At 44.0% G+C, this 144,179-nt stretch overlaps 3 protein-coding genes and 2 long non-coding RNA genes across 8 annotated transcripts; all 5 read right to left on the bottom strand.

Annotated features, from left to right (window-relative positions):
* Positions 1-58,324: 58,324 nt before the first annotated feature.
* Positions 58,325-69,563, bottom strand: scn3b (sodium channel, voltage-gated, type III, beta). 4 transcript variants are annotated; one of them, XM_038962050.1, is made up of 7 exons: positions 69,278-69,563; positions 68,743-68,838; positions 65,947-66,110; positions 65,441-65,666; positions 62,777-62,915; positions 60,123-60,218; positions 58,325-59,463 (listed from the first exon to the last, which is right to left on the bottom strand). In XM_038962050.1, exons 2-6 carry the CDS (start codon positions 68,795-68,797, stop codon positions 60,155-60,157), a joined length of 648 nt encoding a protein of 215 aa, XP_038817978.1. In that variant the 5' UTR covers positions 68,798-68,838; positions 69,278-69,563; the 3' UTR covers positions 58,325-59,463; positions 60,123-60,154. The 4 variants fall into 4 exon arrangements, with proteins under 4 accessions (XP_038817978.1, XP_038817979.1, XP_038817977.1 ...); XM_038962051.1 differs by having other exon boundaries at positions 60,153-60,218; positions 69,282-69,563; XM_038962049.1 differs by having other exon boundaries at positions 60,153-60,218; positions 69,278-69,562.
* A 6,490-nt stretch (positions 69,564-76,053) lies between these two features.
* LOC120018687 lies at positions 76,054-108,110 on the bottom strand. The gene is made up of 39 exons (XM_038961888.1): positions 108,098-108,110; positions 107,792-107,983; positions 107,308-107,457; positions 107,027-107,130; positions 106,642-106,838; positions 106,079-106,299; positions 105,710-105,856; positions 104,394-104,558; positions 103,740-103,891; positions 102,301-102,469; positions 101,801-101,909; positions 99,780-99,916; positions 99,431-99,556; positions 98,956-99,135; positions 98,047-98,271; positions 97,679-97,805; positions 97,345-97,544; positions 96,541-96,753; positions 91,356-91,501; positions 91,067-91,194; positions 90,119-90,266; positions 88,274-88,406; positions 88,010-88,171; positions 87,589-87,715; positions 86,887-87,098; positions 85,477-85,639; positions 84,916-84,998; positions 84,220-84,380; positions 83,787-83,916; positions 83,325-83,476; positions 82,070-82,136; positions 81,548-81,676; positions 79,394-79,717; positions 79,153-79,250; positions 78,942-79,057; positions 78,784-78,863; positions 78,586-78,620; positions 78,356-78,436; positions 76,054-78,210 (listed from the first exon to the last, which is right to left on the bottom strand). The coding sequence occupies exons 1-39, from the start codon at positions 108,108-108,110 to the stop codon at positions 77,830-77,832; spliced, it is 5,883 nt and encodes a 1,960-aa protein (XP_038817816.1). The 3' UTR covers positions 76,054-77,829.
* Positions 108,111-110,531: 2,421 nt separating this feature from the next.
* LOC120018686 (ABC transporter G family member 25-like) lies at positions 110,532-113,977 on the bottom strand. The gene is made up of 4 exons (XM_038961887.1): positions 113,959-113,977; positions 113,471-113,633; positions 113,084-113,187; positions 110,532-110,740 (listed from the first exon to the last, which is right to left on the bottom strand). The coding sequence occupies exons 1-4, from the start codon at positions 113,975-113,977 to the stop codon at positions 110,532-110,534; spliced, it is 495 nt and encodes a 164-aa protein (XP_038817815.1).
* A 9,197-nt stretch (positions 113,978-123,174) lies between these two features.
* Positions 123,175-124,854, bottom strand: LOC120018430. The gene is made up of 3 exons (XR_005472220.1): positions 124,647-124,854; positions 123,497-123,675; positions 123,175-123,284 (listed from the first exon to the last, which is right to left on the bottom strand). It is a non-coding gene; the product is annotated as an uncharacterized LOC120018430 (long non-coding RNA).
* A 306-nt stretch (positions 124,855-125,160) lies between these two features.
* Positions 125,161-126,683, bottom strand: LOC120018429. The gene is made up of 3 exons (XR_005472219.1): positions 126,475-126,683; positions 125,863-126,033; positions 125,161-125,273 (listed from the first exon to the last, which is right to left on the bottom strand). It is a non-coding gene; the product is annotated as an uncharacterized LOC120018429 (long non-coding RNA).
* Between the last annotated feature and the right edge of the window lie 17,496 nt (positions 126,684-144,179).

The following is a 144,179-nucleotide window of genomic DNA, read 5'->3' as shown; positions in this document are numbered from 1 at the left end:
TTATCTCAGCTCGCTGGTCACCATAGCAGCACCTACCTGTAGCACGCGCTCCAGCAGGTATATCTCTCTAGTCACCCCCAAAACCAATTCTTCCTTTGGACGCCTCTCCTTCCAGTTCTCTGCTGCCAATGACTGGAACGAACTACAAAAATCTCTGAAACTGGAAACACCTATCTCCCTCACTAGCTTTAAGCACCAGCTGTCAGAGCAGCTCATAGATTACTGCACCTGTACATAACCCATCTACAATTTAGCCCAAACAACTACCTCTTTACCTACTGTATTTATTTATTAATTTATTTTGCTCCTTTGCACCCCATTATTTCTGTCTCTACTTTGCACTTTCTTCCAATGCAAACCAACCATTCCAGTGTTTTTTTAGTTTTTATTTTACTTGCTGTGTTGTACTCACTTCGCCTCCATGGCCTTTTTATATTTTTATTTATTTATACATATATCTGTTTGCCTTCACCTCCCTTATCTCACCTCACTTGCTCACATTGTATATAGACTTATTTTTTTTCACTGTATTATTGACTATATGTTTGTTTTTACTCCATGTGTAACTATGTGTTGTTGTATGTGTCGAACTGCTTTGCTTTATCTTGGCCAGGTCGCAATTGTAAATGAGAACGTGTTCTCAATTTGCCTACCTGGTTAAATAAAGGTTAAATAAATAAATAAATAAAAATAAAATAAAATAAAAAGACTTCAATTGCTTTCTAATATGCCACTCTTACTGTAAAAGGCTTTTTACCGTCCCATAGGATTACAGAGGTTCCTACATGTAGATTATATGGCTGTGCTGTATTTTGAATGCTTATGTATATATACACTGCTCAAAAAAATAAAGGGAACACTAAAATAACACATCCTAGATCTGAATGAATGAAATATTCATATTAAATACTTTTTTCTTTACATAGTTGAATGTGCTGACAACAAAATCACACAAAAATGATCAATATAAATCAAATTTATCAACCCATGGAGGTCTGGATTTGGAGTCACACTCAAAATTAAAGTGGAAAACCACACTACAGGCTGATCCAACTTTGATGTAATGTCCTTAAAACAAGTCAAAATGAGGCTCAGTAGTGTGTGTGGCCTCCACGTGCCTGTATGACCTCCCTACAACGCCTGGGCATGCTCCTGATGAGGTGGCGGATGGTCTCCTGAGGGATCTCCTCCCAGACCTGGACTAAAGCATCTGCCAACTCCTGGACAGTCTGTGGTGCAACGTGGCGTTGGTGGATGGAGCGAGACATGATGTCCCAGATGTGCTCAATTGGATTCAGGTCTGGGGAACGGGCGGGCCAGTCCATAGCATCAATGCCTTCCTCTTGCAGGAACTGCTGACACACTCCAGCCACATGAGGTCTAGCATTGTCTTGCATTAGGAGGAACCCAGGGCCAACCGCACCAGCATATGGTCTCACAAGGGGTCTGAGGATCTCGTCTCGGTACCTAATGGCAGTCAGGCTACCTCTGGCGAGCACATGGAGGGCTGTGCGGCCCCCCAAAGAAATGTCACCCCACACCATGACTGACCCACCGCCAAACCGGTCATGCTGGAGGATGTTGCAGGCAGCAGAACGTTCTCCACGGCATCTCCAGACTCTGTCACGTCTGTCACATGTGCTCATGTGCTCAGTGTGAACCTGTTTTCATCTGTGAAGAGCACAGGGCGCCAGTGGCGAATTTGCCAATCTTGGTGTTCCTGCACGGTGTTGGGCTGTAAGCACAACCCCCACCTGTGGACGTCGGGCCCTCATACCACCCTCATGGAGTCTGTTTCTGACTGTTTGAGCAGACACATGCACATTTGTGGCCTGCTGGAGGTCATTTTGCAGGGCTCTGGCAGTGCTCCACCTGCTCCTCCTTGCACAAAGGCGGAGGTAGCGGTCCTGCTGCTGGGTTGTTGCCCTCCTACGGCCTCCTCCACGTCTCCTGATGTACTGGCCTGTCTCCTGGTAGCGCCTCCATGCTCTGGACAGTACGCTGACAGACACAGCAAACCTTCTTGCCACAGCTCGCATTGATGTGCCATCCTGGATGAGCTGCACTACCTGAGCCACTTGTGTGGGTTGTAGACTCCGTCTCATGCTACCACTAGAGTGAAAACACCGCCAGCATTCAAAAGTGACCAAAACATCAGCCAGGAAGCATAGGAACTGAGAAGTGGTCTGTGGTCACCAACTGCAGAACCACTCCTTTATTGGGGGTGTCTTGCTAATTGCCTATAATTTCCACCTTTTGTCTATTCCATTTGCACAACAGCATGTGAAATTTATTGTCAATCAGTGTTGCTTCCTAAGTGGACAGTTTGATTTCACAGAAGTGTGATTGATTTGGAGTTAGATTGTGTTGTTTAAGTGTTCCCTTTATTTTTTTGAGCAGTGTATATATTCCTAAATTCAATGACAATCTTTCTATCCAGATGTCTATTTTTTAGACCCCCAAGCATCTATTTTTGTAGGCTTTAAATGCACCAAAGATTTCTCAAATTTACTATATGTCATCATGAAGATACCTTAATGCTATTTATCAAGTTTATTCTGCTGATCTGTGTATTTGTATATGTATTTGTATGTACGGTGCATTCGGAAAGTATTCAGACCCCTTGACTTTTTCCACATTTTGTTACGTTAACAGCCTTATTCTAAAATGGATTAAAACGTTTTTTCCCCCCTCATTAATCTACACACAATAACCCATAATGACAAAGCAATAACAGGTTTTAGGAAACTTTAGCAATTTTATTAAAAAATATATATATATCACATTTACATAAGTATTCAGACTTTTTATTCAGTACTTTGTTGAAGCACTTCAAGCTCTGTCAGGTTCGATGGGGTGCATGGCTATTTTCAGGTCTCTCCAAAGAAGTTCAATTGGGTTCAAGTCTGGGCTCTGGCTGGGCTACTCAAGCACATTCAGAGACTTGTCCCAAAGCCACTCCTGCGTTGTCTTGGCTGTGTGCTTAGGGTCGTTGTCCTGTTGGTAGTTGAACCTTTGCCCCAGTCTGAGGTCCTGAGCACTCTGGAGGAGGTTTTCATCAAGGATCTCTCTGTACTTTTCTCCGCTCATCTTTCCCTTAATCCTGACTAGTCTCCCAGTCCCTGCCACTGAAAACGTTCCCACAGCATGATGCCTTTACCACCATGCTTCATAGAAGGGATGGTGCCAGGTTTCTTCCAGACGGTGCCAGGTTTCTTCCAGACGTGACGCTTGGCATTCAGGCCAAAGAGTTCAATCTTGGTTTCATCAGACCAGAGAATCTTGTTTTCGCTTTTTCGTTATGAGGCATTGTGTGAAGATTGAAGAGGAAGAAAATGTTGTATTTAATCAATTTTAGAATAAGGCTGTAACGTAACAAACGTTGAAAAAGTCGAGGGGTCTGAATACTTTCAAATACTTTAAAAAAAAGACCATTATGTACCGCCCTCCGATAGGTGTGGGCAATTGTAATTATCACCTAGGCACCTGAATATAAAAAACAATGGCTTTGGCACTTTTTTAATGCTCTGATGACGGCATACAGTAACAGCCGAAATTTGTTAGCCTTTCCGGACGAAAATAAATAGGTGAAATGAGGAGACGTCTTTTAGTCCTTTTTAAAATAAACTTTCTGGAGTGCTGCATTTGCCTACAAATACAATGACTGGCATATAATATTAGAACATGTAGAATGGAATCTTTAAATAGTATAGTAAGTATCAGTGGTGGAAAAGTACCCAATTGTCATACTTGAGTAAAAGTATATAATGCCTTAATAGAAAGTTACTCAAGAAAAAGTAAAAGTCACCCAGTAAAATTCTACTTGAGTAAAAGTCTAAAAGTCTTTGGTTCTAAATATGCTTAAGTATCAAAAGTAAATGTAATTGCTAAAATATACTTAAGTATCAAAAGTAAAGTAAAAGTATAAATGATTTAAAATTCCTTATATTTGTCACGTTCCTGACCTGTTTTCTGTTGTTTGGTATGTGTTTATTGGTCAGGGCGTGAGTTTTGGGTGGGCAGTCTATGTTTTCTGTTTCTATGTTGGGTTAATGGGTTGCCTGGTATGGCTCTCAATTAGAGGCAGGTGTTTGGCGTTTCCTCTGATTGAGAGTCATATTAAGGTAGGTTGTTTCACATTGTTTGTGGTGGGTGGTTGTCTCCTGTGTCTGTGTTTGTCGCGCCACACGGGACTGTCTCGGTTTGTTTGTACGTTCGTTCTTTTGTGTAGTCATTTTCCTGTTCGTGAGTTCTTCGTTTTATGTAAATTCGCATGTCCAGGTCTGTCTACTCCGTTTTGTTATTTTGTTAGTTATTCAAGTTAGTTCGTTTTTTGTCTTGTCTAATAAATCATTATGTCCACATACCTCGCTGCGTGTTGGTCTGATCCATGCTCCTCCTCATCCGAGGAGGAGGAATATGACGACGATCGTTACAATATTAAGCGTACCAGACAGCACTATTTTCTTGTTTTTATAAGTTATGGATAGCCAGGGTGTCACGTCCGTCGTTCGAATGAGACCAAGGTGCAGCGTGGTAGGCATACATATTCCTTTTTAATAAATGAACACCGAACAAAAACAACCAAATCAATGAACGAAACGTGAAGCTAATACAATATGTGCTGACAGGCAACTAAACATAGACAAGATCCCACGAATAACCATGGGGAAATGGCTACCTAAATATGATCCCCAATCAGAGACAATGATAAACAGCTGCCTCTGATTAGGAACCATATCAGGCCACCATAGAAATACAAAACACCTAGATGACCAACCCAAGTCACTATCACGCTCCAACCAACACAGAGAATAAACAGCTTACTATGGTCAGGGCGTGACACAGGGGCACACTCCAACACTCAGACATTATTTACAAAAGATACATTTGTGTTTAGTGGGTCCGCCAGATCTGAGGCAGAAGGGATGACCGTGTGTTGTCTTGACAAGTGCGGGAATTGGACCATTTTCCTGTCCTGCTAAGCATTCAAAATGTAACAAGTACTTTTGGTTGTCAGGTAAAATGTATGGAGCAAAAAGTAAAGTTTTTACTCAAGTACTATACACCACTGGTAAGTATGATGAATATGCAATGTGTTCCTTCCAGTGACAGAAATGTGCTCCTCCACAGTTGCAGTAACTGTGCTTTGCAGTCATCACATCAAATACTATACAGATGACAGTACATCAAGCAGCCCAAATACTTACAGCCATATTACCAAGGAGGTAGTTGATATAATACCTGCCATTCTATATATAGGTGACATAATGCTGTCAGGACTGTTATGTATGCAGCACTGCAAGCGCACCATAGAACAATCACATGTTAAAATGTCCATGTCAGAACAAGCACATGATCCAACAGATTGTCAAATCAATCACAATCAACCAATTGGGAAAAAAAAGAAAAAAAGAGAGAAAGAAACCATTTCTTATATATGACACTCGTCCATCTCCCAGGGGGTGCAAAGGACAGAGAGGACGGAGACGGGTTGCGCCCCTAATGGCACCATGTTCCTTATGTAGTGCACTATATAGAGAATAGGGTGCCATTTGGGACGCAGCCATGGTCAGAAACACCTCATGGCTTTTAATGTCCTTGTCATGAGAAGAACAGTGTTCCGATCAATCCGCCTGTCTTCCAGTTCCATCCCTGGCCATGGGCACTAACAGCTCACATCCGGCCATAGTGCCATGGGGCTGCCATTAAAGCTAGGCACTACCTCCAACAACCTCTATTAACTTGGGCTGATGAGATGACAACTGTAGAATAAAAAAAACGAATCACGGCAACAACTGAGTCCCAGCATCAGCTCCTTATTTATATATTTGTTTAAATTATTTGTTTATACACTAATGTTCAAAAGTTTGGGGTCACTTCGAAATGTCCTTGTTTTTGAAAGAAATGCACATTTTCTGTCCATTAAAATAACATCAAATTCATCGGAAATACAGTGTAGACATTGTTAATGTTGTAAATGACTATTATAGCTGGAAACAGCAGATTTTTAATGGAATATCTACATAGGCGTACAGAGGCCCATTATCAGCAACCATCACTCCTGTGTTCCAATGGCACGTTGTGTTGGCTAATCCAAGTTAATCATTTTAAAAGACTAATTGATCATTAGAAAACTATTTTGCAATTTTGTTAGCACAGCTGAAAACTTTTGTTCTGATTAAAGAAGCAATAAAACTGGCCTTCTTTAGACTAGTTGAGTATCTGGAGCATCAGCATTTGTGGGTTCGATTAAAGGCTCAAAATGTCTAGAAACAAAGAACTTTCTTCTGAAACTCGTCAGTATATTCTTGTTCTGAGAATTGAAGGCTATTCCATGCGAGAAATTGCCAAGAAACTGAAGATCTCGTACAACGCTGTGTACTACTCCCCTTCACAGAACAGCGCAAACTGGCTCTAACCAGAATAGAAAGAGGAGTGGGAAGCCCCGGTGCACAACTGAGCAAGAGGACAAGTACATTAGTGTCTAGTTTTGAGAAACAGATGCCTCACAAGTTCTCAACTTTTGGACAAAAAATGTGCTTTTCTTTCAAAAACAAGGACATTTTTAAGTGACCCCAAACTTTTGAACGGTAGTGTATATTTAAGGATGTTGTATGTTTATTGGATAGAGAGAGACAGAGGTGAAAGACTGCTGAAAGAGCAGTGGGTCGGATTTGCTGGCAGCTGTACTTTTTACATGTGCTCCAGAGGCAGCTGCTTAGACCATTAGACCTCCCCAAGCCTCTACTTTTGCATATTAAAATAGATTTTCTTCTTTAGTACAAACCAGCAAAATCATGCCTGGAATAGAATGTAAGGATTGTCATTATTTCTCACTATATTTCTATTGAACAGTTCAATCTGCCTGCCCGACGGACATTCATCTCCTTATTTAATAACGGACACAGCTGCAAAGTCTCTCCAGGCAGTTTTGATGCACTGATACTCACCATATCGTTTGGCTCAAAGCCTGCCTGTCTAGTCACAAGGGACTGTAGGGTCCGTAGTGTGTCTTATATAGGCAGTTGCTACGGTGTGACATATAATAATGCAGTCCTCTGAAGGGACTCATTTCTACATCTTCAGTCCAGTACTCCATCTGTCTTTCTGCTGCACTGTCAGGAAATGTTATTGGCCTGCCCATATTTCATGGACGCACACTTTGCATGAGCTCACTCATAAAGCATTTATAATATATTTAACAGCGCTAAATAAAATGTCACAACTGCTAGATACCACAATATTTACGTTTTATGTATTTCTTTGGCATATGTAGTTTGCAAGCAGCCATTCGTGTTGTGCTACACATAAAAAGTCACACGAGAGAGAGAGAGAGATGCTTATTGTATGCTTATTGTTATTGTTGAATGTATGGTTATTTTGACAATTGGTTATTGTTGTTACTGTTGTCCCGTTGACAATTTTGATTCTCATGTTTATATTGTAAATATCCAAAATAAGCTTTGGCAATATGTACACTGTTGCGTCCTGCAAATAAAGCAAATTGAATTGAATTGAGAGAGAGAGAGAGAAATAAATAGAGAGATAAAGAGAGAGAGAGAGAGAGAGAGATAAAGAGAGATAAAGAGAGGGAGAGAGAGAGAGTTAAAGAGAGGGAGAGAAACAGACTACACAGAAAGAGAGAGAGAGAGATCTGGGCCCCGAAGACAACAATGGAAATATTTGAGTGGCTGCTTCCTATTGGGACGAGAACATGATCAACAATAACACAAGCTACTATGTAAGTGTGGTGCAACAAACCACTAGGGCTTGCAGCCATATGAAGTCCCCTTCTGCATAGTCATTAGATGCGTATTTGTAGGCTGATACACTGCCTCTATCTGTCTTCATATAGTGAATTTTAGCCCACATTAATAAAGAGGCAGAGATAAGGACTGTCTTAATAAGGCAAAGGAAGGCATTAAAACTGGTGCTGGCTAAGGGAATTCCGATTAGAAGAATACTCTAATTAGTTAGAGGGGAAATGAACCAAGTAAAGGAAAGAGGCGTACTACAAACATGTTAGCCCGTGAGCCCTCCGCAATTTCAAAGTACTTCCTCACTCAATTATTTGTCCGCCATATATCAAAAGAGAAACAAGTACCAGGTGAAAGCAAACGCCAAACGTTGTCATTTATTTATTTTTACCTCATTTGTCAAACACGGAGTTGGATACCAGCATACAGACACGTTTCTCATTTTTGGCGGGATGTTTTTAAGTAATGTTGGTTGTTCAATTTAGTCCGTCTGTCACCTCTGCAGATTTTGTTTATGACACCATTTTCTGCACCGTTGGTCTATGTTAAAAGTCATATGGAAGTGTGGGTGGTTTTGAAATATGAAACATAATGCAGCAAACTGTAAATGTAGTAAATATCTCAAAATCCTACGTTTTCAGCTATATCTCTCAATGTGCGGTAGAGGAACGCAGAAATACAGTCAATGAATAGGAAAGGCGTTGTGATATATCGACGTAAACACACAGGAAACAACGAGGGACTAACAGTTACTAATCATAATAGACAAGGTCCTTTTATTTTTTTTTATTTTTTTTATTTTATCCCATTTTCTCCCCAATTTTCGTGGTATCCAATCGCTAGTAATTACTATCTTGTCTCATCGCTACAACTCCCGTACGGGCTCGGGAGAGACGAAGGTTGAAAGCCATGCGTCCTCCGAAGCACAACCCAACCAAGCCGCACTGCTTCTTAACACAGCGCGCCTCCAACCCGGAAGCCAGCCGCACCAATGTGTCGGAGGAAACACCGTGTACCTGGCCCCCTTGGTTAGCGCGCACTGCGCCCGGCCCGCCACAGGAGTCGCTGGAGCGCGATGAGACAAGGATATCCCTACCGGCCAAACCCTCCCTAACCCGGACGACGCTATGCCAATTGTGCGCCGCCCCACGGACCTCCCGGTCGCGGCCGGCTGCGACAGAGCCTGGGCGCGAACCCAGAGACTCTGGTGGCGCAGTTAGCACTGCGATGCAGTGCCCTAGACCACTGCGCCACCCGGGAGGCCATAGACAAGGTCCTTTGCTATTGAATTAGCTAAATGTCAACAGCAGGTTAACCCTTCAAGGTCCTATAAGTCATACTTTTGACTAGTTAACGTTTGTGACGTTTGTGACAGTTTACGAAAACAATGTCTTCTTGAATACTCATTATTTCCTTTTGGAGGTTGTGTTATGAAATTAAGCTATAATCCTCTTCTGTAAACGATTGTTCTGCAATAGAGGTGAAGCCTGAAACTGATGTTGGAGCCATTTTTGTTTAACTGTGGATGCACAAGTGTAACAGCTAATTTGAGTTGAAGACTTTTTGGGGAGACACAGGTCATGTTATCTTAGAAGGCTTCAGTTATGCCTCCTTACATACAGCCATTCTTAGTTGAGTCCCTGCATCTGGGAGAGTTACATGAATCATAGACGCAGCTTTTATTAAATCATAGTGAAAGTTCTCCCGTTTTCTGTTCTGGCTTACCCTGTTCTGGTAAGCCCTTTAAGAGATCCTTGAAAATCCTTTACCTGCTCCATTCACATGAAACACATCAACAGGACGGAATGTCTAGGACTAGCTTTGCTATTCTTCATGTGTACATCTGCCAGCACTAGTTTCCCCAGGTCCTGAGTGTCATGCAGACACACACTGCTCTTTGACCTAGAAAGCTGGCAACGTTCAAGCTTTTCTTTGTTCAACACCATTGCACTGTGTTTCAGAGTATGGCAACTGCACTCCGATAAAAATGTCAAGTGAAGGCTAGTTTAGTATTCCAGAGAGACATACAAAGGCTGCAACACATCATTTTTTAAAGCTTTAATGTGCCTGTTCCAACTATAGGCCTCTATAACTCACAAGGGCATCTCACTCATGACAACAAAGTTTGAAAATTAGTGTTAATGTAAATTGCAGCTTGCGTAACATCATCACTCAACTACTTTTCGGGTTTTAATAAGTATGTGAATGCATGAATTGTGCTTATCTAAAAGCTATTTCTCTTTAATATGTTAGTAGACACCCTTATCCAGGTCAAATTACAGTAGCGTTTACATTCTTATTTATACTGGTCCCCCATATGAATTGAATACACAACCCTGGTGCTGCAAGTGCCATGGTCCACCAACAGAACCACACGGTATTGACATTTTTTCACAAAATTATTACTTAATCCTAACAGGGTAGCAATTTGAACAGGCCCTCTGGACCAAAGTGACGCTCCATTTCCATGCTAATGTCAAAGTTGGAGTCATTAGGCACATCTACACATTTTTTCTCTCCTATTCTCTTTGGCAAATAAAATGTTCCATGTGTCACGTTCCTGACCTTGTTTTCCTTTTGTATAGTGGTGTTTAGTGGGTCAGGACGTGAGCTGGGTGGGCAGTCTGTGTTGTTTGTTCTATGTTAAGTGTCAGTGTTAATTGACCTTGTATGGCTCTCAATCAGAGGCAGGTGTTTTACGTTTTCCTCTGATTGAGAACCATACATAGGTAGGTTGTTTCACATTGTTTGTTGTGGGTGGTTGTCTTCCGTGTCTGTATGTCTACCACACGGGACTGTTTCGTTTGTCGTTTCGTATATGTAGTCTGTTCCTGTTCGTGCGTTCTTCATAGTTTGTAAGTTCTCAAGTCAGGTCTGTCTACATCGTTTATTTGTTTTGTAGTTTGTTGTAATGTTTTCGTGTTTCGTCTTTACGTTAATAAATTCATTATGTCAAACTATCACGCTGCGCATTGGTCCTCTGATCCTTCTCGCCTCTCCTCGTCTGAGGAGGAGGACGAAGTAGACGATCGTTACAGAACCACCCACCAAACAAGGATCAAGCAGCGTGAGAGGAACCAGCAGCAGCTGCCAAAAAACCAGGACTCGTGGACCTGGGAGGAAATATTGAACGGAGAAGGACCCTGGGCTAAGGTGGGAGAGAATCGCCGCTCTCGGGAGGCGATGGAGTCAGCGAAAGCCCAGGATCGGTGGTATGAGGAGGCAGCAAGGAGACGTGGCTGGAAACCCGAAAGTAAACCCCAAAAATTTCTTGGGGGGGGGCTAAAAGGGAGAGTGGCGAAGTCAGGTAGGAGACCTGCGCCTACTCCCTGTACTTACCGTGGAGAGCGAGAGTACGGGCTGACACCGTGTTACGCAGTAGAGCGCATGGTGTCTCCTGTACGTGTGCATAGCCCGGTGCGGTACATACCAGCTCCTCGTATCGGCCGGGCTAGATTGAGCATTGAGCCAAGTGCCATGAAGCCGGCTCTACATATCTGGCCACCAGTGCGTCTCCTCGGGCCGGCTTACATGGCACCAGCCTTACGCATGGTGTCCCCTGTTCGCCTACATAGCCCGGTGCGGGTTATTCCACCTCCCCGCACTGGTCGGGCGACGGGGAGCATACAACCAGGTAAGGTTGGGCAGGCTCAGTGCTCAAGGGAGCCAGTATGCCTGCACGGTCCGGTATTTCCGGCACCACCTCCCCGCTCCAGTCCAGTACCACCAGTGCCTACACCACGCACCAGGCTTCCAGTGCGTCTCCAGAGCCCTGTTCCTCCTCCACGCACTCTCCCGGTGGTGCGTGTCTCCAGCCCAGTGCCTCCAGTTCCGGCACCACGCATCAAGCCTCCTGTGCGTCTCCAGAGCCCTGTACGCACTGTTCCTTCTCCCCGTACTCGCCCTGATGTGCGTGCCCTCAGCCCGGTACCACCAGTGCCGGTACCACGCACCAGGCCTACAGTGCGTCTCAGCCGGCCAGAGTCTGCCGTCTGCCCAGCGGCGCCTGAACTGCCCGTCTGCCCAGCGGCGCCTGAACTGCCCGTCTGCCCAGCGGCGCCTGAACTGCCCGTCTGCCCAGCGGCGCCTGAACTGCCCGTCTGCCCAACGGCGCCTGAACTGCCCGTCTGCCCAACGCCGTCTGAACTGTCCGTCTGCCAAGCGCCGCATGAACTGCCCGTCTGTACTGAGCCTTCAAAGCTGCCCGTCTGTACTGAGCCTGCAAAGCCGCCCGTCTGCCATGAGCCTTCAGAGCCGTCCGCCAGACAGGAGCCGCTAGAGCCTACCGCCAGACAGGAGCCGCTAGAGCCTACCGCCAGACAGGAGCAGCCAGAGCCTTCCGCCAGACAGGAGCAGCCAGAGCCTTCCGCCAGACAGGAGCAGCCAGAGCCTTCCGCCAGACAGGATCAGCCAGAGCCTTCCGCCAGACAGGATCAGCCAGAGCCGTCCGCCAGCCAGGATCAGCCAGAGCCGTCCGCCAGCCAGGATCAGCCAGAGCCGTCCGCCAGCCAGGATCAGCCAGAGCCGTCCGCCAGCCAGGATCAGCCAGAGCCGTCCGCCAGCCATGACCAGCCAGAGCCGTCCGCCAGCCAGAGCCGTCCGCCAGCCATGACCAGCCAGAGCCGTCAGCCAGCCATGACCAGCCAGAGCCGTCAGCCAGCCATGACCAGCCAGAGCCGTCAGCCAGCCATGAGCAGCCAGAGCCGTCAGCCAGCCATGACCAGCCAGAGCCGTCAGCCAGCCATGACCAGCCAGAGCCGTCAGCCAGCCATGACCAGCCAGAGCCGTCAGCCAGTCCGGAGCTGCCGTCCCTCAGTCCGGAGCTGCGGTCCCTCAGTCCGGAGCTGCCGTCCCTCAGTCCGGAGCTGCCGTCCCTCAGTCCGGTGCTGCCCCTTATCCTGGTGATGCCCCTTTATTTAGGTGGGTTTATTTGGAGGGTGGTCATTGGGAGGGGGATACGGAAGCAGGGAGTGACTATGGTGGTGTGGGGACAGCGTCCGGAGCCGGAGCCGCCACCATGGACAGATGCCCACCCAAACCCTCCCCTTGAGGTTGAGTTTTGCGGCCGGAGTCCGCATCTTGGGGGGGGGGGGGGGGGGGGGGGGGGGTAATGTCACGTTCCTGACCTTGTTTTCCTTTTGTATAGTGGTGTTTAGTGGGTCAGGACGTGAGCTGGGTGGGCAGTCTGTGTTGTTTGTTCTATGTTAAGTGTCAGTGTTAATTGACCTTGTATGGCTCTCAATCAGAGGCAGGTGTTTTACGTTTTCCTCTGATTGAGAACCATACATAGGTAGGTTGTTTCATATTGTTTGTTGTGGGTGGTTGTCTTCCGTGTCTGTATGTCTACCACACGGGACTGTTTCGTTTGTCGTTTCGTATATGTAGTCTGTTCCTGTTCGTGCGTTCTTCATAGTTTGTAAGTTCTCAAGTCAGGTCTGTCTACATCGTTTTATTTGTTTTGTAGTTTGTTGTAGTGTTTTCGTGTTTCGTCTTTACGTTAATAAATTCATTATGTCAAACTATCACGCTGCGCATTGGTCCTCTGATCCTTCTCGCCTCTCCTCGTCTGAGGAGGAGGACGAAGTAGACGATCGTTACACCATGTGTCTTCAGCATCTTCTTATATTGTCAAAGACTTCAGCCGCCCTAGTCATAGACTGTTCTCTCTTCTACCACACGGCAAGCGGTACCCGGAGCACCAAGTCTAGGTCCAAGAGGCTTCTAAACAGCTTCTACCCCCAAGCCATAAGACTCCTGAACATCTAATCAAATGGCTACCCAGACTATTTGCATTGCCCCCCCCCCCCCCCCCCCCTTCTACTTTGCTGCTACTCTCTGTTATTATCTATGCATAGTCACTTTAATAATTCTACCTACATGTACATATTACCTCAGTTACCTTGACACCGGTGCCCCCGCAAATTGACTCTGTACTGGTACCCCGCTATTGCTATTTACTGCTGCTCTTTAATTATTTGTTATTCTTATCTCTTACTTTTTTTAGGTATTTTCTTAAAACTGCATTGTTGGTTAAGGGCTTGTCAGTAAGCATTTCACTGTTGTATTCAGTGCATATGACAAATAACATTTGATTTGATATACTGCTCAGAAAAAGAAGGACCTGGGGTACTTTGTGAGCTCAGCATTTTCAGACCATTATGCTCATCATTGTTTTCATTTTCCTGGGGTTATGACTGGTCTCACCGTTTCAACTAACTCTTTAAAAATGATGTCTAACACCATTGGAAAATGTACGGCGTTTTTGTAAAATAGGATCACCTTTTTACAACGTATTCTCAACAAAATAGCCTAGTGCTTTCTTTGCAGGACTTGGCCTTTATCCCCCTAAGGTCGATGTCGGCGCCCCAGCGGAAATCTAATTAGCATAATGAAAAAATCCACATAAAACCCTCCCCCCGGCTTAGACTCTTATGGATTACGGTCTCTTCCCACAGCCGAGGCATTTATGGCTATTGAGTTGTGTTTCAGCCTTGTATGTGTGGGCCAAAAATCCCAAAGCAACACATAAGCTCCCATTTCACGGTTTCAATCCACTTTGTAAGCCCACGCTACAGTAATCAACTCCCCACCGTTTCTCAAAAGACTTCATTGTACACAGTAAGAGATGGCATTTCAAGCAAAAAGCAGTATTTACAGTTTTACTGACAGTTCTGGTGCCAGAATTCTAACTAAAAAATATAATTGCTTCGTATCAGGGCTGAGGTCCCCATAAAACAAACAGCAGAGGTCCCCATTAAACAAACAACTCTAATACAGCAATAAAGCAGTCACAGCAGTGACAACAACTTTCGAGATGATTGTTTTTTCTATGATGAAAGAACTGGTGCTGTGATTGAAAATCGTGACTACCCTGTCTTGGTACTTGGACAGTCTCAGACAGCGGTGGTGATTCGCTAGCCGGCCGCATGTGCAAGTTGCTGATTTAACTGGCACTGTTCTGACCCAAAAAGATGAATCGATCTCTTTGAAAATATGTAATTATCTTTGAATCTCCTCAACAACGCTTCTATCGTGTTTTCTTTCTCTCTCAAGTGGGCAGAAGACTTCATGCTGTACACTCTTTGAAAAAAAAGAGTTCTTTGGCTGTCCCCTTAGGAGATCTGTTTTTGGTTCCAGGTAGAACCCTTTTGAATTCCATGTAGAACCTTGCATGTAGAACCTTCCTACCTGGAACAAAAAGGGTTCTACCTGGAACCAAAAAGGGTTCTTCAAAGGGTTCTCCTTTTAGGTTTTAGATAGCACTTTATTTTCCCGAAAAGTTTATCGCTGTGGCGGCACTGGAAGACGTGCACACTTGGAGTGCAGAGACAAAGGAGAGGACCTGACTGAGCACTTCTGAATTAATGAAGGGGATGAGGTTGGAGTGTTCCCTGAGAATTAGGAGGGCCAGGGTTCTTTATTCTCAACATGCCAACTCTTGGCCTAATTGGGAGCTAGAGAGGGCCAGTACAGTGAGTGGAGGATGTGTTCATTAAGCTGGCGAGGAGTTGGAATTCGCTTCACAGAGGGAAAAGTGTGATTTATTCATGACTCCCGATGATACTCCAGTCAACGGAGCATGATGGGGTAAAGTCCCATAATAATTCATTGGTGTCAGAGATCCTAAGAGGGTACAGAGGGCACCCGTTCTCTGTAGGTTTGTGTGGGTTAAACTTAAAGACGGATTTTAGTACCCAAGGGATTGGTTCCTTGAGATCCAGACAACGTGTGGTATTCAGAGAATCTGGTTTGGACCAGGTAAAGGGATTGGTGTTTGGTGTTTGATATTTTATTAGGATCCCTATTAGCTGCTTCAAAAGCAGCAGCTATTCTTCCTGGGATCCACACAAAACATGAAACATCACTTCATACAGAATATTAATAGGCAAAAACAGTTCAAGGACAGAACTACATCTATTTAAAAAAAGGTATGTGCAGCCTACATATTTTTATTTAACTAGGCAAGTCAGTTAAGAACAAATTTCTATTTACAATGACGGCCTACCCCAGCAAAGCCTAACCTGGACGACACTGGGCCAATTGCGCGCCGCCCTATGGGAATACCAATCATGGCCGGTTGTGATACAGCCTGGAATCAAACCAGGGTTTGTAGTGAGGTAGTGCAGGTAGTGCAGCTCATCCAGGATGGCACATCAATGCGAGCTGTGGCAAGAAGGTTTGCTGTGTCTGTCAACGTAGTGTCCAGAGCATGGAGGCGCTACCAGGAGACAGGCCAGTACATCAGGAGACGTGGAGGAGGCCGTAGGAGGGCAACAACCCAGCAGCAGGACCGCTACCTCCGCCTTTGTGCAAGGAGTAGCACTGCCAGAGCCCTGCAAAATGACCTCCAGCAGGCCACAAATATACACAAACTATCGAGGTCAAGTAGGGGAGAGGCATTGTGCTGTGAGGTGTTGATTGTTCATTTGAGCAATATGAGATGGAATTGAGTTCCATGCAATAATGGCTCTATATAATACTGTATGCTTTCTTGAATTTGTTCTGGATTTAGGGAATGTGAAAAGACCCATGGTGGCATGTCTGGTGGGGTAAGTGTGTGTGTCAGAGCTGTGTGTAAGTTGACTATGCAAACTAGTTGGGATTTTTAACGCATGAATGTTTCTTATAAAAAGAAGAAGTGATGCAGTCAGTCTCGTCTCTCAACTCTTAGCCAAGAGACACTGGCATGCATAGTATTTATATCAGCCCTCTGATTACAATGAAGAGCAAGACGTTCCACTCTGTTCTGGGCCAGCTGCAACTTAACTAGGTCATTTCTTGCAGCACTTGACCACACAACTGGATAACAATCAAGATAAGTTAAAACAAGAGCTTGCAGGACTTGCTTTTTGGAGTGTGGTGTCAAAAAATCTGAGCATCTCTTTAGTATAGACAGACCTCTCCCTGTAAGGATCGATGGTTGGTAGAAACGAGAAGCAGTTACAGGGAGTGAACATTTAATGGCAACGGACATGGAACAGGACAGGACAGCGTCTGGACATGAACACATAACGACATGAATGCAGACACAGAGAACAAACAATGGAGCAGACACTTATAGATGGGGCAATCAACAAAGGGAAGGAGTCCAGGCGAGTCCAATGAGCGCTGCTGCGCGTAATGATGGTGACAGGTGTGCGTAATGAAGGGCAGCCTTGCACCCTCGACCACCAGAGAGGGAGAGCAAGAGCAGGCGTGACATCTCCCCATCTTTACAACCATTGAATCTATATGTTTTTGACCATGATAGTTTAGAATCAAAGGTAACATCAAGTAATTTTGTCTCGACAACTTGTTCAACAGCCACACCATTCATTACCAGATTCAGCTAAGGTCTAGAACTTAGGGAATGATCTGTACCAAATACAATGCTCTTAGTTTTAGAGATGTTCAGGTCCAGTTTATTACTGGCCACCCATTCCAAAACAGACTGCAACTCTTTGTTAAGGGTTTCATTGACTTCTTTGGCTGTGCTTGCTGATGCGTATATGGTTGAATCAGCATACATGGACACACATGGTTTGTTTAACTTCTTCGGGCTAGGGGGCAGTATTCGGAAGTTTGGATGAATGAGGTGCCCAAAGTAAACTGCCTGTTACTCAGGCCCAGAAGCTAGGATGTGCATATAATTGGTAGTATTGGATAGAAAACACTCTAAAGTTTCCAGAACGGTTAAAATAATGTCTGTGAGTATTCCAGAACTGATATAGCATGCGAAAACCACCCAGAATTATTATTTTTTCAGCTCACATCTGATTACAATGGCTGGGAATGGGAAAATAAAAGGAAGTCCTCCCAGATTGCAGTTCCTAGGGCTTCTGGCTTGTTTTTGAAAAATGAGCTAGAATTTGTAGTTTTTCTAAGTGGCTCCCATTTTGGCTGTAGTGTTTGTAGCGCGTTCCGGTGAGTGAGCGTACTTCGTTATTTATCTCCGGGAATGGTCTCCGGTATTCTCCGTCTTAAATGTTATTGTTTATTTACATAATAGGGTACCTGAGGATTGATTAGGAACGTTGTTTGACTTGTTTAGAATACGTTTATTGGTAATTTACGGGATTCATTTTGTATGCATTTTGAACGAGGGAACCGGTGGATTACTGAGTCTAGCGCGCCATTGAAACTTACATTTTGGGGATATAAAGGACTTTATCGAACAAAAGGACCATTTGTTATGTAGCTGCGACCCTTGTGATTGCAACCAGATGAAGATCTTCAAAGGCAAGTGATTTATTTTATTGCTATTTCTGACTCGTGATGCATCTGCTTGGTTGTAATGCTTTTGTGTGCAGGGCGCTGTCCTCTTGAAAATCGCATGGTGTGCTTTCGTCGTAAAGTCTTTTTGAAATCTGACAACGCGGCTGGATTAATAAGAAGTTCAGCTTTTAAATGATGTAGACATTTGTATTTTCATGAATGTTTAATATTACGATTTCTGTCATTTGAATTTGGCGCTCTGCAATTTCACCGGATGTTGTCGAGATGGGATGGTGGCATCCCAATGATCCGTAAGAAGTTAACGCCAGTGGCAGGTCACTGGGAGAAAAAAAGAAAAGTGTAGAGGGCCTAGAGAGCTGTCCTGCAGTACACCACACTGTACATGTTTGGCATTAGAGAAGCTTCCATTAAAGAAAAACATATCAGTTCTATTAGATAGATAGCTCTAAATCCACGATATGGCAGAGGTTGAAAAGCCATAACACATACAGTTGAAGTTGGAAGTTTACATACACCTTAGCCAAATACATTTAAACTCAGTTTTTCACAATTCCTGACATTTAATCCTAGTAAAACTTCCCTGTATTAGGTCAGTTAGGATCACCACTTTATTTAAAAAATGTGAAATGTCAGAATAATAGTAGAGAGAATGATTTATTTCAGCTTTTATTTCTTTCATCACATTCCCCGTGGGTCAGAAGTTTACATACACTCAATTAGTATTTGGTAGCATTGCCTTTAAATTGTTTAACTTGGGTCAAATGTTTCGGGTAGCCTTCCACAAGCTTCCCACAATAAGTTGGGTGAATTTTGGCCCATTCCTCCTGACAGAGCTGGTGTAACTGAGTCAGGTTTGTAAGCCTCCATGCTCACACCCGCTTTTTCAGTTCTGCCCACAAATGTTCTATATGATTGAGGTCAGGGCTTTGTGATGGCCACTCTAATACCTTGACTTTGTTGTCCTTAAGCCATTTTGCCACAAATTTGGAAGTATGCTTGGGGTCATTGTCCATTTGTAAGACCTTTTTGCAAACAAGCTTTAACTTCCTGACTGATGTCTTGAGATGTTGCTTCAATATATCCACATAATTTTCCTCCCTAATGATGCCATCTATTTTGAAGTACACCAGTCCCTCCTGCAGCAAAGCACCCCCACAACATGATGCTTCCACCCCTGTGCTTCACGGTTGGGATGGTGTTCTTCGGCTTGCAAGCCTCCCCCTTTTTCCTCCAAACATAACAATGGTCATTATGGCTATTTTTGATTCATCAGACCAGAGGACATTTCTCCAAAAAGTACGATCTTTGTCCCCATGTGCAGTTGCAGACCGTAGTCTGGCTTTTTTATGGCAGTTTTGGAGCAGTGGCTTCTTCCTTGCTGAGCGGCCTTTCAGGTTATGTCGATATAGGACTCGTTTTACTGTGGATATAGATACTTTTGTACCTGTTTCCTCCAGCATCTTCACAAGGTCCTTTGCTGTTGTTCTGGGATTGATTTGCACTTTTCGCACCAAAGTACGTACATCTGTAGGAGACAGAATGCGTCTCCTTCCTGAGCGGTATGGCGGCTGTGTGGTCCCATGGTGTTTATACTTGCGTACTATTGTTTGTACAGATGAACGTGGTACCTTCAGGTGTTTGGAAATTGCTCCCAAGGATGAACCAGACTTGTGGAGGTCTACAATGTTTTTTGCTGAGGTCTTGGATGATTTCTTTTGATTTTCCCATGATGTCAAGCAATGAGGAACTGAGTTTGAAGGTAGGCCTTGAAATACATCCACATGTACACCTCCAATTAACTCAAATTATGTCAATTAGCCTATCAGAAGCTTCTAAAGCCATGACATAATTTTCAGGAATTTTCCAAGCTGTTTAAAGGCACAGTCAACTTAGTGTATGTAAACTTCTGACCCACTGGAATTGTGATACAGTGAATTATAAGTGAAATAATCTTTCTGTAAACAATTAGAGAAATTACTTGTGTCATGCCCAAAGTAGATGTCCTAACCGACTTGCCAAAACTATAGATTGTTAACAATAAATGTGTGAAGTGGTTTAAAAATGAGTTTTAATGACTCCAACCTAAATGTATGTAAACATCCGACTTCAACTGTAGGATTTCTCAACAACAGGTTATGGTCAATAATATCAAAGGCTGCACTGAAATTTAACAGTAGGCTCCCACAATCTTCTTATTATCAATTTCTTTCAACTAATCATCAGTCATTTATGTCATTCCAGTACATGTTGAGTGCTCTTCTCTATAAGCATGCTGAAAGTCTGTTTTTAATTTGTTTACAGAGATATTTGGTCAAACACAATTTTTTCCAACAGTTTGCTAAGAGCTGGCAGCAAGCTGATAGGCCCACTTTGGCAATAAAGTATTAAATAAAATAATTGGCATCAAATGGTTTTGTAATGAATGAGCCATCTGATTCGATGAAAGATGGAGTTGAATTTGTCTTTCTGCCCATCATTTTCATTTTCATTCTTTATATTATTGATCTTGGCTTCATAATATAGTTTCTTCTTCTTTTTGTTGAGTTTAGTCACATAATTTCTCAATTAGCAATAAGACAGTCAGTCAGATGTACAGCCAGACTTATTAGCCACTCCTTTTGCCCCATCTCCTTCAACCATACCGTTTTTAAAATCCTCATCAATCCATGGAGCCTTAACAGTTCTAACAGTCAGTTTCTTAACAGGTGCATGTTTATCAATAATTGGAGGAATCAATTTCATAAATTCATCAAGTGCAGCGTCAGGATGCACTCAGACCAACAAATATTTTTAACATCATCCACATAAGAGTCACAGCTAAATCTTTTGTATGATCTCTTATACACTATATTAGGCCCAGTTTTTGGAACTTTGGCTTTCCAGGATATAGCCACTATATTGTGATCACTGCATCCAATGGGTACGAATACAGTTTTAGAACTAAGTTCTAAAGTATTAGTAAAAATGTGATCGATACATGTGGATGATCTTCTTCCTGTAGTGTTTGTAAACACCCTGGTAGGTTGATTAATATCCTGAACCAGATTACAGGCACTGGTTACGGTGAGAAGCTTCCTCTTGAGCGGACAGCTTGATGAAAACCAGTCAATATTCAGGTCCCCAAGAATGTAGACCTCTCTGTTTACGTCATAAACATTATCAAGCATTTTACACATATTATTGAGATACTGACTGTTAGCACTTGGTGGCCTATAGCAACACCCCAAAAGACATGGCTTTAGATGTGCCAAGGGAACCTGCAACCACAACACTTAACACTTGACATGAGATCTTCTCTAAGCATTACAGGGATGTGGCTAAGGAAAATATAAACAACAACTCCTCCCCCATAAGCATTTATGTCTCTACTATAGATGTTATATCCTTGTATTGCTACTGCTGTACCATCAAATGAATTCTCTAAGTAAGTCTCAGAAATGGCTAATATATTCATGTTATCTGATGTTAGCAAGTTATTGATTTTGTTAACCTTATTTCTAAGGGTACATACATTAATATGGACTATTTTCATAATTTTCATGAACGGCTTCTAATCTGGCAAGGTGTGGAGACGACGATTGGCTACTACTGTTTTGCCAACATGTGCTATCCTTTTCCTGGTAAAATGTTTGTAGCTTTATTACTAACAGTGTTTATTAATCTGTTCTGTATCATGTGTCTTCGGTGTTCTTCAGAAAACAGAAACACTTTCAGACATAATCAAGCAACAACTTACTGTAATTGTGGGCTTAAAATGCTCTTATTTTACTTCTATCTCTTGGTTCAAGGGAGAAAGTGGAGTGCTACTTTAATGAGCAAGCTATCATGACTCTAACATATGAGCGAGGCCACAGACCCTAACAGACCTGCACCCCATATGATGATACAGTAACGTATGCATGCTTTGCTCTAACTAGCTACAGTGCATTCGGAAGGTTTTCAGACCCCTTGACTTTTTCCACATTTTCTTACATTACAGCCTTATTCTAAAATGTATTAAAAAAAAATAATTCCTCATCAATCTAAACACAATACCCCATAATGACGTAGCAAAAGCAGGTTTTCAGAAATGTTTGCTAATTAAAAAAAAAAAAGATCACATTTACAGAAGTATTCAGACCCTTTACTCAGTACTTTGTTGAAGCACCTTTGGCAGCGAATACAGCCTCGAGTCTTCTTGGATATGACTCTACAAGCGTGGCACACCTATATTTGGGGAGTTTCTCCCATTCTTCTCTGCCGATCCTCTCAAGCTCTGTCAGGTTGGAAGGGGAGCGTTGCTGCACAGCTTTTTTCAGGTCTCTCCAGAGATGTTCAATCGGGTTCAAGTCCGGGCTAATGCTGGGCAAATCAAGGACATTCAGAGACCTGTCCCAAAGCCACTCCTGCATTGTCTTTGCTGTGTGCTTAGGGTCATTGTCCTGTTGGAAGGTGAACCTTCTCCCCAGTCTGAGGTCCTGAGTGCTCTGGAGCAGGTTTTCATCAAGGATCTCTCTGTACATTGCTCCGTTCATCTTTCCCTCGATCCTGACTAGACTCCCAGTCCCTGCCGCTGAAAAACATCCCCACAACATGATGCCTTTACCACCATGCTTCACTGTAGGGATGGTGCCAGGTTACTTCCAGACGTGACGCTTGGCATTCAGGCCAGAGTTCACTCTTGGTTTCATCAGTCCAGAGAATCTTGTTTCTCATGGTCTGAGAGTCTTTAGGTACCTTTTGGCAAACTCCAAGCGGGCTGTCATGTGCCTTTAACTGAGGAGTGGCTTCCGTCTGGCCACTCTACCATAAAGGCCTGATTGGTGGAGTGCTGCAGAGATGGTTGTCCTTCTGGAAGTTTCTCCCATCTCCACAGAGGAACTCTAGAGCTCTGTTAGAGTGACCATTTGGGTTGTTGTTCACCTCCCTGACCAAGGCCCATCTCTCCCGATTGCTCCGTTTGGCCCGGTTTCCAGCTCTAGGAAGAGTCTTGGTGGTTCCAAACTTCTTCCATTTAAGAATGATGGAAGCCACTGTGATCTTGGGGACCTTCAATGCTGCAGAAATGCTTTGGTACCCTTCCCCAGATCTGTGCCTCGACACAATCCTGTCTCTGCACTCTAAGGACAATTCCTTCAACCTCATGGCTTGGTTTTTGCTCTAACATGCACTGTCAACTGTGGGACCTTATATAGACAGGCGTGTGCCTTTCCAAATCATATCCAATCAATTGAATTAACCACAGGTGGACTCCAATCAGGTTGTAGATACTTGGTATTTCTGTTTTTTCTTTTTAATACATTTTCAAAGAATTCTAAAAACCTGGAATATTGTGTGTAGATTGCTGAGGATTTTTTATTCATTTAATCAATTTTAGAATAAGGCTGTAACATAACAAAATGTGAAAAGATTTAAATCTGCCAACCTCTAAATATTTCATTAGGAAGTGAAGGTCACCGTTTCTCTCAGGATGGTGTTGCATAATTCTTTGCTCCTGCAAGTACTGGAGTCTGGGACTGTGACATAAACAGACTTTCCCACAGAAGGAGTAGGCAGACAGACAACATTTTATGCTCTAAACGAACCACGGAACCAAGCTCATGTGAAGGGACACATTCATCATTGCCTACAGACATGAATCAGAATCTACTGTAGGCCATAAGTCTCCGAGAATTCCGAAGTGACTTTTAGGGGCAATGGATGCTGTCTAACAGGGGTTGAATTTCACCGATAATATACTGCACTCCATGTTCCATGACTGCAAATAACTAGGTTATTATGATAGGTATTTTCTGAGAAAACAGATCATTCTTTTTTTGTCCCCGTTCTATCCAATGGGATCCGGATCCCATTAGGAATTGAAATGTGCAAGGGGAATATAAAAACACTGATGAAAACAGATGAGTGGAAGCCACTGGGAAGATCTCAATTGCATACTCCTCGCGTCCTCTCTCGTCTCCTTCTCAAAACCCATTAGATGAGAAAGGGAGGTCCCTCCCCTCTGACCTTTTCCTCTAATGAGTTTTGGCGAAGACAGAGGACATGAGGAGTATGCAATTGAGACTCCCACTGTAATGGATTCCTTTGCTGACATAGCAGGAGCTAGCCCTGTCATCAAACGTTAAAAAAACACAGCGATGCCAAAAGGATCCATGTCTAAACAGCCTGATCCCACAGAGACCCTTCTATACAGTAGAGTACATACACTCTATCTCTTTCCCTGGGAGTGAAAAGGTACTGATGCACCTTTCAAGTAACGGAGCCATGCATAGATCTTACCTGACAGCATAGCAGCAGCACTCTCCTGTTTGGACTCTCAGTTTCTCACGCATAGAGCACAACTTTGATCCTTTCCGTTTTATTTCTCTTGTATTCCATTCCTCAATGACTCACGGATGGTGTTTTGTTAGACTTCAGACCAAAAATATATTTTTGAGGTCATTCACTTGACCCCAAAATGCAGGGAGGGAGTTGTGATACACATTTGCATAATACGTCTGGTTCGGGCACGGGCTCTCCTTGCCCAAGGCCTGGCAGTTGGTATCTTCACACAATTTGTCCTTATAACTCCACAGATCTCTAGAATACATGCTGGCAGGCAGCTAAGGCAGTGCACAGTGCTTGTGTAACCTGTCGCCTTATGGTTTCGATCAAAGCATGGCCTGACGAACCACCACTTTCTCCTCGACTCAGTACTGTTCCTGTGTCACTCTTTGTGTTGAGTATTGTGTCCCATGTCTCTTCACACATCGGCAGCTCAATGTCAGGAGTCACTGATGTCAGTGTGAGTGATGTCACCGGCGCTGACAGCAGAGGGGAGCTTTCAGTATGACCTCCCATTAGGGCGAAGTTGGCAGGTTGCTTCCTAGCTGTCGTCTTCAAGAGCCAGAAAATGAAAAGCCAGAAAGCCACTGCAGGATCTAGGGTGACCCTACTCTACTGTAGCTCTGAGGGCTATCTCAGACCCTATAGCTCTCTCCAGCCTGAAAGTCCCCAGCCCTGGCTCAGCCTGGCATACTACACAGCTGCCTACAGAGCTGGGGGGCAAACTCAGTCGGGGGGCGGGAGAGGACCATGAATAATGTGAATCGACACCACTGAGAAAATATCTGAAGTACCCTGCTGCCACCACTCACCATGGGCCAGGAGGGGGAAAAACACCTCTGAATTTCAATCATTCATTTACTCATGGCGTTTACTCAACATTAATCAAATATTGGGGCTCTTTTGGGATTTCAAAATCACCCAAGTAAACAAGAGCGGAGTCGGTGGTTGTAAATTGGCAACAAATGAGTTTTGCTTAACAGAAACTCTGTATATTAGAGCGCATGTGCAGCGAGGCAGGTTCAATACATACAGTAGATTCTGTTCCCTTTTGAACCTCTCAGTGATGTGATCTTTAAAGTGAAATCTTTAAAGGGGAAGTTCACATTGGCTCTGCCACAGCATATAGTCATTACTATATTAACAACATTACGTTTTATTCATAAACATCAAAATTATCCAGACCACAAGCTAGAACTAGCACATTTTCATTTCACTGGCAGAATCGGGAAGTTTTGACTCCTTGTGTATTCGTCTGCTCATAGTGAACCACGAAGTCCGGCATTTATAGCAAATGCTGATACCGCCCGCTTGGTAGAGGGGGCGTGCCAAAAACTTGAATAATGACGTTGTTCACTGCGAACGACCAACACACAGTAAACTCCGAATTTCTCTAGACAAGATTTGTTTGAAAACGTTAGTTTTTACTGTTTGTCATCTTGCCCGTGTGGTGTTCTGTGCCTTGCTGCGCTAATTACAACCAAGTGCGAAAATGAGTTATCTTTCACCCTTCTACCTACCAGAGATTCACCTTGATTCTGACAGTGGTTTGCGGCTATCAAGAATGACGTGGTGACCAAAGATTATCAGAGGGATTTTCAGGCTGACCTGATGGGAAATCCATTTCAACAACAGCTGAGAAGTGATGGGATACCATCGATTTGTCTTCCTTCAATACAAAATGAAACGTTCGCAATTAGTGGTAACCTAAGGTTAGCTAGCTTACTAGCGGGGCTGGGTAATTTAGCTAGCTAGCTGGCTAACGTTACTGTCCTGTATCGAACTCTGAATACCATAAGCTAAATCATATAGCTATCTTTTGGTATAGACACTGTCAATCGATTTTGCCTATGCCATGGTAGTCACTGCTAGCTAGCTACCCTCAGCAGACTAAACATGTTTGTTTGTTCTATCTTTGGCTGATGTTAGCTAACTAATGTTACCAAATAAGAGTATGTACATTTGGTAGCCATCTATTCCACTCTTGTCTGGAAAACTCAGTTACTAAAAATAGAATTGTCGATATATCTAACTCACCCTCTGTTTGTGTGTTGGTAGCAATGATGAATGTATTTAAATCCTCTATGGTCGGTTAGTTGGTTCTCAGCCAGTCTCAGCTGGCTAGCAATCTTGTTGCCAATTTAGTGATGCTAGTCAGCTAATAGCAAGCTGACAATATTGAAATGTCTGTTAGGTATGCTTAGCTAGTCAGTCTAATAGCGATCAATACAATTAGTAGAGTGGTTAAATTGTGTATTTTGTAGGTGGTACAGAGTCTCATTCCACCAACATGCACTTCCCATTCCTAGCTTTGCACAAGGTAAAGGGAAGTTGGCCAAAATATTCACAAGTTGATGGCTAAGATGGCTCAATTTACAGTAAGCATGGTATAAACATGAATTGGGTAGTGTTTGTATGGTTTGTGTTATGGGGTTACAGACCATGTAATCAATTTTGTCTACCACTCTTCCCTTTTTGTAAAACTCAGGTTATCTGGAGTCATTCCACAGTGCCCTGTTGAAAAATAACCCAAAAGCATGGGCATTTTGGGTGCACATGCACGAGAGAGTGGACACACCTTGACGTTATGGAGCACACCAAGATTGTGGGACAGAAACCACCAAGGGACACTGAAAGGTATACAATCAAGACTACAACAGTAATGACACAACCACCTCATTCTCCTCTGCAGATTCTCAAAACACAATACAAATACATGTCTACAAAAAGCCCCTGCAAAGGGCTGCTATTGACAAGAATGATCTGTCAAAGTCAATGGGCTGGGGAGGTTTACAGACTATCACGACTCAGGATATGACCCAGATGCAGACACAGGAGGCAGATGTTTCGGTTCTCAGAATATTTGTTTTAACAAAGGAGCAGGCAGAAGGGCAGGTCGAGGGCAGGTAGAGGTTCGCAATCCAAGGTAGAGTCAAACAGGGACAGAACGGCAGGCAGGCTCAGGGCAGGCAGAAAGCTGGGAACCGGGAAGACTAGAAAACACGCTGGTAAGACGTAACAAAACAAGATGAACTGGCAACAAACAGACAGATAACACAGGTATGGGGAAAATAGGAGACACCTAATGGGGGGTGAAGGCAGGCACAAGACAGGTTAAGCAGATCAGGGTGTGACAATACATCCCCCCCAGGGGCGCCACCTGGAATCCTACCCGGGCCCATACCTGGTTGATCAGGATGGCGGTTGCGGAACTCAGCAATGAAGGCTGGGTCCAGGATGTTCCTAGCAGGGACCCAGGATCTCTACTCCTGGCCATATCCCTCCCAGTCAACCAGGTACTGGAATCCCCTGCCCCGAGGAAACAGGAGACAAAGGGCTGTGAGACAGAGGTGTAATCTTAGACACATGGAAACTGGGATGTATACGGAGGGTGCAGGGCAACAGAAGATGTACAGCAGTGGGGCTAAGGATTTTAGAGATGGGGAAAGGGCCGATAAAGTAGGGGGAAAGTTTACGGGACTCCACCCTGAGGGGGAGATCCCGGATGGAGAGCCATACCCTCTGCCCGAGACGATATCCAGGAGCCAGAGTCCGGTGTCTGTCCACCTGTCACCGATACATTACATTTTACATTTAAGTCATTTAGCGGACGCTCTTATCCAGAGCGACTTACAAATTGGTGCATTCACCTTATGATATCCAGTGGAACAACCACTTTACAATAGTGCATCTAACTCTTTTAAGGGGGGGGGGTTAGAAGGATTACTTTATCCTATCCTAGGTATTCCTTAAAGAGGTGGGGTTTCAGGTGTCTCCGGAAGGTGGTGATTGACTCCGCTGACCTGGCGTCGTGAGGGAGTTTGTTCCACCATTGGGGTGCCAGAGCAGCGAACAGTTTTGACTGGGCTGAGCGGGAACTGTACTTCCTCAGAGGTAGGGAGGCGAGCAGGCCAGAGGTGGATGAACGCAGTGCCCTTGTTTGGGTGTAGGGCCTGATCAGAGCCTGAAGGTACGGAGGTGCCGTTCCCCTCACAGCTCCGTAGGCAAGCACCATGGTCTTGTAGCGGATGCGAGCTTCAACTGGAAGCCAGTGGAGAGAGCGGAGGAGCGGGGTGACGTGAGAGAACTTGGGAAGGTTGAACACCAGACGGGCTGCGGCGTTCTGGATGAGTTGTAGGGGTTTAATGGCACAGGCAGGGAGCCCAGCCAACAGCGAGTTGCAGTAATCCAGACGGGAGATGACAAGTGCCTGGATTAGGACCTGCGCCGCTTCCTGTGTGAGGCAGGGTCGTACTCTGCGAATGTTGTAGAGCATGAACCTACAGGAACGGGTCACCGCCTTGATGTTAGTTGAGAACGACAGGGTGTTGTCCAGGATCACGCCAAGGTTCTTAGCACTCTGGGAGGAGGACACAATGGAGTTGTCAACCGTGATGGCGAGATCATGGAACGGGCAGTCCTTCCCCGGGAGGAAGAGCAGCTCCGTCTTGCCGAGGTTCAGCTTGAGGTGGTGATCCGTCATCCACACTGATATGTCTGCCAGACATGCAGAGATGCGATTCGCCACCTGGTTATCAGAGGGGGGAAAGGAGAAGATTAATTGTGTGTCGTCTGCATAGCAATGATAGGAGAGACCATGTGAGGATATGACAGAGCCAAGTGACTTGGTGTATAGCGAGAATAGGAGAGGGCCTAGAACAGAGCCCTGGGGGACACCAGTGGTGAGAGCACGTGGTGCGGAGACAGATTCTCGCCACGCCACCTGGTAGGAGCGACCTGTCAGGTAGGACGCAATCCAAGCGTGGGCCGCGCCGGAGATGCCCAACTCGGAGAGGGTGGAGAGGAGGATCTGATGGTTCACAGTATCAAAGGCAGCCGATAGGTCTAGAAGGATGAGAGCAGAGGAGAGAGAGTTAGCTTTAGCAGTGCGGAGCGCCTCCGTGACACAGAGAAGAGCAGTCTCAGTTGAATGACTAGTCTTGAAACCTGACTGATTTGGATCAAGAAGGTCATTCTGAGAGAGATAGCAGGAGAGCTGGCCAAGGACGGCACGTTCAAGAGTTTTGGAGAGAAAAGAAAGAAGGGATACTGGTCTGTAGTTGTTGACATCGGAGGGATCGAGTGTAGGTTTTTTCAGAAGGGGTGCAACTCTCGCTCTCTTGAAGACGGAAGGGACGTAGCCAGCGGTCAAGGATGAGTTGATGAGTGAGGTGAGGTAAGGGAGAAGGTCTCCGGAAATGGTCTGGAGAAGAGAGGAGGGGATAGGGTCAAGCGGGCAGGTTGTTGGGCGGCCGGCCGTCACAAGACGCGAGATTTCATCTGGAGAGAGAGGGGAGAAAGAGGTCAAAGCACAGGGTAGGGCAGTGTGAGCAGAACCAGCGGTGTCGTTTGACTTAGCAAACGAGGATCGGATGTCGTCGACCTTCTTTTCAAAATGGTTGACGAAGTCATCCGCAGAGAGGGAGGAGGGGGGAGGAGGGGGAGGAGGATTCAGGAGGGAGGAGAAGGTGGCAAAGAGCTTCCTAGGGTTAGAGGCGGATGCTTGGAATTTAGAGTGGTAGAAAGTGGCTTTAGCAGCAGAGACAGAAGAGGAGAATGTGGAGAGGAGGGAGTGAAAGGATGCCAGGTCCGCAGGGAGGCGAGTTTTCCTCCATTTCCGCTCGGCTGCCCGGAGCCCTGTTCTGTGAGCTCGCAATGAGTCGTCGAGCCACGGAGCAGGAGGGGAGGACCGAGCCGGCCTGGAGGATAGGGGACATAGAGAGTCAAAGGATGCAGAAAGGGAAGAGAGGAGGGTTGAGGAGGCAGAATCAGGAGATAGGTTGGAGAAGGTTTGAGCAGAGGGAAGAGATGATAGGATGGAAGAGGAGAGAGTAGCGGGGGAGAGAGAGCGAAGGTTGGGACGGCGCGATACCATCCGAGTAGGGGCAGTGTGGGAAGTGTTGGATGAGAGCGAGAGGGAAAAGGATACAAGGTAGTGGTCGGAGACTTGGAGGGGAGTTGCAATGAGATTAGTGGAAGAACAGCATCTAGTAAAGATGAGGTCAAGCGTATTGCCTGCCTTGTGAGTAGGGGGGGAAGGTGAAAGGGTGAGGTCAAAAGAGGAGAGGAGTGGAAAGAAGGAGGCAGAGAGGAATGAGTCAAAGGTAGACGTGGGGAGGTTAAAGTCACCCAGAACTGTGAGAGGTGAGCCATCCTCAGGAAAGGAACTTATCAGGGCGTCAAGCTCATTGATGAACTCTCCAAGGGAACCTGGAGGGCGATAAATGATAAGGATGTTAAGCTTGAAAGGGCTGGTAACTGTGACAGCATGGAATTCAAAGGAGGCGATAGACAGATGGGTCAGGGGAGAAAGAGAGAATGTCCACTTGGGAGAGATGAGGATCCCAGTGCCACCACCCCGCTGACCAGAAGCTCTCGGGGTGTGCGAGAACACGTGGGCAGACGAGGAGAGAGCAGTAGGAGTAGCAGTGTTATCAGTGGTAATCCATGTTTCCGTCAGTGCCAAGAAGTCGAGGGACTGGAGGGAAGCATAGGCTGAGATGAACTCTGCCTTGTTGGCCGCAGATCGGCAGTTCCAGAGGCTGCCGGAGACCTGGAACTCCACGTGGGTCGTGCGCGCTGGGACCACCAGGTTAGAGTGGCGGCGGCCACGCGGTGTGAAGCGTTTGTATGGTCTGTGCAGAGAGGAGAGAAGAGGGATAGACAGACACATAGTTGACAGGCTACAGAAGAGGCTACGCTAATGCAAAGGAGATTGGAATGACAAGTGGACTACACGTCTCGAATGTTCAGAAAGTTAAGCTTACGTCGCAAAAAATCTTATTGACTAAAATGATATAGTACTGCTGGCTGGTGAAGTAGGCTAGCTAGCAGTGGCTGCGTTGTTGACTTTGTTTGAAAGTGTAGCTGGCTAGGTAACCTCGATAATTACTCTAAACTACACAATTATCTTGGATACAAAGACAACTATGTAGCTAGCTAACACTACGCTAATCAAGTCGTTCCGTTGTAATGTAATAGTTTCTACTATTCGGTAGAAGTTGGCTAGCTAGCAGTGTTGACTAGGTAGGAGAACGGCAGCGCGGCGGACGAAAATAGCTGGCTAGCTAACCGATAATTACTCTAAACTACACAATTATCTTAGATACAAAGACAGCAAAGACAACTATGTAGCTAGCTAACACTACGCTAATCAAGTCGTTCCGTTGTAATGTAATAGTTTCTAATAGTTTCTACAGTGCTGCTATTCGGTGGCTAGCTGGCTAGCTGGCTAGCTAGCAGTGTTGACTACGTTACGTTACGTTAGAAGAACGAAAATAGCTGGCTAGCGAACCTCGATAAATACTCTAAACTACACAATTATCTTTGATACAAAGACGGCTATGTAGCTAGCTAAGATCAAACAAATCACACCGTTGTACTGTAATGAAATGAAATGTAATACTACCTGTGGAGCGAAGCGGAATGCGACTACTCGCTCCAACCCGGTGCTTGATCACCTAGATCACCTTGATCACCTAGAGGTGGTCTTACGAAGAGTGGACCGGGCTCTCTACCAGGTACGGCAACAGCGGCAGATGAACATCTGGGCATAGGGTATGCTGACTTCTTCCTCAGGGAAGAGTGGAGGCTGGTAACCCAAGGAACACTCGAAGGGAGAGAGACCAGCGGCCGAACAGGGAAGGGTGTTGCAGGCGTACTCCACCCACACAAGTTGCTGGCTCCAGGTGGTGGGTTTGGCAGAGACGAGGCAACGAAGAGTTGTCTCCAGGTCCTGATTGGCTTGCTCCGACTGATCACCCAATCAGGGTGCAGAATGTCTTCCAAAACCTGGACGAGAACTGAGGAACACGATTGGAGACCATGTTAACCGGAAGTCCATGGATCCGGAAGACGTGCTGCCCCATAAGCTGGGCCATCTCCTCGGCTGAGGGCAACTTGGGAAGGGGAATGAAATGTGCATCTTTGGAAAACCTATCCACAACTGTAAGGATGGTGGTGTTGCCATTTGACGGGGGGAGACCAGTGACAAAGGGGCGGTAAGGAACAGGGAGTGGTTGAAGGAGGCCAGCCGGAGCTTGCCCGCTGAGTCTTGTTCTGTGCATACAGTGCAGGCGATGGCGATTGCGAGACGTCAGGAACCATGATGGACCACCAAAAATGTTGCCGGATGAAAGCCAGGATCCGACAGGAGTCGGGGTGACATGTAAGTTTAGCGTAATGAGCCCATTCCAGGACGAATCAGGGACTAACATCCGGTTAGCCGGGGCCCCCCCGGGGAACCCGTCGCCTTGTGGACCAGGCTCTCAATATCCCAAACAAGTGTAGCTGCAAGACAGGAGGTAGGGAGGATGGTTTCTGGGTCAGAGGGTGTAGCCATCGACCTATACAGGCGAGAGAGGCTTAACATTCTTGGACTCAGGGCAGTAGGAACCGAGTGAATAATATCAGAGCCCAACGAACCTGCCTTGAGCCCAACGAGCCTGCCTTCGGTGTGAAGAAATTCTAGATTCTTATGGTCGGTGTTCCGCCCCTTCAAGCCAGTGCCTCCACTCGTCCAGGGCCATCTTGACCTCGAAGTTCCCGATTACCATCACAGCTCTTCTCAGCGGGATTAAGGCGATGGGACAGGAAAGTGCAGGGATGCAACTTTTGCTCCTGGGCAGAACGTTGGGACAGAATGGCCCCCACTCCAACATCCGAGGCATCAACCTCCAACACAAATTGTTGGGACGGGCCCAGATGGATTAGGATGGGGGCAGTGGTGAAATGATGCTTAAGATTCATAAACGCCAAGCTGGGGACTACGTGAACGGAACCTTGGGAGAGGTGAGTGCAGAGAGGAGAATAGCCAGGGTGCTGTAGCCCCAAATGAAGCAGGAGTAGAAATGTGGAAATCCCAGGAAACATTGCAGCTACACTCTGGATGTGGGTTGGGGCCAATCCACCACCACTCACCTTGTCAGGAACCATCTGAACTTTCCCTGCAATGAGGACGTATCCCAAAAAGGAGATAGTGGAGCGATGGAATTCACATTTCTCCGCTTTGACAAACAGCTGGTTCTCCAGGAGGCACTGGAGGACTTGGAGTACATTCTCTTGAGCCGAACGGGAAAAGACAAGGATGTCATCGAGGTAGACAAACAAACTTGTTTAACATGTCAATGAGCACATCGTTGACCAGGGCCTGGAACACCACGGGAGCGTTGGTCAATCTGACCGGCCTACCCATGTACTCGTAGTGTCTGCTATCCATGTTGAAGGCTATCTTCCACTTGTCTCCTTCCCATATCCGAACTAGGTGGTAGGCGTTCCGAAGGTCCAACTTTGAAAAGATGATTGCCCCCAGGAGAGGCTCAAATGCCGAGGAGAGGAGTGGTAAAAGGTAACGATTTTTTACCGTGATGCCATTGAGGCCCCGATAGTCAATACACAGGCACAGGGTTTTGTCCTTTTTTTCCACAAAGAAGAACCCTGAGCCCCGGCAGGGGAGGTAGAAGGATGAATGCTCCCTGCAGCCAGAGAGTCCTCAATGTACTCCTCCGTTGCCTTGATCTCTGGGCCAGACAGGCAATAAAGCCGCCTCTGAGGTGGTGTGGTGCCCGGGAGGAGATCAATGGTGCAATCGTAAGGACGATACGGCAGAAGGGATGTGGCGGGAGCCTTCCCGGAGGTCCTGGTACTCCGCGGGAACAGCGGAGAGATCCAAGGCTTTTCCCAAGCCCACAGGAGGACGTCCCGGGGCAGGCTGCGCTGCCTTAAGGCAATGTGCATGGCAGAACAAGCTCCAATCCAGGATAGAACCAGTGGCCCAGTTGTGCCTCTGGAGCCATGAAAATCCCAAAACCACAGGAACTGTAAGGACTCACTGAGATTGCCAGACACTCACAGGTTAATGGAAACCATACTGTGAGTGACCCTGCCAATTCTCTGGCATCCATGGGAATAGAGAGGGGTTGTGTGGAGATATCCAGCTCAGATACCAGGGTAGCATCCATGAAGCTCTCGTCTGCCACAGAGTCAATGAGAACCCGGAGAGATTTAGACCGATCACCCCACAGCAGGATAGCATGGAGAGGAGTATGAGTAATAAGAGTTTGGAGACCCCCAGTATGGCCCACCAGCGTACCTACTGATGAGCCTGGTATTTTACTTGACAAGTGGATATATAATGTCCCGGGTGGCGCAGTGGTCTAGGGCACTGCATCGCAGTGCTAGCTGCGCCACCAGAGTCTCTGGGTTCGCGCCCAGGCTGGGCTGGGTTCGCGCCCAGGCTCTGTCGCAGCCGGCCGCAACCGGGAGGTCTGTGGGGCGACGCACAATTGGCATAGCGTCGTCCGGGTTAGGGAGGGATTGGCCGGTAGGGATATCCTTGTCTCAGTATGTAAAATGTAATAAAATGTATGCACTCTACTGTAAGTCGCTCTGGATAAGAGCGTCTGCTAAATGTAATGTAAATGTAATGTCCTGTAGTACCACAATACAGGCAACGTTGCAGCTCAGCCTGCGTAAACTTTCATTAGTAGACAATATAGCCCTGCCCAGCTGCATGGGCTCTGAGGGAGACGAGTCGCCAGTCCCCGATGATTCCCAAGGGAACTCGGGTGACTTCGGATTCTCTCTGGAATGCAGGCATCGGGGACTTCCGGGATTTTTTGGAAGCGAGGTAGAAACCGAGAACAGACCTCCTCTCCCTCCTGCATTCCCTTAGGCTGTCATTGATCCTTATGGTAAAGGCTATGATGGAGTCAAGGTCCATGGGTAACACCTGAGCTGTGAGCTCATCTTTAATTTCCTCAGAAAATCCATGAAGGAAGGTGTCGACCAGGGACTCCGGGTTCCAGGCACTCTCGGCGGCCAACGTTTGAAAGTCTACCACGTGGTCTGCCACACTACGGAAGTCTTGATGTAGTTGAAGTAGCTTCAGAGCCGCCTCTCTCCCGGACACCGGAGAATCGAACACCTTCCTCACCTCCTCTACGAAATACTCCAAACGAAGACAAACAGCGGATTGTTGCTCTCTCACCATAGCCCAGGCGAGCGCCCTTCCAGACATCAGAACGAACGATCTGAAGGAAACAAAGAGGGCTGCATTTCAAAGATGAGGGAGCACTGGGAGAGAAACGCCCAGCAGGTCCCAGGATCCCCAACATAGCACTCTGGAGGTTGTAAGTGGGGTTCTTGGGAAGCCGGGGTAGGCTGGGGAAGAGCACCGTTGGTAGCGGGGTTACTGAGCGTCTAGGAGGTTTCCGAAGTGGCTTGCTACCCTATAGATAGTCCGCGGAATTTCTCCAGTAATGAGTTGAAACCCTGCATTCAATCAATCAATCAAATGTATTTAAATAGCCCTTCTTACATCAGCTGATGTCACAAAGTGCTGTACAGAAACCCAGCCTAAAACCCCAAACAGCAAGCAATGCAGATGTAGAAGCACGGTGGCTAGGAAAAACTCCCTAGAAAGGCCAGAACCTAGGAAGAAACCTAGAGGAACCAGGCAATGAGTGTTGGCCAGCCACTCTTCTGGCTGTGCCAGGTGGAGATTATAACAGAACATGGCCAATATGTTCAAATGTTCATAGATGACCAGCAGGGTCAAATAATAATAATCACAGTGGTTGTCGAGGGTGCAACAGGTCAGCACCTCAGGAGTAAATGTCAGTTGGCTTTTCATAGCCGATCATTCAGAGTATCTCTTCCGCTCCTGCTGTCTCTGGAGAGTTGAAAACAGCTGGTCTGGGACAGGTAGCACGTCCGGTGAACAGGTCAGGGTTCTATAGCCGCAGGCAGAACAGTTGAAACTGGAGCAGCGGTATTGCCAGGTGGACTAGGGACAGCAAGGAGTCATCAGGCCAGGTAGTCCTGAGGCATGGTCCTAGGGCTCAGGTCCTCAGAGAGAGAAAGAGAGAAAGAGAGAAAGAGAGAAAGAGAGAAAGAGAGAAAGAAAGAAAGAAAGAAAGAAAGAAAGAAAGAAAGAAAGAAAGAATTAGAGAGAGCATACTTAAATTCACACAGGACACTGGATAAGACAGGAGAAATACACCAGATATAACAGACTGACCCTATCCCCCCGACACAAACTACTGCAGCATAAATACTGGAGGCTGAGACAGGAGGGGTCAGGAGACACTGTGGCCCCGTCCGACGATACCCCCAGACAGGGCCAAACAGGCAGGATATAACCCCACCCACTTTGCCAAAGCACAGCCCCCACACCACTAGAGGGATATCTTCATCCTTACCATCCTGAGGCAAGGCCGAGTATAGCCCACGAAGATCTCCGCCATGGCACAACCCAAAGGGGGGCGCCAACCCGGACAGGAAGATCATGTCAGTGACTCAACCCACTCAAGTGACACACCCCTCCTAGGGACGGCATGGAAGAGCACCAGTAAGCCAGTGACTCAGCCCCTGTAATAGGGTTAGAGGCAGAGAATCCCAGTGGAGAGAGGGGAACCGGCCAGGCAGAGACAGCAAGGGCGGTTCATTGCTCCAGTACCTTTCCGTTCACCTTCACACTCCTGGGCCAGACTACACTCAATCATAGGACCTACTGAAGAGATGCGTCTTCAATAAACACTTAAAGGTTGAGACCGAGTCTGCGTCTCTCACAGGGATAGGCAGACCATTCCATAAAAATGGAGCTCTATAGGAGAAAGCCCTGCCTCCAGCTGTTTGCTAAGAAATTCTAGGGACAGTAATGAGGCCTGCGTCTTGTGACCATAGCGTATGTGTAGGTATATATACGGCAGGACCAAATCGGAAAGATAGGTAGGAGCAAGCCCATGTAATGCTTTGTAGGTTAGCAGAAAAATCTTGAAATCAGCCCTGCCGCCAGTGTAGAGAGGCTAGCACTGGAGTAGTATGATCACATTTTTTGGTTCTAGTCAAGATTCTAGCAGCCGTGTTTAGCACTAACTGAAGTTTATTTAGTGCTTTATCCGGGTAGCCGTAAAGTAGAGCATTGCAGTAGTCTAACCTAGAAGTGACAAAAGCATGGATACATTTTTCTGCATCATTTTTGGACTGAAAGTTTCAGATTTTTGCAATGTTACGTAGATGGAAAAAAGCTGTCCTTGAAACAGTCTTGATATGTTCGTCAAAAGAGAGATCACGGTCCAGAGTAACGCCGAGGTCCTTCACAGTTTTATTTGAGACGACTGTACAACCATCAAGATTAGTTGTCAGATTCAACAGAAGATCTCTTTGTTTCTTGGGACCTAGAAAAAGCATCTCTGGTTTGTCCGAGTTTAAAAGTAGAACATTTTCCGCCATCCACTTCCTTATGTCTGAAACACAGGCTTCCAGGGAGGGCATTCTGCCTAGGTATGGAGTCCTTCCATAAGGTTCTGAAGTAGCCCCTCATGTTTTCCAATGGTGGCTTCATACAGGCAGACAGAGCTGCAGAGCTGGTCCGAGTCTGCTGGGTCAGTCATGGCCAGTTCGTACTATCACGACTCAGGATATGACCCAGATGCAGACCCAGGAGGCAGATGGTAATTCCTGACAAAAACATACTGGTAAGACCTGACAAAACAAGATGAACTGCTAACAGACAGACAGAAAACGCAGGTATAAATACACAGGGGATAATGGGGAAAATAGGAGACACCTGGTGGGGGGTGGAGACAGGCACAAGACAGGTGAAACAGATCAGGGTGTGACACAGACAGTACTTTGAGATGAAGAAGGGGTTTTTGGTTGTGCAGGGTTGAGCTTCGACAGTAAATGTATTGCGAATGACAGCGATTGAGGTGCAATTTCTTCTCAATCTCCCATACACAACAATTCATACTGTATTAGAAATGCCTTCCTAAGACATTTCACATCTTCACTTTGTTGACTGATCTCAAAAGAAATGTCCCCTCATTGTCCCTACACAATACACTAGCTGGTGGTAATCGGATGATACCTTTACCAATAAAGGCACGTTGCCCTACATCCCTTCCACAAAAAGTGTAAAACGCTAACACCACAACCATGTCCTTCCAGGAGACCAGCAAATCTTCTGCAAGAGGACCAAGCAGTTGGTTGTTAAGTAGCCCTGCACCACTTTCGGCAGAGTTTGATCCAGCTGGCCATTCACTGCAAACAGGACAAGCCTATCGCCATCAGCACAAAGAGTCTCCGCCTCCCCAGCCCACCATTGCCAGTGTACCGAAGCCGTATGAAGGACTATGGCTGCGTTTACATAGGCAGCCCAATTTCTGATCTTTTTTTTCACTAATTGGTCTTTTGACCAATCAGATCAGTTCTGAAAAATATCTGAACCAATAAGTGGAAAAAAGATCAGAATTGGGCTGCCTGTGTAAGCTTAGCCAGTGTGGCCCAGCATAAGACCATGTAGAACAGGGGTCTCCAACCCTGTTCCTGAAGAGCTACCCTCTTGAATATTTTCAATCCACCTCAAGTTGTAACTAACCTGGTTCAGTTTATCAACCAGCTAATTATTAGAATCAGGTGTGCTAGATTAGGGTTGGAGTGAAAACATACAAGAACGGGAGCTCTCTAGGAACAGGGTTGGAGAGCCCTGATGTAGAACCACCTTAAAATAAATATGGATATTTTCTATCAATCTTAAAAATGTGTCTGCCCTTATGGATTCGCAGAATATATTTATATAAGCTGTACAGGGCTTTGTAGCATCAAACATATGCTAGACATTTAGATATCCAAAGAAAATGTAAAATACAGGAGAGTGTACACTATTAAATAGTAACAAGAGAACTGGGTTTCAACAACAATGGGGGTGTAGAGACACAGGTGTAGAGACACACAAGTGCAGAGAACTATAGTTACAGATTGTTACTCCAGATTATGTGATATACCCAAAGATTTTTGCCGACATCTTGTCTATTTCTAATCTTCTCTCATTGATCGAGACAGGTGGGTGTTCACCCCAAAGTGCTGCATGTTATGATGACAGGGACCTGTCTTGATTAAAGAGTGAGAAGACTTGAAATAGACACGATGGTGGCGCACATATTGTTGGACTACTTAATGGAGCAAAAAAGTATAACAGCACAAACTGACCCCCTGCAACTGGACATGGACATTTTATGGACATGGACTCCTGTGTCCCCAAATCGAGGACAAAGGCGACATCGCTAAGGTCAGTCAAAAGTTCTCTGTTCTACACCAAGCAGTACCTATCCTGTAACTCCCAGTAATGGATACCAAACATCTTTGGTTAGATCATATTACTGGTGTAACAATATGTAGCTAAGAGAGCTGGTGATCAGCAGTCATAAAGAGTCATCTGCTTGAAATCTAGCATAATGGCTAATCCCTCGAGAGGGATACAGGTCACGGGATACAGTTCTGCTACAATTACACACGCAGGCAAAGGAATTATGTTTCTGTATCTAGAATTCACTTCAGGAAGAAGCCCAGGCACCAAACAGTGTTGTCTGTAAGACAAAAAAAAACTATTATACGCTAATGTACAGATTGAAAACAGTTGAACCGTGCCAGCATAACGTCAACATTAGGGTAGACGAGTTGAACATGCATACATTTGCACAGGCACAGAGATTACATTTACCACAATATATAGCCTAATAGCAGTGGTGTAAAGTACTTAAATAAATATACTTGAAAGTACTACTTAAGTAGTTTTTTGGGGTATCTGTACTTTAATTTTCTATTTATATTTTTGAGACCGTTTACTTTTACTTCAGTACATTTCTAAATGTGGTACTTTTTACTCCATACATTTTCCCTGACATCCAAAAGTACTCGTTATATTTTGATCCCTGGTCATCCCTACTGCCTCTGATCTGGTGGACTCATGAAACACATGCTTTTTTTGGTAAATGATGTCTGAGTAGTGGAGCGTGCCCCTGGCTATCCATACATTTTAAAAACAATAAAATGGTGCCATCTGGTATGCTTAATATAAGGAATTATAAATTATTTCTGCTTTTACTTTTAATACTTTTTTACTTCTACTCAAGTATGATTTTACTGGGTGATTTTCACTTTCACTTTTACTTGAGTAATTGTCTATAAAGGTATCTTGACTTTTTCTCATGTATGACAATTGGGTACTTTTTCCACCATTGACTAATAGAAAGAAATATGGCATAACCCTCAACCTTTGCAGTGATGAAATGAGCCTAAGTAGGTAGGTAGGCAGTATCTACCTACAGCTATGTATATCAGGCATGCTTAGGCAAATATTTTATTTTTTATTTAACCTTTATTTAGCTAGGCATTTCAGTTAAGAACAAATTCTTATTTACAATGACGGCCAACCAAAAGGATAAAGGCCTCCTGCTGGGACGGGGGACTGGGATTAAAATAAATAAATAAATACAATATAAATATAGGACAAAAAACACATCACTACAAGAGATGTGCTCTTGCTCTTTCCAGTCGCTAGCTGCAGCAAACTGAAAAGAGGAGCGACCCAGGGATGTGTGTGCTTTGGGGACCTTTAACAGAATGTGACTGACAGAACAGGTGTTGTATGTGGAGGATGAGGGCTGCGGTAGATATCTCAGATAGGGGGGAGTGAGGCATAAGAGGGTTTTATAAATACGCTTCAACCAGTGGAACTTTTTACAGAGGAGTATAGAGTGCACTATAAGTGTCCAATAAGGAGCATTGGTGGCAAATCTGATGGCCGAATGGTAAAGAACATCTAGCCACTCGAGAGCACCCTTATCTTCCGATCTATAAATGATGCCTCTCGTAGCCTAGCATGGGTAGGATGGTCATCTGAATCAGGGTTAGCTTGGCAGCTGGGGTGAAAGAGGAAAGATTACGATAGAGGAAACCAAGTCTAGATTTAACTTTAGCCTGCAGCTTTGATATGTGCTGAGAGAAGAACAGTGCACCGTCTAGCCATAGTCCCAAGTACTTGTATGAGGTGACTACCTCAAGCTCTAAACCCTCAGAGGTAGTAATAACACCTGTGTGAAGATGGGCATTCTTCTTACCAAACCACATGACCTTTGTTTTGGAGGTGTTCTGAACAAGGTGAAGGGTAGAGAAAGCTTGTTGGACACTAAGAAAGCTTTGTTGTAGAGCATTTAACACAAAATCCGGGGAGGGGCCAGCTGAGCATAAGACTGTATCATCTGCATATAAATGAATGAGAGAGCTTCCTACTCCCTGAGCTATGTTGTTGATGTAAATTGAGAAGAGCGTGGGACCTAGGATCGAGCGTTTGGGTACTCCCTTGGTGACAGGCAGGGGCTGAGACAGCAGATTTTCTGACTTTACACAATACACTCTTCGAAAGAGGTAGTTAGCAAACCAGGCCAAATACCCCTCAGAGACACCAATACTCCTTAGCTGGCCCACAAGAATGGAATGGTCTACCGTATCAAAAGCTTTGTCCAAGTCAATAAAAATAGCAGCACAATATTGCTTAGAATCAAGGGCAATGGTGGATATTTAAGGTTGCAGTGACACATCCATAACCTCAGCGGAAACCAGATTGCATACCCGAGAGAATACTATAGACACCAAGAAAGCCAGTCAGGTGATTATTGAGAAGTTTTTCCAACACCTTTGATAAAATGGCAAAAAAGAAATAGACCCATAACTGTTAGGATCAGCTTGATCTCCCCCTTTAAATAAAGGATGAACTGTGGCTTGCTTCCAAGCAATGGGAACCTCCCCAGAGAGGAGAGACATGTTAAAAAGGTTGGAGATAGGCTTGGCGATCATAGGGGCAGCAACCTTAAAGAAGAAAGGGTCTAACCCATCTGACCCAGATGGGTTTTTGGGGTCAAGTTTAAGGAGCTCCTTTAGCACCTCGGACTCAGTGACTGCCTGCAGGGAGAAACTTTGTAGCGGGGCAGGGGAAAAAGAGGGAGAAGCATCGGTGCTAGTCGCATTAGAAGGGGTGGGAGATGAGGAAATGTTGGACGGGCAAGGAGGCATGGCTGAGTCAAATAGGAATCCTGACTTAATGAAGTGGTGATTAAAGATTAAAGATCAACAACATTAAGGGACATGGGCAACTGTGAGGAGGGTTTATTCTCCAGGTCTTTCACCTTTTTCCAAAACTTCTTGGGGTTAGGCCCACAGAGAGAGAACTGCTCCTTAAAGTAACTAACTTTGGCCTTCTGGATAGCTTGAGTGCACTTATTTCTCATTTGCCTGAAAGATAGCCAGTCAGCCTGAGTATGTGTGTGCCGAACCTTTCGCCAAATGTAATTCTTGAAGTGGAGTAACTCTGCAAGATCACTGTCGAACCAGGGGCTGAACCTGTTTTTAATTCTAATTGTCTTTATGGGGGCGTGTTTGTTAACAATACCACTGAAAATATCAAAAATGAAGGTCCAAGCGCCTTCGACAGAGGGGATCAAGCTGATTCTATACCATTTTACAAAGATGTCTATATTTATCTTTATTGTCAAATAATTATGGGAATCATCATGGGATTGTCATGATCAGTCTTACCCCTGTTCATTACCTCCTGCGATCAATGGACTCGATTGATTTTTTGTATTGTACATTTTGTATTTGTGCTCTTTTTTTTCTTTTTTTCTGACTTCTAGTCTATTTAATCTGTTACATTTTTTTTGTGTCAGTTGGTGTAAATGCACAAAGTCAGTGTGTCGTTTTAGTTTCGTTAAGAAAAGTTCTGTAGATGTGGATCATAAGATGACGCTGGCTGGAAAGTGACTTCATAAAGGAAGGCTTGCTCATTAAAGTTTTTTAGCAAGCGTCTATGACAAATCAGGACAGGTCGTTTCGCTGAGCAGCCATTACAAACACAGGCTGTAGTAATCACTAAGGTGAGGTCATTACAGAAAACACCAGACTGATACCTATCAGGATTATTTGTGAGGATAACATCGAGGAGAGTAGGCTTTTCTGGGTGTTTGGAGTCATACCTTGTGGGATTGGTAATAATCTGAAAAATATGTAGGGAGTCCCATTGCTTTAGGACTTGGTCAGGTGGTTTAAGCATGTCCCAGTTTAGGTCACCTAGCAGGACAAATTCAGATCTAGTGTAAGGGGCCAGGAGAGAGCTTAGTGCAGGTAGGGTACAGGCCGGTGCTGATGGAGGATGATAGCACCCAGCAACAGTCAACAAAGAGCTATTTGAAAGTTTAATGCTTAAAACCAGCAAATCAAATTGTTTGGGGACAGACTTGGTGGAGACAATCGAGCACTGAAGGTGATCCTTGGTAAAGATTGCCACTCCCCCACCTTTGGAAGATCTGTCTTGCCAAAAAAGATTATAACCAGAAAGGTTAACATCAGTATTCAAAACACTCTTCCTTAATTAACCACGTCTCAGTAATGACCAACACATCTGGATTGGAGCTGTGAACCCACACTTTCAATTGATACAATTTAGGTAATATGCTTCTAGTGTTAACGTGCAGAAAACCCAGGCTTTTACGAGAGCAGAAATCAGTGAAGCAGATATCAGAGCACAAGTCAGAATTGGGGCTAGCAACAGTAGATGGGCCATGCACATTTCCAGATATCATCAACAGTAATGCAATCTATGCACGGCACAGGACAGGGAGAGCTCTGCAGTGCTGATTTATGACATCTAGATATGCATCAGATGGCAACAAGATCATATTGTACAGCATTTTCATCAGGTAACATGAATACAAGGCCGGCGAGAGGTGGGTAGAATAGGATGGGAGGCCAATAGAGAGTTAGAGTCCCGAGTGTGGAACGAACATAGTCTGTCCAGCGATTGGGTAAAGCAAGTTTGTAGTCAACAAAGTATGCAGGAGTCATGAGGCAAATAGCAAAATAGCAAAATGCACAATAATTTAAAAAATATATATAACGACTTGGGGCTAGCCATTGTAAGTTCAGAGTCACTCGCACCAACAGTGTGTGTGTTCTGGAGGCGAGCAAAAGCTTGGGAGAGAGGGGAGGGTGGGGTGGAGGTACCTGTACCAGAAGGGGGAGACAGGCCAGGGCAGACGTAAACAGATCACCAGGTGGAATCCAAGCAGCAGTGTAGGTTGTTACACCCACCTGGGAGAAGCTTTTATTTCAGGAGGCAGATTTCTTGTAGAAAATGCCAGTGAACAGCAGGAGGCGGCTTCAGAGGACACTTCAATGACTCCTGCCAACAGTAAATTGTTGTATTATTGTTTCTCCTCACTGTTTGCTAGTAAACCTAGCTAGCTAGTTTGCGAGATATGCAATGCTTAATATTTACATCTATCTTGTGTCTTGCCTATCATTTTGTGAGATTGAAGTGAATCCAAGGTCATAATCATAACCAATGTCAACGCTCGTCAATTATGTTACATAGCTAGTTCATAAAATGATTTACAGTTGCTGATGTTACACATCATTGCTCCCAAGTTACAAATGCGAGGCATAGATATGTTTACCGGTAGTTTTTTAGCTAGCTAACTTAGCTAGCTACCTAGCTAGCTAAGTTAGCAAACAGGAAAATAATAAGATTTTCCCCCACTGTAACACAGTAGTGTGTTTGCCAGCAATACACAATATGGGTTTCAGTAGATAAACTAAAGTTAGCTAACTAGCTAAGTAGCTTGCAGAAAAAATAACTTGCTTAGCTAGGCACCGTATTTTGTCATCTGCCCTCTTGGTGCTGGCATCGGCTGTAGCTGAGCTTCTAACTTTAGCTAAATTCAACTCTTTGTTTTGAATCCTGTTTGCTATATTCCGGTTTAAACATGTATGGTTGAATGTCATCATGTAGCTAATAGATGCTCCATTGTCGAATTCTTGTTGATGAGACGAATCATTGGTCAGTTCTTTCAGTTTTGCCCAAAGGATTGTTGTTAGTGTCCGCATCCTTTAAGAAAAAGCGGGGGCCAGAGCACGACGCACCGCCCAACACAAGTTGTAGTCTTTCAGAGACTGGAAAAAATGTGTTTGATTGTATATTTAGCAATGAATCCGCCGATAGGAACATCACTAAAAGACGTCCATGGCTCTATTGAACAAGGACAACCATATCTACACCCACAGAAACATATGGTGCCATCAGTATAACATAGAGCCTTCGCGAAAGGCCTTCAAAGCAGGACCACGTGTATTTTTAGGTCTTGCCCCCCATCAATACACCGGAAGCTGTCATAGGGTGTATCATTCGGACTGCAACAGAAGGCTTAATATACACTGAGTGTACAAAACATTAAGGCCACCTGCTCTTTCCATGACATAGACTGACCAGGTGAATCCATGTGAAAGCTATGATCCCTTATTGATGTCACTTCTTAAATTCACTTCAATCAGCGTGTATGAAGCGGAGGAGACAGGTTAAAGAAGGATGTTTAAGTCTTGAGACAATTGAGACATGGATTGTGTAAGTGTGCCATTCAGAGTGTGAATGGGCAAGACAAATATTTAAGTGCCTTTGAATAGGGTATGGTAGTAGGTGCCAGGCACACCAGTTTGAGTGTGTCAAGATCTGCAATGCTGATGGATTTTTCACGCCGTGTGTATCAAGAATGGTCCACCATCCAAAGGACATCCAGCCAACTAGACACAACCATGGGAAGCATTGGAGTCGACATGGTCCAGCATCCCTGTGGAACGATTTCGACACCTTGTAGAGTCCATGCCATGATGAGGCTGTTCTGAGGGCAAAATGGGGGGGGGGGGGTCCAACTCAATATTGTGAAGGTGTCCTTAAAGTTTTGTACTCTCAGTGTATGTTCTCCCTGTCAAATAGAATTTCTTGACAGGTGTGTATTATACTGTAATCCTACTTTATTTAAAGGCGCTGAGGGACAGAACTGACAGAAGTCATTATCACTTAGCTGATATGATGGACTGTCACTTAGCTGATTCCTCACAGTCATCACAATTCATTACTGTCTCTTTCAACATGCTGCTACTACAGGACAGTTTGTTTCAAGGGCAGAGTGTCTGATGTAGGGTTTTGCAGATTGACCGACCAACCTAGACACTAAGATGTAGGCAGGATAGATGTCAAGAATGTTGTGTGTAGAGAAAAAATTAAATCACGTTATATTCAAATCTTATTTTATTGGTTGCATACACATTTTTAGCAGATGTTATTGCGGGTGTAGCGAAATGCTTGTGCTTGGAAAAGTCTCTGGGACAAGTGGAATTGCCTTGCGGGGTACGAACAAAGGGTCAGATTCATGAAAGTTGTATTTCTGGTCGAAATGCTGGTGAGTTACCACTGCTCTAATATCCCAAAGTTATTTCCCGGCTGTCTATAAATAGGCAAAGTAGCTAATAATGTGAGAAATAACACAAAAATAAAAAACAAAAACACTGCAAAGTTGCTTAAGAGCCATGAACAGGGTGACCATGTCTATCAGCGCCATCTAAACAAACAGGTTTTCCATGCTCTATCCTAAGAGTCAGCCAGGATTCAAAATAACACAAAGAACAACAGCTATCGAAGAGATTCTTTTAAGGGTATTGGATCAGAGTAGCCTGGCTCTCAGATTCATGTAACAACTATCCTATCCCATCTATTTTTCCCTTATTTTTCCACAAACATTTGTATAGGCTCTGAGTGCAAATGGTGCATCTACACGGCGCTACCTCCAACTTGAAGCATAAATTCCTTTTAAATATTGATTCCTTACTTCATATTAATCTTTTTTTTGGTTCTGGTTCATAATGCTGCAACTCAGACCGCGTGGAATATGCTATCAGAGACAAACCGACCATGCCACACAGGGTAAAGAAATCAACTCCTTTTTGTTGCACCACACCGCACTCACTGCACTAACGTCCTGTCCAGAGAGTGTACTTGTACATCAAGATTCCTCACGCTACAGAAAAAAGAGATAGGCTGCTGGCCTAAGGGCCGTTCTGGCATTGGCAAGGCTATTTACTTACTCTACTGCACTTGCCACTTGCTCTCCATCTCTTCCGCGTCAGTCTTAGGATGACCATCCTGCAAACACCTGAAAACAAGGGGTGCATTTGTTTTACCTCATCTGGTGCGCCACAGTTTGCACTTTAGGACCATGAAATAGGATTGAGTTAAGTAGGGCTCATTAATAATACATTGAGGTGAGGGGAAGGGGATTCAGGAAGTTACACGCAGGTGAAATATGATCAACTGTAAGCATACCTCACATATTCAAACCATAGGGCCATTTGCATTCAAGTCAGAGCAGGCTTGCACACCATGGATATCAACCCAAAGCAGAATGTTAAGAAGAGCTATCTATTGTGAAAGTATTTATGCTGTATGAATACAAAGCAGATAAAAGCTAAGAGACTCGAGTAATTTACACCCAAAGCAGGACCTTTGATATCCATGTGAGCAAAAGATAAGCAGCATTCTCTTCGACACAACTTCAATTCACGGTTAACCACAAATGATTCTCTACTACACAATTGCTATCAAGGGCATTTGGGAATATTGAATGAAAAACCAGCTCCCATATATTGACGTATTCCATTATGTGGATTTTGCCGAAATCCGTACTTAATTCTTATCCTTATTTGAGTTTGGTTGTGTACCTTTGGGTCATAACAAGATGGCGTTGAGAAGTATCCATTCAGTATTCAGCTCAAATGAGACATATCCTTCTGGTACTCCATTATAGCTTTGAACATGTTAGTTTATCCTTGGGCTTTCTGTGCAGAAGTAAAAGGACACAGTATAATTTGTATTTGTATTTGTATTCATGTGACTGGAAAGAGTAATGGGTTTAGTGCCTGCCAAGCGGAGATAAAAAAGAACTAATGCTCTATGACTCCTGACTTCCAACCTCAATATGAAATTAATTCCGAACAAGGAAACACTTTGTCTTTCATCAAGCCAGTATTCAGGAACAATTTGTAAGGAAATGTGTTTTTTCCTCCAATCATTTCAGAACGGTAAAGGTCTATAAAATCACATGATCTGTCTCCATGGACTGGACACACACACATAGGCATGGATGCACAGACAGACAGAGACACACACACACACACAAACAGAGATAGACATAATCAGCTGGGTTCTGATAAGCTTTCATTTGTTTGGGGGAATAAAACGCTTTGACTGTTTAATTCAATGATCAAATAACAGACATTTGGGTGTTTGCATCCGAAGCCAAGATATTTTAAGATGAATTGGATTATGGCCTCTGTTGAAGTGCAATAATTTGAGTTTAGTCTATCCATCTATCATTTAGGCAGGCTATCGAAATACACAATATCAAAGCAAGAAGAATCTCCAACAAAAAAGCTACTGCACTGTTGGGTTGGCTGCTGTGCTCCATATTGAACTTTGAAGTAATCTTCTAATTCAAGGCCATAGGCAGGTTGTGTTGATAGTGATGGATGCAACTTCCATTCACCAAAATGTTATCTTAGCTTGTCCTGTCTCTTGCCCTAAGCCAAGGCAGATAAGGTCAGCTTTTGCCACTGGTATTGCTTCTGGATTCTGAAAGCAATAGTGGCCAGTAGTTCAATGTGTTCATTAGCAGGCTTTCCATATGATCACTTAAAACAAAGGAAAATGGTCTTATATGTCTTTGCCAGATAAGCTTGAGGTGAAGAACAAAACTGAGATGCAGTGGCTTGCGAAAGTATTCACCCCGGTTGGCATTGTTGTCTTACAACCTGGAATTAAAATTGATTTTTGGGAGGTTTGTGTCATTTGATTTACACAACATGCCTGCCATTTTGAAGATGCAAAATATTTTTTATTTTGCGAAACAAACAAGATATAAGACAAAATAACAGAAAACTTGAGCGTGCAGAACTATTCACCCCCCCCCAAAAGTCAATACTTTGTAGAGCCACCTTTTGCAGCAATTACAGCTGCAAGTCTCTTTGGGTATGTCTCTATTGCATTTTTTTTAAACAAGTCATTTTTTTCATTTCACTAATTTGGACTATTTTGTGTACAGTATGTCCATTACATGAAATCCAAATAAACATCTATTTAAATTACAGGTTGGAAACACGTCAAGGGGGATGAAGACTTTTGCAAGGCACTGTACAGCTGTGAAAATATTTGAATAATGCAAACATGTAGAAGGACAAGCTGTAGATTAGCTTGATGTTTTTCCCAAACTAATTAGTCCCTTAAGGTTTGAACAATTTTGTTTCAACACTGTTTAAGCAATCACTTAACAATGTACTTTTCACAAACAAGGACCTGCTTGAGGTAAAGTGGAAGACTAATATTGTGTGGTCATTATCTTAATGTAATTATTATTAACATTATTCTCATCGTGTTGAAAATGCAGATGATCCTTGGGTTTTGATTAGTAGAATGTTGATCTTCAGTGGTGAGAACTGGGGATAGGCCTACGGGCAGTGTGTCTTTAATGTTGATGCATTACTTGTTATTTCCCGTCATGGGCCCTAAGTAAATTCTGGATTTAGGATTTTTTTAAGTTATATTCAAGAGGAAACAGATAAGCAACTTTTTGAAATGTGGTTACCCGAAGGTAAAATCACATCATTGATTGTGTCTGATTGCGTCTAGCCTCACTTGGGGCAACTGTCCTCATGACTGCTTTATGCAAAAGTACAAGAGTGAATTCGTACTCAATGAAAGCCTCTAAACTTTGCATTATGTCTCATAGCCTATACATTAATGTATGTCTGATTAATATTTAATGTATATGCACAATATTATGTATCTTACTATTATTTAATTACTGTATATATCTGGAAAGAATGATTTGGGCAATTTCATTCATTGCATATTTTAAGTAATTGGTTCATGAGAAATTAACATTTTATCTATATACATTTTCTCAATAAATAAATAGTCAGAAGGCCTACAGGAAAGCACCAGCAGATTGAGCACAGTTACAGTTAGTGTAATTCAAGAATGTGGTATCCAGGTGGGGCTAAACATATCCCAGTGATTTAGCAAGTCGCTAACAGCCAGGTGTTCATTTCACTAACAATGGAGCTACGACGTCACTCAGAACCGACGCCAGCTCGGTTCTCTAATCACGCATGATAAAGCAGCCCCAGCCATTGATTCACTGTGGATGCTGACTTGTTAATGCTCTTTTTATTTAAGGCATCCCTTTGTGCGCATAATCAAAGATGTCTTGTGTTTGAAGTGCAGGTGAATCAAATGGTGGGGAGGGAGAGGGGGCTAGTGGAAAGTAAATATGGGTGGACAGCCTTTTGGTTAATTCATATCTCCAAATGTTGTATGAGGAGAGATGATTGAAAGTCGGCATAGTACGGTGGCCCTAAGAGGCAAACCAGATTTTTAAATGATAGGAAGATATCCATCCCTCTTTTGATTATATCTTGTTGGAATGAATCTGTCAAAATATCAGAATGGAGTAAATGTTTTAAACTTTCAACTTTCATTTCATGCTCTGTTCTTTAAACAGGAATCTTTATATTCCCTTTGCTAAAACTGCTTCATTATTTTCCAATGCAGTCGTTTTTATCTCAATATCAATTCATTTCTGGGTAACAATTAAGTACCTTACAATAAAAAAAAATCTTCTTAGCAAGCAATTCTCAAGCAATTATTTTGCTAGGACTGAGTGGTCTGAGTGGGGAGGGAAAACTGAAAACTAGCTGTTATCGGGGAAAGGGGAAAGGGGGATAACTAGTCAGTTGTACAACTGAATGCCTTCAACTGAAATGTGTCTCCCTAATTTAACCCAACCCCTCTGAATCAGAGAGGTGCGGGGGGCTGCCTTAATCGACATCCACGTCTTCGGCGCCCTGGGAACAGTGGGTTAATATTGGTCTATTAAATAACTGGTGATGTCACAAGGCAGGCCAAAACTCCATCAAACCAAATCAGTCTTTCAAACAGCTCTTACACTAAAAGGGCATTATCAGAATTTTCACAATTTCACAGTATTATTCCAATCTCACAGTGTGGAAATATATACAAAACACGTTTTTGACTGCACTGGTCCTTTAAAAGCAAAAAATGGATTTCGGCACTTAGTCTTCATTTGGGTTCTTGCTCATTTTTACTAATTGTCCCTCACGTTTGCATATATAGTACTTGTAGAGTATATTACATTGTGGCTTTGACTCCTAATAAATTCATAATGAATCCTGGATATTCAAAAGGTGTCCCAGACCTAATTTATTTACTTCATACCTGTCACAACCATGGACGCCCTCACACTCAGAACTGCTTAAGACGCCCTTGTGACCTATTAGTCAGTCCACGGCAATGACAAGTTTGATCAAATTACGGCAATGTCAAGTTTGATCAAATTAACTTAAGGCCTCACGTGACTCACCTCTGAAAACGCAATCATTTGCATTCTTTCAAATCAGATGAACTTTGTGTGGATTTGGGAAGAGCTTCTGCGGGTGCTCTGTTGACTACTTAAGCATCATTTAGTGTTGCGCTGCCGAGAGTACTTACTTGAACATGCTGCCATTTTGCCTGCGGGTTTCTTTTCTCACGCTGACACTGTGAAGATGTCCAGGCCAGGGGAGATGTGACGAGGAAGAACATCACCGTGTCTGTTGTTTCTTTTATGGAGCAAGGGGCAGTCTGGGAGAGTCAAGGAGATTCATGAAAACATTTTCAACTTGAAAGCCCACATCTGCTGAGATGATTTGAGGGAGGAAAGTGATTTCTTATTTACTGAAGCAAGATGTAAAAGAGAGACTTAAAAACAAATGTCACCGTGACATGACAGGCTGCACATTCTCACTGGGCTAACATTTCCATTTGTTTTCATATTCTACAAAAGTTTCCTCCCAACATCAGGTAATAATAGTTCATTGACTTTTAGCATTCTGCTGCGCAATGGGTAAAATGTGAATCGATTAGTGCTGATCTCTTGCACTCAGATGTAATTCTAGTTCTCAATATGCTTGAAATTCCCTTCACATACAGTAACTTCAAAAGTTTGGACACGCCTACTCATTCAAGAGTTTTTCTTAATTGTTGTACTATTTTCTACATTGTAGAATACTAGTGAAGACATCAAAGTATAAAATAACACACATATGATTTTTTTTTTGTTTTACAAATAAACACATATTTTATATTTCAGATTCTTCAAAGTAGCCACCCTTTGCCTTGATGACAGCTTTGCACACTCTTGGCATTCTCTCAACCAGCTTCATGAGGTAGTCACCTGGAATGGATTTCAATTAACAGGTGTGCCTTGTTAAAAGTTCATTTGTGGAATTTCTTTCCTTGCGTTTGAGCCAATCAGTCAATCTGGAAAACTTAAAGAACTTTGAAAGTTTCTTCAAGTGCAGTTGCAAAAGCCATCAAGCGCTATGATGAAACTGACTCTCATGAGGACCGCCACAGGAAAGGAAGACCCAGAGTTACCTCTGCTGCAGAGGATAAGTTCATTAGACTTAACTGCACCTCAGAAATTGCAGCCCAAATAAATGCTTCACAGAGTTCAAGTAACAAACACATCTCAACATCAACTGATCAGAGGAGACTGTGGCAGGTAGCCTAGTGTTTAGAGCGTTGGACTAGAAACCGAAAGGTTGCAAGATTGAATCCCCGAGCTGACAAGGTAAAAATCTGTCGTTCTGCCCCCGAACAAGGCAGTTAACCCACGGTTCAAAGGCTGTCATTGAAAATAAGAATTTGTTCTTAACTGACTTGCCTAGTTAAAGAAAGGAACATTTTTTTAAACTGTGTGGATCAGGCCGTCATGGTCAATTTGCTGCAAAGAAACTACTACTAAAGGACATTAATAAGAGACTTGCTTAGGCTAAAAAACACTAGCAATGGACATTAGACTGGTGGAAATCTGTCCTTTGGTCTGAAGAGTCCAAATTTTAGATTTATGGTTCCAACCTCCATGTCTCTGTGAGTTGCAGAGTAGGTGAATGGATGATCTCTGCATGTGTGGTTCCTACTGTGAAGCGTGGAGGAGGAGGTGTGATGGTGTGGGTGTGCTTTGCTGGTGACACTCTCTGTGATTTATTTCGAATTCAAAGCACACTAAACCATCTGGTTTGCGCTTAGTGGGCCTATCATTTGTTTTTCAAGAGGACAATGACCTAAACACATCTCCAGGCTGTGTAAGGGCTATTTGACCAAGAAGGAGCGTGATGGAGTGCTGCATCAGATGACCTGGCCTCGACAATCACCCGACCTCAACTCAACTGAGATGATTTGGGATGAGTTGGACAGCAGAGTGAAGAAAAAGCAGCCAACAAGTGCTCAGCATATGTGGAAACTCCTTCAAGACTGTTGGAAAAGTTTTCCTCATGAAGCTGGTTGAGAGAATGCCAAGCTTGTGCAAAGCTGTCATCATGGCCAAGGGTGGCTACTTTGAAGAATCTCAAATGTCAAATATATTTTGATTTGTTTAACACTTTTTTTGGTTACTACATGATTCCATATGTGTTATTTCATAGTTTTGATGTCTTCACTATTATTCTACAATGTAGAAAATAGTAAAAATAAAGAAAAACCCTTAGAGTCTAGGCTCTGTCTTCGAGCCCAGGCTCTGTCGCAGCCGGCCGCGACCGGGATACCCATTGCAAGGCGCACAATTGGCCCAGCGTCATCCGGGTTAGGAATGTCCATGTCCCATCGCGCACTAGCGACTCCTGTGGCGGGCTGGGCGCAGTGTACGCTGACACGGTGGCCAGGTGCATGGTGTTTCCTTTGACACATTGGTGCGGCTGGCTTCCGGGTTAAGTGGGCATTGTGTCAAGAAGTAGTGGTTGGCTTGTGTTTTGGAAGACGCACGGCTCTCGACCTTCGCCTCTCCCGAGTCCATACGGGAGTTGCAGCGATGAGACAAGAATGTAACTACCAATTGGATACCACGAAATTGAGGAGAAAACGGGGTAAAATATATATATACAGTATATACATAAAGAAAATAAAGAAAAACCCTTCAATGAGTTTGACCGGTACTGTATATTTCCAAAAGGTAGATTTTTATCAAACCTTTAAGCAGAGTATCATTGTTTAGCCAGTATCACACTTTAGCTTAGATAGAGGTACAGTGTGTGGGTTCTATATGAACACAATCACACACACACACACACACACACACACTGGGTGGGGTGTGTACTCCAATCAATAACATCAAATTAGCAAACACAATAAAGAGATAATAAGGTCGGGTAAGGTTTAAACCAGTTATCTTCTCTCACCCTGCCACCCATACAAAATCACAGCTCCTTCATTAAACAGGTACACTGCCCTCTTATGGCCCTAGAACCATATTGCACTGTCACATCCAATAACCAACATCAACTCAGACAGAACTAATGCACTCAAATATTCTACACCTGAATGGAGACCATAGGGGCAAAATATATGATTCTGTCTTCTGGGTTTTGGTCGATGATCCATCAATACTTTTTTTCTCCAAAACGGATCTTGGAGGTGCTTTTGCATATAGATTAATAATTGCATTTTGGGGGGAGAGGGAAAGAGGGATTGTCCCTACAGTCTCTGAGCTGGGTCAGATGTTAGCAGTTGTGTGAAGTTTGGCTCATTTAAGGGACTTAACAACTAAATAAATACATCGTTTTATTCAAGTAGGCCACTACAACAGTGATAAGACGAACTATAACAACAGCTCTACTTACCCTTTTTCATTTTTTGATTGTCCATAAATAGTATTTTATAATGCCCCCCAACTACATATCAGGTTGAATAACTTGGTGTTTAATTATATATATATATTTGTATTACACTAGAGGGAGACAAAGAGCCTTTGTAGATGTTATAATTGACATGACCTCATGTTTTCTTAGATGTTGTCATGTCCCATTCTGTAACTAAACTCAGAGTAAAGTGATAGTAAATTGAGAGTAAAAGTGATAGGAAGTATGATTGGCAGAGCACATGATGACGTATTTGTTAAGTTCTTTTGTTGTTGTTTTGTATTTATTAGGATCCCCATAAGCTGCTGCAAAAGCATCAGCTACTCTTCCTGGGGTCCACATGAAACATGACATAATACTAATTGTTTTGGTCACTTACACATATTTGGCTAACATTATTGTGGTTGTAGCGAAATGCTTCTGATTCTAGCTCCAACAGTACAGTAATACCTAACAATATAAAACAATACACGCAAATGCCAAAACATTCAAATAAAGGAATTAAGAAATGTAAAAATATTAGAACGAACAATGTCAGAGTCCGGAATATAAATATATATGTATATGATGGTGTGTATAGACATTATGGACAGTATATGAATAGAAAAGGTGTGTACATCAGTACTTATATAGGATGAGCCCTGACTGGAATACAGTATATACATATAAAGTGGGTAAAACAGTATGAAACATTATTAAAGTGAACAGTGTTCAATGACTATGTACCGTACATAGGGCAGCAGTCTCTAAAGTTCAGGGCAGGGTACTAGGCCGACTAGTGGTGACTATTTAACAGTCTGATGGCCTGGAGATAGAAGCTGTCCAATGTCTCGGTCCCTTTGATGTACCTGTACTTTCTCCACCTTCAAATCCCCCCTCCAAAATTTGGGGCAGGCGCAGTGGTCTAAGGCACTGCATCGCAGTGCTAGCTGTGCCACTAGAGATCCTGGTTTGAGTCCAGGCTCTGTCGCCGTGCGCTAGCAGAGAGAACAGTCTATGACTAGGGTGGCTGGAGTCTTTGACAATTTTTAGGGCCTTCCTCTGACACCGCCTGGTATAGAGGTCCTGGATGGCTGGGAGCTCAGCCCAGGTGATGTACTGAGCCGTACGCACTACCCTCTGTAGTGCCTTGCGGTCGGACGATGAACAGTTGCCGTACCAAGCGGAGACACAGTCAGTCAAGATGCTCTCAATGGTGCAGGTGTAGAACTTTTTGAGGATCTGACGGCCCATGACAAACCTTTTCAGCCTCAAAGAGGCATTGTCGTGCCCTCTTCACGACTGTGTTGGTGTGTTTGGACCATGACAGGTCCTTAGTGATGTGGACACCGAGGAACTTGAAGCTCTCAATCCACTCGACTACAGCCCTGTTGATGTGAATGGGGGCGTGTTCGGCCCTCCCTTTCCTGTAGTTCACAATCAGCTCCTTTTTTCACCTGCATTTAACCAGGTAGGCCGGTTGAGAACAAGTTCTCATTTACAACTGCGACCTGGCCAAGATAAAGCAAAGCAGTGCGACCAAAACAACAACACAGAGTTACACATGGGATAAACAAACGTACAGTCAATAACACAATAGAAACATCTGTATACAGTGTGTGCAAATGAAGTAAGGAGGTAAGGCAATAAATAGGCCATAGTGGCGAAGTAATTACAATTTAGCAATTAACACTGGAGTGATAGATGTGCAGATGAGGATGTGCCAGTAGAAATACTGGTGTGCAAAAGAGCAGAAAAAAATATATATGGGGATGAGGCAGGTAGTTGGTTGGATGGGCTATTTACAGATGGGCTGTGTACAGCTGCATCGATTGGTAAGCTGCTCTGACAGCTGATGTCTTGATCACATTGAGGGAGAGGTTGTTGTCCTGGCACCACACTTCCAGGTCTCTCATCTCCTCCCTATAGGCTGTTTCATCATTGTCGGTAATCAGGCCTACCACCGTCATGTTGTCAGCAAACTTAATAAAGGTTTTGGAGTTGTGCGAGGTAGTAGGTGAACAGGAAGTACAGGAGGGGACTAAGCATGCACCCCTGAGGGGCCCCTGTGTTGAGGGATAGCATGGCGGATGTGTTGTTGCATACCCTCAGGGGTGAATGCGGCCCATCAGGAAGTCTAGGATCCAGTTGTAGAGGGAGGTGTTCAGTCCCAGGGTCCTTAGCTTAGTGATGAGCTTGGAAGGCACTATGGTGTTGAACACTGAGCTGTAGTCATTAAACAGCATTCTCACGTAAGTGTTCCTTTTGTCCAGGTGGGAAAGGGCGGTATGCAAATTATAGTGGTGTCGGGTAATGTGGAGATGTTATGATCCTTTAACTAGCCTCTCAAAACACTTCATGATGACAGAAGTGAGTGTCACGGGGCAATAGTCATTTAGTTCAGATATCTTCACTTTCTTGGGCAATAGGAACAATGGCAGACATCTTGAAGCAAGTGGGGACAACATACTGGGATAGGGAGAGATTGAATATGTTGTTGTTGTTGTGTAAAATGTTAATGAATTGCTGTGAGGGATTGGCAATATTCCAGCTCCAATAGAACATCAAGCATTGTTGAATTAATTTCTGTGATAAATGAACTTATTTCAGAGCAGTAACAGCCTGGTATAATTATAAAGTACTGAATGTGGGTCACAATAGTGGGTTGTACCCTTTGGGAGATAGGACACTGTGCCGTACTCCATAGATACGCTGGTAATACAGAAGAGCAGGAAAATGCATTACTGACTGAATCAGTAGCAGCACACAGATAATGAAATGTTTAACTTTCATATCAACGTTGTAGGCCTATGCTTTAGGGTGCATTACCAGCTAGGGTTGTGATAACCCTTATGCCCTGTACTGCATAGTCATTATCTTCATATCTCGCTAGTGCATGACCCGCACAAATGTTGCATCATGGCATGGTTACGTCGATCTGCTCCCTGCTCAGGGCTTGCATGGGTTGCTATAACGACAGATGCTATATCTGTCACCCGGCAGCCACAGAACAAGAACATGGAGGCGGTGAGATTGCTCTCCGAGGACTGCCCCCCATCCGAAGGTGCTTTACACCAGCTGTGCACTGTGGAGGTGGATGGATGGATGGTACAGATGGATGGATGGTACAGACAGATGGATGGTATAGATGGATGGCTAAACCTACCTAGACTTGGCCTAATTCATTCACACTCTACCTCCTCAGTCTCAATCAGCTTGGTGCCACCACCCCCAGTCCATCACCACCCCCAGTCCGTCACCATCCCCAGTCCGTCACCACCCCCAGTCCGTCACCACCCCCAGTCCCCAGTCAAGACATGTCATCAAAACCTTGTGGGTGGACTAGTCACAATGCATTTATTGCAAATGGGATGATGCTCCTTTTCCCTGTGGTATTCGCTATACAGGCAATAACAAATCTGTTATCTTTTTTAGATATGTGCCTTCCTCTGTTATTCGTCGGACAATCAGTGAGGAGGCTGACAGACAGCTTTGCACGAATCTTATCGAAGTGTCGATTTCCTTTTTAGCATTTCAACGAAACGCGATCTGCTTGTCTCGTCTCTGTGTCGACTGTGTAATTCTATTGATTTTCAAGATCAATGTAGAAAGACTTTACACATTAGATAAGTATAGAGAAGGGTTAGGATACATTTGGAATGCATTGTCCTTTAATAGCTCAATACAGAGATACAGTGTATAAGATATACAGTGACATTAATAGTATGATAGTACACAATACAGTGTATACACTAATTGTAACTATAGAAGTAGGCACACGTTTGAGTCTCAATAACAGTGCTACTGTAGATGAAAAAACAGCCTCATCAACCACCATATGGTTTAGCATCACCGAGTTTTTGGCTATTGGGGCGTACAGTAGTTGTATTCTGCAGCATCATTGTTTTGAACGTCTTAAGATGCCATTGAATAAACTTTATAGCTTACAAAAAGCTGAGTTTAAAAAAGAAAAATGCCATATTGATGGTGTGAGAAAAAGATGGAGGAAACTCCGGGACCAATTACTATGTGGCAACTTTTGTCTTCGTCTTTTGTAAAAGAGCCGAGTCACTCTCTAAGATAAGAATACACAACACCCGCCTCATACCAGGCTCTTTCTGTGGAAGAGAATTGAACTGAAAGAGGATCTTCGGACATAGTGAGTCACAATAAGAACCAGCGAGAGGACTCTGTGTTCACACCATAAACCGCAGTCATACTGTGCATGGAATATTTTCTTTCACCAAACAACTTAAGTGAGGTAAACTTGAAAAGCTATGCACTCCAATTTCTGTAAAAAGATAACGAGACACCGGTCGTATAAGAGAAAAACCTTGACCCATAATCTCGTCATATTCTATTAGCAGAGTTAAAATGAAGTAAAAAATATATACCAGAAGTTTTTATGGGCACCCAATTATGTGCAGTGCAGCATTATTATTAGCAATTGAACAGCATTTCACACGTTTAAAAGTGTGAGTAATTTACTTTGAAGTGATTCCTTGGTCCTCCGCAACAGTAGGTTACGTTTTCTTTCTGTGGGTGACATTCAAATAGCATAAACAACTTATTACTCATCAAATCACTGCTGTCTGGCACAGAGTGGTACAGAGTGAAATAAGAAAAGAGAGTATACTTGAGCATTAGCTCACACCACAAGACCAAGACAAAGTTGCTGAGAGGTGTTGTGACATCTTCACTGAATGTTCCCTTCGAGGAAGTCCGTCTGTATCGTCAGGTGACCGTGAATTGCTTGGCGCACTGCTTGGTCAGTTGGTCAGTTGGTCAGTACCTGAAACAGAGGACAGACCAAGTTGCTTGATTGTGTTGAAAAAATGCACACATTTCCAAGCTATACCGGTTAGGTACAACAACAAAACAAATTCTAACGCAGATTCAGAAATGTAACACAATAACTTGCGACAAACTTTCTTCCATTTCAAAAAACAGAAAGTAGCACTCTGAAAACATGTACTGAGCCCCACACAGCCCCATAGCAATAATAAGAAAAAGTGTCTTTGTCCACTTTTCTGAGAACACAGCAGGTGGTATGTTCAGTGTTCAAAGGCCTCATTTCTTTCGCTGTTGCGATCGGGCTACTCTCCCTTTGAAAACGACACTTAAATCAAGTACCACAGAATCCCATGTGGAGTGTAGATTTCTTATATAAAACTATTGCTTTCACCTCATTCATTTCACTATTAGGTAGACTTTTAACATTAGTACTAGTACTATGAGTGAGAAAGAGCTGATGGTAAATTAGGATGAAGCAGAGAGATGAGTGGTTGACGAAGGGAACGTTATTACTATGATGTGAGGGAGTCATGTCTTGTGGAAGAAAATGGCAGACGCAGGTGCAGCAGAAAGAGACTCGGATTAGTTACATACAACGAGTTGAAGGGGAGAGTGATTTTCTGATCGAGATCAGATTGAGAGCCACATTCAAAATACCGTATTGGTGTGAGACATAAAAGTAATCACTTTTATTCTGTAACTGGAACATTCAGGTTGTCTTTATTTTCTGACGGAATGGCTAGGTAATTTGTCCTGTAGATGGGTGGAAAGAGAGGCATATCTGAGACCCTGTGGTGCATCCATGGAGCACAATACTGTGTACATTTCATTGGGCCTTTCTTATTGAACTCTGTCAATGCAAAAACAATTGAGACAATTGGGATACATTAGCGCTGGGAAAGTTCCAGTTGATTCATGACAACGTGCCAACAGCAAAATCGAACATAAGCCTGGATACCGACTTAGAAACTGTGACGGCGATTTCTTTCAACGTCACGATTCCCACAACCCATGAGTTAGCCTATTTCTTAGCCCTTATTCTATGCGAAAAATGTATCCAAGTAAGAGGACCGTGTCAAATGAAAGTGGGAAAACAGTAGGAAATCCTGCCTCCTAGCCAACAGGCCATGATTGATGTGATTTAGGATCACTAAATGTATACTACAGATCATTTTAAATGGTTGCTTTATCCTGTACTGTTGAACAGCCAGTCACATATTATGGCCGGCTGCCATCAGTGTGCCTCTAATGTAGCTTATCTGCTCAAACAGCTCAATACCAATGGCTGCGTCCCAAATGGCACCCTACTCCCTATATAGTGCACTATTTTTGACCAGAGCCCTATCAGCCCTAAGTCCTGTTGGCACTAGAACGGATGGAGGTCACACCTCGCAACACACCACCGCCGGTGGTTAAACTTAATGTGATATTCCTGGGCATTGGGGTCATTAGGCGTTGCCTCTAGACTGAGTGCAAAGTGCAAAGTGTTGTCTATTTGTGAAACAACTGACACGACCCATGTAATATAGCAGCGTACAGTATACTCTCTTCATCTTTACAGAAGTGCATTATTTTAACCCATTTCTCAATCGATTCCTTCAGGCATTCTCTCAATTTCCCAAGTAAGTTCTGTGTACATCTATCTTGCACTATTGGTACTTTTAGTGTAAGGTACAGGAAATAGTGTAATTGGATTCAAACATGCACTGTATATTACCCAATATCGTATTGTACGGTCGAAATCTGATGGCCACAATCCACTGTATCGACTTCCATCTACCGCCCAGCACCATCACCAATCACTGGGAGCTGACACCACAGGAATATATTTAAGCCTTGGCCACAGAACAAGTCAATTTCGGATCTGGCTGCAAATCCACAGAGCACTAAATTGTCTGTTTGAAAATGGCGGAACAGGAGTCAGCAGAGAGTTCCAAACAATCCAGGGACCTCAGCAGAAAAACGACTTACAGTACTGAAACAGCTGACCGACTACTATTGACCGACTACTGACCGCAGGAGCCCTCAGACCATTACACCTCCATTACACTCTTTCACAGACCGCACAACCTATACATTGAATACTGCATGGCCTAAGAGTAAATGTAAACTATTCACTAACCCCAATTTATTGAAGGGCTCATAAAATCAGCAGGGCTAATGTTACGCCACATTGTCAGTAATGCTTACAGTGGGTAAGGCCCAAACTCCACATATAGTACGAGATACTTAGCATCGTATCCATACTGTATGTGCTGATGCCAACTCTAGTCGTCTATCATTGCCCTACAGCATACATCTAGATACTGTGACAACACAGAGGCGGATGCAAGATGCAAGCAACGATGGTTTAATGAAATACAGTTTACAGCAGCAACAGGACAGACAGACTGTACTCAGACGGAATCCGACCCAGGGACTAGGGCGCATATACCGATGATAGCGTGCTGAGAAATCCAGGGGAATGTGTCCGGATGGGTAGGAAGGAGCCCAGAAGATAATCCACACAAGGGCGCCGAGAGAAAGAGCCCAGACACACGACACAACCTCAGGGAAGTAACACTGATCTGACAACAAGAAACACTGGTTACAGAACATATAAAGGGAAGATAAGTGATTCCAGCTGGCGCAGACAATCAGGCCGAGATTGGGAACCACGCCCACACAAACACGGGAGAGAGAGAGAGAGAGAGAGAGAAAAAGAGAAAGAGAAAGAGAAAGAGAGAGAGAGGGAGGCAGTGGATTCATGAACCGTGACAGATACATGGTGCAACGATAGAAGACTAGAGTCGGCCTTAGTACATACAGTATGGACACGAGGCTATGATATACGAGGCTACGAGACATAAAGCTACAAGATACGAGGCTACGAGTTACAACGCTACGAGTTACAAGACCCGATTACACGATACGAGGCTACGAGTTACAACGCTACGAGTTACAAGACCCGATTACAAGATACGAGGCTACGAGTTACAACGCTACGAGTTACAAGACCCGATTACAAGATACGAGGCTACGAGTTACAACGCTACGAGTTACAAGACCCGATTACAAGATACGAGGCTACGAGTTACAACGCTACGTGTTACAAGACCCGATTACAAGATACGAGGCTACGAGTTACAACGCTACGAGTTACAAGACCCGATTACAAGATACGAGGCTACGAGTTACAACGCTACGAGTTACAAGACCCGATTACAAGATACGAGGCTATGAGATCTAACGCTAAGAGATACAAAGCTACAAGGTACAAGACAAGCCTATGAGATAAAAAGCTAGAAGACACATGGCTAAGAGCTACTCACGCGGTGTCCTGGGCCTGCTCGTCTGACTTGGAGATCTTCCTGTAGCAATATACCATCTCCACCAGGAGCCAGCAGGTGAGGAAGACCAGCAGGACGTACATCATGATCTCTGAGTACAGGGCAGTGGTGTCGTCACTGGCTGCCAGATAGACACACACAACCCATAGAGATGGATATAGGGCACACTTGCTACAAAGTCGTCGGTATTAGCATTGGCAGCGCCATCAAAGGCTTTCACCATTTTAAAGTAGTCAACTGGGCGGGACTACCTATGGGTTAAGGAAGGGTAACGGCATTCCATCCAAGTCAGCAGAAGGGATCAGCCAAATACTCCTGAGCAAAGATTCAAGCACCACAGGTGGCAGTTAAATCATTAACTTTAGCTTTATGCCCGTTCAGACTATACACACTCTAACACAGTAGCTGGAGGTATACGCCTTTTAAGTTTGATTACAAACCACCAATAAACTCATAGAAGGACACACTGACTACTTTGAAATTGATATAGCCCTCAATGGTTCTGCCCATGCTGTCACAGAAGTGATGATTCGCAAAGATAGGTGTGCTCTCTTTCCATCTCTATGACACAACCCACACCGCATCTGATTGGATAGAACACTGCAAGACAACAAAAATAGACAATGTATTTCAACTGCAGTGGTTGGATAGGGTCTTACTGTAAATCTTGCACAGACTGTTCTACAAGTATGTCATTTGTGAATTAAGGCATAGAGTAGTAAAGATAGCTATTTGTTAATAAGATAACTGGGTAGGCCAATTTGTTTGAATGGGCCAGTGCACAGACCCAGCATATCAGCCATAATAAAGAACTGCCCTGTCGGCACTAGCAATGAAATGACAATTCTAATTGAAATGACTTCAGTATGTAGCAATCTATTTCAGATTCATCCATTCACTCATAATCAAAACTACAAAACAGTCCTATAGGGCAGTACAGCTTGTTCTGTGAGCCAGATGAAGTCAATCTCATCCCGTATAGGAGGCAGTTAAGCATGCTTTGTCTGTACATATGAGTTTGTTTGGTACATATTGAGAATACAAATTTGATTAGATAATGGTCCATTGATAAAAATGGTAAGATCCAATTACTGCTAGTATTATCAAATGTGTAAAGTATACAGTATAGTGTTTCAGGTAACCTTATTGAGAATAACCAACAAGTCCTCTCGTGATGCTTTAGTGTTTTCCTGCATGCATCGTACATTCTCTACCGCTCTTGCCCAGGCAATTTATTGCCAGCTAACGAGATAGTTAGTGTAGCTCTATGCAAAAAACCCGTTAGACATTGTATGTAGCGCATATTGATTGGTCAAGTTCCCCCAAGTTAAAAAAATGGCCATACTGTCTTGCAACACTGCAAACCCACCACAAACCCAACGATCATGCTATCTCTTCCCCTAGTTTTCTTACATACACACGGTCTGAAATGAACGATGCATTTAATTGGCCCCGTTGTCCTCCCAGTACTACTGCCAGCATTAAACTGGAGCGTTTAGGCTTCATATTTGTAACATAAAAGTGTAAACCATCAAAATGTCTTGCTCCAACACATAGAGGAATAAATCATCAAAAACATGAATGATAATCGCAGTCCTCAATGTCCTTGTTGAGTCTTTGTCCGTTTCAGATGTTGTGACTGAAGATAAAAAATGACTGTGCCAATAAGGAAGTCCACTACACTACAAGATATTGGTACACTATTATCACATTAATAGAGCAGGTTAGATTTATGTTTTTTTTTTAAAACAGTTTATAAGCGGAAAGATGTTCTTTATATTTAAATAAGTCATTCTTCCTCTTACATGTGAGAGTTGGATCTGTTGAGAACCACCGTGTCAATGAATTGGTGGCAAACTCCCAAGAAGCTTGAGGCACGGCATTTCCTGTGTGACACTTCCAAATCGCTGCAGAAAGATATACTTATCGTAATCCCTTCTTATATTGGAATGAAACATTGCTCGCTGGTCCACGGCTTTTTTCCAATTGGACACGGTTATGGTATGAGATGCAAAAGAAAAGTTGTATGTTTGATGTAAAGTACACAAGGGCAAACTAAAATACAGTTGGTAATGACTATTATCAAATGTAGATGTATGCAGATATGAGCCAGCCACTTAAGACACAACTAAGTCGGTCTATATGAACCCCAGCAGTTCACAATAAGTAGACAGCGAGAGGAGAGGTATTGTAAAGTGAATTGTAGGAATAATTATATACAACTATATCTATTAAATAGTATGTTTGAGTACGGTGAACATCCAGGAACCGTCCAGTAAATAGAAACCAAATGATGTACATTACCCCTTATAATAGATAGTAAAGTAGAAAAAAACTCCCTTACTATACGAGGGCTTCAATTGAGCTTTGATAATAATAAAAACAGAACAAAAACACACAATTACTCATACAATAAAATGATGAATGTTGTTTTATGCAAATTGTAAATACGATTAACATACCCAATAGCGCCGAAGAAAAATAATACATTTTACTTTTAAGTTTTGTCAAAACACATGGCAACAACCAAGGAGAAGCACGTGCAAATCACACATCGCAAACCACAGATGGTTAAGCCTCCAGCGAGGAGCTTGAAAGCACGGGAAGTACAATTACAAAATAGGAAGTAACAGGAAGTGCTCTTACCTTCCTCTCTGACCACCAGGTTGATCACCAGGGTTTTGGTAACCGAGTTCGAGTAGGAGTCAAACTCAAACTGTCGGAACACCTTACAATTGTAGGTGCCCGTGTCGTTCATTGTGACGTTGAGGATACTGATGGAGAGTTCCTGCAGGTCTTTACTTCCATTCCACACCAGGCGACCACGCCAAGGCCCCTCCAGCTCCCTGGGGTGCCCATCAAACAGGTAGATCTGAGGGCGACATAGCAGGCATGCAGGCACACACACACACACACACACACACACATACACACAGTAATCGTTGATAGCTAACTTTGCCTCACAGTTCAAAGTACTTGTAGACCATACAGCCTGACCAGGAAAAACCTCCATGCCCTAGTTATGGGCAATCATTCCCGGTCAGGTCACATGGTCAGGAAAAATGGCTGGTCCTATCATCAGGTGAAATAATTGTCATGAAATTGAAGAAGTTGGTGTTTGTGCGAATGGATGTTAGATGGAGGAGACCTACAGGGATGGGTTCTTCGTCAGGTGGGATGTAGTACCAGTCAACGCGTGTCTCCGCGCTGACCTCCTCTCTCTTCATACAGGAGATGCAGGTCAGTTTCATTGGGTTCCCAACGACTGCCTCTGTTTCCGAGGGCACGTTCACACATACTGGCCTGCTCACCTGCACTGGAGATCGTAACAAACAGAGCGGGATCACACGAGCACCACACTGTAGCATGTACAGTACACATCACCCAGAGATACATAATCGTGTGTGTGTTTTTGTGTGAGAGAGGCAGGTTAGTGTTTTTTGTCATGAATATTGTTCTGGGGGCATCTCTGCAGAGTGGTCACTAGTTGGCACAGCCACAAAGTCATACAATCAGATTTTAAACCCAACCCTAACCTTAACCCTGACCTTAACAACACTGCTAAACTTCATGCTTAACCCAAACCTTAAAGTAACACCGAAAAGCAAAAACATTTTTTATGAATTTTTACAATATACCTTTTGACTTTGCAGCTGGCCTAAGGGGAAATCATTCAGTTCTACCTCCAAGACAAGACTCATGACATTAAACGTCAACCTACGTGTGAGAGCTGGCGGGAATAAAAGACAACAGAAACACAAACGGATTATTCTATTCAATCACACCCTCCGCCCATCCCCCCATTGTCTGTTGGTCTGAGAGTGGTGTTCTATCTGATAACCCTGTGAACTCATTTTGTGCCAGCCTTGGATGAGCTCCCTGTTGTGCCAGTCAGACTGGCATAATTCAGTACCATAAACACCACTGCTCTCAAATCACAACTCACTCACCACATAATACACCCTCACACCCTGGACCAAAATAAATGTCACACTAGACTGACAACTGTGGACACATGCAGCGAGCGTTACATCATCCACCCCACTACACAAGGGCTGAATCCCAAACAGCACCATATTTCATATATAGTGCACTACTTTTGGACCGGGGCCCAGGTCAAAAGTAGTCCACTATATAGGGAATAGGGTGCCATTTGGGACACAGGTAAACCCAGTCAAACCCAGCCAGGCTGCTATATTGATTGAGGGATGAAATTATGTGGTTTTCTGCATGGAGTCTTTGTGTGACTGACTGATGAAACACAGGGTTAGTATTATGTAACCCAGAGCCCCAGGCTGTCTGTCAACATCGGTCACAACTCCAGCTCATTCTGAAGGGTCATACATGCAGGCACATGGAAACCGAGACAGTCACAGTAGTGAAAGTGCTACAGAAAAGTACTGGGAAAGAGGACCAAGTAGAAACCTACTCTAAATGATACAAAAAGTGTCAGTAGCCTAATGTTACGTATGAATTCATGTATTTCTTATTTCTGAAGGGAAGCACAGACAGACCTCATCTGAGGCTTTAACTCACTGAGAAGTGAGAAGAGGATCTACTGTATGATCTCTATTTAAGTCCCTCTTAGTTTGTTCATGTTTTTAAATGCTGGAATAATACACTACTGTATATATACAAAAGTGGAACCCTTAGTGGATTTGGCTATTCAGCCATACCCGTTGCTGACAGGTGTATAAAATCGAGCACACCGCCATGCAATCTCCATAGACAAACATTGGCACTAGAATGGCCTTGTTTACATAGAATGCCACCTTTCCAACAAGTCAGTTTGTCTAATTTCTGCCCTACTAGAGCTGCCCCGGTCAACTATAAGTGCCGTTAATGTGAAATGGAAACATCTAGGAGCAACAACGGCTCAGCCGCAAAGCGGTAGACGACACAAGCTCACAGAACGGGACCGCAGAGTGCTGAAGCACGTAAAACTTGTCTTACCTCAGTTGCAACACTCACTACCTAGTTTCAAACTGCCTCTGAAAGCAACGTCAGCACAAGAACTGTTCATCGGAAGCTTCATGAAATGCGTTTCTAGGTTTAGCAGATGCCAGGAGAACACTACCTGCCCCAATGCATAGTGCCAACTGTAAAGTTTGGTGGATGAGGAATAACGGTCTGGGGCTGTTTTTCATGGTTTGGGCTAGGCATCTTAGTGCCACCGAAGGAAAATCTTAAACCTACAGCATACTTTGTGGTAACAGTTTGGGGATGACCCTTTCCTGTTTCAGCATGACAATGCTCCCGTCCACAAAGAGACTTGACCTCAACCTCATCAAACACCTATGGAATGAATTGGAATGCCGACTGCGAGCCAGGCCTAATCGCCCAACATCAGTGCCCAACCTCACTAATGCTCTTGTGGCTGAATGGAAGCAAGTCCCCACAGAAATGTTCCAACATAGTGGAAAGCCTTCCCAGAAGAGTGGAGGCTATTATTGCAGCAAAAGGGGGACCAACTCCATATTAATGCCCATAATTTTGGAATGAGATGTTCGACAAGCAGGTGTCCACATACTTTGGTCATGTAATGTATTTAGAATATGTTATATAAAAATGTTGCCAAATTGCATTTTATTTTACTTTAGAGAGTGATTACCAAAATCATGTCCTGTCTGTAGGCTTCTACATGTGACAATAATATGTTTACATCTTCATTTTACTTTATACAAAAGACAAGTGAATGTTACTATAGGCTTTGTATGTCACTTGACCCTGTCAAATCATGCCACGCTAGCCTTTGTCAGACCTCTCAAAGTGGTCAGTTGAATTCCCCCCGCCCCCCAAAAAAGTCACGGAAATGATGATGGAAAATAAATGCTTAGATTGTGCCAAATTGTGCCAATTTATGTCAATAACCGTCGCATCGCAAGTATAAGATAAGTGTGATTTTCAGTCAATAGAAACAAATACATAATGTATGTGCAAACACTTACCTACTAAAACCAAAAATAATAGAGAATGCAATATAACCCTGATTCGAGTTCTCATATTCGGTGTTCTCTGGGATATCTGTCTTGGGCACTCTCACCCTGTTCACAATCAAAGAAAGAAAACACACTTTAAACTTCGAATAATCTCATATTTCATCTACAGTATTTCTATGGCGTGGTGGCAGATTGCCCTAGTTTGATTAAGCTATTTGAGGAGCGTCATTTCAGGACAATGGACAGCGCACCCAGGAGATCAGTCGTCGATAATTATAACATATTCTCTGTAGAGATTTCACAAAGTGTGAGAAAAATATCGCTTTAGGCTATATGCTGGTCTATCAATTTTGCGTAAAGTTTTAAAGTCGAACAGGTTACACAAAAGGCAACGGTTGGTTATTTGCGAGTGTCTGAAGATAACATGAATTAAATAGTATAATTGACTGGCATGCTGCCTAAGATTCATAATTTATCTTTTTGTAAACTACTCCCACATTTTCCAGAAGTAGTAACTTTGTGGTGAGAAAATAAAATAACTCACACACTCAGTCATTCACTCGATATTCCTCGCAGTTCCGGCATGAATTAAAACCCAGAAGAGACCTGTAGATTCTATACTCCGGTTAGGCCACTTTCTAGATCTGGGTGAGCGTCTAGAAATCCTCAATCATACAATGACAATGGATTGTAAAAAGTTGAATTTGAAAAGCGAATAATAAATTGGTTTGATGAAAAAAGGCTCCTCCTTTGTCAGAATCTTCATAAAAGGAGGAGCAAACGGAAAATGACGTTTCTTCTTCCGCTGTCCACTGCCTTTGTTTTTCACAATAAGCGACCACTTAGCGCTCCGATAATATTGTCCTTGATGCGCATGCGTAAAAGTCACTCCCCATTTACAGTAGGCTCTTCTTGTTCACACGCACATAGACAACAACAAGTAGAATCGACCATTAAACTATGAGAATGGTTTACCATGAAAAACTTCCAAAAGGACTAATTCCGAAAGGACTAGTGCTCCAATTCCTTTTTTTCCGCAAATTAGTCCGTTTGGAAGTTTTTCATGGTAAGCCATTCTCGTGATTTTATGCCATGGTTGTTGAGCACCCCTCCTTTTCCTTTGTTTGCTGAAGTGCAAAGGCCTGCCTGAACTCCTACCATTAAACTATTTGCTTTCCTATTTTTAACCATTTTACCTTTCACTCTAAATAAATAACACATTTCAAAATGGCTATTTCCATGAAACATTAGTACCCTTAAATTGTGCACTCTAATCAATTATACTTGCAGGCTATTACAATTATCTTCAAATGTATATACAGTAACAGTCAAGGTTTGGACACCTACTCGTTGAAGGGTTTTTCTTTATTTTGAGTTTGTTCTACATTGTAGAATAAAACTATGAAATAACACATATGAAATCATTTAGTAACCAAAAAAGTGTTAAACAAATAAAAATATGCTTTAGGTTTTAGATTCTTCAAAGTAGCCACCCTTTGCCTTGATGACAGCTTTGCACATTCTTGGCATTCTCTCAACCAGCTTCCAATATTCTTGAAGGAGTTCCCACATATGCTGAGCACTTGTTGCCTGATTTTTCTTCACTATGTGGTTCAACTCGTCCCAAACCATCTCAATTGGGTTGAGGTTGGGTGATTGTTGAGGCCAAGTCATCTAATGCAGCACTCCATCACTCTCCTTGGTCAAATAGCCCTTATACAGCCTGGAGGTATGTTTTTGGTCATTGTCCTGCTGAATAACAGATGATAGTCCCACTAAGCGCAAACCAGATGGGATGGCGTATCGCTGCAGAAAGCTGTGGTAGCCACGATGGTTAAGTGCGCCTTCAATTCTAAATAAATCACTGACAGAGTCACCAGCAAAGCACCCCCACACCTCCTCCTCCATGCTTCACGGTGGGAACCACACATGCGGAGATCATCCGTTCACCTACTCTGTGTCTCACAAAGACATGGCAGTTGAAACCAAACATCTCAAATTTTGACTCATAAAACCAAGGACAGATTTCCACCGGTCTAATGTCCATTGCTCGTGTTTCTTGGCCCAAGCAAGTCTCTTATTTTTATTGGTGTCCTTTAGTAGTGGTTTCTTTGCAGCAATTCGACCATGAAGGTCTGATTCACACAGTCTCTTCTGAACAGTTCATGTTGAAATGTGTTTGTTACTTGAACTCTGTGAAGCATGTATTTGGGCTGCAATCTGAGGCTGGTAACTCTAATGAACTTATCCTCTGCAGCAGAGGTAACTCTGGTTCTTCCTTTCCTGTGGCGGTCCTCATGAGAGCCAGTTTCATCATAGCGCTTGATGGTTTTTGTGACTGCACGTGAAGAAACTTTCAAAGTTCTTTCCGCATTGACTGACCTTCATGTCTTAAAGTAATGATGGACTTTCGTTTCTCTTTGCTTATTTGAGCTGTTCTTGCCATAATATGGACTTGGTCTTTTACCAAATAGGGCTATCTTCTGTATACAACCCCTACCTTGTCACAACACAATGGCTCAAACGTATTAATAAGGAAAGAAATTCCACAAATTAACTTTTAACAAGGCACACCTGTTAATTGAAATGCATTCCAGGTGACTACCTCATGAAACTGGTTGTGAGAAAACCACAAGTACGCAAAGTTGTCATCAAGGCAAAGGGTGGCTACTTTGAAAAATCTAAAATCTTAAATATATTTTGATTTCTTTAACACTTTGTTGGTTACTATATGATTCCATATGTGTTATCTCTACAATGTTGTAAATAGTAAAAACACTGTAATGTATTTATATTTTAAAGTATTCCAACAAGTAATCCAATACCTTGTTAGCCTAAGTAATGGAATTTGAATGAATACAATACTAAAATCACTGCTCTTTAGTTCACACAGAACTGGGCTACAAAAAAGACAAGCCATCTAACAAAGACGGAGGACTGTTTTTCATGTAAAACAAAGAGATTGTTCCTCAATCTTCTTACATTTCTTTACAGTTTGTTTTAGTTATATTTATTCGCGCAAAGGAAGACAACTGAAAAGCAAAACAGTGCAGATAAAAACAAGGTAAAAAAAAGTGTGCAGATGGGTTTTTAAACCCAAGAGGGCTTATATGAAAACTACATTAACAGAAAAACAATATGTGTGTGTGTGTGTGTGTGGATGTACAATACAGTTTGTTCAATCAATTATACAAAGTATACTAATAACAATTGAACGTGATAGAATCAGTGTACAACATTTTTTGTTTGTTTGTGTGTGTGTGTGCGCGCATGTGTGTGCGTGAAAGTGTGAGAGTTAGGCTACATGGAGGAGACTACTGTGCAGCTTCACAAAAAAGTTATTCAATTCCCTTGAGAAAAAAGGTTCACTATAGGTCTTACTTCCAACATTGAATTGAGATGGGAGATCTGTAGAAGTCTTTTTCTTGCTCAACAGATGATTGATCATTTTCCAAGTTGACTTTATATTGTTTGAAGATTCTTGTAATGCGAGTAAAGTATATTTTTTGGAATATCCGAAGTAGATGGGTAAATGTGTAAATATAAAGCAACATGCACCAATTTCAACGATTTAATTAACTGAGTTACAGTTAATAAAAATAAATCAGTCAGTTGAAATCAATTCATTAGGCCCTAATCTATGGATTTCACATGACTGGGCAGGGGTTGCGCATTGGGTGGGCTAGGGAGGGCATAGGCTTTACCACTTGGGAGCCAGGCCCACCCACTGGGGAGCCAGGCACAGCCAATCAGAATGAGTTTTTCCCTAAAAAGGGCTTTATGACAGACAGAAATACTCCTCCGTTTCATCAGCTGTCCGTGTGGCTGGTCTTAGACGATCCCGCAGGTGAAGAAGCCGGATGTGGAGGTCCTGGGCTTGCATGGTTACACCTGGTCTGCGGTTATGAGACCGCTTGGACGTACTGCCAAATTATCTAAAACAGCATTGGAGGCGGCTTATGGTAGAAACATTTACATTCAATTATCTGGCAACAGCTCTGGTGGACATTCCTGCAGTCAGCATGCCAATTGCACGCTCCCTCAAAACTTGAGACATCTGTGGCATTGTGTTGTGTAACAAAACTGCACATTTTAGAGTGGCCTTTTGTTGTCCCCAGGACAAGGTGTACCTGTGTAATGATCATCCTGTTTAATAAGCTTCTTGACATGCCACACCTGTCAGATGTATGGATTATCTTAGCAAAGGAGATATGCTCATTAACAGGGATGTTTTGCTTTTTGTGCGTATGAACATTCCTGTGAGGTTTTATTTCAGCTCATTAAACTTGGGACCAACACTTTACATGTTGCGTTTATATTTTTGTTCAGTATATTTGTAATTGGCAGAATTCAAGGGGGGAGTGATTTTTGAGAGAAAAAAAATGTTCTGAGGATTTTTAAGAGACCAGCTGTTTCCATAACCATTTTCTGCTCTCTTAAGAGCTCTTAACAAGGGAACACAGTGGTGAAATACAGAATTTAAGGATGTGAGAAAAGTCTGGTAAGCAGACTTCACATCGGCATGGTTATAAATATTTGCGCTCGGTATTACTGTTGTTAAATATTCTACATTTAATGCTACTTTCAATTCCCACCTGTTCTTTTCCAGCTGACAAAGAAAAGTGGAATATTTGAGTGTTCATAAATGCCAGTATAATGAATCAGTGAAAATATGATCAATAAGGATGATTGATGAACTGGTCACTTTTGTGGGCTTGTAGACGAGGGGATATACAGTAGATAGCTTGAGTATGAAGTATTCAAAAAGTCAGATGTCAGTAAGTGGTTCTCACGTTTAAATAAATTCATGTTGTAGTCACCCAACAGAAAATACATTTTATCTGAATTTTGAATCAAATCCAAGCTTGATGCAATGACATCATTAAAACTACCAATGTCAGTATCGTGTGGCTTATAAACACATCAAATGATGACTTTAACATTATGGAATTTCTATAAAGAGAGATTCAACGTCGATGATATGAGATCCTCTCTTACAAAGAAGGTCCTCTCTTACAAAGAATGTAAGACATTTATGAACAAAAATGGACGGGGTCATTGACAACAGACATCCCATGTACCACCACAACCACACAAATGTTATATAAGGTTGTTTAGCATCTGCAAGGAGACCGCTTACTCATAGCCACTCATTTAATACAGATCAGTGAAGCACATTTGTTTCTTCAACCCCTCAGGGTTGGGTATTGTGTGTAGATTGATGAGGGGGAAAAAAACGATTTTATCCATTTTAGAGTAAGGCTGTCATGTAGCAAAATGTGGAAAAAGTCATGGAGTCTGAATACTTTCCGAATGCACTGCATACTCTGACCTCGTTGTGTACAGTATGTGTTGAGGGTATGTGTAGGGCATTAAACTGGGGCATGTGCAAGGCATTGAAAAACATGTCATTCTGAGCACACCAAGGAAAGCCATAAGCCTACAGAGCTTCTAATGCAACCTTCAAATGAACAAAGCGTTTTAAATGTTTGACTAAATGTTTGACTAAATCTTTATCCCCAGGACTCTCTCTAATATTTGGTGCTTATAGCAGGATGATGCAATGATCTTTCATCTACATAAAACATCATCTGCATTTGACACAAAGCCATAAAGTGTTCGATGCCATTTTACTCCATTGTGTTTCACTGCTTCTCTCTGATATGACCTCTGAGAGCAGTCACCCCATCAACCACTCACCAGTGCGAAAGAAACCTGGGCTGCATCTCAAATGTCACCCTATATAGGCAATAGCGTACCTTTTGAGACGCAGCCTTAAAGTACTGATCAAGGATTGGCATGATATCAAATATACCCATTATGAGTCACATTGAGTATGAATTATGTTAGCTTTCGTAGTACATTTATTCAGGAAAGACTACGCTGTTTAATGAATTGTGAGGCATTGACATATGGAATATGATCAATCAGATTTGTACTGTAATGGATGGTCCTGTGTGTGTTCCATACATTGCAGAAATACAGTACATTCTAAACCAGCATCTAAAGCAAAGATATTGTGACACTGATACGCATTCCAAAATATTCTTACTTGTATTTCTCTGTGGTACTTCAACCTCTTAAACTCTTGAATGTTCTTCAATGTTCCTAATCTGAAAATAATCAAAAGGTTTATCCAGTGAAGGCCTCGTAAAGCTCCATTCAGCTTCATAAAGCAGATACAGTGTATATGTGGTGCTCAGATTTGAAGATTCAGTGTAATCTAACAAGGAGATCACTGTGTTTAAATCTAGTGGCCAATGTACAGTATGTGTATGGAGGAATAAGAAAGGCTTACCTCAAAGTATAGGCTTCCTACCATGGATTGCAAATGTATGTATGTTGTCATTCTATATATATGGATGTTGTATGTGACACATTTTTTCTATGTATATATATTGGAGCGCATGGCTGATTAACCCAAATCATTATATACATGCCATCAAGCAAGTAGGCAGCAATCATAATTTGAGTGACTAATTCCACAGCATATTATTTATAATGAAAACACATAAATGGCAGTGGAACAGAAGTGATGTTGCCAGCAAGCTGGGTGAGTCTCAGACACAGACTAAATACGGCAGGCCTGGTGGCTGCCACCGCCACATCCCACAGATAAGGGAACCATGGTAACGGTGATGCAGAAGGACCGGATGATGGGAACAAGGCAGAGAAAAGGAAAAACCCGTAGACTAACACAGGAGGATCTCAGCTCTGAGAAAGAGAAACCAAACTGGTTTGTTTATCATGCTCATCTCCAAGAACAAAACAAATAGATGTGTTCCTACCCACTGTGCACAAACTGGTTGAATCAATGTTGATTCCACGTCATTTCAATGACATTACATTAAACTAACGTGGAATAGACAGTGAACTGACGTCTGTGCCCAGTGGGTACTGTGTAGGGGGAAAGTCAAGTAATCCATTTCCTAATGAAGGTACACACACCACTAAGCTTTGAGGGTGGTGGTAATGCACTCCAAGCAAATCACTGGTGGCCTATTTACAGTAAAGTAGACTGATTAGACATAGACACCCAACCGGTAAATGGATGCACCGGTAAAATGACACTGAGGCTCAGCAGAAATATGAGATTGTGAACCTGAATTGGGATGACCGGAAATGGAAAACTAGCGAGTGGTGTTGGGTAAGGAGAAAATGTTTTTTGAAACAGAGTGAGGTAGGAAAGTACTGTACTGTAGGAAATTGTCCAATAAGAAACACTTAAAAAAAAAAAATCTGTTTCAAATGTTTAAAAATACAAATGTTTTGCCTCAAATGTAAAAATTTGAAAGATTTAGTCAAACATTTAGTCAAACATTAAAACGCTTTGTTCAAACGTTTACATTTGTTAAACTATTGGCCTGTGTTTACTACCTCATAGCGTCCGGGGCAACAGATTCCCAGGGATTTGGAGGGATTTCAAGATTACAACATGATTACAGCATGTGGACACTGATGGAAAATGTTGGAACTTAACCGTGAAATCTGTCCAGAAACTATAGAAACGTTTTAATTAATGAAACTCAGTGCTGAATTAATGAAAAGTAGACAATATATTTATCCCCAGTAGTGTAGTACAGATGTTCAATACAAACATGCATATGGGGGTTACACAATCCTATTTGAAGACGAGGCTAGATTTTGAAGGGGTTTGATCTATGTTATGGAGCATTTTTTGGGTGGCATTACTGATATTGATGTACCACAATATGAGATTTTATAACTGCAACAAATATAACTCTTTAATTGTATGTAACACAGCAGTATCCCCCGCCCCCCAAATAAATCAGATAGCAACACTTAGTGAGTCTGTATCCATGGGATCCTGATAAAATCTTCCATATCAAATGCATTTCCTCCAAAAATGTGTGCTGCTCCAAACAAAACACTAATGACCAAACAAGTTCAAATAACATTTGTAACAAGTATTTTGTGTTTGTATCATGCACTCTGTATTGCAGCTATCCATTTGTTATCGACAGACAGTGATGGGACAGGAACAGTTGTGGGCTCCACTAGCAGCTGGCAAAAGGTAACATCATGCCAACCTGAGGACAAAAACATACACAGGGCTTTCCTTTCTATAAATAACATATTGTAGTCGTTGTTTAAGCAACTAGAGCAGAAATAATACTGACACATTGCAAATCCTTACACGAGAAAGACGTATGCTGGTTTACACTCTCAGAAGAAAAGGTGCTAACTACAACCATAAAGGCTTCTTCGGCTTACCCCTCCACAAAGAACCCTTTGGCAACCCTTTTTCTAAGAGTACAGTGCCAGTGCCAGCTGAGAGAGGTATGACAAGTAGTCAGATAGTGGGTGGTGTGAGATATGATATTCAGTGAGACATTGTTTCTAATCTCCACGATAGGGGCTGTCAGGCAATGGAACCGTCTATGGGGAATCACCCCACTTTAACCCGGGACTTGTCACCAAGTCGTGGGAACTGATACTAACAGCCTTTGAAGATTGGTCCAGCTGACCTCCTCAATCTGCTCACAGTCTAAGCCCACCCCCCTGTAGGAATACTCCTTTTCTATTAGCAGAGTGCCCTGTGGATGAACTATCATGCAGCACTTATATTGTCTTGATTACTCAGCTTGGAACGGGTCCAGGGGTTGGAGTGATGCTGATACATTTACCGCTGCTCGGAGAGAGAGACGGAAAGGACCATAAACGGACGAAAGAATATTGTGTAATAAAATATTCATAAATACTCCTGAAAGGATCTGGGTCACTTCGTACAAAGATGTTTGGGTTTGAAACAAAGAGAAGCAGGCGCCAGAGCGGACTGGTCACCCAATGAGACGGCGATGTTTTGATTTGACAGCGGTGGCTGAAGCCTGAAAGACATGGAGGGGGATGGACCTGGAAAGTATCTCTACCTGGTGACATTGTGGTAAAAGCACAATTCATATCTTTAATAAATATCACTCCAATGAAAATGATCAGTTTGATTAAATCAGATGTGACGAACCTATTATACATCTATTATTCACACTAAACTGTACATGTAATCTACAAAATCACGAGACAAATCACACCAAAACCACACAACCAGTATCCCATTGTCACATGCTTTTAACTGACTTATTCCCATACATCTAGTTCTCTGAAGCCTGTTTTACCCATATTTGTCATCTGACTGCTTGGTCCCTGGCTTTCTACTTCCTGATTGTACGGGCTCTGGTTATTTTCTAGTTTATGGTTCTTTGGTACCCTGCTGTCTAGGTCCACCTGGACTGGAGAATGAACTTGTTCCTCCTGACCGTCTGATCTATAGTTGTCTGGCTCTGGTTGTGGGTGATCTCGGGTCTGCTCCTCTTCCTCTGGACTCTGGCCGTCTAGCTGGCGCCGGCTCATCCCATTTAATATGATTTGCAGCTCGTCGAGCCTCTGGGATACATACTGTCTCTTCAGCTCTAACATCATTGTTCCATTACGACTCAGGGCCTTCTCGGGTGTTGCACCCTGGAAGGGACGGAGGGAGAGAACGAGAGAGTCACCACAGCATCAGAATTTCAAATGTTCAATTAAATAAAGGCTTATGATGCAAACCAGAAACATTTGAGGTTTGGTCAAAGCTTTGCTGTCTCTGCTTCAGCCACGTCTTCACCTGGGTCCTCTTCTGGAGTTGAACGCTGAGCTGCAGGAAAACCTCATTCAGATGGTCCATCTCCTTCTCCAAACAGTGAGCCTTCGACAGAGAGAAGGGTCAAGCAACCATCAACTCAATAATCCTCCCGAGGGGATTGTGAAGTAAGTTATAAACAAAATGTACAGTACAATGGCTCAATGTGGAAATTGACTGCAGGAAAACATGGTGGAACTGTCAGCAAAACTTACTTGGACAGGTGTTCTTAAACATTGTTGAGAAGGTCCTGAAAATTAGATTGAGGACATACATGGGCTTTGCAATACACAATACGTACCTAAATATATTTTTGTAATACATATTTCTATATAGTTCAATACAGAACACATTATTACTGTTTTCACAGTACGTGCATATGATATAGACCTAATATTATCAAAACAGGTTACCCTTTTCAGTGTCCTCTGCTGGAAATTGCTTAAGATCCCACACGATTTGCTCCACATTGAAATACTTATATCGTTGGAGTCTAAAATAAAATGGTAAAGGATTGTAAACATTTTGTAAATGTTTTTATGAGGTCATTGTCAAAAGTGCAAACACAAACCTGTCTGACAAGAGGTGCTCTGTGAACTGGCTTTCAGTGGGGACACGGACATTGAGAAAGTCCTCTACTAACTTCCCAGGAGACTGGTCTGAGGTCAGTGAGGTGTCCCTCTCCGCCTGTAAAAGTAAGGCACAAGTCTGCCCGCTGCAGTCAACAGTACAGTATATTTACCTGTGAATCAATGGGTTCCAGAAACGTCAAGGCTTCTTACCTTGTTTGCATCATATCTGAAAGAGGCGTTGAACAGCTGAAGGCTCAAAGCAGAGATGGCATGATGGAGGACTTGCATGAAGCGTTCAGGCTTGGAACCTAATACAGGACATTCATCTGACATGATAAACCTACTGTGGGAGAACATCAACAACAAAATAGTACAACAAAAATCCGAAGTAACATAAAAATTCATACCGCTTAAGATGTGACCATGCTTCACAACATTATTATCTATTTACCTGAAGCAATATAGGCCATAGACTGTAGGAGAGTGGCAATAAACTGTCCCACACTCTCAAGCTTTGCCTCACAGAGATACAGAATCTGGTTGGTGGTGTCAAAATGAAAGTCCCCACTGCAGTGTGACACCAGGCCCTCGTAGGCTGATACAGGAACCGTTTTGGACAGAAGCAGCATGACAGGGGGAAATATTTGGGTGTTGCAAAGCAGTTTCACAACATGACAGCCGAACAGGAAGATGGCAAAGTGCTGTGGGGAGAGGTTGTCCAGGGCAACGGGAATCAGGTGCACTGCTGGGTCCTCTGTGGTCTTGTCAGTACTGGCTGGAATACAAACTGTAGTGTCAGAGGACATCATTAGTGTACTGTACTAGTCAGCTAAGCAGATATACAGTACCAGTCAAAAGTTTGGACACACCTACTCATTCAAAGGTTTTTCTTTATTTTTACTATTTTCTACAATGTAGAATAATATGAAATAACACATATAGAATCATGTAGTAACCAAAAAAGTGTTATACAAATCAAAATATATTTTATATTTGAGATTCTTCAAAATAGCAACCCTTTGCCTTGATGACAGCTTTGCACACTCTTGGCATTCTCTCAACCAGCTTCACCTGGAATGCTTTTCTAACAGTCTTGAAGGAGTTCCCACATATGCTGAGCACTTGTTGGCTGCTTTCCTTCACTCTGCGGTCCAACTCATCCCAAACCATCTCAATTGGGTTGAGGTCGGGTGATTGGAGGCCAGGTTATCTGATGCAGTACTCCATCGCTCTCCTTCTTGGTCAAATAGCCCTTACACAGCCTGGAGGTGTGTTGGGTCATTGTCCTGGTGAAAAACAAATTATAGTCCCACTAAGCGCAAACCAGATGGGATGGCGTATCGCTGCAGAATGCTGTGGTAGCCATGCTGGTTAAGTGTGCCTTAAATTCTAAATAAATCACTGACAGTGTCACCAGCAAAGCACCCCCACACTATCACACCTCTTCCTCCATGCTTCACGGTGGGAACCACACATGTGGAGATCATCTGTTCACCTACTCTGTGTCTCTCAAAGACATGGCGGTTGAAACCATATATCTCAATTTTGACTCATCAGACCAAAGGATAGATTTCCACCTCTCTAATGTCCATTGCTCGTGTTTCTTGGCCCAAGAAAGTCTCTTCTTCTTATTGGTGTCCTTTAGTAGTGGTTTCTTTGCATCAATTCAACCACGAAGGCCTGATTCACACAGTCTCCTCTGAACAGTTCATGTTGAGATGTGTCTGTTACTTGAACTCTGTGAAGCATTTATTTGGGCTGCAATTTCCAAGGCTGGTAACTAATGAACTTATCCTCAGCAGCAGAGGTAACTCTGGGTCTTCCTTTCCTGTGGCGGTCCTCATGAGAGTCAGTTTCATCATAGCGCTTGATGGCTTTTGCAACTGCACTTGAAGAAACTTTCAAAGTTCTTTAAGTTTTCCAAATTGACTGACCTTCATGTCTTAAAGTGATGGACTGTCGTTTCTCTTTGTTTATTTGAGCTGTTCATGTCATAATATGGACTTGGTCTTTTACTAAATAGGGCTATGTTCTGTATACCAACCCTACCTTGTCACAACACAACTGATTTGACCAAATTGGACCAAAGACATTCACAAATTAACTTTTAACAAGGCATACACCTGTTAATTGAAATGCATTCCAGGTGACTACCTCATGAAGCTGGTTGAGAGAATGTCAAGAGTGTGCAAAGCTGTCATCAAGGCAAAGGGTGGCTACTTTCAAGAATCTAGATTTGTTTAACACTTTTTTGGTTACTACATGATTCTATACGTGTTACTTCATAGTTTTGATGTCTTCACTGATGTTCTACAATATAGAAAATAGAAAAAAATACAGAAAAACTCTTGAATGAGTAGGTGTGTCCAAACCTTTGACTTGTACCGTATACTGTGAATAAAAGTAACATGCAGCATTCATTGATTGACAGTACAATTGACCATAGCCCATGATGGGCACTCAAGTCAATATTGCTTTGGACTCGAGTCCCGTCTCGAGTCCCAGTTGTTATCTCCAACATTTCAATCAACAGTTACAGAGGATTATCTCTTCTCTCGGGAGAAGAGAAGCATGGAGCATTAGAGAGGTTCAAGCTGTCCCTAACCTCTGTCTACACCAGATAGGTTCTGGAGGGACTCCTGTATCTCCTGCAAGGTCCTGGACAGAGGGGTCATTGCCACTAGTTTGGACAGGTCCTGCTCACTCAGACAGGGGGCTGTGCTCTGTAGGTGTACTAGTACAGAAGAGCAGAAGATAAGTTGAAAGTTAATGCACAACACTGCAAAGTCCTATATGTGTGGGAGTAGTTGCATGTCCCACTTCATAGGGCGACGCAAGTTGACCGAGTTAAAAAAAAATACTGTGTTGAAAAGCATTAAAGTCATTCAGGTTGAATAAACAAAACCACTGTTCCTAGATGTGGCCCGACTGCGGTGTCCGTGTCTCCTCACTTCATAACTTAACACTATCTACTGAATTTACAGTGGGCTGAGGTAACATATCCTCGCAATATGCCTGGCTCTTCTAATCATTCATATAAGAAGTTGTGTAGAAATATACTCACAGCTGGTGAATAAGACTACAGGTGTACATGAGGGGAACGATTTGAACAGTGTCTATATCCTACCTAGATCATGAGGTGGTGGTCCTGTCTCATGGCCTGATGCAGGTTTGGTCATGTTGGCTGAGGAAAACTAAAAACCGAAAATAATATGATTAGTTATTAGTCGATGAGTTAGATATCATCTAGGTCTAGTATTCACAATATCCACATCCCATATTCCTTTAGATTGACAACCTTTGGATGTAAATACAGGTATGCTAGTGAATGGTGGTGGTCCTCTGTAGCTCAGTTGGCAAGCATAGCGCCTGCATTGACAGGATAGTTGGTTCGATTCCCTAAACCACCCATACGTTAAAGACGTATCCACGCTTTGGATAAAAGCGTCTACTAAATGGCATATATTATTATTACATTACAATGGGGTGCTTGTCTGATACTAAGCATTATTAGCTATACTCAGTGGCCAGTTTATTAGGTACACCCAATTAGTACTGGGTCGGACCCCCCTTTGCCTCCAGAACACCCCGAATTATTTGGGCATGGAAACATTGCTCGACTGGTGTCAAGGGACTTTACGTGTGCCAGGAAAACATTCCCCACAACATTACACCACCGCCGTTGACACCAGGCAGGTTGGGGACATGGACTCATGCTGCTTACGCCAAATCCTGACTCTGCCATCAGGATGACGCAACAGGAACCGGGATTTGTCAGGCCAGGCAATGTTTTTCCACTCCTCAATTGTCCAGTGTTGGTGATCGTGTGCCCACTGGAGCCGCTTCTTCTTGTTTTTAGCTGATAGGAGTGGAACCCGGTGTGGTCGTCTGCTGCAATAACCCATCCGTGACAAGGACCGACGAGTTGTGCGTTTCAGAGATGCCGTTCTGCACACCACTGTTGTACTGCACCGTTATTTGCCTGTTTGTTGCCCGCCTGATAGCTTGCACGATTCCTGCCATTCTCCTTCGACCTCTCTCATCATTTTTTCCCACAGGACTGACGATGACTGAATGTTTGTTGTTTGTCGCACCATTCTCTGTAAACCCTAGACACTCGTGAGTGAAAAGCCCAGGAGGCCGGGCCGTTTCTGAGATACTGGGAGCGGCGCACCTGGCACCGACGATCATACCACACTCAAAGTCGCTTAAGTCACTCGTTTTGACCATTCTAACGATCAATTGAACAGTAACTGAATGTCTGAATGCCTGCTTACCTACTTTATATAGGAAGCCATGGCCACGTGAACTGGGCGGTGTACCTAATAAACTGGCGACCGAGTGTATATATATATATACCTTTGGAAGTGATAGCCATTTACCTGTGTGTAGCCTGTGTGCAGCTCACACTCCCTGGTGTCTGCGTGGCAGTGTGCTGCGGTCATGTCATGCTGCTGCCAGCTCTCTCCGCTAAGTCTGTACAGGACTGCCTCCAAAGCTCTGACTACAGCTCCCATCAGCACCACTGACGGCTCTGATGACAGGTCAAAGGTTGGGATTCAGATCGACGCAGAAAAAAAGGCGTGTGCACTGCAGTTGCCTTGAGCCGACATCCACAAAGTTTACAGTAGAAAGTGATTTCTGCAAACGTCAGGGAAATTGCCTTTAAAGGTCTATCGCTGTGCGCTGGTCTTAAATCTGTGTTGGATCAAATGCTGGTCATAGTATAGCAAAGCAATACGTTGCGTTATCACTGAGACGTTACCTCTGTAGGCAGATGATTTTTACAGTATAGCAGTTAATACATGTCTTATTGGCCACTGATTGGCATCATTAAGTCGTACCTTTTGTTGATTGGATACGCCCATCCCCGTCTGCATCCATATTGGTGTATGGATCATTCTGCAAGGCATCGCGTTCCAGTAGCTCTTTCAACAGACCCAACTTTTTGGGTTCCATGTTCTCCAGAACATCCTAGTACGACATAAAACCACTAGTTACGCCGTTCAAAGGAGCGATGGGTCTAATGTATGTTTATGTTCTGTCACTTTACAGATTCTAGGGGGACTATTTCTAGACCTGGGTTGAAATACTACTTGAAATGATTTAAAACACTTGACCATGGCTGTTGCAATGGAACCAATAGAGAAGTCCCAAAAGTGCTAACCTTGCCCACCTGGCCCTTCAGGCAGGCTAAAGTATGTGAAAGATTTCAAATAGTAGTTGAACGCAGGTCTGCTACGTTTCTCCTGTCCTATTATGCCATATTTTTCATACCCTTAGCGCATCTGTTTGTTGACAGATATTTCGGTAGAACTCTTGGGTGTCCTTGCGGTGCCTGGCCAGCTGGGACGCCAAATGCAGGTTCTGATCCTCCAGCTTGTCGTAGAGAGTTTTCACGTTGAATTCCTCCAGCTCAAACTTCCCAGTCATGTATCCTTGGGGTAGCATTTGTGGATAATAATAATCACTTGAAATTCCAACGCAAGACTACTGAACATTTAATTGATCGAGAGGGAAATAGCCTCACTAGTACATTATCACGGTTTAGCACTGTCGTCATCCTTGAGTTGGATTTTGGTATAAAATGGATAATCGATCCAAAATGGAAATGGCAGAGCAAAATACTCCTGGAACCATTAGGAAAGGGGCATACCTAGTCAGTTGTACAACTCAAACGTGTCTTCCGCATTTAACCCAACACCTCTGAATCAGAGAGGTGCGGGGGGGGTGGGGGGGCTGCCTTAATCGACATCCACGTCAGCTCAGGGATTTGACGCTCTAACCACTAGGCTATCTGCCACCCCTTTATCCATGGTATTTCAGTGTCTATGATATTTGGGTACAATCAAAAACGTCAACTATTCATCTAGAGGGGTAAATAACCTTGTACGTGACCGTATATGTACCATGGGTGGTTTTGAGACTATGAACCTGTCATCATTAATGCAGTGAGTAATCCGAGTTAGTCACCTCCTCCACGGCAGACTGCAGGCTCCTCAGCCTCAGCCCCCTCTCCGACTCCCCTGCAGCCCAGCACCCCCTGGCCATTCAGGCTGAGACGCAAACAAAAGAGAAAAGTCAATCATTGTAGATGTTTTTTCAGAAGGAGGTTTTCGGAGCAGAGTTTCACTTTGCACGGCAAGGTGTCCCTGGTCAGATGGATGGAGTTGACTTGATTTGTAAAAACAACAGTCCTGTTGCATGACGCACCTGAAGACTTCTCAGCCGTGCTCACCATCAGAACTGAATGGGTCATGCCACAGGACTGCTGATTTGTAAGGGACATGCTGCAGTGCAAACCAAATACACCTCTGAAAATACAATTCAGAGAACCTATTATCTGCCATGATTGAATTCTGACCAGAGAGCTGTTAGTAGAGCCACTCCCTGCTATCTACCAACTCTCAATCATAACTGTGGTAAGATCATATATCAGATAAATGGTTGGCCCACTCCCTGAAAGCTATTAGCCAAGCTAATAAAAGCTAATAGAATAAACCAGTATTGATTGTTTGGTTGCGTCTGGCTGACCTTTCTCCACTGTAGACGTATTCCACTGGAGGGATGGGCTCTCCCAGGCTCCGCCACTTAGGCCTCAGTTTGCCCTGGCACACCAGCTTGGCCCGACTGGGCTTCAGAACCAGAGCTGTGGTGGTGAGCACCAGGATCAGCACAAGCAGGAGACTCAGGACACCTAGAGTGAGGAGATTCATGAGTCATCCATTCCACGTCAATTCAGCAAGTCACGACACCCACTATTTCAGGTTGTTCTAAAGGTTTCTGTAGTTACAAAAAAAAGATCCTATAAACATTCCTGCAACACTTTTTTGTTGAAATATAATTTGATCTCTGAGAAATTAAGCTACTTGATTGCACCCAAATTTGTTTGAAGCAAAATGACCCTAAATTCAAATTCAAATAACTGTATTTTCCTGTGGAGGAACTGACATATACACATGGCTACAATATGTAGTGTATAGTGTGTCATGCCATATGACAGAAGTGCACAGAGATTGGTAACTAGTTGTGCTCTATAGAAGTGTGTCCCAAACTCGGTCCTTGCCCCCCCCCCGGGTGCACGTTTTGTGCCACCACTACACAGCTGATTCAAAAACCAAAACGTGCTCCCAAGAGGGGCCCCAGGACCAAGTTTGGGAAACCCTGCTCTATAGTACCTTTTTTGTTACTGCCGTTCAGGTTTACTGGTTTTAAGAGATGAGGCTCCACTTAACCTGTTCTTAAGTCTATTCAAACCCTTTGAACCATTGAGCATCTTTTTGATACCTTTTGTATTTTTCACAGAATCAAAGCAGCCTGTACTCCCTCTCTATTTTCTGCTCAGCAGTACCTACAGTAGTTCTCTCTTGCTGCATGACAAACTGCTTATGAATTGGTTATCAGTGACATGGAGAAGTGGAACACAGAATTTAAACACAGAGGGGAAAACAAATTGTTCACCAATCAATTCAAAGAAAAACAGGAGGGTGATAATGCCCATTAAAAATCGATTCCCACCAAAGAATCAGTCTATGATTCTCTACTATGGGCCTGTGCCTTGATTTCTCGTCTCTCTTTATGTGTTGTTATTGATTACATATAATTTCAGATGTGAACGGTCAGTGGCTGAATCCCAAATGGCACCCTATACCCTATAGAGAGCACTACTTTTGACCAGAGCCCTGTGGGCCCTGGTCAAAAGCAGTGCACTAACGGGGGTTTTCCATAGATGTCACTCCAGCCCTTTTGGCTTTTAAGCACTAGTGATATTTTGGGAATTGCGTTTTCATCACCCAGGGTGATTATTGGGACTTGCAAAGAGACATGTCTACAACCTCTGAATAATCAAAACAGGTGCTTTGTGTGAAGATGTTTAACATGGAGGAAATGCACCATAAATAGAGAATAGAGTGCCATTTGAAATGCACGCAGAGTGTACCTCACCTACGATGGCGCCCCAGTCAGGCAGCAGGTTGAGCCGGTGTTGTTTGATGACCCCGTGCTTGACCAGTTGGGCGGGGGTCATGGGCTGGAAAACGGCTGCAGTGGGGTCACACTCTGTCCCTCTCTCACTGACCACCACCACTAGACTCCACTCTGGAATGGCGTTGTCCAGGAACACATACTTCCCCGTCTCCGAGAACACGTGTGCAAATCTAATGGGAAAAGAGGAGACGAATCTGAAAAGCACGCCATTGAAGAACCCATTTTGGTTCCAGGTAGAACCCTCTGTGGAAAGGGTTCTACATTGAACCCAAAATGGTTCTACATGGAACCAAAGGGGTTCTACCTGGAACCAAAATGGGTTCTTCAAATGGTTCTCCTATGAGGAATGCCAAAGAACATTTCAAGGTTCTAGATAGCACTTTTTTTCCTAAGATTGTATATAGTGCACTACTTTTTCCCAGAGCCCATTCACATAGTTCCCTGTCTCAGGGAACATGTGGGCATACATATGGTAAAAGAAGAGTCACTAAGAAAATCTGATTCCCTATCTATTCCCTATATAGTGCACTACTTTGGGCTATATAGGGAATAGGGTGCCATTTTGGGCACAGACACAATTAGAGAACAGATGCTTTACATTGCTAATGTGAATCTAATATGACCTAACGGAACACTAAAGGCCATAAGGTACCTTCATACCTGGTCGAGTTGAACTGAGTCTGCTTCATGAGTCGCTCTAGCCGCCGGAAGGCCCCAAAGTCCCAGCTAGGGTTGCTATTGAAGAGATGGTCTTTCTGATACACTGGGAAGTGGCTGAGGTGACGGTCTGGTTTCAAAATGAATTGTAATAAAATAGGAATGTCGCAATACAGAATAGTTAAAGGGGTAGTTAACTTTATGAAGTTTACCTCAAGATGATACAATCCGTTTCCACTAGCGTTCTTACATGCTACAAAAATGCTAGCCAGGAGATTACGGACTTCGCTAAATACCCAGCAAACAAACTCAAAAAACAGATTGGACTACTAAAGAAATAAGCAAAAACTTCAAACAAGTGAACTACCCCTTTAAGTTAGAGCCCAGGGGAATGTTTGAAATAGAGGTTGAAAGAATGACATACCATTGTAGTTGATGGTAAGCTGGAAGATGAGCATGTCATTGGAGGAGAGGCATGCTATGGGGTTGGGGATACGAGGGAGGACATCGGAGTGTAGAAGTTCTGCCTTGGATTCTAGATCCCTCCTCTTCCTTGATCGCCTGTCAATAAATTCGATTGGCTCCGCTGCAGGCAAATAATGAACTATTGAAACTATACAGCTTTGCTTTAAGAAATGGCTGAGATACATATAACAGAAACTGACGTAATTCAATCAAACCCAATTACCTGTCAGGGTCATTTCAATAACATTTCGGTCCATCAGAATCCAACCAAATACACCTTCAGAATCAAATTGAACAAAGTGGATGTTTCCAATGTTCTTCACATGGACGTCTGGTCCCAAAACATCCAGCATTTTCTACAGGAAAGAAATGATACATGTCATTAAGGATCTAATGATAATTGGAGTAAATGGATAATAATAATGATTGAATTTGTCTACTATATTCCCGTGTAAATAATACAAATTAATCCATACCAGCATTGGGGTCAATTCCATGTCAATTTAGGAAGTAAACTGAAATTCAATTTCCCATTCCAATTTTCCCCAAATGCTCTTCTATGAGGAAACATTAGGAATTGGAATTTCAGTCTACTTCCTGAATTGACTGAATTGAAAAGGAATTGACCCCAACTCTGATCCATACTATTTTTCTTCACCACAAGGCTATCCCAAGGATACAACAGCTTTAAGAGTCAAGTCGTGAAACACAGGGTTGGGTAGGTTACTTTCTAAATGTAATCAGTTACAGTTACTAGTTACCTGTCCAAAAATGTAATCAGTAATGCATTCCTTATGAAGCTGGTTGAGAGAATGTCAAGTGTGTGCAAAGCTGTCATGATTCCATATGTGTTATTTCATAGTTTTGATGTCTTCACTATTATTCTACAACGTAGAAAATAGTACAAATCAAGAAAAACCCTTGAATGAGTAGGTGTGTCCAAACTTTTGACTGGTGCTGTATATATATATAATTCACAAGTCCAACAATGGATGTAGCAACTACAGATTTCCCCTTTAAGTCTATCAAAAGCGTGCGAGTTTGAGCATGTATCCATTAGGCCTATGGATTTATATTTGTATCAGCATGAATTAGATTGAGCAATTAAAGCCCCACTTTTATTCCATAGCCCGGGATCCGCACTACACAGCTATTGTGAGAGCACATTTTTCCCTGGCTATCGATTGGTTTCAAAAACAATGATAGATAGGCAGCTTAAACGTCTTGAATTCAACCAATATTGGGTTGATATACACATTTAGATTTGTGAACAGCCATTCACAACAACCACAGTCCGTAAGGCGCAAACAGCTAAATGAGAGAGCAGCAGTGTGATTCACATCAATGCGCTATGTAGATATCAATAATAAGTCATATCCGTATCGCCGTAGACTACACCACTGCTGTCATCCTTACCACCAAGCGTTTATTCAAGTTGGATAATCTTTGGATGCCGACAGCAGTCGCACCATTGGAAGACATAGCTTGGACTGTAGCCCACAAAAGCCTATTCCTGCTCTTTTCCAGCGATCCATCAAACACATTTGGTGTGTCATCATTGTGGTCTCTGACAAACTTAAACTCGCGCCTTTTTTCAATGCTGATTTGAATGTCATTGAGAAAACAGAGAAGTGTCAAAAGTAATCCTCGAAGTAATCATGTCGTTTTCCTAAAGTATCTGTAATCTGATTACAATATGTTTGTTGATGTAAAGGATGACAGTTACCGTTTTTTTTGTCATCCCTTACATGTAACAGATTACATGTAATCCGTTACTCCCCAACCCTGATCACACTACAGCTATCTCTGTGTCCATACTGTACGTGCTGAAGCTAACTCTAGATTTCAAACATTACCATGTGTAATACATGTCATGCCATCATAACGACACCAGAGTTGGCTATAGCACATACAGTATGGTTTCGAGGCTACTGAAGCAATTTTGGGCACAGTCATGTGATGGAGGTCAGGTCCCCAGAGTGTGTGACTTCTCAGAACGTTCCAGATGGAACGGGCCATAAGGCTGTACAGCAAGCATGCGGTGGTGGCTGGTGGTGGTGGTGCTCACTCTGCTCCACACTCGGCTTTCATCTGGCTCTTTGATCCCCAGCAGCAGCTGTCCATCTGGGGAGAGCCTGGCAGAGATGTGGGGCAGTCTGGATAGACACGAGGTGTTGCACAGCTCCTCTGCTGATACGTAGCGCTCACAGTGGCAGCTGATGAGGGAAGAGAGACTTTAAGCTACTGAGTTGGAAGGAGGAGGGATTTACAGTATATAGGCTACTATACATCATGGAATAGATTCATATAAAATAGATCTGCTTATAAACAAATACGACTGAACAGACACTTTTATCCAAAGCGACTTACAGTACCGTTCTAAAGTTTGGGGTCACTTAGTAACAGGAGTGATGGTTGCTGATATTGGGCCTCTGTACGCCTATGTAGATATTCCATTTTAAAAAATCAGCCCTTTCCAGATACAATAGTCATTTACAACATTAACAATATCTACAATGTATTTCTGATCAATTTGATGTAATTTTAATGTACAAAAAATGTGCTTTTCTTTCAAAAACAAGGACATTTCTAAGTGACCCCAAACTTTTGAACCGTAGTGTACATCGTAAGTATTTGTGATCCTTGCGGGGATTGAACCAACAACCTTGAGTTGTGAGCGACACACTCTTACCAACTGAGCCACACAGGACGGTTGATAAAAGGACACTGGACAACTGTAACATTAAACAATATTACAGTTAATTCAATAGACCAGAGATAGTTTTAAATAAGCAAACAGTAAAATACAAATATTGGACATGGTACAAATTAGACACGTGGTCCTCAGTAGCTCAGTTGGTAGAGCTTGGTGCTTGCAATGCCAGGATGGTGGGTTTGATTCCCAGGACCACCCATACATAAACATGTATGCATGCATGACTGTAAGTTACTTTGGATAAAAGTCTCTACTAAATAGCAAACATTTCATGGACTGTTGTGTTGACAGAGTACTCACATGCCCATTTCCACATCCAGACTCCCTCCCTGAGGTCCACAGGTGATGTTACAGGAGTGGTGAGAGGGTGAGACACACTCTCTGGACGCAGCCAGACGCACCTGTCCCGCACTGCAGCGCTTGTTCACCTAGTCCAGAGAGGATTCCTATTCTTATTGCCTCCATTAGTGCAGCAGGACACAAACATGGACTCACAAGGAACAGTTTTACAACGTGTCATGTACGGTTACATCTGTATCCGAGCAGCCAAACACAGATGCATCCGACTACACTGATTGCTGAATCTAACCTCAGGCTGGCAGTCCAGTTCACTGTCGGAGCTGGAGCTCTTGAAATCCAGATTGTGGTAGAAAATAAAGCCGGTTCGACACAGACAGGAGCCGTCCGAGTGCTGGAAAGCACGGTTCTTCCCAAGGCAGGTGCAGGAAGGGGCCCCTGTGGTATATTTAAGTCAAGATGTGATACTAAGGCTGCATTTATACAGACAGCCCAAGTCTGTTATTTTGCCCAATTATTGGTAATTGGTTGGTGAAAAGGCCAGTTAGTGGTAAGAAAGATCAGAATTGGTCTGTCTGGGTAAATGCAGCCTCATTGAAGCACACTTTCAAACTGATATGAGGCAACATCAAATGTAAGTCATATTTTATATTTAGGGCCCTGTGTTTTGGACAATCATGTCACATGACCTTTCCATAAATCTTTCGTTAAAGCCTCATCAAACTGTCCCCTTTTCTTTTTATGTCAGATGGTCCAGCAATATCCTCAGACAATTGTTTACATTTTTTGGGTGTAATTTTGTATTCCTGGAAAAGGCTTGAAAAAAAGGTTACGACATATCTCCTTTGGTGAAAATGTTGATTTGGTGTGGGGAGCAAACAGCACTTTTTAAAAGAGACGGGATTCACCTTTAACGCAGGGGTTCCCGGATTATTTCCAGCAACATTGCAAACTGTTTTAGAGACTGATGGCCTGGGTCTGGTGGTGTTCCAGTCCTCCCTTTCATAATTAGTAACAGAGGATATGAAAAGCATAATTACACTATACAGTATATACAAAAGTATGTGGATACGCCGTCAAATAAGTGGATTCAGCTATTTCAGCCACACCAGTTGATGACAGGTGTATAAAATCGAATACATGGCCAGGCAATCGCCATGGACAAACACTGATAGTAGAATGGCCTTACTGAAGAGCTCAGTGACTTTCAACGTGGCACCGTCATAGGATGCAACCTTTCCAACAAGTCAGTTCATCAAATGTCTGCCCTGCTAGACCTGCCATGGTCAACTGTAAGTGCTGTTATTGAGAAGTGGAAACGTCTAGGAGCAACAACGGCTCAGCCTCGAAGTGGTAGGCCACATAAGTTCACAGAACGGGAACGCCGAGTGCCGAAGCGCGTAGCCTGTAAAAAACGTCTTTCTTCGGTTGCAACACTCACTACAGAGTTACAAACTGCCTCTGGAAGCAACGTCAGCACAATAACTGTTTGTCGGGAGCCAAATGAAATGGGTTTCTATGGCCGAGCAGCCGCACACAAGCCTAAGATCACCATGCTCAATGCCAAGCGTCGGCTAGAGTGGTGTAAAGCTCACCGCCATTGGACTCTGGAGCAGTGGAAAGGCTTTCACTTGAGTGATGAATAACACTACACTATCTGGCAGTCCGACAGACAAATCTGGGTTTGGCGGATGCCAGGAGAGCGCTACCTGCCCGAATGCATAGTGCCAACTGTAAAGTTTAGTGGAGGAGGAATAATGGTCTGGGGCTGTTTTTCAAGGTTCGGCCGAGGCCCCTTCGTTCCAGTGAAGGGAAATCTTAACGCTACAGCATACAATGACATTCTAGAAGATTCTGTGCTTCCAACTTTGTGGCAACAGTTTTGGGAAGGCCCTTTTCTGTTTCAGCATGACAATGCCCCTGTGAACAAAGCAAGGTCAATACAGAAATGGTTTGTCGAGATTGGTGTGAAAGAAGTTGACTGGCCTGCACAGAGCCCTGACATCAACCACATCGTACACATTTGGGATGAATTGGAACACCGACTCCGGTGGGCGATTAGCCAGGCCTAATCGCCCAACATCAGTGCCCGACCTCACTAATGCTCGTGGCTGAATGGAAGCAAGTCCCCGCAATGAAAATGGACGAAAAGGGGCACACCTTCCCTCATATTACAGTGCATTCGGAAAGTATTCAGACCCCTTGACTTTTTCCAAATTTTGTTACATTACAGCCTTATTCTGAAATGGATTAAATACATTTTTTCCAGCATCAATCTACACACAATACACCATAACGACAAAACGAAAACAGATTTAGAAATTTTTGCTAATTTATTCGAAATAAAAAACAAAAATACCTTATTTACATAAGTATTCAGACCCTTTGCTATAAGACTCAAAATTGACCTCAGGTGCATCCTTTTTCCGCTGATCATCCTTCAGATGTTTCTACAACTTGACTGGAGTCCACCTGTTGTCAATTCAATTGATTGGACATGATTTGGAAAAGACTCGTGTCTATATAAGGACGCACAGTTGAAAGTGCATGTCAGAGCAAAAACCAAGCCATGAGGTCGAAGTAATTGTCTGTAGAGCACCGAGACAGGATTATGTCGAGGCACAGATCTATGGAAGATTACCAAAACATTTTTGCAGCATTGAAGGTCCAGAAGAACACAGTTGCTTGATAACAGCTTTGCACACTTTTGGCAATCTCTCAACCAGCTTCATGAGGTAGTCACATGAAATGCATTTCAACTAACAGGTGTGCCTTGTTAAAAGTTCATTTATGGAATTTCTTTCCTTCTTAATGCGTTTGAGCCAATCAGCTGTGTTGTGACAAGCTGGGTTGGTATACGGAAGATAGCCCTATTTGGTAAAAGACCAAGTCCATATTATGGCAAGAACAGCTCAAATAAGCAAAGAGAAACGACAGATCATCATGACTTTAAGACATGAATGTCAGTCAATTCATAACATTTCAAGAACTTTGAAAGTTTTGTCAGGTGCAGTCGCAAAAACAATCAAGCGCTATGATGAAACTGGCTCTCATGAGGACCGCCAAAGGAAAGGAAGACCCAGAGTTCATTAGAGTTACTAGCCTCAGAAATTGCAGCCCAAATAAATGCTTCACAAAGTTCAAGTAACAGACACATCTCAACATCAACTGTTCAGAGGAGACTGCGTGAATCAGGCCTTCATGGTCGAATTGCTGCAAATAAACCTAAAGGACACCAATAAGAAGAAGAGACTTGCTTGGGCCAAGAAACACGAGCAAGGGATGTTAGACCGGTGGAAATCTGTCCTTTGGTCTGATGAATCCAAATTTGAGATTTTTGGTTCCAACCGCCGTGTCTTTGTGAGACACAGAGTAGGTGAACAGATGATCTCCGCATGTGTGGTTCTCAAAGTGAAGCATGGAGGAGGAGGTGTGATGGTGCTTTCCTGGTGACACTGTCAATGATTTATTTAGAATTCAAGGCACACTTAACCAGCATGGCTACCACTGCATTCTGCAGCAATTCTGCAGCCATCCCATCTGGTTTGCGCTTAGTGGGGCTATCATTTGCTTTTCACCAGAAAAATGACCCAACACACCTCCAGGCTGTGTAAGGGCTATTTGACCAAGAAGGAGAGCGATGGAGTGCAGCATCAGATGACCTGGCTTCCACAATCACCCAATTAAGATGGTTTGGGATGAGTTGGACCGTAGAGTGAAGGAAAAGCCGCCAACAAGTGCTCAGCATATCTGGGAACTCCTTCAAAACTGTTGGAAAAGCATTCCTCATGTAGCTGGTTGAGAGAATGTCAAGAGTGTGCAAAGCTGTCAAGTGAAAGGGAGGCTACTTTGAAGAATCTCAAATATAACATATATGTCACGCCCTGACCTTAGAGATCCTTTTTATGTCTCTATTTTGGTTTGGTCAGGGCGTGAGTTAGGGTGGGCATTCTATGTTTTGTGTTCTATGTTTTGTATTTCTTTGTTGTTTGGCCGGGTGTGGTTCTCAATCAGAGGCAGCTGTCTATCGTTGTCTCTGATTGAGAACCATACTTAGGTAGCTCTTGCCCACATGGGTTTTGTGGGTAGTTATTTTCTGTTTTGTGTGTCTGCACCAGACAGAACTGTTTAGTTTGTTCCACTTTGTTATTTTTTGTTCTAGTGTTCAGGTTTATTAAAAATCATGAACACGTACCACGCTGCACCTTGGTCCTCTTCTTCAAACAGCCGTTACAATATATTTGGATTTTTAAACACTTTTTTGGTTACTACATGATTCCATATGTGTTATTTCATATTATTCTACATTGTAGAAAATAGTAAAAATAAAGAAAAACCCTTGAATGAGTAGGTGTGTCCAAACTTTTGACTGGCACTGTATATACAGTAAGAAACAATTTATTATGTCATCAAACTTGTCACGCCCTGACCATAGTTTGCTTTGTATGTTTCTATGTTTGTTTGGTCAGGGTGTGATGTGAGTGGGCATTCTATGTTGTATGTCTAGTTTGTCTGTTTCTATGTGTTTGGCCTGATATGGTTCTCAATCAGAGGCAGGTGTCAGTCGTTGTCTCTGATTGGGAGCCATATTTAGGTAGCCTTTTTTGTCGTTGTGGGTTGTGGGTTGTGGGTGATTGTTCCTGTGTCTGTGTCTAACCATACGGGACTGTTTCGTTTTCGTTCGTTTCACTTTGTTGTTTTGTTCAGTGTTCTATTTGCTTTATTAAAATATGGAAACTTACCACGCTGCGCATTGGTCCTCCGATCCTTCCTACTACTCCTCCTCAGAAGAGGAGGAAGACGAGCGTTACAAAACTACACAAATCCTCAGTTTCAGGCAAACGTTATATGCTTTTGCCCAAGGGTATGGGAAGGTGTGTCCCTTTGCGATTCACAATATAATATTTTACAGCCCACATTCATATATATGGAAGTACATATGTATATATGGAACTTTAGTTGTTTACATTATTCTGTATGTAAAAATATGGAAATAGGGAAAACATTTTGAGGTACTATGCCCTTATTAGTCCCACATTGAGACAGCTTACTAAGAATCTCTTTCCTGTTTAAGTTGCTCTTTAATAACTATAAATATTCCTTTATTACAGCTAATAATTAGGTTATTACGGATTGGCCAGTATTACATGATGTTTGAATAACAAATCACTTAATTAAGGCCTAATATATGGCTAATAAGACATAATAAAGACCTTATAAGCTACTTATAAACTACAAATGACTGGTTCACATGTGTACCTTAAAATAAAGTGGTACCATTATTATTATTATTATTATTATTATAAAACATCAAGGTAATGTGACATCATAGTCCAAAACACATGGCCCTAATTACGTTACATAAAAATGCACACGTATACACAAACACACAAAGGGTCAGGAGTTGTTCCTGGTCTGGTCATGTGATCAGGAAAAACTCCCGGGCCTTATAGTGTAGTACACCTGTTTGATCAGACCTTGGGGTGCAGCAGAGGAACTTCCGCAGGGGAAACAGGCTCTCTGGGCAGCCAGATGGTTGAAGGTATCAGTTGGACATGGGTGGCAGTCCTCCACGTGTTCAGCGTTGGAGAGATTACCAAAAGAACCAGGGGGGCAAGGGACAGGACTGGATGAGCCCAGCGGACACACATAGCCCAGGGGACAGGGGTTGCTGTGGTAGTGCTCTGTCCCTGATGGACAGAAAATATCGGACAGCTTTACGGTAAGGAAACATTTGAAATCAAGAAAGATGAAAGTGTGATGGATGGATGGATGGATGGATGGATGGATGGATGGATGGATGGATGGATGGATGGATGGATGGATGGATGGATGGATGGATGGATGGATGGATGGATGGATGAAGAAAGAAGAATGGACAGATAACTAAATGTTGGGAAAATGAAGGCTTGAAGAATGGATAGGTGTGTGGATGGAAGGAAGGAAGACGACGGTATGATGGATGGAGGATGGTTAGTTGGATTGATTTAAGTAGGCAAGAAGGTATTAGTCTCATACGAACCACCCTCATCTCACAAGCAAGCTTCTGTTTCGCTACATGGTAGCTGGGGATGGTTCGTACGAGGCTAAGAATGTGTAGATGGATAGATAAAACTTTGAAAGATGCGTGGATCAGTGAACATTGGATGGGTGAACGAATGAAGGTTGGAAGAATGAACGAATGGATAAAAGACGGTTGGAAAGATGGATAGATTGTGGAAAGGATAGCTAAATCTTGATAAAGCAATCACACTCAACCAAAAGTAGCACAAACAGGTCACCTGGAGGGCAGTGGTACCCTGGTGGGCAGGTGAGGCACTGAGGGTGGGGGGACAGCCGAGGTCGGTAGGTCCCTGCCTCACACAGCCCACAGCTGCTGTCCTGGGAGGCTCTGGGGCCACTGGTGTTGAGGGGCACAGAGCCCCCCTCACAGGACAGCATGGCAGAGCTGTTGGCAGGACAGTAGTAGGGAAACGTGCAACTGTGGAATGACCAATGATCAGATTTTCAATGTTATCTTCAAAGTAAATCATGGCATAAATGTTAAGGACCATAATGAATGTGCCTAGGAACTGGAGTAAGCATTACATCATGTTTTGAGTTATGCCTACTCACACTTGGTTTGGTGTGGTGTAGGTGTGAGATCCCTCTGGACAGAGATAGCCTTCAGGACAGATTTCAGGCTCTGCAGTCTGGGGCCCACAGTAGGAGCCAGCCTTACACAGCCTCTCTGAGACCGCACCTAACCAACATACATGCGTACACACACACGCGCACACACACACACACACACACAACTACTAGATCAGGAAAAACTCAGAGCCCTCGTACTTATTAGGGCCTGGGGTTTTCCTTTGTACGGTTGTTTGGTCAGGGAAAAAAACGACTTAACTAGGGCCTGGAGTTTTTCAAGTCAAGTCACACATGGCCAGGAAAAGCTCCTGGCCCTAAGACATTTCATTCCTTCATAAATCATCACCTACCAGGGGGACACTGGAACGAGGCTCTACAGGAGATGCCAGCAATGTTGGGCTGCCCTGTGGACATGGGGTCTGGGCAGTAGGTGCCCCCTGCACACGGCTCACACTGACTGCCAACTGCCGCCCCTGGGAGGGGCCTCATGGTACCCGCAGGGCATAGGATAGGTAGACCAGTGCCACTGCACCAGTAGCCCGGGGGACAGGGGTAGCCAGAGTAATCTGTAAGACCTGAATAAACAACCCAGGGAGAGCAAACACTGTAAAAGTCTGCTGGTGATTTGAGCCTAATGATTACATTACAGCTTTATTCAAATGTAAATCAATGGGGTTGGAAGATAATTGTAGTTCTAATAGTATGCGGAATGGATTACTTTAGTTATGTGTAAATCCACAGGGTAGTCATTTGCGGTGCCTCAGGAAAATGTGTTTTAAATTCCCCTGATTATAGCTCATTACCCGCCTCTGCTCTCCTATTTCAAGACTTGAAGGAATGTTGTCTTTCCCGAAGGAACTTTAGAATCAATGAAAAAAGAATGTATTACTGTTTCGAACAGAAACTTGCCTCCTGCTTTACTCCAACCCCTCCGAAAGACACATACACATTCAGAAGTTGGAGAGGTTGGAGCAGGGCGCCCGTTGAGCAGTTTAGGGTTTCAGTGGCTTGCTCAAGGGCAAAACGGTAGGTGATGGCATGTAGGACCAGATTTGATCACCTGTCAGACATTTTCCCTGACACATTTTTTCCCCTGACAGAAATGTTTTCCTTGTCAGACATTTTCTCCCTGTCCAACCGGCAACCCTCGGTTGCTAGTCCACTTTTCTAACCTCTAGGCTTCCTGTCGCCCCAATGCTACAGTAATGGCACAGCAGTAGTATTGTAAGATATTGAAGTCTAAGGTGTTTCAGTCTGACCTGTAGAGTTACAGTAGAATCCAGGGGGACAGGGCTGGCAGTCCCCCTTGCTGGCTGCCCCGGGGGTGGATCTGTAGGTAAATAACGGACATTCCCTGGGTTCAGTCCCTCCCTCGTAGTCACTACCAACCACCCCATCACAGTAGTGACCAGCAGGACACGGGTGCAGGACAGGGTCACCTGTAGAAGAGTTCAATGGAATTCTAAAAACGTCTGGTTCATGGATAAAATACTACGGGTGCCTCGCAGACGTGGGTTCAAATACTATTTGAAATCATTTACAATTATTTAACTGTGCTAGATTGAGCTGCCCGTTGCAATGGAACCCAAAAGTAGTTGAAAGATCTCAAATATTATTTTAACCTAGGTCTGGTGTCTCATAGTACAACATGTCTTTGAACTCCAATGTCTTGATTAAAATGGGAAGAAAGAATTAGCATCATAAGGCATCATTATTATTAGGTGTTATAATGACCTTTTTTGCACCAGTGCTGTGGTGGACAAGGCAGACAATCATGGATATTGGCTGCTCCAGGTAAAACTCTGATAGTTTTATCGGGGCAGACTTCAGGCTTCTCTGAACCTTCTGGGCAGTAGAATCCTGAGACAACAAAGACTCCCAATCATTACACGTTAAAATCGATACTCAGACCTGTATGACCAAGTACTGTAACAACAAACATCAAACACAGGAACTCCAAAAATCGTAAGCCAAAATCTCTCATATCCAATAAACGGCCAATAAATGACCCCCTTGTAATCTTGGACTTTGATATAAAACATTGTATGTTATCCTGTTTTTGAACAACTCATAAGTGACCCACCTGCTGGACAGGGGCCGGCACACTGCATCCCCCATTCACACTGGCTCCAGTTGAAGTGAGGCCCCTGTGGTGTGAACTCATAGCTGCCAGACATACACAGATACCCTGCTGCACAACGGCCCTGGATCTTTCCAGCCCTACAGTTAGAATAGTTCCAGTACATTATTAATGACCAGGGCCCGTATCCACAAAACATCTCAGAGTAGGAATTCTGATCTAGGATCTGTCCATATAATCTTATTAACGTTGATCTAAAATGAAAAACTGATCCAAGATCAGCACTCCTACTCTGAGACGCTTTGTGGATACAGTCACAGAGGATCTTACCACAACCTTACCTATGACTTTGAATGAAGTGAATTAAAAATATATATTTAACTAGGCAAGTCACTTAAGAACCAATTCTTATTTACAATGACAGCCTACACCAGCCAAACCCGGGCGACGCTGGGCCAATTGTGCACCGCCCTATGGGACTCCCAATCACAGCCTGTTGTGATACAGCCTGGATTCGAACGAGGGTGTCCGTAGTGACACCTCTAGCACTGAGACGCAGTGCCTTAGGCCGCTGCGCCACTTGGGAGCTCAATTACATCCCTTTGGGGAAAATTTGCTTTGCGTCTGCCGTTAAACATGCAGTTCATTACTTGTACATGAAGGTCCGCTTTCCCAGACAGTCAAATAACTTGAAATTCTGCTCTATTTCAAAATATACATATTTCCAAGAATAACCGCGCAGTCCATGCGTTCAGCACGTAAGCATTCGTGGCAACATTGCTCAGGCTACTAAGCAAAGACTAGTAACATAATACAACTTAAAATATGCTATTCAGTTCTTTTTCAAATATATTTTCTTGTTTCCATAATGTTTCTTAAGACCTTCCAAAACAAAATTATAATGGATTTATTTGTGATTGATTTAACTCTTGAACTGTGGGGTTTTATTTTTTTGTTTTTTACATATAGCCTCCATAACCTAATGAAAATTCTATGTTTTTTTAATAATAGTATTTTTTTAATTCCAATGTTACCTAAGACCTTCATAAACACCACAAAATGAGTATTCTACTGATAGCCAGTGGTGTAAAGTAATAAAGAAAACATAACTTAAAGTACTACTTAAGTAGTGTTTTGCAGTATCTGTACTTTGCTTTTTATATTTTTGACAACTTTTACTCCACTACATACCTAAAGAAAATCTGTACGTTTTACATTTTCCCTGACACCCAAAATACTCGTTATATTTTGAATGTTCAGGCAGGACAGCAATACGGTCCAAGGCACCTATCAATATAACGTGTTATCATACCTACTGCCTCTGATATGGCGGAATTACAAAACAAAAATACTGCATTTGTAAATGATGTCTGAATGTGCCCCTGGCTGTCCGTAAAAAAAAAAAAAAAAATCCATCTGGTTTACTTAATATAAGGAATTTGATGTATCACATTTACTTTTAGACTTTTACTCAAGTAGTATTTCACTGGGTGACTTTCACTTAAGTCATTTTCTATTAAGGTATCTTAACTTCTACTCAAGTATGGCAATTGAGTACTTTTTCCACCACTGCCGATAGTACGTACAGTATATATGAAATGTATTTATTAGACTGTTAGAATACTGACTCGAAGGGGGTCCGCCGAGGCCAGGTGTACGCTAATGGAGAAGCCCGACAACGTTCTCTAGCGGATACTCATAGGCTGAAAGGCCCAGCTGTTCTAGTGTTATGCCTAGCTATGAGAATGTCCATTCAGAAAGCTTTTTAGTTCAGAACTAGGCTCAATCTGTGTCTGGGGAAACTGGTCCGAAATGTATCACAACACATAAAAAGGACACAGGGGGTAACATAAATAAGCACAAAATAAGCAATTTCAAATATGTTAACAATTGGCCCTCTCTTGAACCATAATCACCGAACCACACATGCTTGAGGTCCTTTCTTATTTGGTACGTAGCTGAGAGTTTCGTGAGTAACTGTAGTGTGAGGTGTTTAATGAGAAGAAAGTGTTCCGTTACCGTACCTGCAGAACCTCCCTGGGAGACAGGGCAGACACTCCCGCTCTTCCTGTAACCCCCCCAGGTCAGAAGGGGTGAACGTACCGTTGGGGCACGGTTGGGGAACCATGGTGGCTGGTAAAGACAAAGGTAAAAACGGTATGACAGTATGATAAGGTTGCATTTTTGCAGCTGATGTTGATGTTTTGGTTCTGTGTAGGCCTACACACCTAGATCAATTCCTAGTAACGCTTGTTGCATGATAATCACGTTTTCGTATTTGGATTCTGGTAGATATGGGCCAGGTGAGTCTATATTAACTTAATATTAGTGTGTATAACTAATGCTTAGAGTCTGTCCTGATCCTGTGACCTGACCAGGAAAAACTGAACCCTCGTAATAATGAACCCTTGACAAAGTCAATTAAGAGTCCTTGGGTTCATATCTAGGTCCCATAGTGTTTCCTGGTATGGTCATATAGTCAGGAAAAACACCTGGACCAAACATTTAACCAATGTATGTGTACCTGCAGGGCAGAAGGAGTGAGGGGGGCAGGGCCAGGGCTCTCCAACAATGGCCTCCTCACAGTAGAAGCCTGGGCGGCAGGGGATGCAGGAGTCAGAGCCTGGGTTGGGCTGGTACTCTCCTGTAGGACAGGGCAGGGCCAGGGGAGAGCCCTCTGGACAGTAGTGACCCTGGGTAGGGAGACATTTCAGTAGTCTCAGAGCCAGTCTCTTGGCCCTAACCCTTTAGTGTTTGCAGATCTGACGGGTCTGGAAAGGTATAGTTTCGCGTAGTCATACCTTCAAATCACATTGTTGTCATGCTGCTCCTCTTGTGAATTATTGAAATTGAAAGTCACCCCAAAAACGGCATAATTCAACATATACTGAGTGTATAAAACATTAGGGACACCTGCTCTTTCCATGACATAGACTGACCAGGTGAAAGCTATGATTCCTTATTGATGACACTTGTTCAATCCAGTGACATTAGTGTAGATGAAGGGGAGGTGACAGGTTAAAGAAGGATTTTTAAGTCTTGTGATAATTGAGACATGGATTATGAATGTGTGCCATTCAGAGGGTGAATGGGCAAGACAAAAGATTTAAGTTCCTTTGAAAGGGGTATGGTAGTAGGTGCCAGGCGCACTGGTTTGAGTGTGTGAAGAACTGCAATGCTGCTGGGTTTTTCGCGCTCATCAGTTTCCTGTGTGTGTCAAGAATGGTCCACCACCCAAAGGGCATCCAGCCAACTTGACACAACTGTGGGAAGCATTGGAGTCAACATGGACCAGCATCCCTGCGGAACGCTTTTGACACCTTGTAGAGTCCATGTTCTAAGGGCAAAAGGGGGAAGTTCCCACTCAGTGTATTTTGATTGGGTTTTAATCAGCGAATCATCATATTGTTCATTACAGATTTATAAACATCGAAAGGTTAAGCCAAATGGAGAATTAGGGAGGGATTTGGGACTCTCTCTGCTGGGTGTTGTACATGGACGAGCTGAGTTTGTCGAAGTGATTTGGTGCAGAGGATGTGGTTGAGTGGTAGCGCAATCGACCCCAGAGACTGGGGTTTGATCCCTGCGCACATCACTCTTACTGTCTCCTCCTCATCCATCTACCCCTGTTTCTAGAACTGTCAAAAAAAAGTACAAAATTATTATAATAATATTAATAGTGATTTGATCCCTTTGAAAACTAATAAATAACTACTCGATTACTATTATTATTATTCATTACTACAGGACCTCAGAGATACGAACACGTCGGGAATGTTGGTCATTCAGAACACTGCAATGTCAAAAATCACATCAAACCACAATAGAAAATATTTAATACATGTCCCGGTTTGTTATTGACCGTTCCTTTGACCAGTCGGTCCGTACATTTTGAGGTTCAAATCTTTGAGGTTCTACTGTAGTCCAATTGGACAGGAGTGAGGCAAGCAGGACAGGGCTCACCTTAGGGCAGAGGAAAGCATAGGGCGTGGTGGAGGAGAAGTCAAATGGGCAGTAGAAGCCAGCAGCACACAGGCCACTTGGGGAGGCCAGGCCCTCAATGGAACAGTAGTGTCCAGTGGGACAAGGGGAGCAGCTATCTATGGATAACCCACCTGTTGGATAACAGTAACGAAAGACCTTCACACTCTTACATTAGTTTAGCATTATTCGGATCACATCTTTGAATCAAGGCAATGTGTCGCCATGAGCCAGCGAGGATTCAGATCACTGTTGACTCCTGACAAATGCATGCCATTTAGCAGTAAAGCGCAACATGCTGATATCAGTAAAAACAAAAGTGTGTATCTGATTTGTAAGGGGCCTTTGTAGTTTACACAAAACCAATATGCAGTTATCAGGAGTCGACTGTACAAAATTTTAAAAAAAACAGCACTAAGTAAGGCCAGGATTCAAATCAACGCAAATGAACAACATGCACACTGTGATTGACCTTTAAAGGGAATTCCCAGATGTTCTCCGAGAACATTGTTCATCCGAGGATGTCAGCGCACGCATAAATCCCCTTTAAAAGTCAATCGCAGTACACAGGTGGTTAATCTGTGTTGGCTTGAATCCCAGCAAGAACCCTTATCACGTTGATGTATCTCTAAGTACCGGTGTGGTTTCGGATGCTGCCTGCAGGACACGGCAGTGGGGAGAGGGTCCCAGAAAGGCAATAGTGGCCCACAGGACAGGGCCCGTTCCTGGGAAAGATGGCTGAGCTCTGGGGAGCTGGACTAGGTGCTCCACGCTGGCAGAAGTAGCCCTCCTGGCACTGGCCTGGTAACAACAACCAAACACAGAATCACACCTGTCTGTTTGCTTTTATACTCTATCCAATCTGCTTCTCCTGCTTGGTTCCTTGCATAACATCTAGTCAATGGTCATCAGTGCAAGAAATTCATATTTAATATAAAACAAGGCAACAGTAAACATGTCACACACCCCCCCCCTCGGCTGGAGTGATGTAAAGCTGGACGCCATTGAAGTTTGTTGGGGGAGGAAAAATGGTCTGGGGCTGTTTTTCATGATTCGGGGTAGGCACCTTCGTTCCAGTGAAGGGAAATCTTAACGCTACAGCATACATTGACATTCTAGATGATTCTGAGCTTCCAACTTTGGATGCAAAAGTTTGGGGAAGGGCCTTTCCTGTTTCAGCATGACAATGCCCCCGTGCACAAAGCGAGGTCCATACAGAAATGGTTTGTCGAGATTGGTGTGGAAGAACTTGACTGGCCTGCACAGAGCTCTAACCTCAACCCCATCGAACACCTTTGGGATGAATTGGAATGCAGACTGCGAGCCAGACCTAATCGCCCAACATCAGTGCCCGACCTCACTAATGCTCTTTGTTGCTGAATGGAAGCAAGTCCCCGCAGCAATGTTCCAACATCTAGTGGAAAGCTTTCCCAGAAGAGTGGAGGCTGTTATAGCAGCAAAGGGGGACCAACTCCATATTAAAGCTTGTGATATTGGATGTTTGACGAGCAGGTGTCCACATACTTTTGGTCATGTAGTGACCCCAATTATTCAACAACAAAAAAACATTACCAACATTATTAATTGTCAACTGTATCTGTATGGAATTACAGTGCCAAAAGGTTCACCTTTTGTGAATGGACAGTTGAACCCTGCGCAGTATATACACGCTTACAAAAAAGGGTTCCAAAAGGGTTCAGCTGTCCCCATAGAGAACCCTTTTTGGTTCCAGGTAGAATCCTTTTAGGTTACAGCCAGAACCCTTTTGGGTTCCATGTAGAACACTATGTGGAAAGGGTTCTACCTGGAACCAAAAATAGTTATTCAAAGGGTTCTCCTATGGAGAAAGCCGAAGAACCCCTTTAGGTTCTAGAGAGCATCTATTTTTTCTAAGAGTGTAGTACTGTTACTACAGATCTATTCTTTGCTTTTCTATTCTCTGACTACTAGACCTTGTGGTAGTGAGGAGCCGGGCAAGCTGCAGTAGAACCCAGAGGGGCAGGGCCTGCATGCAGAGGGGGAGGGGGCTCCTGTCTGTTCACTGATGGTCCCAACAGGACAAGGCAGGGGTAACACACACCGAGCAGGACAGAAATGACCTGGGTGGGAAAAGGAGAGAAGCGGAAAATGCCTGCTGTGAATAAGTGCATTCACTTACCGCATACTAGTGAATAACTGAAGCGTGTTGTACATGATTTTAATTCTATTCAAATGTATTGAAATGCATTACTTCACATTAAGACGCCATTTCTACATTTCTTTTGAGAAGTAATAGTTATATTACATTCTTTAATATTATGATTAGATTTTTTTATAATCACCAGCAGGGCAGAGAGAGGGTTCTTGGGTAGCAGAGGAGGGACACATGGTGCCATTAGGGCAGGTGAGGCAGTGGGCGGCACCAGGGGCAGGACTGTAGGTGCCAGGCTCACAGGGTACCTCTGAAGCTGTGCCAACAGGACAGCGATGCCCTGTGGGGCACAGGTAACCATGGAGACCATCAGAGGGGTGGGCACTGGAGCTACCCCCTAGACACACATACCTAGATAAGGAGAGAAAGAGTCAACCACAAAATGTATAGTGTAGATATATACAAAATAGATGGGCAGGAAAAGCTTATCTCAATCTGTAACTCTCGATTGGCTGATATGGAGTCTGTTTTGTTCATTTCTCTAACAGCAATGAGCACAAGAGGAACATAAATTCAGTGAGCATAACAACTGCATTTTCTGAGTTGTTTCCTTTCCGCTGTTTCCAGGTCAGTTGAGAGAGAGAGATAAACTGCCAGATCAACTAGATCAATTGTATCAGTTTAAGTTGCATTCTGCTCAGGCATTAGCTGAGGGCTCCTCATTAGGAGACGAGCAGCATGTGTTTCTATTACCCAGCGCTACACGGGGCGGCGTCCGCGGTCAGCGCAGGCCTGTCACAGAAGTGCCCAGGGGGGCAAGGCTGGCACTCCTCTACGCCCCTCAGTCCCAGGGAGCTGGAGAGAGAGCCCGGTGGGCACGGAAGAGGGTAGCCAGTGCCAGCTGGACAGTAGTGGCCACGGGGGCACAGATTACTACTGGTAGAATTCTGCTGGAAAACAACACAACGAAGACACATGAATTCCTTGTATACCGTTTGATTTTGATCAACTCCCCATCACAGTGTGGTAAAATGTCCCTTGTAGGGTACTTGGGTATGGCACGCACAGAAAGAGTAAACACATCAAAACATGACCACTGTTGTTTGTGCCTCCTCATTCAATATTACTACAAAGGTACCTCGTATTCAGTAGCATTGGGTGTGATGGCACCCGGGGGACAGTGGTATCCTGCCTGGCAAGGCCCCGTCGTCTGGGAGAGCCCAGGGAGGGCACAGAACATCCCTGTGGACATACGAGAGTACGTCTCAAATGACACCCTATTCCCACATATAGCGCACTACGTTGGCTCTGGTCAAAAGAAGTGCACTAGATAGGGAAAAGATGATGTCATTTGAAACGCGAAAACCGGAATGTTGAAACCCTAGTCGGTGGTAATGTATATATCTGTGTAAGTCTCACCTGCAGGGCATGGTAGACAGTGGTCCGGGCTGGAGGCTCCAGGCTTGCTCTGCACTGTGCCAGGGGGACAGGGGAACTTCACACCCACGGCCAACCCAGGAGGACAGTAGTGACCAAGAGGACAGACCACTGGATAGACGACCCCTTCTCCTGCTCCACACATGACATGAGAAACATGACACAGAATCCTGCTAATGTATGAAGTGGAAGGGTTGGTGAACTCTACCACAGAGTTTGGGTCAACTTGAACCAAAATTCTATGTCCAACAAGATATAGGAATTCAACTGGAATTACATGACCCCAAACCTGGTGGAAATACCACAAATATATAGGAATTATGGAATATATTTATTATCAAAATAATTTCGCTAACATGAAATAAATCATCAGATATAATGAAATGTTAAACTAATGACTGATCGTAAGGTTTGAAAATGACACTGACAATCCTGTTTGAAGTTAAAATCCAACAGCCTCACCCACCCTGACAGTAGTAGCCATCAGGACATGTTGTACAGTTGTTCTGGTGACTGTTGCCTGTCACTGAGCTGTGTGTCCCTGCAGGACAGGCCAGGGGGGTCCTAGTTCCTCCTGGACAGAAGTAACCTGCTGGACAGAGGGCCTCCTCAGGACTACTGGAGCCCCAGTCACAGAAGAAGCCAGGGGAACAAGCACCTACAAGGGTTTCCCACCATTAACATGAGGCCGGACATTGTTTAAGCAGTACAGACATAACTCGTTTTTTTACTTGGTAGAATGGTAATTACACAATGATCACCTATGAGTTACTTGTTTGATTCATTGGTATTCATTCAAACAAATGGACTTAATTTTAAATTGTGGAAAAATTTGAACCACCTCTGCTCGCCAACTAATGTATATATTTACTACCGTTCAAAAGTTTGGGGTCACTTCGAAATGTCCTTGTTTTTGAAAGAAAAGCAAATTTTTGGTCCATTAAAATAACATCAAATTGATCAAAAATACAGTGTAGACATTGTTCATGTTGTTCTAATGGAATATCTACATAGGCGTACAGAGGCCCATTATCAGCAACCATCACTCCTGTATTCCAATGGCACGTTATGTTAGCTAATCCAAGTTTATTAAAGGCTAATTGATTCTTAGAAAATCCTTTTGCAATTATGTTAGCACAGCTGAAAACTGTTGTCCTGATTAAAGAAGCAATAAAACTGGCCTTCTTTAGACTAGTTGAGTATCTGGAGAATCAGCATTTGTGGGTTCGATTACAGGCTCAAAATGGCTAGAAACAAAGACCTTTCTTCTGAAACTCGTCAGTCTATTCTTGTTCTGAGAAATGAAGGCTATTCAATGCGAGAATTTCCAAGAAACTGAAGATATCGTACAATGCTGTGTACTACTCTATTCACAGAACAGCGCAAACTGGCTCTAACCAGAATAGAAAGAGGAGTGGGGGGCCCCGGTGCACAACTGAGCAAGAGGACAAGTACATTAGAGTGTCTAGTTTGAGAAACAGACGCCTCACAAGTCCTCAACTGGCAGCTTCATTAAACAGTACCGGCAAAACACCAGTCTCAACGTCAACAGGGAAGAGGCGACTCCGGGATGCTGGCCTTCTAGGCAGAGTTGCAAAGAAAAAGCCATATCTCTGTCCAGTGTCTGTGTTCTTTGCCCATCTTAATCTTTTATTGGCCAGTCTGAGATATGGCTTTTTTTCCCCCAACTCTGCCTAGAAGGCCAGCATCCTGGAGTCGCCTCTTCACTGTTGACGTTGAGACTGGTGTTTTGTGTTTTCCATTAAAGAAATCTGCCGTTTCCAGCTACAACAGTCATTTACAACATTAACAATGTCTACACTGTATTTCTGATCAATTTGATGTTATTTTAATGGACAAAAAATGTGCTTTTCTTTCAAAAACAAGGACATTTCTAAGTGACCCAAAACTTTTGAACGGTAGTGTACATATAAAAAATGTACACATAGCAGGTAGCCGTTTGTTCTTATCGTAACAACAACAACAAACATCTTAAGACAAATGCCCTATGGGTTCTACTCAGACTTGAGATAAGTTGACTTACCATGGACTTTTTTTGTTGACTTACTGTAAGTCCATGTTTTATTGACTTAGGTCCATGTTAAGTCTACTTACCTCAAGTCTGAGTATGGGCCTTCAGAGTGTAGAGACAATAAGAGAGTTCCGCTGTACTGTACCTGCTCTGAATCCTAGTTGGCAGTATGCTCCGGGGGGGCAGGGTGACCCTGTCCTGTTGTCGGTGGGGTTGGGCACTGTGGCCCTGGTAACACAGAGGAACCCAGGAGCACAGGGTCCAGTGGGCTCAACCAGACCCTCTGATCCACAGAACTGGCCCGCCGGACAAACCAAGCACTCCCCTGTAACCGCAGTGGAACAAACGTGTGCATTGGCTCTGACACAACAAAATGCAATTATATTTGTAAAAAAAAAAGGATTCATTCAAAACATCATTAAAACAAAGGGTTATGGCTGATTACCATTTCAAATAAGGTAGATAATACATGTACGGCCAGGAGTTTTGTCCTGGCTGCTGCATTACCTGACCAAGAAAACCTCTGGGCCCTTTGGGCGCTTGTTATAGGCTAAAGCTAGGGCTAAGAGTCTTTCCTGGTAAGTTGTTGGCTGTGATGAAAAACTCCTGGCCATACATAAACATCTACCTTGTTTGGTCTGCAAAAACTCCTGTCCCTAACTATAGTATATTATTTCTCACCAGGGGATGTGAGACCCAGAGTAGGGCTGTAGGTGCCTTTGGGGCAGGGGTAGAGTTGGCTGAATGAGCTCTCTCTGGGGCAGACATAGCCAGCTGGGCAGGGCAGAGGGGTGATGGGGCCACTGGTGCTGCCAGTTGTGTTGGTGGTCAGGCAGTGAGAGCCAGGGGGACAGGGCTTACACTCCCTCTGGCCCTCCAAGTCCTGGAACCAACCTACAATGTCACCAACAACGTCAAATACTGTATGCAGTTTGGTTTTTGTGAACAGATGAGATACAATGTATGGACATTTCACAGAGAAATCTTTACATCCGACTGTCATTATTTGCCGATCAAAAAGGATAAGTTCAGTATTTTACAACTGCATGTCAGATGGTTCCTTATCCTGAAAGTAGTCTATGAGCCAGGAGACAGATTCCTTAAACAGCCACGACAAACTAATCGTAGCAGTAGAGTGATGGGGCATCCGTACAATTTCAAAAATGTCATCAGCTCACATCTCTCTGAAGATCATTACGTTACCATCAGGACATGGCTTGCAGTCATCTCTCTTCTTCCCTCCGGTGTTATTGTGATGGGTGCCAGCAGGGCAGGATGCAGGCACACTGGTCCCACTCTCACAGTAGTGGCCTGGGTTGCAAACACCTCCAAATACACCTGACATCGGGGCAGCACTCTGGGACCCTTCCAAACAGTAGAAACCTACAAATATATGGTAACACTTCAATTGAAAACTTCATAACACATGCAGACCACCATAGTCCCTGTGCCCAAGAGCACTATGGTAACCTGCCTAAATGACTACAGACCCGTAGAACTCGCGTCCGTAGCCATGAAGTGCTTTGAAGGCTGGTAAAGGCTCACATTAACACCATTATCCCAGAAACCCTAGACCCACTCCAATTTGCATACCGCTCAAACAGATCCACAGATGATGCAATCTCTATTGCACTCGACACTGCCCTTTCCCAGCTGGACAAAAGCAACACCTACGTGAGAATGCTACTCATTGACAACAGCTCAGCGTTCAACACCATAGTGCCCTCAAAGCTCATCACTAAGCTAAGGATCCTGGGACTCAACACCTCCCTCTTCCACTGGATCCTGGACTTCCTGACGGGCCGCCCCCAGGTGGTGAGGGTAGGAAGCAACACACCTGCCACGCTGATCCTCAACACTGGAGCCCCTCAGGGGTGCGTGCTCAGTCCCCTCCTGTACTCCTTGTTTACCCACTACTGCATGGCCAGGCACGACTCCAACACCATCATTAAGTTTGCAGACGACACAACAGTGGTAGGCCTGATCACCGACAACGACGAGACAGCCTATAGGGAGGAGGTCAGAGACCTGGCCGAGTGGTGCCAGAATAACAACCTATCCCTCAACGTAATCAAGACAAAGGAGATGATTGTGGACTACAGGAAAAGGAGGACCGAGCACACCCCCATTCTCATCGACAGGGCTGTAGTGGAGCAGGTTGAGAGCTTCAAGTTCCTTGGTGTTCACATCACAAAAAAATAGAATGGTCCAAACACACCAAGACAGTCGTGAAGAGGGCACGATAAAACCTATTCCCCCTCAGGAGACTGAAAAGATTTGGCATCGGTCCTCAGATCCTCAAAAGGTTCTACAGCTGCAACATTGAGAGCATCCTGACTGGTTGCATCACTGCCTGGTACGGCAACTGCTCGGCCTCCGACCGCAAGGCACTACAGAGGGTAGTGCATATGGTCCAGTACAACACTGGGGCTAAGCTGCCTGCCATCCAGGACCTCTACACCAGGTGGTGTCAGAGGAAGGCCCTAAAAATTGTCAAAGACCCCAGCTACCCCAGTTATAGACTGTTCTCTCTGCTACCGCATGGCAAGCGGTACTGGAGCGCCAGTACAGGTAATCAAATGGCTAACCAGACTATTTGCATTGTGTCCCCCACCGCCAACCCCCTCTTTTACACTGCTGCTACTCTCTGTTAATCATCTATGTATAGTCACTTTAACTATACCTACATGCGCATATTACCTCAATTAGCCCGACTAACCGTTGCCCCCACACATTGACTCTATACCGCTACCATCTGAATACAGCCTTGCTACTGTTATTTTCACTGTCATTTTACTATTTTTAAAATTTTATTTCTTTACATATCTATTGTTTACCTAATACCTATTTTTTACTTAAAAATTGCACTGTTGGTTAGGGCTTGTAAGTAAGCATTTCACTGTAAGGTCTACTACACCTGTTGTATTTGGCACACGTGACAAATAAACTTTGATTTGATTTCACATGCATAATGCATTCATACATATTCAATTCATAAGCACTGCATAAGCAGTTGAATGTGTTATGAGGTCCGACCTTATGTAGGTGCCTTTCACACTGAACATGTCATATCAAACTTTATCTGTCACAGGCGCCGAATACAACAAGTGTAGACCTTACCGTGAAATGCTTACTTACAAGCCCTTAACCAACAGTGCAGTTCAAGAGGAGTTAAGAAAATATTTACCAAATAAACTAAAGTAAAAAATAATAAAAGTAACACAATAAAATAACATAATAAAATAACGGTTGCAATATCAAGCATTGGATACAGTCAGCAACACAATAAAGTCCTTCAAGTGGAATAATAGATTGAAAATGGAAAAACAATACTGTAGCGACCATAACCCATCACCTAGCGATCTCGTCAATGGGTTCGGACATCTTGGCGTGATGGTTAAGGTGTTGGCGTGACAGTTGCTGGACCCAGGTTTGTGTCCCGGCCGGTGCAACCCTTCAAAAACGCTACTTTGGTGTCAGAAGTGGGATGGTGCCCATGAGGCCATCAGAGAGGCATGTACCCGTGAGGGACTTGGTATGGAGAAGTGTGGGAACACGCTCTTCTGAAGGGGGTAATGTAGCGACCTTAACCCAACACCTAGTGAACTCATCAATAGGTTCGGACCTCTTGGCGTAACAATTACAAGGTTTGAGTCCCAGGCGGGGCTTCCCTCCCAATTCGCTACAATACTAATACTTAATGCTAAGTAAGTGTTAATCTCTCACCTGGCAGACAGGCTCCAGTGACTGCTTTAAGGCCTGGCTCTGCACAGTAGAACCCTGGAACACATCTACGACACTGGGAGGGCTCCGTTAATCCACTTTGCTCACTGCGAGAAAATATACGCCCTGAACATTAACTAACAAGGCTACAGATCTACCATCATGGAACTAACTACATTGGCAGGTGGGTACACATTGTTACGGGAATATTTAGAACTGTTATACACTATATGTATATTATAAAACATGTTTTGGTGACAATAATATTGGAAAGGATATTGAAAATATGAAATCTATCAAGATGTAACACAAAATGTAAATATGAAACATACTCTGACAATATCTTAATAGCTGCCTTTATTTTGTATAGATATCACACACAGTGGGTACCTGAATGTGCCTTTAGGGCAGGGCGATGGTACGGAGCTCCCAACAGGACAGTAGAATCCAGGAGGACATGGAGCTCCTGTGATGTTGTCTGAGGGGGAGGGTTGAGAGGCGGCCCCAAAACACACAAACCCTGCAATGCACGGACCACTGGGGGAAATTCTCCCTTCAAAGAAAGATATTCAGAAAAACAATGTAAAATAACATGGTTATGAACTCAAATGAACTGTTAGTGTTATATACTGTATCTAGCATCATCCCTGCATGTGCTCCAGCCTAACTCCTATGATATTGTATGGCATGACAACGGACGATAGAAGAGTTGGCTAGAGCACATACAGTTTGGGTACCAAATGATAGCCTGCTATACCCTGCACTAATGGAACCCTATTCCCTATGGGCCCTGCTCAAAAGTAGTGCACTACATTGGGAATAGGGTGCCATTTGGGATGCAGGCTAGGGACGCAATATGGGATGAGGCTAATATATACCTGTTCCTTCACAGTACATCCCCGGTTCACACAAAGAGCATTCCGATACGTCAGCCAATCCTGATACGTTTCCATAGGTCCCGGATGGACAAGGATGCTGATTGGCTGTTCCACGTGGACAATAGAATCCTCTTCCGCATGGAACCAAGTGTGCCCTTCCTGGATTCAGGGTGGATGAAATCAATCAATTTGTCACGATCGTCTTGACTTTGAAGAGAGGACCAAAACGCAGCGTGTGAGAAATACATTCTTCTTTTATTTGAGAAGAGCAACGAACGAAACAAAACAACAAACTGACGACCGTGAAGCTATATAAACAGAAATGGTGCTGACACTGACCACTACACACTGACATAGACAATTACCCACAACAGCTAAAGCCTATGGCTGCCTTAAATATGGCTCCCAATCAGAGACAACAATAACCAGCTGTCTCTAATTGAGAACCAATTCAGGCAACCATAGACTTTCCTAGACACCTACACTGAACACCAAACCATCTACTCTACTTAACCCCCTAAACCATACAACACCCTAGACAATACAAAAAACACACAAAGACAACCCACCCCAACTCACGCCCTGACCAACTAAATAAATAAAAGAAAAAGGAACAATAGGTCAGGAACGTGACATAACCCCCCCCTTAAGGTGCGAACTCCGGGCGCACCAGCATAAAGTCTAGGGGAGGGTCTGGGTGGGCGTCTGTCCACGGTGGCGGCTCTGGCACTGGTCGTGGTCCCCACCCAACCATAGTCACTACCCGCTTTCGTAGCCTCCTCCAAATGGCCACCCTCCACATTAACCCCACTGGATTAAGGGGCAGCACCGGACTAAGGGGCAGCACCGGACTAAGGGGCAGCACCGGACTAAGGGGCAGCACCGGACTAAGGGGCAGCACCGGACTAAGGGGCAGCACCGGACTAAGGGGCAGCACCGGACTAAGGGGCAGCACCAGGATAAGGGGCAGCACCAGGATAAGGGGCAGCACCAGGATAAGGATAGGGCAGCACCAGGATAAGGGGCAGCACCAGGATAAGGGGCAGCACCAGGATAAGGGGCAGCTCTGGACTGAGGGACGGCAGCTCCGGACTGAGGGACGGATCCTGGCTGGATGGCGGATCCTGGCTGGCTGGCTCTGGTGGATCCTGGCTGGCTGGCGGATCCTGGCTGGCTGGCTCTGGCGGATCCTGGCTGGATGACGGCTCTGGCGGATCCTGGCTGGATGACGGCTCTGGCGGATCCTGGCTGGACGGCTCATGGCTGGCTGACGGATCTGGCTGCTCATGGCTGGCTGACGGATCTGGCTGCTCATGGCTGGCTGACGGATCTGGCTGCTCATGGCTGGCTGACGGATCTGGCTGCTTATGGCTGGCTGACGGATCTGGCTGCTCATTGCTGGCTGACGGATCTGGCTGCTCATGGCTGGCTGACGGATCTGGCTGCTCATGGCTGGCTGACGGATCTGGCTGCTCATGGCTGGCTGACGGATCTGGCTGCACATGGCTGGCTGACGGATCTGGCTGCTCATGGCTGGCTGACGGATCTGGCTGCTCATGGCTGGCTGACGGATCTGGCTGCTCATGGCTGGCTGACGGATCTGGCTGCTCATGGCTGGCTGACGGATCTGGCTGCTCATGGCTGGCTGACGGATCTGGCTGCTCATGGCTGGCTGACGGATCTGGCTGCTCATGGCTGGCTGACGGCTCTGGCTGCTCATGGCTGGCTGACGGCTCTGGCTGATCCGGTCTGGCGGAAGGCTCTGGCTGATCCGGTCTGGCGGAAGGCTCTGGCTGATCCTGTCTGGCGGAAGGCTTTGGCTGCTCCTGTCTGGCGGAAGGCTTTGGCTGCTCCTGTCTGGCGGAAGGCTTTGGCTGCTCCTGTCTGGCGGAAGGCTCTAGCGGCTCCTGTCTGGCGGACGGCTCTGTAGGCTCATGGCAGACGGGCGGCTTTGCAGGCTCATGGCAGACGGGCGGCTTTGAAGGCTCAATACAGACGGGCAGTTCATGCGGCGCTTGGCAGACGGACAGTTCAGACGGCGTTGGGCAGACGGGCAGTTCAGGCGCCGCTTGGCAGACGGGCAGTTCAGGCGCCGCTTGGCAGATGGGCAGTTCAGGCGTCGTTGGGCAGACGGGCAGTTCAGGCGCCGTTGGGCAGACGGGCAGTTCAGGCGCCGCTGGGCAGACGGCAGACTCTGGCCGGCTGAGACGCACTGTAGGCCTGGTGCGTGGTGCCGGAACTGGAGGTACCGGGCTAAGGACACGCACCTTCAGGCTAGTGCGGGGAACAACAACAGGGCACACTGAACTCTCAAAGCGTACTATAGGCCTGGTGCGTGGTACCGGCACTGGTGGTACCGGGCTGAGGGCACGCACATCAGGGCGAGTACGGGGAGAAGGAACAGTGCATACTGGACCCTGGAGACGCACATTTGGCCTAGTGCGTGGTGCCGGAACTGGTGGTACCGGGCTGGGGACACGCATCTCAGGGCTAGTGCGGGGAGGAGGAACAGGGCATACTGGACCCTGGAGACGCACATTAGGCCTAGTGCGTGGTGCCGGAACTGGTGGTACCGGGCTGGGGACACGCATCTCAGGGCTAGTGCGGGGAGGAGAAACAAGACGTACTGGACTCTGGAGACGCACAAAAGGCTTGGTGCGTGGTGCCGGAACTGGAGGACTGGTACGAGGGGCTGCCACAGGAGAGTTAGCACGTGGAACTGCTACAGGAGGTGCAGGACTAGGGAGGCGTACAGGAGGCCTGGTTCGTGGGACTGTCATTCCCAGACGGTTAGCACGCACCTCAGGACGAGCATGGAGAGCTGACTCAGGTAACATCACTTCCCGCACACGCTCTGTCGGGTGGATTTTGTGCCTCACGCACCAACACAGCAGCTCCCTCTTTTCACTCTCCTCCAACCTCCCCAATAAATCCTTAACAGTCTCTGTATCATTCCCATTGCTCACCTCCAATATCAGCCCGACTGGCTCAGGTTCCTTCTTAGGGTCCTCACGGGTAGCACGGGAAGTTGACGCAGATCTCCTATCTGGACTCGCCACACTCCCCATGAGCCCCTCCCCAAGAAATTTTTGGTGTTTCCTCGAGGGCTTCCTACCGCGCCTTCGTGCTCCTTTCTCCAGCTCCATAATCCTGTAACCCTCCTCGCACTGCTCCAGCGAATCCCAGGCAGGCTCCGGCACTTTCTCTGGATCGCACGCCCATCTGTCTATCTCTTCCCAGGTTGTTCTCCACTCATCCTTTTCCCGGGTCCATTCCTCCACTAAGCGCTGTTCCATCCTTTCACGCTGCTTGGTCCTGGTTTGGTGGGTAATTCTGTCACGATCGTCTTGACTTTGAAGAGAGGACCAAAACGCACCGTGTGAGAAATACATTCTTCTTTTATTTGAGAAGAGCAACGAACGAAACAAAACAACAAACTGACGACCGTGAGGCTATATAAACAGAAATGGTGCTGACACTGACCACTACACACTGACATAGACAATTACCCACAACAGCTAAAGCCTATGGCTGCCTTAAATATGGCTCCCAATCAGAGACAACAATAACCAGCTGTCTCTAATTGAGAACCAATTCAGGCAACCATAGACTTTCCTAGACACCTACACTGAACACTAAACCATCTACTCTACTTAACCCCCTAAACCATACAACACCCTAGACAATACAAAAAACACACAAAGACAACCCACCCCAACTCACGCCCTGACCAACTAAATAAATAAAAGAAAAAGGAACAATAGGTCAGGAACGTGACACAATTAATCAAATTGATTTTATAAAGCTCTTTTTTCAAAGAGCAAGTTCAACATTTATTCAAAGTTTATTCACCACGTACAGAGTAAATGTTCTTCTTAGAAAGTAGATTGTCAGGTCTAGTTTTCCATTTACTTTGAAACTTTGAACCCCCCCAGAACACCCCTGAGGCTGTTTTGCCCTCAGAACAACCTCAACACGTCAGGACATGGACTCTAAACAGTGTCGAAAGTATTCCACAGGGATTCTGGCCCATGTTGACTCCAATGCCTCACAGAGTTATATCAAGTTGGTTGGATGTCCTTTGGGTGGTGGACCATTCTCGGAAACTGCTAAGTGGAAACCCAGCAGCAGTTCTTGACTCAAACCAGTGCACCTGGCACCTACTAATATAAATTCGAAAGAAACGCACACCTATTTAAGCGAGGTGCTGGCTAGTGGAGTGGAACACTTGAAAAATAAAGGAGAGCCGCACACTGTAGGAGCTCAGATGCAAAAATGTAATGTTCAACGTTTCGACACATAAGCTGTCTTCATCAGGGTATAATCACCTGGCACCTACTACCACACCCTATTAAAAAGGCACTTCAATATTTTGTCTTGCCTATTCACCGTTTAAAGTGGCACACATACAGTGGCTTGCGAAAGTATTCACCCCCTTGGCATTGTTCCTATATTGTTGCCTTACAACCTGGAATTAAAATGGATTTTGGGGGGGATTGTATCATTTGATTTACACAACATGCCTACCACTTTGAAGATGCAAAATATGTTTAATTGCGAAACAAACAAGAAATAAGACCAAAAATACTGAAAAGTTGAGCGTGCATAACTATTCACCCCGCTCAAAGTCAATACTTTGTAGAGCCACCTTTTGCAGCAATTGCCGCTGCAAGTCTCTTGGGGTATGTCTCTATAAGCTTGGCACATCTAGCCACTGGGATTTTTGCCCATTCTTCAAGGCAAAACTGCTCCAGCTCCTTCAAGTTGGATGGATTCCGCTGGTGTACAGCAATCTTTAAGTCATACCACAGATTCTCATTTGATTGACAAGGCCATTTCAAGACATTTAAATGTTTCCCTTAAACCACTCGAGTGTTGCTTTAGCAGTATGCTTAGGGTCATTGTCCTGCTGGAAGGTGAACCTCCGTCCCAGTCTCAAATCTCTGGAAGACTGAAACAGGTTTCCCTCAAGAATTTCCCTGTATTTAGCGCCATCATTCATCATTCCTTCAATTCTGATCAGTTTCCCTGCCGATGAAAAACATCCCCACAGCATGATGCTGCCACCACCATGCTTCACTGTGGGGATGGTATTCTCGGGGTGATGGGGTGTTGGGTTTGCGCCAGACATAGCGTTTTCCTTGATGGCCAAAAGTCTCCATTTAGTCTCATCTGATCAGAGTAGCTTCTTCCATATGTTTTGGGAGTCTCCCACATGCCTTTAAAAATACCAAACGTGTTGGCAAATTTTTTTATTTAAGCAATGGCTTTTTTCTGGCCACTCTTCCGTAAAGCCAAGCTCTGTGGAGTGTACGGCTTAAAGTGGTCCTATGGACAGATACTCCAATCTCCACCGTGGAGCTTTGCAGCTCCTTCAGGGTTATCTTTGGTCTCTTTGTTGCCTCTCTGATTAATGCCCTCCTTCCCTGGTCCGTGAGTTTTGGTGGGTGGTCCTCTCTTGGCAGGTTTGTTGTGGTGCCATATTATTTCAATTTTTAATAATGGATTTAATGGTGCTCCGTTGGATGTTCAAAGTTCCTGATATTTTTTTATAACTCAACCTTGATCTGTACTTCTCCACAACTTTGTCCCTGACCTGTTTGGAGAGCTCCTTGGTCTTCATGGTGCTGCTTGCTTGGTGGTGCTCCTTGCTTGGGGGGGTTGCAGACTCTGGGGCCTTTCAGAACACGTGTATATATACTGAGATCATGTGACAAATCATGTGACACTTAGATTGCACACAGGTGGACTTTATTTAACTAATTATGTGACTTCCGAAGGTAATTGGTTGCACCAGATCTTATTTAGGGGCTTCATAGCAAAGGGGGTGAATACATATGCACCCACCACTTTTCCGTTAAAATCTTTTGTTTTTTGAAACAAGTAATTGTTTTCATTTCACTTCACCAATTTGGACTATTTTGTGTATGTCCATTACATGAAATCCAAATAAAAATCTATTTAAATTACAGGTTGTAATGCAAAAAAGGAAAAATGCCAAGGGGGATGAATACTTTTGCAAGGCACTGTACACAATCCATGTATCAATTGTCTCAAGGCTTAAAAATATATTTTTAACCTGTCTCCTCCCCTTCATCTACACTGATTGAAGTTGATTTAGCAAGTGACATCAATAAGGGATCATAGCTTTCACCTGGATTCACCTGGTCAGTCCATGTCATGGAAAGAGCAGGTGTTCATAATGTTTTGTACACTCAGTGTATATTAACCATATAAAAAAATTATTCATGACTTATTTTACATTTCAGTCATTTAGCACTCTCTTATGCAGAGAGACTTACAGTTAGTGCATTCACCTTAAGGTAGCTAGAGACAACCACATATCACAGCCATATTAAGTCAACATTTATCCTCAATAAAGCAAATATCAGCAAAGTCAGTGATAGTGAGAACAGTGCAATGAAAAAGATTTTCAGATGTTTCAGGAAAATGGGCAGGGACTCAGCTGTCCTGACGAGGTCTTGAAAGAGATGTGAGTTTCAACTAGGAGCCAGATTGCAGGCTGATGTGGGAGAACATGGGAAAATGAAACACGAGGCGAGCTGAGGCATTCTGGAAGAGTTTCAAGGGTTTGATGGCACAAGCGGTGAGCCCAGCCAGCAGAGAGTTGCAGAGAGTCCAAACAGGAAATGACAAGTGAATGGAATAACACCGGAGGAAAATGTATCTCAATCGTCGATAAAATGACTAAAACCAAATCGAAACTGTGTAGAAATAGAAATGATGATGGACCTACATTTATAGTCTTGATGGATTATATTTAAATGTAACATGTTTCAAATTAAACTGTAGTTTGTTTTGTATCCTGTGTAGTGAATGATTACTGTGAGTATTAATGGAGTTTAGGCCATGAAACTGTGTGTATGCTAATTTAGAAACCATGACCTAATCAGAGAAGAATAAATTGCCTAGTATCAGACAGCAGGGTCAGGCCCAGAACAGAAGATGGACGAGGTGGGATTCTGGCTAAACAAAGAGGATAATGGACATTCCACAGGGGAGCCAGAGGGAAACTCATCGGGGTCATAAAATGTATAGCTGGGGAGGTGACGTCTACAGTCGTAACCAAAAGTTTTGAGAATTACACAAATATTAATTTTCACAAAGTCTGCTGCCTCAGTTTGTATAATGGCAATTTGCATATACTCCAGAATGTTATGAAGAGTGATCAGATGAATTGCAATTAATTGCAAAGTCCCTCTTTGCCATGCAAATTAACTGAATCCCCCCTCCCCCCCAAAAAATTCCACTGCATTTCAGCCCTGCCACAAAAGGACCAGCTGACATCATGTCAGTGATTCTCTCGTTAACTTCTTTGGGCTTACGATCGCTAACTTTTGCAGCTGGTAAATGGCTTGTGTTTCTGGCTATTGTGGTAAGCTAATATAATGCTATATTGTGTTTTCGCTGTAAAACACTTAAGAAATCGGAAATATTGGCTGGATTCACAAGATGCTTGTCTTTCATTTGCTGTACACCATGTATTTTTCAGAAATGTTTTATGATGAGTATTTAGGTATTCCACGTTGGTGTCTGTAATTACTCTGGCTGCTTCGGTGCTATTTGTGACGGTAACTGTGATGGTAGCTGCAATGTAAAACTGATTTATACCTCAAATATGCACATTTTTCGAACAAAACATAGATTTATTGTATAACATGTTATAAGACTGTCATCTGATGAAGTTGTTTCTTGGTTAGTTTGGTTGGTTCTTGGTTAGTTAGGTTGGTTTTGTGCATGCTACCTGTGCTGTGAAAAATGTCTGTCCTTTTTTGTATTTGGTGGTGAGCTAACAAATATACGTGGTGTTTTCGCTGTAAAACATTTTAAAAATCAGACATGTTGGCTGGATTCACAAGATGTTTATCTTTCAATTGCTGTATTGGACTTGTTAACACAGGTGTGAGTGTTGACGAGGACAAGGCTGGAGATCACTCTGTCATTCTGATTGAGTTCGAATAACAGACTGGAAGCTTCAAAAGGAAGGTGGTGCTTGGAATCATTGTTCTTCCTCTGTCAACCATGGTTACCTGCAAGGAAACACGTGCCGCCATCATTGCTTTGCACAAAAAGGGCTTCACAGGCAAAGATATTGCTGCCAGTAAGATTGCACCAAAATCAACCATTTATCGGATCATCAAGAACTTCAAGTAGAGCGGTTCAATTGTTGTGAAGAAGGCTTCAGGGCGCCCAAGAAACTCCAGCAAGCGCCAGGACCGTCTCCTAAAGTTGATTCAGCTGCGGGATCGGGGCACCACCAGTACAGAGCTTGCTCAAGAATGGCAGCAGGCAGGTGTGAGTGCATCTGCACACACAGTGAGGCGAAGACTTTAGGAGGATGGCCTGGTGTCAAGAAGGGCAGCAAAGAAGCCACTTCTCTCCAGGAAAAATATCAGGGACAGACTGACATTCTGCAGAAGGTAAAGGGATTGGACTGCTGAGTACTGGGGTAAAGTAATTTTCTCTGATGAATCCCCTTTCCGATTGTTTGGGGCATCCGGAAAAAAGCTTGTCTGGAAAAGACAAGGTGAGCGCTACCATCAGTCCTGTGTCATGCCAACAGTAAAGCATCCTGAAACCATTCATGTGCGGGGTTGCTTCTCAGCCAAGGGAGTGGGCTCACTCACAATTTTGCCTAGGAACACAGCCACATATAAAGAATGGTACCAACACATCCTCCGAGAGCAACTTCTCCCAACCATCCAGGAACAGTTTGGTGACGAACAATGCCTTTTCCAGCATGATGGAGCACCTTGCCATAAGGTAACAGTGAAAACTAAATGGATCGGAGAACAAAACATCGATATTTTGGTTCCATGGCCAGGAAACTCCCCAGACCTTAATCCCATTGGCAATCGTAACCAAAGCACATCATTTTTAGTCAATTACCCACAACCTACCTAATGCCTATGGCTGCCTAAATATGACTCTCAATTAGAGACAGCTGTCTATCGTTGTCTCTGATTGAGAGCCATATTTAGGCAGCCATAGGCATTAGGTAGGTTGTGGGTAATTGTCTATGTTGTAAGTAGCCAGTGTATGCACTTATTTGTTTGTATAGCTTCACGGTCGTCGGTTTGTTGTTTTGTTTAGTTTGTTTTAGTGTTCTTCATCTTTCTTAAATAAATACAACTATGTATTTATATCACGCTGCGCCTTGGTCCTCTCTTTCACCTAAAGACGATCGTGACAACCTGCTTACCTTCTTCAAGACAGTAGAAGCCAGAAGGACACACCTCACATCGGTGCTGACCCTCACTAGGCTGGTAGCTGCCTGGGGAACAGGCTCTCTCTCTCACGCTACCCTGCCAGACCAGCAACACACACATTTGTAATATGACACATAATACATACTATGATATGAGTACGATTTAAGTTGCCACTGTTATCTGTGGAATAAGATTTTCCAAGAAGCAGTGTATTTGACATGCATTCTAGGTGGTGCGCTAGTACAGTATGGATATAGTAAATTAGCCATACTTATTACTGCACAAGCCCCGAGGACATTTGCACTAACCTCCTTGCAGAAATGACCAACTCCACACACATGTTGCGACGGTCTATCAGTGCTCTGTCCCCCAGGACAGTAGTAGCCAGCAGCACACTGACCGCTGGGCTCGACCAAGCCTATCTGATCGCAGTAATAACCAGGGGGGCAAGGCTGGCAATCGTCCACTGTGGACCCGCCCGATCGACCTAACAACACACAGTGGCACAGATCAGTTGGTCAGCATCAGAAAATCACATCAGGCTGACATGACATTTTCTGAGCGTCATAGAACATTGATTATATAGGATTTTAATTGCCCCATTCCAAAACACAGATCAAATCAAATCAAATGTATTTATATAGCCCTTCGTACATCAGCTGATATCTCAAAGTGCTGTACAGAAACCCAGCCTAAAACCCCAAACAGCAAGCAATGCAGGTGTAGAAGCACGGTGGCTAGGAAAAACTCCCTAGAAAGGCCAAAACCTAGGAAGAAACCTAGAGAGGAACCAGGCTATGAGGGGTGGCCAGTCCTCTTCTGGCTGTGCCGGGTGTAGATTATAACAGAACATGGCCAAGATGAAATTGTGACCAAGCTCTCTGTCATAGTAGCCATGGGGAGAATGTTTTTAAATGAACTACCTTTTCATATTCCACGGCACCAGTAAATAGCTAGCAGGGTGACAGCCAGAGGCGTACGTAAGGACATCAGGGTCACATTCAGTAGGCACGAAAGGAAAGAAAATGGTTCCGAAATGGGGAAGTTCTATCTGAATTTGTTCAATAAGAAACGCTCGATAGCAGGGTATGTGAGGACATCAGCATCGACAACAACAACAGAGTGATGTGACTCTTCAACACTGATGAGGATTAGTACAGAACTTCCTGATAGCGTTTGCAACTTATTTTTAAAAAACGGTGGCCTATCCTCTAATCTTTCACAGTATCCCGACCTATAGGATCCTTGCAGGATATTCAAACATCTCAAAATATCCTGAAATGATCGTCATAGTCAAAATTTTAACCAGTTTTAACCAATTTTAACCATTAACAGTGAAGCAACAGTGTTGTTGTAGCCTGGTCCCAGATTTGTTTGTGCTGTATTCAACTCCTAAGGTCGTTGTTGGCTATACAGCACAAACAGATTTCGGACCAGGCTAGTGTTTTTGTTTCTTACCCTTCAGGGTTCCAGGAGGGCAAGGTAGAGGGAGAGGTGTGCCCTGGGGGCAGTAGTGTCCAGGTGGGCAGAGTGAGACGTGAGGGGTCGTGGAACCCCTGGAGCAGAAATAGCCTGGGGTACAGAGGCCACTGGGGGCTTCCAGACCAGTCTGACCACAGTAGAAGCCAGTGTCACAGGGCTGAGGGTAGGCCGATCCTACAGGACAGTAGAAACCTATAGGAAAGTCATACACATATTGTGGTTGATGCTATACATTGGTAGTGGATGAGGTCAGTTTAAACCCGTACAATATAAAGCACTTTGAAAACCTGGAAAAATAATATATTAATCCAGTCTACAAGAAAACACACTTTAATACAACACTGTTAAAAAAAAAGGCTGACTATCTACTAAATAAAAAGCTATCTGTTTTTATGTTGCACGGTTTTTAAGTCTATTGGCATGAATAGAAGCAACCGTTTGAGTACAAGAGGTCACATAGCGGGCAATGCATACCTTTGGGACACACATCGCCTTTGAAGTTAGCACATTTATAAAGTGGGCTCCTGGGATGAGGTGTAGAGTCGGCCAAGGCCTGACCTGACCATGGCCTAGTTACGACATCCATCCAGCTCCCATCGCCATCTAAAAACGAACATGACGCAATAAACATGTCTTGGGGCTATAACCTCCAACTGTAACTAATTTGCATATTCACCTCCAAGCTCTACAGTCCATCATTTCAGAAGAACCCAGAACCATGTTTTACGTGTGTGCTGGCCAGCTATTCGACAGTCTGTTAGTAGAGACTATAGAGTCCATGACATTGGTTTACCTGTCGGAAGTGGATAGTCGACCAGCAAAAGAAAAACTTTATTTAGGCATAGCGGTCCAAATGAATGAATGGTTAAGGTCAGGTTTGTGAATGAGGGTTAGGTTAAATAGTTTGTAACTCAAACCGTATGATCTGTCCAGATGTTTTTGTGAGAGAAACAGCTCAGAAGATCCTCACTCATCTCACAAAAAACGACCGCTCCCAGCCATTGCACTGAGTCTCTAGCTTAAACACGCAGACTTTAATTGATGAAAAGTATTACAGTGAGGTACTTAATTGTTACCCAGAAACTATTTGATATTGACATAAAAACGTCTGCATTGGGCCTTTAACATTGGGTTAACGTACCGGCCATCTGCCACCATTTATTTTCTGATGGTCAAATATATACTGCCTTACCTGTTTCTATACTGTTAGGTGAGCAGGAAGTGTTGTGTAACCAGGAACAAAGGTCTTGATTAGTAGGATGGACCTTTATCATGCCACAAAGGCAGCTGAGCTGGGAGGAGTTAGCCTGGGGTGTAGCACTGTCTGCACCTCCACTACAGTAGAAACCAGGGGAGCAAGGACCTACGGTATAGAGGAGTGTGGCATTGACGTGAACATAAAACGAGGTACAAACTTTATATAAAACATGAAATGACAAATGTGCAAATGAGCCTAATTGTATGATATGTGGCCACAGGTTTTTCTTCCTGGTCACATGACCAAATGCCGTAGGCTTTGGTTTGACGAAAACCATTTACCGTTAAACAACGAAACGGAAGCAAACAGAGCAAACGGAACAGGGAGGGACATAGATCAATTTGTCCAATAGAAACTCTTGTTTGCTTATTCAGTTTGAAGTAAACGGTTTCTGTTGTAAAACGTTCTACAACATACGAAACGTTTTGCAACAGAATCTGCGTAATGATTACACCCCTGGTGACCTGACCAGGAGAAACTCCAGGCACTAGTTTCATTTAGTCATTAGTTGATATGAGAGAGGCAATGTTGAGAGTTTTTCCACACCTGTGAATTGTGAGGAGCCTGGGTTGAGGCAGTATCTTCCTGGGGGACAAGGGTAGCAGCGGGAGGGGGATGGAGCACCCCTCTCTGGAAGGTAGCTACCCACAGGACAGGGCCTGGGCAACCCACTACCCTCTGGGCAGTAGTGTCCTAGAGGGCAGACATCCCCAAAGGTCTGGGAGACTGGATCAGGAATAGTAGCTCCACGGGAACAGAAGTGGCCTTTCAGACGTACAGGAGGAAAGACAATGAACAGCTCGTCAATAAAAACAGAAACCAAGATTGCCGTCACCTAAGGCAGTGGTATTCAAAGTCAGGGTCATGACGGTGGAACCGCAGTGGGGTCGCCAAAATTTTAACAATTCAGAGAACAGATTATTGTATGAGGCAATATGCAAATGTTTTTGGAGAAAGATGTATTCATTGGTTTGTTTTCATTTTGATTAGATTGTGTCATTAGATTTGGGGTGGGGTCACAATAAATTCTTGAGTCCCCCAAGCACATGGGCAATGCCTGAAATAATATCTTATTAAGATGTTATTCATATGTTATTACTGTATAGTGTGTCTAACCTGGAGAGCATGGGCAGTCTGAAATTGTATGATATTAAAACGTTATTAAAACATTATCCTGTGTTGACCTGGAGAGCAGGGTCCCGAGGGAGACGTGAGAGCACTGCTGCTGCAGTAGAGCCCAGGAGGGCATGGAGAACACTCCCTCGGAGATGCTCTCCCCTCAGCCTGACTCACACTGCCAGCTGGGCACGGTGCTGGGACAGAGGTTCCCTCCACACAGTAAAAACCTGGAACAGAAAAGTAAAGAGTGAAGCTGGCTGGAATAGAATGTTCTTTATTATCAATAAGTATTTTTTTTTTTTACCAAAGACATATAAGCCATGCTAAATGGATGACAAATTTCATGTAGTGTGGAATCCTAGCCTGGTCCAGATGAGTATGCCAACACTGTGACAATGACCCTAAGACAGGACAAACAGATCTGAGACCAGGCTATCTGAACGGGCTAGCTGGGCTAGCTAAAAAGGCTGGATTTCCAAGTTAGGATTTAGGCCGAATAGCATCGACTTTTATGTGTTAGAAAAGTGTCCTTGAATCATACAGGCATACATGGTAGGCACCTGGTGGGCAGGTCTTGCATGTAGACTGACCAGTCAAAGACTGATAGGTGCCAGGGGCACAGATGACAGGCTTGGCACTTCCATACGGGCACGAGTGACCAGACGGGCACTGACATTCTAAACACAGGAAACAGAAGCAAACATTATAAATATTCAATTAGGTGTCATGGCAACACTATTGGATTATTTAGCCCCTGCTGGGGCTGTGGACTGCAGGGAGAAGTGGGTGTAATGACTGTGGCAGCATGGAGGAGTTGCATCATACTATTTATGGAGGCTATTTATGAACCTTGCTGATGAGGAAATGAATCCAATGAAATCGAGAGTGTTCATGCACATTCAATTTGACACAGAAAATAGACAAATGAAAAATAAAGTCACACACACATCTGTTCTTGAGCGTGAAACTTTCTTTTTCATTTGTATCATTCATTTTCCATTAATCAGCACCTCAACAAAGGAGGAAATAGACAAAAAAAGAACACTTTTGGCTAGCACAGAGCCATTCTGTATGTGCAGCAGCCAACTTTTCTTTTGTTAATTGTCATGCCATACAAACAACGAGTGGACATTATCCCCATTTATCTACAGTGATTCACCCATCCCTGGCTTTCTCCTTCTCTCCCTGGCTGATGAGTAATCTGAGAAGAATGAGACCGCACATAATAACCAGCAGTATGGAGCAAACAATCAAGTTTGCAGATGACACAAAGTGCTTTACAATTACCCTGCTCAGACCCCAAAGAGCAGGCAAAGCAAAAGCACAGTGGCCAGTATAAACAACAACAAAAAAGGAAGGAACCTAGGGAGGAACCAAGCCATTCTCTTCCCGGCTGTACCCGGTTTACCTGGTTGATGCCCTGATACAGCGCCTACTGGACAGAACCAACCCTGGGGACAGCGGAGGTCTGTGGTGGTCTGCCCCCACACAGGGCAGTAGAATCCAGACGGACAAGCCTCACAGTCTGCCTCTGATTGACCACCATATCCACCCAGAAAGGTGCCTGGAATAGAGGAAATAGAGGGAGGTTTAATCTCGGTTAATTTGGAAGTCAAATATTGCGTCATCTGTCCACGAGAGGGGGGAAATGCTCCAGTATATCTAGTAATTGCGTCTAATTTGATTATCGTTCCACAGAAAGACCATCCTTTTACCAACGAGTGACATAATGTAGCCTGCCAAGAGTCTGTCTTGTATCTGACAACTTGGAGCACTAAATGAACAGTTTATTCAATCTAGCGACAGTTGTAGACACTTAACATAAATCATGCTGCCAAACAACGAGAAGATCTATTTTTGGTCTAGCATTGTCTAATCTTGTTAAAGGACCACATCACGTGTTATCGAAAGTGGCACAAACACACACACACACACACACACACACACACACACACACACACACACACACACACACACACACACACACACACACACACACACTAAATAGAAATAGCATAACATTGCCACATCGATCACGAGTGACAGTGCCCGATTACATTTTCTAATGAGCTGCCTTAATGACAGCTTTATTGTTACACCTATTAGGTTCTATTGCCCTTGGAACTTGTCTGAGTGCATTATAATATAGTGTACCTGGGGGGCAGGGTATTGGCTGAGCTGTCCCAATCGGACAGTAGTGGCCTCCTGGACACAGGTCTCCATTGATCTGTTCCAAGACCTCTCCATCACGAGGAGGATATACAGAAGTTGCATTTCCTGTAACAGGGACAACATATGTTATGTCATTATCATTAGTGGGGCCTGGAGTTTTACCTGACCCCATGACCTGTCAAAGAAATAGCCAGGGTGCTAGATCTAGTCTATTACTTCAGACCAGAGTTTTTCCTGGTTAGGTCCCACATAGTCAGGAAAAACTCCTGTCTTTACTCATTTTGAATGAATCTGCCGTTTTCAAACCTCTCCTTGGGGACCCACAGACATTTCACAATTTTGTTGGAGCCCTGAACAAGAATACCCGATTCAAGTACTTGTTGCATTATTACTTGTTGCATTATGATTTGGCACGGGGGTTCTGGATCCTATTGGGCAGTAGAACCCAGCGCTGCAGGGACCAGATGGGGAGGCAAGGCCAAAGTCTGCACAGTACTGCCCAGGCACACAGGGCTGGCACGTAGCCACAGATACTGCCCCTGCACAGCAAACACACCAGAACACATGGAGTTCATTCCCATAGTAATATTATATATTACATTTATTAATTGTCATAATTTTCATATAATTCAGGGCTTCCATTCGGTCATATGTAATCAATATGAATGTGTTCATTTTATATGAAAGATAATGACAAACCTATAATTTATAAGGGCCATATACAGCAACCACGCTTACATAAATGTGATACATACAGTAGAGGATATATTAAAAAAGATCTTCATATTGAAATGTCCCCAGTTGAAATGTCACCTTCTAAGGAGCTGAAAGTGCCAGGCGGGCAGAGAAGCATGTGACTGGTACCCAGTGGGCAGTAGGACCCAGCGATGCATTTTCCACCTGTAGGATCTCCAGCTGGCTGAGAAGTAACAGAGCCTCGGACACAAAGGTACCTAGAGGAGAGAAGGAGGGAGAGAGGTAGAGGGAGAGAGAGAGAGCAAATAAGAGAGAAAATAGAACGAGAGAAGGTACGAGATAGAAAAAACAAGAAAGGTATAGATGGAGAGAGAATATAGAGGAAGAAACGGGAACACAAGTATAGAGACAACTCAACATAAATCTCAAGGACCAGAGATACGATTCAACGTGATTTGTTTCTTCTATAACGCTGCCACCCACCCAGGAGAGCATTGCCCAGTAGGCACTGCCAACCCTGCAGAGCTGCAGTACTTCCCTGCAGGGCAGGGCACACACCCACTCTTACTAGACGTGCTGGTCTGCCCACTAAACGTGCCAGGTGGGCATGGGTACTCCACACCAGACCGTGTGCCTAGAGAACCAAAAAAAAAAATCACACACAGATGCCATATAGTCTAGTGTCATTCTCAGCAATGTCTTCGCCACTAGGGTATGCATGGCACTTATTACAATACAGACAAATAGTACAGTGCCCTATATGCACTACCTGGGGGGCAGTAGTGTCCCTTCAGACAAGGGGTTGGCATGTGTGTTCCCACTCCCTGTTCTGTGTTAGGACGTACTGAGCCTGCACAGTAAAACCCTGCTGGACAGGTAAAACACTCTGCCTGTGAAAGGGATGATAAAGAATATAGTAATTAACACGCAGCATTCAGTGTATGTAGAGTCTGGAGTTTATTTCAGACCAGACCAGGATTTATTTAAGCACAGTTAAAACCTACAACTAGGGCCCTGAGTTTTTCCTGGTTAAATTACATGGTCAAGAAAAACTCCTGGCCCTACAAACTGTTCAGCTTTACTAGACCGGTGGAAAAGATGATACTGCTATGAATGTCCTCCTCCCTACCTGCCCAGGTTGATCCTGGTAAGTCCCTGGCACACAGGGAACCTGGATGGCACTGCCAAGTGGGCACATATGCCCAGCTGAGCAGGTGACAGAGCCAGGGAGACTGGAGTTGTGTCTGTAAGGGCAGTAGGAGCCAGCCTGGCAGAGATGAGAAGGGAGGGAGAGCCCTCTGCTGGCACAAATGAACCCTGCATTTGAGAGAGAAGTCTTCACTGTTGCGCAATATAAAAGGAGCCCGACAAAAGTCATTTAAATGCCAGTCAAATATAAATTGCTTTTCAAATTGAATTTAAATAGCTTTTCCTCCCTGAAGAAACTTAATGTGCAGTATATCAGTCAAATATACATCAGAAAATGTTTCTTCATAAGATAAAAAATTGTGGTTTGTATTTCAAATAAAATGTGTTTGATCAGCACCGACCTGCAGGGCAGGGCAGGCAGTCAGAGAGTTGTGTGTTCCTGGTGGCGTTGCTGTAATATCCGAGAGGACAGGGACGTGGCGCTGCAGCCAAGCCCTCTGGACAGTAATGACCTTGGGGACACCGCTCACCGGTCACACCGTCTTCTGGTTTCGGGGACACTGCTCCAGAGTGGCAAAGATAGCCAGCGATGCATTGGCCCGATACGGCACTCAGTCCAGGAAAGCCACAGAAAAACCCTGAGAAAAGGAGGTAGGACCAATCAGACCAGGGCCTGTTTATAATCTAGGCAAACTGATCCTCGACCAGCACTCAATCAGAACAGGATCGCTAGATAGATCTCCTTTTAAAATAGCTATAAAATGGGGCAATGGGTGAATGTGGCATCCGCTTGCACCTCAAACATGTTAAATGTCAAGAAATGTTGTAAATAAAAGGCCTGTGTCGTTCTATCAGTTTCTATATGTATACCTGTTCAGATGATGTACAGTTGGGGGGCATTAAAAAGGGAACTTATACAGTTCAGCAAAAATAACCTACGTTTCAAAATGGAAGTCACTGCACTGCCAGGGGGCCTATTTAAGAAAGTTTTTCATTATAATGGTTATTGTACAATGTTGTTAGATGTTGGCTAATGAATTTGACGCCTGGCTTCACCCTGGGTGATCTGGTGGTGTTAACGACGTGCATTACCCGCAGCACAGGCATCTTGAAAAGTCACTTTTTGACATCTAGAACGGTTTGATATATTAAAAGAATTAGAAATAAGATGAAATAGAACATAACAACCAGATAGATATGTGTACAACCTGGGGGGCATGGCAGGCAGTCCTGTGGACTGCCCATCCTAGTGTGTGGGTTGCTGGTCCCAGCAGGGCATGGGTACTGGTACTGAGAGGAGGTGCCAGTTGGACAGTAATGACCCGCAGGGCACTCATTGGTTTCATGGAGGGAGCTGTTGCCAGGACAGTAATAACTGGAGGAAAGGAAATAAATATGTAAGAAGCTGGGATCTGATTCATCATAATACACACCCAAGGAAGAACTCGCACACACGCACGCGACACACACACACACACACTCTCTCTCTCTCTTGGGAATCAAAAATGTGGGCATAACAATTTGTCAGATTTCTTATGTACTCCATAAAAGCAGATCTTAGAAAGAGGAACAGGCTCGGAGCTGTAGATATTACATATTACATAATAGATCTCTAACCTTAACTAGGCAAGTCAGTTAAGAGCAAATTCTTATTTACAATGACGGCCTACTTGTAAATCCCCCCCAGCCAAACCCTCCCCTAACTTGGACGACACTGGGCCAATTGAGCGCCGCCCTACGGGACTCCCTATCACAGCCGATTGGGACACAGCCCGGGATCGAACCTCGGTCTGTAGTGACACCTCTAGCACTGCCTTGGACCGCTGCGCCACTCCGGAGTCAAAGATAAAACAACATGATTCGATAATATTATCTTCACAGCTTTAATCCCATGGAGCCTACGGGCATGTGTGTGTACACTGAGTGTGACTTTGTTAGAGCAGTATTAGAGAGAAGTAGCCCTGAGGGAGCAGTGTGTGTGTGTGTAACCGTACCCCTGGAGACAGGGGCTGCAGCTGGATCGACCCTCCTCTAAACTGACGGCTCCCTGGGGACACACTCGCGGAGCTGACGAACCCTTAGAGCAAAAATAACCTGCGTGTGAGAAATAGGAAACAATGAGTGGAGAAAGACACACAGAGAGAGAGAGAGAGAGACAGAAACAATAGGGGTAACAGAGACAGCACTTTGGGGAGAAAGAAGATTGAGGAAAATGGAGAGAGAGAGAACGAGAGAAAAGAGAAGAGAGATGGAGACGGTAGTCCTTTATATTTGCGAACCCAGGGGAGGAGATGTGGATTGGTGAGTTACCTCGTGGACACGACCCTCCTCGGCTGTCTCTGATAGGGCTGTTGGGGAAAACTGCTCCACGGCGACAATAAAAACCTTCCCAGCATTCCCCTGTAGGCGCTGTTAGCCCAGACGCGTCACAGTAATAACCCGGGGAGCAGGGCCGGCAGCCGTTCTATGGGAGAAGGTAGAGCATGGCAACAACAGCTCAGGCTGCAGTCACTGTGCTGTGGTCTCGGGAGGAAATGTCAGGAATATTGAGCGTATTGAGCCTTGAGAAACTAATATACCTGGGAGACTAGTTTGGTCAGGTTGCTGAATGTGCCAATGGGGCAAGGTTGAGGATCGATGGTGCCTCTAGGGCAGTAGTGACCTGCAGGGCATGGTCCTCCACCTGAAGCAAAGACAGTACAGTGTGTCATCAGACAGATCCAATGTGCATGTGAGTTGTAATAGAAGGAGCCACAGTCCCACTTTAAACAAACTGTAACTTTAAAATCTTTACGTACCCTTCATAGACCATTTATAAGGCCATAGATCCTTTAGAAACCATTCATAAGCTAATTTCATTATAATGGATGACAAAAGGGTTATGCCACATTTGGCATATCACCAGATGTGAAGACCTTTGCTCATAAAATACTTATGAAGCATATGTATAGTTCTCATGAAGACATTATGAACGTTCGATGAATTCTATATAAATTGAGGTCAATTTAAAGTGCGACCAGAACCATTATTAGACAGAGATTGTCCAACATGAATGGTGCATGTGCATCACCTGCAGAGTGGGAGGAAGGCTGTGGAGAGGTGTTTCCGTAGGAGCAGTAATACCCCTCCAGGCACTGTCCTGTGACTGAGGTGCCATTCCTAAGTGGACAGTAATGGCCACCGTCACACTGCCTGCACTGGCTGATGGACGTCAAGCCCAGCTCAGGGCTGTATGTGCCCTCTGGACAAGCTCTCAAGTCATATCCCGTTCCCTCGGGACAGTAAAAACCTAGAGGGCAAAGAAAAAAAAAAAGATTGGACTTTTTTTTGGTGCAAGAGTACGAACCAATGTGCCACTCAATCAAAGGTTCCACTTTTTCTTCATGTGGGGTGCTGTGGTTATACAGTATAGATAGTTGCCGGTTTTCATACCCTTATCAATGTAGTCTCGTAACGAGCAGTGGTGGGAAAAGTACCCAATTGTCACTTAAGTCATTTAAAGATGCCTTAAATGACTTAAGTGAAAGATATCAAGTGAAATACTACTAGAGTTCAAGTCTAAAAGTATTTGGTGTTAAATATACTTAAGTATCAAAAGTAAGTGTAAAAGTATAAATCATTTCAAATTCCTTGTAATAAAAGCTGCAATATGTAACTTTTTGGCCAAGCTGACCAAATTCGCATAGAAATGTGTGTTATAGATCTGTCATTCCCATCAAAAGCAAGTCTAAGAAGCGGTAGAGCTGTTCTATGTCTGCTATTTCTATGCTTCCCGTTCTTAAGTTACATCGGATTTGTACACCAGCTTCAAAAAGCTGAAAATACAATAGTTTTGGTTATGGAAAATATATTTCACAGTGGTTTAGATGGCACAATGATTATCTACACTATACTTGCTTGTTTTGTCACATAAACTAAAATTAGGCGAACTATTAGTATTTTAGCAACCAGGAAATGGAGGAGCAATTTCTGCACAGTGAATCTTTAAACAAACCAGATTGCAGTGTTCTTGTTTTTGCAAATTACAGATGGCCAGGGGCACACTCCAACACTCAGACATAATTCACAAACGAAGCATTTGTGTTTAGTGAGTCCGCCAGATCAGAGGCAGTAGGGATGACCAGGGATATTCTCTTGATAAGTGCATGAATTGGACAATTTTCATGTCCTGCTAAGTAGTTCAAAATGAGTACTTTTGGGTGTCAGGGAAAATGTATGGAGTAAAAAGTTAATTAAAGTACAGATACCCTAAAAAGGTTACTTAAGTAATGAGGGACACCGTATTGTTGTTTGGGAGACCTAGAATAGCTGATGTCGAGGGTTTAATCAATTGATACCTTATATTATTTTTTCAACTTGTTTTTTTAAATATAATAATTGCTTTACTGACCTGCAGGACACAGTTGCAGGGTGCCTGACACACAGTACCAGCCAGGGGTACAGGGCTCACATTGAGTTGCATGTGTTACAATCATATACGTCCCTGGATCACAGGACAACGGCTGAGTGGTTCCTATGGGACAATAGTGACCCTCTAGACAGGGTCCGCCTGTAGGGCCATCAGCGGGAGTGGGAGTCACTGCTCTCTCAAGACAATAATATCTGCACAGAAAAGGAAGAACACATGTTAACTGAACTACTGAATAAAAAAACAAATACTGTATCCTTTGTCAGATTATCTACCCTTTTCCCCTGAGTGTGCCCTTGTTTACTCCCCACGGAACGACGGTGTAAGAAATACGACTCCCCTTCTTACATCGATCAAATGCTTGGTGTAGTTATATAGTATAAAGTATAACTATGTTTTAGGTGAACTATCCTTTTAAATCCACGAGGGGGAGTAAGAAAACTCCCACTTCAGGGGAAAGGGGTAGGGAATTAGAACTCAGCCTGTGTACGAGTGAGACAGTGGTTGGTGTATACCCTCCAGCGCAAGACCCAGTGGGAGCGGTGAGGCTGATAGAGTCGCAGTAGAGTCCTCCAGGGCAGGGTCGGCACTCTTCCTGGTTCGCCAGGCCAGTACTGTTCGACCAGGTACCCAAAGGACAGGGCACAGGGGCAGGGGTACCTGCAGAGCAGACCCAGAGAAATCTCAATGCCTACAATGTCATAGCAACTGGTGTGTTGTAGAATCCCATCATAAACTGTATACACAAATCTATTGATGGATGCAGCAGTATACACTACGCAGCGAGATTACTGGTCCCGAAATCTCCAGTCAGTTTATAACAGTACTGTAATGATCAAACTGGTCAGATGCAGTATTAATACTGAGTAATATTATACATCATCTCTAGGCTACTCAAAGTAAAATAACAAGTATTTGAGAGCTACGCAGTAGGAGTAGGAACAGAGAGCTACCTGAGGGGCAGTATTGTCCAGCAGGACACAGAAAGCCTGAGAGGCCATCCACAGGACTGGGGGAGTACGCCCCCTCCCTGCACCAGAAGCCAGCGTTGCAGTAACCTACATACAAATCATCAATGTTTGCTTCTTCCTGCTGTTCAGTACCTGTCACACTGCATTGCATTACCAAGCATAGGAGCCAAGCTCTGGTTATATCACGATGAGTTAACTTCCAATATATATATACTGTATATATAGCTCCCATAATATATATATTTTATTATATTTTGAGCATACAATATAGCTCAGTATTTGTATTATTTATTTTATATAGTCTTTTTTGGTCATCTTTATCAACAATAATTATGGACCTGACTGTATAGTTGATTTGAAACTGGGTGAGAAAAAGAGAAGTGTCACAAAAATAGGTGATACATCAATAAGCTATATCCCAATTATCTCTCCTTCCTCCCACAATGTGCACATGTCCACTTCCCTTTACTGATTATACCAGGAAATGACTGGTCTAAGAAATGTAGTGAAAACTCCCACCAGCCCATGGTTCCACCATTTCCAATGCGTTCAGATTTGTGGAGAAAGAAGATCTATCTCACCTGCAGGTTCAGCGAGTCCCATGGCAGGACAGAACTGTCCTGGAGGACAGAGCATGCAGCCTGTCAAGCGGTCTATTCGCTCTCTGGGGTTGAATGAGCCTGGGGGGCAGGGGTTCTGGGTGGCCATGGTGGTGCCTGGGGGGCAGTAATGTCCTTTAGGGCAGGGCCGAAGCACCGAGGCATTCGCCAGGCCCAACCTCAGGTCACAGTAATAACCTAGAAGGAAAAATACAGTGTGTTGTTTATGCATTTTAGTACACAACTGTGATCAATAATTAGCTCGCCAATATCTGTCCTGGGTCATTTCTGACCATGTGACCTGACTGTGGGTCCTTGTAATTGGCTATAACTTAGGGTCCAGAGTTGTATAGGTTATAACTAGGGTCCAGAGTTTTTCCTGGTCAGGTCACATAGTAAGGAAAAACTCTGGGCCCTAAGTATGTGGAATGATCCAGAACACAGAACAGTGTACTGTTAACAGAGAGAGAGAGAGGTCATACAATTACAGTACCTACCCGCTTCACAAATATGACAGGTGGCCTGTTTCTCTCTGTCCTGTAAGGTTCCAGAGGGGCAGGGCTCAGGAACTGCACTTCCCTTGGGACAGTAGTGGGCTGCTGGGCAAGCCAGGGCTGTGGCCACCCTCTGACCTGGAGGGCACCAGTAACCTAGAACACCGCGATAGAGACAGAGTTACAATACCGACAGTCTCTCTTTCCTCTGGTCCCAGTGATCGCCTTTGTGTTGTGACACTACCTCTTGGCTAGAGATCCAGTAACCATCTCAATGAACTCACATGGATAAATAATTAAGCAATAAGGCATGAGAATAAGCTGGCATAAAAGATCGATAAAATATAACGTAACAATAGGGAGCTGCGTGAAAGCATTTCTAACATTGATGGGAGACCTGAAGGCACGTCTAGCTAGGAGGACAGAGTTAACCTACAAGAACAGTTTACGGCCCAACTCCAAATGTACCCCTAGACCACATGCACTTGTGGAGATCCGAGAGGATTTGATTTGTAAGCAATATGATGAAACTTCCACCTGGCCTATCAGTGAGCAATTGGGAGCGATTTACAATTAAGCCAAAATGAACTCACCCTCGCTACATAGCCCAGTGGCGACCCTCAGGCCTGCAGCAGCGCAGTAAAACCCTGCAGTGCAAGCCTGACACTGAGACCCATCGGAGAGGCCTGAGGCTGGGGAGAAAGTACCAGCGGGACACAGCTCTGGCTCCCCAGAGCCTTCACCTGAGAGGAAAAGACAACTTCACTCCACTGCTAGCAAAGACGAATGATAGCTATCAGCACGACTCACGGTTGTCGTCAAGACGGAGACAGTCGGAGTGGACTGAGGCAATGAAAAAATGATAATAGAGTTGATTTGTAAAAAGGACTTTTACAGGTGTTCAAAGCCCTTTGCAGTGTATGGTTGGGAGAGAGACAAAAGTCTTCCATTGTCAACGCGTAGCAGACATTTTGTGCCAGAAAGCTCACCACACATCAAGCTCACCACACGTCAGTGAAATGTGGGGTTACTACCTTAAAGCGTCCAGTAAGAACACAGATTTGTTTTGACTAATTAAGAAGCAGGGTGAGTGCTGCTGTCTCAAGTACCACAGTAGGTTCCAGAAGGGCAGATGTTGCCGGTCTCTCCGTCAGTGGGTTTGGCCTGAGTGGCTCCCTCTGTGCAGTAGAAGCCAGGGGAGCAGGGTCCCATGGGCAGGGCCAGACCTATTGGACAACATGTTGAGGAATGAGTATATAACTAACTGTATGAGTGTGTATGCATTTGAAAGCTCTGCTTCCTCAGGTTAAAATCATCCATATTTACTGAAGAATCGTATACTGAGTTACTGTCTCAGCTCCAAATTGACTCCCCAGGTTTGGGGTCAATTCCATTTCAATTCAGTCAATTGAAATGAAATTGACCCCAACCCTGCTACAGTACGGTATTTTAAATTCTACGCCCGCGGTGTCAAACTATTTGTTATATTTCCTGTCAAAATTAGCAACAAAAAAACGTCCTCTATCGCTTTTGGAATTTTCAATGCTTACTGACTCTCTAGCATTCGTTTTGATGACTGTTACCAAGCTGGACAGAGTGAAGAGACTATAAATGTAGGTCCATTATCATTTCTACACAGTTTCAATTTAGTAATATGAATGTCGATTGAGATCTTTTTTCGATTGAGATCTTTTCTCTCAGAATAAAATGTACTCAAACCATCCGCAGGGGTGTCAAACGTACGGCCCGTGGGTGGTGTTCCACGCTAATGAGCAACAAGCTGAAAAAGGAGTCTTGATTGGGATGACACAACATGGTGTGACACACATAGTACCAGATATGTTGCAGAAGGCCCCGGGAGGGCAGGGCAGAGGCTCAGAGCTTCCTTGGGGGCAGTAGAAGCCCTCTTGACAGCGGCCCCCGGTGGAGGTGGCAGGACACAGACAGTTGGCGTTAGTGTAGTTGTCCAAGTCAAAGGGCTGGGAGTTCCAGGCAGCAGACACACAGAACCAACCTGGGAGAGATGGAGAGAGAGAGAGAGAGAGAGAGAGAGAGAGAGAGAGAGAGAGAGAGAGAGAGAGAGAGAGAGAGAGAGAGAGAGAGAGAGAGAGAGGGAGAGAGAAAGAGAGAAAGGGATAGAGAGAGAGAGAGAAAGAGCAGAAAGGGATAGAGAGAGAGAGAGAGAGAGAGAGAGAGAGAGAGAGAGAGAGAGAGAGAGAGAGAGAGAGAGAGAGAGAGAGAGAAAGAGAGAAAGGGGCAGGAGAGAGGGATAGAGAGAGAGAGAGAGAGAGAGAGAGAGAGAGAGTGAATGCTCTTTATGACCATACAAGACACATTATCCTGAATCACTCATATGAAGGGCATAAGGCCAGCAGGTTTAGCCCTAGTTATATTTACAAATATAGCTGTGAGTTATTCCTGGTCAGATCACATGGTATGGGAGAACTCATGGCCCTAGAGAGAGTTTTTCAGATAATAGAGGCCTATCAACTGACCGGCTTTGCATTTCCCTGAGACAGCGGTCAGTCTCTCCTTCTCACAGTAGTGTCCAGGGGGACAGGGCAGACAGCTGTCCAGGCTCTGGGTCATGGGCTCAGGGTTGTAGTAGCCACGGGGACAGGGGAACTGGGTGGCATGCCGCGTGCCTGGAAAACACACAACATACTGTAACACACAACACCACTGATAATGACCATACTGTGTGGATTAGACAGATTTTGCAGTTATTTAATGAAATCCCCCAAATAAGCACCACAACCTTAATCCTGACCTAACGCACACTACCGTTCAAAAGTTTGGGGTCACTTAGAAATGTCCTTGTTTTCCATGAAAACATACATGAAATGAGTTGCAAAATGTATAGGAAATATAGTCAAGATGTTGACAAGGTTGTAAATAATGATTTTTAATTGAAATAATAATTGTGTCCTTCAAACTTGGCTTTCGTCAAAGAATCCTCCATTTGCAGCAATTACAGCCTTGCAGACCTTTGACATTCTAGTTGTCAATTTGTTGAGGTAATCTGAAGAGATTTCGCCCCATGCTTCCTGAAGCACCGCCCACAAGTTGGATTGGCCTGATGGGCACTTCTTACGTACCAAAGGGTCAAGCTGCTCCCACAACAGCTCAATAGGGTTGAGATACAGTGACTGTGCTGGCCATTCCATTACAGACAGAATACCAGCTGACTGCTTCTTCCCTAAATAGATATTGCATAGTTTGGAGCTGTGTTTTGGGTCATTGTCCTGTTGTAGGAGGAAATTGGTTCCAATTGTTTCTGCGTCTCACAAATGTTCTTCTTTGTGATCCGAACACCTCAAACTTAGATTAGTCTGTCCATAAAACTTTTTTCCAATCTTCCTCTGTCCAGTGTCTGTTCTTTTGCCCATCTTAAATTTTTCATTTTTATTGGCCAGTCTGAGATATGGCCTAGAAGGCCAGCATCCCGGGGTCGCCTCTTCACTGTTGACGTTAAGACTGGTGTTTTGCGGGATCTTCAGTTTCTTGGCAATTTCTCGCATGGAATAGCCTTCATTTCTAAGAACAAGAGTAGACTGACGAGTTTCAGAAGTTCTTTGTTTCTGCCAAATTTGAGCCTGTAATCGAACCCACAAATGTTGACGCTCCAGATATAGAAGGCCAGTTTTATTGCTTCTTTAATCAGGACAACAGTTTTCAGCTGTGCCAACATAATTGCAAAAGGGTTTTCTAATGATTAATTAACCTTTTAAAATGATAAACTTGGATTAGCTAACACAACGTGCCATTGGAACACAGGAGTGATGGTTGCTGATAATGGGCCTCTGTACGCCTATGTAGATATTCTATTAAAAATCTGCTGTTTCCAGCTACAATAGTCATTTACAACATTAACAATGTCTACACTGTATTTCTGATCAATTTGATGTTATTTTAACAGACACATTTTTTAGCTTTTCTTTCAAAAACAAGAACATTTCGAAGTGACCCCAAACTTTTGAACGGTAGTGTATATACAGACACACCAACAAGGTTTCCCAGCACACTCAGCTTTGACACTTGCTTGACTCATACACTATATATACAAAAGTATGTGGCCACCCCTTCAAATTTGTGGATTTGGCTATTTCAGCCACACCCAATGTTGACAGGTGTATAAAATCAAGCACACAGCCATGCAATCTCCATAGACAATCACTGCCAGTAGAATGGCCTTAAGAGCTCAGTGACGTTCAACGTGGCACCGTCATTGGACTCTGGAGCAGTGGAACGCGTTCTCTGGAGTGATGAATCACTCTTCACCATCTATCAGTCCAACGGGCGAATCTGGGTTTGGCGGATGCCAGGAGAACGCTACCTGCCCCAATGCATAGTACCAACTGTAAAGTTTGGTGGAGGAGGAATAATGGTCTGGGGTTGTTTTTAATGGTTTGGGCTAGGCCCCTTAGTTCCAGAGAAGGGAAATCTTAATGCTACAGCATACAATGACATTCTAAACAATTCGGTGCGTCCAACTTCGTGGCAACAGTTTGGGGAAGGCCCTTTCCTGTTTCAGCATGACAATGCTCCCGTGTACAAAGTGAGGTCCATACAGAAATAGTTTGTCGAGATCGGTGTGGAAGAACTTGACTGGCCTGCACAGAGCCCTGACCTCAACCCCATCGAACAGCTTTGGGATGAATTGGAACGCGGACTGCCAGCCAGGCCTAATCGCCCAACATCAGTGCCCGACCTCACTAATGCTCTTGTGGCTGAATGGAAGCAAATCCCCGTAGCAATGTTCCAACATCTTGTGGAAAGCCTTCCCAGAAGAGTGGAGGCCATTAGAGTAGTAAAGGGGGGACCAATTCCATATTAATGCCCATGATTTTGAAATGAGATGTTCGACGAGCAGGTGTCCACATACTTTTGGTCATGTAGTGTAGCTTGTCAGTCCCTCATACAAAAAAAAAGTACTGTACTGTTACTGGGTTGGTAATCACTTCAAACAACATGGACTCACCCACTGGTCAAATTGCTTAGGACTCAAACCTTTTCAACCAGCCATGTGCTGGAAAACCTTAATAAGACATTAGGATGGTTTCCTACCATCAGGACAGTAGAAGCCAGGGGGGCAGGGGAACTGGGTGTAGTTACTGGTCCTCTCAGGGCAGTAGTAACCAGCGTGGCAGCGGGGGCACTGTGTCTGGCCTGTCAGGCTGGCATACGTGCCAGCTGGGCAGGGCACTGGGATGGCACTGCCAGGGGAACAGTAATGGGCTGGGGGGCAGAGCCCTCCCCATCTTCCTCCTCCCTCTCTTCCTCCTCTTCCATCAAACCCTGCACAGGCGATATCGATTAGAAACAGTGATTAGAGCTTCTAATATTGATCAAATGAATGTGTAATTGTGATATATTAATGGACTATCATCTAAAACCCTAACTGATCTGACTATATCGTTGACTGTAGTCTCGGTTTGCCAAACTTTTGGGTCTAGCTACAGAGGCTGTGAGAAGAGACTAGATTGAATTCTTAATACTATGATAATGAATGTGATAATGAGTGAAGTAAGTAAGCCTTGGACAAGTCCGCCTTGTCTGAACCAGAATGCACATAGGGCAGGAGTCTATCTCTTGATTCTGTAGCCTGAGGCAGCTTGATGCCTACGTACACCCCCTGGACAGGACACTAGTGTATCGCATGGCCTATGATAATGAATGTGCTCTGATTATAACGTACCCGTGGCCAAGCGGTCCCCCCCTGGGCAATAGAATCCCTCCTGGCAGGCTCCAGATGGACGGGTTAGCCCCTCAGAGCCACAGAACTGTCCCGGAGGACACGGGCTGCAGCCTGAGACCTCTGTCACATGGAGACTAAACACAGACACACACACATGGACTGTTTACTGAGGAATTTTAAATCTCCTCTACTGAGCAATGCTTATCAATTGTAGAGAGCTGGAGTTAATATGTAAGCTCCAAACTGACTCCATGTTACAGGGCTGGGGTCAAGTCCATTTCAATTCAGTCAATTACACACACACACACACACAAACGCGCGCACGCGCACACGCTGGATTAAACCCTAGTCACATACATCTATCTATTCATTAATATTCATTATTATTATACAAATGGTTTATGTAGCGTTCAAGCTCAACTAGGGACGTTGGAAATTAGCATAAACAATTAACATTACGGTACAACACATCTGGTAATTGTTTACTCAATATGCCAATATGTCCCTATCCAAATATCATAAATAAACCGTTTTAATTACCCGTTAGAATAGGTGCCCAGAGGGCAGGGTAGAGGTAGACTGGTGCCCTCTGGACAGTAACGACCCTTTGGACAGGCTCCACCCACTCCTGTACTGATGTTCCCATCTGGGTTCCTGAAGTTTAGACCTGGGGGACAAGTTATTTCTGAGTGAAACGTATGTTACACCGTTAAATGTATTATTGAAGCGTATTAAAACAATACACGGTGTGCTTGAAGAGATACCTTGCACTGTAGCAGTGCTAGTGGTAGGGCACGTTACCTGCTAAACAGAAGTAACCAGCCTGACAAGGCCCAGTTGGTTCGGCCAACCCCCAGTCCTCACAGTACATTCCTGTAGTGGAGAGAAACAAACAAAAAGTGAGAAGTGGCATACGACACGAGATTGGCCTTGAGATCATTGTTA

Source organism: Salvelinus namaycush, chromosome 23, assembly GCF_016432855.1.
Source record: "Salvelinus namaycush isolate Seneca chromosome 23, SaNama_1.0, whole genome shotgun sequence".
NCBI classification, from domain to species: Eukaryota; Metazoa; Chordata; class Actinopteri; order Salmoniformes; family Salmonidae; genus Salvelinus; species Salvelinus namaycush.
Note: the sequence above shows the minus strand (reverse complement) of the source record. Positions and strands in the feature narration are given on the sequence as shown.

Excerpts from the sequence above, each read along its gene's own strand:
- scn3b (XM_038962050.1), bottom strand. The coding sequence starts at position 68,797 with ATGAGAACTCGAATCAGGGTTATATTGCATTCTCTATTATTTTTGGTT. Across the intron at positions 66,111-68,742 it reads ATTATTTTTGGTTTTAGTAG|TGCAGGTGAGCAGGCCAGTA; the intron begins GTAAGTGTTTGC and ends TACGATCTCCAG. Across the intron at positions 62,916-65,440 it reads CCTGGTGGTCAGAGAGGAAG|CCAGTGACGACACCACTGCC; the intron begins GTAAGAGCACTT and ends TCTATCTGGCAG.
- LOC120018686 (XM_038961887.1), bottom strand. Across the intron at positions 113,188-113,470 it reads TGCCCTAAAGGCACATTCAG|TGAGCAAAGTGGATTAACGG; the intron begins GTACCCACTGTG and ends ATTTTCTCGCAG. Across the intron at positions 110,741-113,083 it reads CACTGGAGCCTGTCTGCCAG|GTTTCTACTGTTTGGAAGGG; the intron begins GTGAGAGATTAA and ends ATATATTTGTAG.
- LOC120018687 (XM_038961888.1), bottom strand. Across the intron at positions 107,131-107,307 it reads CTGTCTACCATGCCCTGCAG|GGATGTTCTGTGCCCTCCCT; the intron begins GTGAGACTTACA and ends GTATGTCCACAG. Across the intron at positions 83,917-84,219 it reads AACAAACAGATGCGCTAAGG|GATGTTCTGGAGAACATGGA; the intron begins GTATGAAAAATA and ends ATGTCGTACTAG.